Source organism: Vanrija pseudolonga, chromosome 8, assembly GCF_020906515.1.
Source record: "Vanrija pseudolonga chromosome 8, complete sequence".
Taxonomy (NCBI): domain Eukaryota; kingdom Fungi; phylum Basidiomycota; class Tremellomycetes; order Trichosporonales; family Trichosporonaceae; genus Vanrija; species Vanrija pseudolonga.
In genome coordinates this window covers 1-120,184 of record NC_085856.1, presented here as the reverse complement: position 1 = coordinate 120,184, position 120,184 = coordinate 1, and the positions used below count along the sequence as shown (strand labels likewise).

Sequence of the window (120,184 nt, the reverse complement as noted above, 5' to 3'; positions counted from 1 at the left end):
TGGGAGCAGCGGGCCGCCGTCGTGTCGGTCTTAGCATTGATTCAGAGTGTAGAGATTCAGTTCAGTTCATCATAGTTCATTCAGTCCAGTCCAGCAAGCGTTGGCTGTGATGTCACAAGTCATGTGCAGACGGTGAGCACGGCAAGTGCATATCTAGACAAGGAAGCCACGGTACGTGACCCCTGATGATGGGCGGGAGCGGGAGTCGGCGTCGGCGGCGTTGGCCTTGGTCGCACCCGGTCCAGAAGCGTCAGGCCACTGGACGACAAACGTGTCGACAAAGGGACGGAGCAGCTTGCCGCTAAGCGACAGCGTCTTGACACGCGCAAAAGACTCGACGTAAATAATGCACGTGTACGACAGGCCGAGGATCTGGCGTCAGCGCGGCCACTGCGTGCACCCACCCGGCGGGCGACGGCGACGAGGACGACGGCCGTGCCCGGCCCATTGAGGAGCACGTCGACCCAAGGCGTACTGGGACGCTGCAATAACGTCAGCACAAACGTATATCACAGCGCGATGGCGAGCGTTTTCGACGCGGACACCCGAGGGCCTTCCCTCGCCCACCGCGCACACCCTCGGCAACGCGAGCAGCGTACACGCCCCGCTCGTAGTCCCGCCCAGCGCGCCCTCCACCTCGACGACAGCACGCAGGCTCATCTCGTCCCCCGCGCCGTAGACGTACACCCTCGGCGCGTAGCGCTTCCCATCGAGCACGGACAACAGGGAGCGCATCTCGCCCGTGTGGCCGCCTGAGCCGAGGAACACACCCAGCCGCGCGGGGGTGGTGCGGCGGGGTGGCGGCGTGCCGCTTGGCAGGACTGCGCGGAGGCGCAGGGAAAGCGCCGCTATTAATGCTGCTAGTGCTGCGGCGAGGAGGAGGAGCATGCCGGCGAGTCGCTGGTATTGGGGTGATTGGGGGGACTGGGAGGGAGATCAAGTCGGGTTTGGTGGACACGTTGGTGGAGGTGGAGGCTGCCGGCGAGCGAGCGTGGGAAAGCAGGCACGGTGACAGCCTCGAGGGCCATAATGGTGTGCTGGGTGCAGCTGGTGGAGCCTTGTCATGATCATGGATGTGCTACGGTACAAGTACATGTAATGTGAGTGTCGTGTCGTGGTGTCATAACGCGTGTAGTGCGTGTGGAATGCGTGTGGGTCGTGATAAATGCTCCTACTGTGCTCAAGCCCCAAGCCGCGGACTGGGCGCCTCCCACCCGCGCGTCTCTCGTTCCCACCTCCCAACCCCGAGCGCCTCGCACCAGGAAGTCAGTGCAAGCCCGACCCTCGCGTCAAAGGGCAGCGTCGACACGGGGCACGGGTGCATGCGGCCGAGCGTGGCGCGCCTCGAGGCGTAGCGCACCACCCCCGCCCACTGGGTCTCGGTCAGCGCGTGCGCGTCGCCCGAGGCGTGGCGCGCGATGGCGAGCTGCAGCTCTGGGGGGAGGCGAGTGAATGGGAATGCTGTGGTGGCGGTGGCGGTGGCGGTGGTCGTCGTCCCGCTGCTCCTGGCGGCCGCGTGGAGAAGTATCCTCGCCCGCGCTACCGCGCGCGCGCGGCCGCCGCCATTGTCCGCCGGCACAGCTCCCTATTGCGCGTCAGCACGCCCGGCAGGCGGCTCTGCAGCTCGTGCACTATCTCAACCAGCTGCGGCGCGGCGACATCGGCCTTGGGGTCATAGTCGGGTTTGAAGAGGATACACCCGCGTGTTCCGCGCAGGCCGTGAGACGCAAGAGACAGATGTACGAGGCCGTAGTGCGCGCTCTCGACGGCGTCGATGATGTCCTTGACCGCCAGAGCGGAGAGCCAGTTGTTCCCCAGGTCGAGGGTCGTGAGAGCGCCAGCACGCGGTGAGGAGAGGTAGTTTGCGATGGCGGCGGCCGCTTCGTCGTCGACGTTGCATCTGCTCATTTGGAGTGTTGACAGCTGCGGCGCGGAGAGGTGCTCGAATAGCTCGGTCATGGCGGCCGGCTCGAGGTGGTTGGAGAAGAGGGTGAGGGATTCGAGGTGGAAGGCGTTGAGCGCCGCGATGGCGGGCGCGGTGGTCGCTTCGTCAAGCTGTGGGCTTAGCCGGCGCACGGGAGTTCAACGCCTCCATGCACTCACATGAATTGCGTTGAAGGCAAGCGAGAGGTGCTTGAGCCCGCTATTGCGCGCGGCATACCCCAGCGTAGTGAGCAGCCCGCGGTCGCCCACCTCGTTGTCTGTGAGGTCAAGGCGCTCAATGTGGGGAGGCAACGCAGCGACGAGGGCCTCGACGCCGTCGTCCCCGAGCTGGTTGTACGCTGCTTTGATTGCGCGCGACGTCGGCGTGATGGCAGCAAGGATGGCCTCGGCTGGGCGTGGGTTAGCTGACTCTACCCATCGACACGACACCCCCACTCACCGCCCTCGACGCCCTCGAGGTCGGAGTACTCGACCTCGACGTTCATGGTGTATGTGTCGAGCGGCGGCGGATAGCCGGCGTCCTGCACTGCTTATGACGAGGGTGTCCAGGCGCAGAATAGACCACGCTCCAACTCCAGCAACTTTGCCTGCCGCGGCTATCAGGTATTACGCCACTGCGGTATGCGGATTCTCGGTCGGTGAGATGGCGAGTTGGCGGCGGATGCCGTAGGCGATCTGGCTAGTGGTGGTGAGTGGGTCGTGGTGAGTGGGTCGTGGATCGTGGGTCGGGGTGCGGGTCGTAATTGGGCATGGGCGGTGGTGCGATGATGGCGCACAGCGTGTATGCGACAGCGGCGACGGGGCATGCGTTGGTCGGCGTCGCAGCCCCTTGTGAGTCTTATACTGCCCGCTGAGGTGCAGTTTGCTTGGCCCGTGACCCACGCCCGGCCAACAAACAGCAAGTATGCACACCAGAGAGAAGGTTGCAGTGCCTGTTGGGCATCCCTGCATTGGGTCAAAGTGGTGGTGCACGCTGGGCTGACAAACGAGTTGCGACGGGCGGAGGTAAAAATGACGGTTGGGGGTTGCAGTCTGGTGTGTTTACCGAGATCACGTGACTAGCGCCCGCATGCGACTTCCACGAGGGCAACCAGAAAAATGCAAAAACTCCCATACTATAGCATACCAGTAGTAGCACGCCGAGAACTATCCCCAAAGGACCTAGCGACAAGAGCCCATGTAGTGTGACATCCAGCCTGAGGCGGGGCTGACTGGATCGATTTTAGTGGCCCAGAGGTGGCGGCCGGATCGCGACGACATGTGCGACTTTGCCAATGGCAGGGATGGGGATGAGGGTGGTCCGCGGACATGTTGATGGCGAGGTGGGCGGACTGGGTATGGCGAGCTCTCTGAACGCGATACGCTTAGCCTGCGCGGACCGTGGGAGGGGCGGTGGCCGTGGCTGTGGCTGGGGTTGCCCGAGTAGGCCGATGGTCTCCTGACTGCAGGCTTCGTTGTGGATGCTGGTTTCGTGCGAGCACGAGCTACAAGGCTAGGAGTGGAGAGAAGAGCGATGGTGAGTGTGTGAGTGTTTTGCGCGTGGGAGGGACAGAACTTAGTGGTGCTAGGGAGCAAGGTGGACCGTTGCGCAGTCGAATGGACCGCCTGCTGGTGCTGCTATACGTACGCCGTCTTATTCACTCATTGCTAGAACCCGATTGAACACCACGGCACACTCGGGACCCTCGGCCCCCATCCCGTCGCGCCGGGGATGTGACTCGAAAATACTGCCGCCGCCAAACGGTACTTGGCGCGCTCAGCCACCCAGTGGCCACCACCACGCGTAATGCATGAGCGCGCTCGACGCCACATGCATTGTCTCCCCCATTCATTTCCTGGCCCGAGGGAGGAATGATGGCACTGGCGGGGTGCCGACCCGCCTTACCGCTACGCGATCACAGCCATTCGCCAACCTTGATGTAACTAAAGGCCTGGGTACCATCATTTGTTGTGGCCGTCACGCAGTGCCTCGGGCCAGGTTGCAGAGCTAAAGAGCTCTCCAGACCCATGTGATACACGCAAGAGAAATGAGACGAGACAGGACAGTGTCTACTGCAAGACGCGCGCGCGCCCGCAAGCCCCGCTCTCCCTCGGTCGCCGCGCCACTGTTCGGACATGTACCGGATGTCCTGGTTGTGGCCCCTGTCCGAGTTGGCAGGATCAACCTAAGCGTCGACCGCAGTAAGGTATAATAGGCGGTATGGCAACTCGCATCCACATCATTCACCTCAAGCCCCACGACGAGCAAGCTCTTATTATCAGCGTACTTTGTCGCCATCACCGCGGTGTCTGGATACGCCATCGGGGTGTGGGTGGGTCGCTGCTTCTGCGTCGTCAACCTGCCCTCTCCAACGCACTACCCCCTTCCCCTTGTCCACTCCCAGCTCGCTTGCTGACGCTCGCTCGACAGCCCTCGCACAGCCAGGCTTCAAGGGCCAGACGTGGATCAAAACAGAAAAGTGCTTCGAGCAGCCCGGGTTCAAGTACTACTCGTTCATCTCGCCCACGCTCAACGACATCAACTGCGTGCTCAACACCGTCTTTCTGGCGGGCAACTCGGCAGGCGACGGCGAGCAGATTCTCCTTGGCGTCTTTGGTGGGCTCATTGTCGCGCAGTGCGTGCAGATTCTGTACGAGTCGTTCCGCCCACGCCGTGGCGCCGCCGCATTCGGCGCAAAGCTTGCCTCGGTCTTCACCCTCATCGGCCAGCTCACTACCATTGCCGTCTCTGCGCCCATTTACTTTACCATCGTGGTGCTTGGTCCCAAGCCTCGTGGCCAGTGGCGCCCCAAGTCAGAGTATATCTACACGACGCTCATCGCCTTCTTCATTGGTGGCCTCCTCCCGTCGCTCTGGATGCAGGAGAGCGGCATGAGCTTTGACGCCCTCAGCTTCTGGCAGCCGTTCCCGCTCTACGTCAACATCCTCAGCGTCGTCCTGCCCGTGCTCTTCGTTCCCATCTTCGCCAATTCAAGCCCCATGGCCCCGATCCTCATCCTCACCGCCCTCGTGCTCTACCCCTCGCTCAAGGGTCACCTTCGGCTCCTCCAGAGCAGCATCCCCCTCCGCGACGTCCTCCTCTACTACCTCCCCGAGGACTGGCCGGCGGGCGCGCCTGACAACCTGGGCTTTATTGCCCACCTCGTCTTCAGCGCCGACTTTACCTTCACACTGATTTCAAACTACTCGTGGCTGCTGTGCAACCTGCGTCCGAAGAGCATCGGAGCCGCGCTAGGCTACATTGTAGTCCTCGCCCTCCTTACGGTCGCGGCCGGGCCTGGTTCCGCCTCGGCGCTTGTCTTTGCGTGGAATGAACTCCTCGGCCCCAACTCTGGCAACGTCCCGCTCAACATTTAAGAGCGGCGCTGGCACCACGGTGACTCCGACTGGGGTAATGCCATTGGGGAGAGGAGGGGATCTATACCCGCGGAGTGCAGCATAATTGTTTGTAGAGAGGCGCTGTTGGATCAGTACATACCCTGCGCCGTATCAAACTACCAAAATGCACCTATCACTCTCAACTTGCGGAAACCTTCTGGGAGTGGGGGAGGGGGTGGGGAGCTGAGGCCAAGATAAGCCGGCGCAACCCCAACGTGTCGCCGACGCCTACGACGCAGTCTTGAAGGCCTTGGAATGGAGCTTGAGCAGGACGATCACAAGGCTGCGCAATGAGACAGCAAAGAGTCTGACGCGTCAGTTGAGAGTCCCAGACAGTAAACTCACGTAGTCATGAAGATACCCTCCCATCTCTGGACACGACGGTTGATGTTGAAGCTTTTGAGGCAGGCACTCGCTGCTGACTTTGTAGACACAGAAGCCGCAGTTGGAGGTGACGTCAGGGTTGGCGAGGTAGTCCAAGTGCCCGCGAGTGAGGAAGTTGGCCACGTACTGGCCACCGGTCCGGCTGGCCCGCGAGGGAAAGAGGGGGGGGGGGCAAGGGGTTTAGTAGACAAGCTCGTTGGCCTTGCACACAACCTTGAATTTCTAGACGGGGAAGATACTCAGGCTCTCCATGAGGTACGGGAACGGGTCGAGCCACCACACTGGGAATTGACTCAATGATCGCAAAGAAAACAACACCCTCTCCAGTAGCGCCAGAGGACGTTGAGTTGCTATTATGGGACAATGACACCACAGACGATAGTCAGGATCATGAGAGTGAGCGGGAGGAAAGCAGCGAACACCGCGTTGGGAGCGTATGCCGCCGGTGAGAGTTAGCTTAACTGTGTTGAATAGACAACTCGCTGATGAAGTGGCCGAGGCCAGCGTACATGAACTCGTAGAACATCATGTACAGGAAGACGGGACCAGCGCCGTTGTTGGCGAGCAAAGGACCAGTGACCTGGTACCAATAGCACCAGAAGAGCACAGCGCAGATGCACAGGTAGGGAAACTCGGCTGCGATATCGCCTACCAGATTACTTGCCAGCTGTGGAACTTGGCCTTCTTCTCGCTGTCCTCGAAGATGTTGCGATCGGCAATGAACTGGGCTCGTCAATAACAACATGGGAGCGGGGGCTGACCTCGGGATGAGTCTGGACAATGACCAAAGGAGCAACGAAAGCAAACTGGAAGAGGGTGAAGACTCTGTTCTTCAGGTCGCCGAGCCAGTCAGTGCCTGATTTTCCAGACCGAGAATCCAATAATTAGAGCCGTGATGATGAGTAACAGCTAGTGGCGACGTAAATGACGTTACGCCGCAGCTGGACGTTGACACGCTTAGAGATGAGCCACATCATTAAGTAGGTGCGGCAAACTTGTGTACGTCCTCGGGGTCGTGTCAGCCTTGGGGGCCTGCGAAGCGTGACCGCGGCGCTTGAGGAGCATGAGTTCGCGAAGCATGTCGTGGCGCACTTTTGAGTTGTTCCAGACGTGGTGCCAGTCCTTGTCCATTGTAACAACACCAGACACAATGTCGATTATGTACTCAGCCGGTTGCAGTTCATTGGCCACTCTATGCCCTTATCAGAAAAGTAGTTGCGACTTTCTCGAGACAGGGTTCATGTAGACGGTACGGCCTCCGGCCTGAAACAGCAACAGCACATGGTGGACTTCTAGAGGAGTCCGACACTCATTAACGAGCTCTGGCCGTCGAGACGGGAAGCGGGCTTGTCGAGGAAAAGTATAGTGGGGCGCGAGACGAGCTCAACGCCGATAAGTGACACGCTCGACACCAAGACATCCCCTGAGACGCCGATGATGGCGTCCTTAATGTCCTGGAGCTCGAGATGGTCAATTATCTCGTCAACGTAGGCAAGCTTCCTCTGGCGTAGAATCGGCGGGGCTGACGGAGATGGGCCGAGAACTCGAGGGCCTCGCGGACAGTCGACTCAGGCGTATGGACATCGACCTACTCACGGTAGCCAGTGGCACGCTGTAATGAGAGAGGGAGCTCCCGGCCGTTGAGCAGGACGTGGCCAACAATCTCACCCTCGTCCTCGCCGGCAGCAAGTACGCCCATGAGCGCTGTCTTGCCGGGATCCAAGGAACGCATGGGAGCAGTGACGGTGCCTGCTTGCCACAGCCTGAGAACTTGTGAAGAAGCCGTCCTTGCCGCCCTCATTGACAGTGTAGCCGAGGTCCTCCCAAGTGAACGTGGTGCCTTCGACCTGGGGCTGCTGAGGGAACTGAGGGAGCAGGGGCTGCTTCTCGCCAAAGGCCCTCGCGCCCCTCTTACCCTGGTGCTCGGCAATTGTAGCCTCCCCACTGTGCTGCGACTGGCTCGTCAGCTGTGGTTATGAACTCGCTATCACTCGCGTGCTCGTCGTCCTCCTCCGCAAGAATGAAGCGGGGGTTCTTCTCGCCAATTCTCCGCGAACGGCTGATCTGACTATGTTCGGTCGCGCGGCGCTGGAGACGGATGCTGTACTCAGCAGCAGTGCCGCTATGTGCTGACAGGTGAGTGTTGAGACGTTCAAGAGCATGCCACTCGCGGGGAGCGACGACTGCGTGGTTGGTACTCCAGCGGCAGAAACCCTCGCCCTGGGGTGAGCGGGTGGGGTAGCGAGGCATCTACTCAGGGAAAATGCCGCCGTCCTCGTCGTCGCGAGAAGCCGAGGCCTCAACACCATCAGTTTTGCAGCGCATGAACTGGATGCCGCCATCGGCGAGGTAGGTGAGCGCCAGCATGCCCAGGAAGGCCGAGTGTAGCCAGAAACCGGTGATGAGACCAAAGTTGCGCCACTTGTGCCATAATTGTCAGTAACAGCCGGTGTTGTCGCACTCACGTCCATCTTGAAACCAAAAACCTCGCGAATGTATTTCTCGCCGCTGACATAGATCGATCCGGGGCTACTGTCGGTAACCGACCATCCCTTGGGGCCGTTCTCGTAGCCGGGGCCGTAGGGCGCGAGATCGGGTGCCATACAGAGGAACTCGGCGGCCGCGTAACATGTAGTAGCAGCCGGCCTCGACACCATAGTAGGTCGGAATGTCAAAGCGGGTCCAGCCAAACCAGGGCTTCCTGACGGGCACTGCTGTTAGCGATGTACCTTCTTGACTGCAACGCCCGATAATGTAACCGCAGCACAAGACAAAGATCACGAAAATCGTGCCCGCAGTCTCGGACGCGTCGTTGTAGTTTTTGAAGCAGAAGTCGATGGTGCAGAAGAGGGCGCCGTTACAGACCGCGAGCACAAACGAAAATGCGAAGAGAGCCAAGTGGATGGTTGCGCTGCAGTGCCGTTCCGACAAGAAGTACATGACGATGGCCCAGATGACCGTCTGGAACACGTTCATGGGTATGTCGACACGGGATTGCGCTACAAGGATCAGCCGGGGAAATGCAATGTATGTTGTTCCTGCCTGGCGTTGATACCACGGCCGACAAAGGCGCCCTGGACATCGGAGAACAAAATAGACGGGACTGGGGGATTGTCAGACCCGCTAGAGTAGTATGTTACTCACAGAAGATAATTGGGAAGACGGCAACACCAAGGAGCAAGAGACGAGCCGTAGTGTCGGGTATGTCGTGGAAGACGGAACCGCAAACAAAGGCAAAGAAAGATCAAGATCGTGCCCTGGCGAGCCCAAAGATGAGGATTATGTCCCCAGCGCTCCCTGCACCTCCTCGATGGTGACAGCCCAGATCTGGCCCCAGAGCAAGGTGCGCAGCGCGAAGGACTTGATGTCACCTGGCGCCTTTTTGGTGTGGATAGCTCCTTCTGGGCGTCGGTCTCGGCCTGGCGGGCGGCTGTGTTGGCCATGTGCTCTTGGGCTTCGGCCACCATGTCCTGATAAATCTTGCTCTGGCGTAGCAGATGGCAAACTCAGAGACAAGTTGAGCACGCGGCCGTCAAAGCCCTCCCGGGCGGTACGTTCGCCGATCGCTGTGATGGCATTAGGGTATTCAGCCGTGTTGGCACCCTCCATGTACTCAAAGCCTGTGTCCTCCAAGAAAGGGCTGGCAAGGGGGCGCCGGCCATGGTCGATGACATGGCCCTTTGCAATGACCATGGCCTTGTCAAACAGGTCGCAGATACCGTTGCTCGCTTGGTGGAGGATGTCGACCTTCTTGGCGTGGTCTCTGAGCATGCGGAGCACCTTGTCGAAGTAAAACGCACTCGAGGCGTTCAGGCTAGGCCAGGGGGGGGGCATTGTCCCACATGCACACTGGGCATTGGTGGCCATGGTCTCGCCGATGGACGCATGCTTGCGCTCTCCACCCGCCATACCACGGACACATCAGGTACCAACACGCGTGTGGTGCGTGCGAGCGAGCGAGCGAACGAGCGATACGAGCGGCTTCATGATGCGTGCCTTCATGCCGCCGATCCACCGCGTCTTGATAGTAAACTTGATGGTGACCGTGTTGAGGCGACGAGAGCGCTCGGTGGGCACTTCCATTCGGAACGCGAAGTCCATGGTATGGCCGACGGACAAGCGGGCTTCGTGCATGTCCGCCTCGCCGTTGAACATCACGTCCGCTGCTGTGATACCACCCTGCATATGGTCTTCTGTCAGGAGGCATAACACTTGTAAACAAAATGGCTTCTTGCCCAGTGGAGCAGGAACTAGCCATCTCGTCAGCATGGTAGCACCGCAGTCTACCATTCTCAATATGAGACACGCGCTGAAGATGGTACTTCCACATGGGCTCTCAGAGCCAATATCGCACCAAGGCACCAAGGATCACTCAGTCGACGGCCGCGTAGTTGGTCTTCATTATCCAGTATTCCTGACAATCTCGGACACATCTTCGAATCCAGCCGCAAATCCCCTGATCCGAGCCTTTACGCATTGGTCGTAGTGCCATCGGACCAGTCGGATATCTGGCCTTTCTGAGGGCGGACCACGAAAGCGGTCCAAAGAAATCGCAGTGCCGTGCAACCGGGTCGCGTCCGGAAATGTAAGAACAAAAAAATGAACGTAGAAGGTGCCGTCCTGCAAATGGTGAGTATGAGTAGAGAGTGGCCCCACATCACAAGTACTGCTGGTGGAGTAGCCCGACTTACTTTGTAGTACAGTGACCACACTTGACGGTCGAACGCATGGTGCAAATCGTCGCGGAGTAGCAGTCCACACGAGGTCAGGAACATTGGGGGCTCCTCATGCAATAATCCGAACAGCTGCTGATACACCTATCAACATCAGTCACGTTGTATCACTAACTCAGGGGGCCGGACTTACATCAGGCCGGCTGAAAGGAACGATATGAGAGGCGGTGCAGTAATCATAGAACGCATTCGTCACAAGGCAAGTGCCATCACGGGCGAGCAACGAAGCCCGGAATCGTGACTGAGGTATCAGCTCACAGGCTCTCAGGCCGGGTACCCACCTGGTTCACACTGGAACGTTTAGAGTCAGACCTCGTAGATACACTGCCCGCGGGATTCGGAGGTCTGAATCGACTGAAGTATTCTGGTCCTCTTGAAAAGATAACGCTGTCGTCTGGGTATGTGTGAAAACCGGCTCTAAACGACAGAAGTGAGATGCTCACCCGGTAGCCGATAGATGAAGGTGCCAGCCATGGGAGGACTGTCCAGATCGACAGACACCCCGTATTGGTCTTCTAGAGGGGTACATTGGTCCCCCTGGCGCACAATGAGAAGATCGACAATGTCGACGACATAGCGCCAGCTGTTATCTCCGCCTCGTCGAATGAAGCCCAGAGGAAAGGAGGCTATGCGAGTACCGTTGGTAGATACGACCGTAAGGTTGTCGGAATCGCTCCACGAGTGGATGGCTAGGTCGTACATCAAGCCTGAGAAACGTCGGAGAAGAAATGAGAGGAGATGTCTGAAATGGTGGATGGAGACGCGTCCAGCGACAAGTCTCGCAGTCAGGTGGTGCAGGTCCGGCCCTCTCGGAGGTGAAGCTGCACTGATTGGGCGAGCGGTCCGCCGGCGAGGGGATTGAGGCTAGTTGAATGCTGCTGTTGCGTGCGGAACGTTGTTCCGTGACAAGCCCATGTGGAGGGGGAAGCAGGCGGAGTGGATTAGAGGTTCGGAGATTTATCGGCATTACGGCATTATTGCCTTTGTGGTGTCTGCATTTTCTCTTCACAATGTCGTGTGCTTTCATCAACTCGCGTGGATCAGCTTATGCTGTTTGTTCGCAGATCTGCAGGCCACGATTCTCTGTTTCAGATCTCGCCCCTGGCCCAGGTTCCCCACTGGTTTAATCTGATCACCACGCAGGGCTTCATCATTTCTTCCGCTGTTCGTCTGTGGGGTCACGTGACGACCCACATAGATCACACCTGGCGCCGCATCCGCTGTATGCTGACCGCACCAGTCTGCCGCATGGTAGTTTCGCGGTGATCGATCTTTGTGGACGTACCAAGCGCCACGCGATGCGAAGAGCCTCGTTCGGATGAATACCGGGAAGGTAGTGGTTGAAGATAAAGATGTGACCCTAAGCCTCGCTCTGGTGCAGGAAGTGCATCCACGAAGCACGGTCGTTCACCTTGACCGCCACTCCAGTGGCATTTTACCACAGTTCGTCATCGACACGGCGACATGCATTGCCAAGACCTATACTGGCCGTAAACTGCGCCATTGGAGTTTTCGTAATGATGCTTGATCCGTACGACTGGAAGCTAGGGTGATTTCTGTGCTACCGTGAGAGAGCCCTCTACTCCCTCGTCTCTTAAACCTCAACGTGACCTGGGCAGCTCTTTTGCAAGGGCCTCGACGTCCAAGCACACCCATGCACTTCCAAACCAGTTAATGTGTGACTGGATATCGAAGGTTACGTAATCTATCCAGGCAGCCAAAATGTGCTCAACCCTGACTTCGACGATCAACAGCGAGCCGTCAGCTGCAACTCTCTGGCCGCGACTGGATTGGAAGGTTCTGCCAGGCGAGGCAAGCAGCCTCCCCTCCACGGTCATGGGGGCCAGGGTTCGTTGCAGAGGAGTTTAACAATCCGCGCTAAGTGAGAGAGTGTTTGTAGCGAAGCCGACGACGCCAGCGCTGCCCTTCTCCCCTTCCATGGCGGTCCTGACGGATCTTGCCAAACCAGCTGGCCTGCCAACAAGTAGTCGTGCTGACGTTAGTGGACATCGGGGCCGCCGCGGCCACGATTCCTCCTCACATCGTTTCCGCACCGTGCTTTCAAACAGGCGACAGGCTCGCAAAGGACCTTTCGCGCCTTTTGAATCACTCTCCCCCTCCTTCCTACACAGCATTTTTCATCGTCCTATCCGCTACACAGCATTTTTCATCGTCCTATCCACACCACAGTGACTGTAGACAAACCGACACCGGTGTGTTCTGGGGATCAGAGACCCGCATTGGTGTTACGCAGGTGAAAGAACCTGCCCAAGACATGCGATGCACACTACTTTGTTTCGACCATCGACAGTGCCCCTGTCGTCGCAGTCGCCAGCTCACTATGCGAGAGGGAAAGGTTCATTGGACACGAGTCATGTCGTGATTTCATCGGCCGCAACACTCAGTGACAAGCCCCCAGCCGTTCAACACAGCAGTTTACTCAATCTTCATGAGGCACTCCTCCGCCCGCCCCTTCCTCGTGTCTTGCACATCTGGTTCAAGCTGATAGCGATAGTTGGAGCGAAAAAGCCCGCTGCTTCAGAAACTACGCCGTTCGGAACACGATGTTACGGCTACAGTGCAGTGTCAACATGGATACTGGTTCTCCCAGTCTCATCTCCTCTCCCTACCGACTTTGTGGCTCGGCAGTACTTGATGTGTTTAGGAGTGCACAAACCGTCATGTTAGTCCCATTTCCTGAACTCCAAGCTCTGCTTCCTTTGTGGTGATGGCCGGCACACCCTAATCTCGGCACTGCATCTGCTGACGGCGAGATTGCACGTGCAGGCATCACCATTCTCACGTCAGTCGAGTCACCATCCCTACCACAAGAGAGGGCAGCAGTACATCCACATCAGTTTACCACTACAACTCACCACCTCGGCTGCAGGGCTGTGGGGAGGCTCAAACATGACAGCTGAAGGCACGAGTTACAATGCCGGTGGGCACACTCCGCCGCGAGGAGCACGTCCAGTGTCTCTCAGCCAGTGACGCCCACTCGGGTGGCACAGGAGAGAGCAGGTTAACAAACACGGTGACGGCAGCGTCGACTACCGTGTTGCAAGCTCACACTTTGTATGCGCTCCGATTGTCCGGCACTGCCGTCGTCGGCATCGTTGAAGTCAGCTCCGGGTTAGTGTGGCGCTGCGCCAGTGGCCTACCCGGCTAGTTTGATTGTGCGTCTACGCTACTGGCGTTGGTACTACATCCTGCTGCAGGACCTGCCAGTGGCAAAGCCGTGGGGACGATGGATCACATGCACTGGGGTTAGACACGCGTCTGGGGCTGGTGGGAGCAACTTGCTCGCCTCGAAGTGTCTTCTGCCGGCGAGCTTAACCATCGGGGTGGGTGATGACGGGGGCGGCGACTTTCGGCGGTCAGTCTCAGTGAGAGAGAATCCACCCGACCCTGTCATTAAGCCTCTACTCCTCAGCTTGTCACTCACGTTCAGAATCTTTTCTGGGTGGCTCAACATCGTATGGGACGTGTTCTACGCCTCGCCCGATGACTGCTCAAGCAGCCCTCCTTGTTACACCGGAATGGCTGCGTCACCGTACACGTGCACCGGTGAGTAGCCGCGCGCACTCCCCGTGTTGCTCACCGCATCGGGCCTGTTAGGGAACACCGTGTATCCTACCTTCACCACTGGCTACACCTACACCATCACGAAGGTTTTGGGCAGTGGGAACTACTGCCTCGAGGGTGGAGCAGAGCACATGGAATCCCAGCATAATTGCTCTCATTGTCAGGCCGAGAATGCCCTGCCTCCATCTCGGTGACCTTGACTTTGTCGACCTGTGGGGTGATACCCACCTCGAAAAGATCATATGAGTACGGTGCTCATCATAACCTGGAACACGTCGAGGTCTACTGCTATCGGCTGGACCGCTACCAATAGGCGTGCCACGTGGCTCATCTGAGCCTTTCTGGTAAGAAGATCAACGCGGGTTCTTTTTCTCCTCGCGCTCCATGATATCTCGGAAATGTGGTTCTGCGTGACCATAGCACTCGGATTAATCGTCATGTGGGCCAGTCTGCCGGGCTGTGTTCGCTCTCTGCGGCACTGGAAGTCGCGGTGCTCGCGGCACCCAACCCGGCAGCACATGCGGGACAGTCACTCGAGTTTTCAACTTCTTTCTCAATTATGAAGATTGCGGGTGCGCCATGCACTAGTTCCATGTGCGTGTCATATGACAACAGGCTCCGGTAGCATAATGTAAGATCGTTGTGGAACAGCGTGTTGGGTCTGTTGTGAGTTTTCACAGATGACACAGAATCCAACAATTGGTACTTAAGCAGCTTTGTTTTTGGGCGGGTCACCGCGTAAAAGGTGTTCTGCAAGCAGGCTACATGCCCCCAAACTTGTTGATAGTGTAGGAGCTCATTTCCTGCATCAGGTACGCCGACAATGAAACCAGAAGGGTAGCTCCAGGTGGGCAGTATCAGCCAAACACATGCTGATCTCCAGATTGACGTGATCGAAACATGGCGGCCCCAGCCTCAAAGCAGGTCTCGCCCTTCGCCCATCCGCGGTGACCACACTGCTGACCAAGCTGCTCACTGACCACGGAGGGGCGGCACGTTGAAAGCTTCCAGGTTTCAAGAGGTAGCCAGATATCCATTGACGTCGCATCCACTGCTGACAGTCATGGGCACCGTGGGCCCAACAGAGTGTGATTTCAACTCTGATCTACATCGGGCCCGAATGCGACGATGACAGGATCGTTAAGGGCAAGAAAGGTACTGCCGTACTTTGGTAACATGGCAGGCCATAACCCGACTGCCTTGGCACCGATTTCGAGCACCCCATCCAGTAACACAGGCATCCACGCTTCCGAGTTGCTGTGAGCTGTACACCTATGGTAATCGCAGACCATGGATATCTCTACACCAGGTGAGTACCCCGAGTTCACAAGTGAGTCGAATGGGGTGCAAACGCGGTGGTGGCCAGTCGACCATCCATTCCCCCTTCAACGTGAATGTGGACACGACGCTGGGCTGGTGGTTCAGATATCATCACCGGCAGCGAGAGATGAGTAGGTGAGTGGATGTGAGAGGAGTAGAAGAAGACTGGCAGAGGGAATTTGCAGACGGATGAGAAGAGCTGGGGCATTTTTCCTTAGTCGCTTGACATCCAGTTCGACTTGAGATCAGTGTTCGTCAATCTCAGAGTGTCAGCAAAGAGAGTGCGGACCATCGACACTCTGTACTGAGTGAGGAGTTCACATGAATGACTGGCACCCATCCAGTGCCCAAATGAGATCAGGAGTTTGCGGCTGCGATGACACTGAGGACACTTGTTTGTGATGATCGGCACCTGAGTGCCTCTCCCACGCATACGATCGTACCCTGCATCCAACCGGGCGGTCTCAGTGATCAACCTGTTTCTGGAAGGTGCTCACCTGTTAAGAGTTCCATTGATGACACAAACGAGTTGACGAGCGAGAGTCCGAGAGAAGCAGCTGCGTCTGGCTGGTATGGACTATGCCGCAGGGTAGTCAGTAGTAAGAAAGGAGGCATTGGAACTCGAGACTTGGTGAAAGGACCTGTGGCAGCCAGAGCCGATGGTGGCGAGGGCTAGGCTCTTCCACATTACGGAGTGTGCAAGTACACAGTGTGCCTCAGACGCGGAGATACTGAGCAATCATCGTATGTCATTGATCTGGGGCCACCAAGCCAAGCTGGGTCAAACATCTCCCTACCATGACTCAAAACACACGTCATGTAATTCAACACCGCAGCATGTTGCCATAATGCCGGCACTCTTAGGACCGCACCTCAGCCTCCGCTTTGACCATGTGGGCTGCATCTATCGCAGCATGCATCGCAGGAGAATGGGTGTAGGACGGCGATTCAAAAGACAGGCTGTCTTCCTCCAGCGACTTCACTAGTACGGTGACGGGCCTGACATGGGACGGCACAATCTGGACTACTACACCTGCATCATGGCATGAGACAACATCAAGGGTGGCCTGGTTGTTGTCATGTTGCGTCTTCTTGTGGGCAATGGAAGATGAACTCGACCTAGACTTTGGCTGCGTCACTGTGGAGAGGGGCCTGCCTGGTGTAGGTCCGCAGCCGTTCCTCTATGTATCGAGGGCCACTCACCTCCCCTCCGGTGAGTTCTTGCCCCACCCTTTTCCCACCCGTCCACGCTGTTTCGCTCGAGCCACAGTCCGAACCCGGGCTGTCTCCCCATCCCTACGCGCCTTCAAAACATGGCCTTGGGGCCCGCACTATCATGGTCGTCATCTCCGCACTTGTTACTCCGCGCTGTTGAGCCGCCTGTGATGTTGTCCTCGTCGCAAGATCCACCTGCTCACAGGCTCCACTGTTCTTTTGGATCCTTCATCTCTCCACTGTGTAACATTAAGCCGCAATGCCGTCCTCATCCGGTCACTGGTTCGTTCATACGGTAAGCCCAAGGCCCAACGAGCTACTTGGTCCGCCATCCAGCCCCACGTAATCCGCTTCCCCAATGCAACCGCCCGCAGAGTCACGGAGTGGTGACCCCTTGGCCCACGCTTGAGATGACTGCACTCATGAGTCGTAGGCTACCAGTGTCACAGTGACCGTTTTCATACATCTAATGCTGAACCTCTGTGTACTGCATCCGCGAAAGCGACAGTGCCTCTGAGGCTTCTCGGCCTCACGACGCGGCATCCGAGAGTTCCAATCTCACGACTCACAATCACTTGTCCTGCTACAACATGAAGTGGCTCTGCATGCGAGGAGGAATGCCTGTGACGATACAGGGGTGAGGAGAGCTCTGCCTGCGCGGAAGCAGATGAGGGAGAGACTGGATGACATCATTTGATATCAGCTGTATTTGTGTCCATGCCGCTTGTATTGGCCGACTGTGGAGGCTACCCCGAAAGAGGACGTGGCACGGAAGCCACAACAACGCAAACAGCACACCTCGCTCTTGCCACAACTCTCTTCACCACAAAACACATCTACAATGTCGCTGCGAGAGTACACTGCCATCCCGACCTACCCTCCAGGCCAGGCGTCATCGTCTGCCTATGCCTCGGCGCCGGCTCACGCCCGCAACGCCGGATCCGCCATACCGCCCTCACGACCCTCTTCTCGCGCCTCATTCTCTCCATCATGCTGCGGTCCACTCTCTGCCTCACGGGGGTCCGCCTGCCGATCGTCATCATGCTCGCGCTCAAGGGCGTCGATTCGCTTCTTCATCTGCTGAGATACCTCCTGTTCCTTGCCACTGGGCTGTGCGGCATCGCCAGGATACCTCTTGCTCCTCGCTACTGGGCTGTGCGGCATCGTCTTCGGGCTGCGCTCGATGAATGTCGCCCTTGGCTGCGGCTTCACCGCCATCATTCTCATAGTTCTCTTCATGATGACCACCATGGGCCTGTTCGTCGACTTTGTCAACCCTATGGGTGACATGCTTTTCCACCGCGCGAGGATCGCCCTCATGAACGCCGTGGTGCTCGCCTTATCCGTCATCACCCGCGTGCTCTACCTTTCCGGTGAGCCCCGCGCCTGGGACGAGGCCGAGGTCGCGCACACGCCTTTGCCAGGAAACGAGGCCATCCTCCACGGCCTCCAGAGCACGGACCGCACCGACCTCAAGCGCCGCCGTCGCCTGCTCGAGGTCGCCGTGTCGCAGAACGTCGCGTTCCTCGAGCGCCTGGAGCGCGAGTATGCCCGCGAAGCCGGGCTGGTAGTGTCCGCCAACGTCGAGACGCTGCGCGAGATTGTGCGCCGCGACCTTGCTGCTCTGCGCCGCGTAGCTGGCGTGTTTACCAACCGGTTTGGCGCCAACGATGCCGTCGGCCCGGAAAAGGTGGACGTGTAGATGTGTAGTTTGTATGACCTTTTGCTGCGCACGTCATACATGTCTCAACACCACGGTATTATTGCCACAGCATTATTTCCATAACGCAGACCCACAGCCCAGTTACGACGCACATCGGCTTTCCACATAGACCGTTCCGTTGTATCGTCATCCGCGCTACAGCATTCATCACAGCAAGTGGCAGCAATTCCAGTGCTACGGGTTTTATGCTACCCGGTTCCATGTAGTTCTGTGAGAATAGGCCAACCCAATCGACAAGGTCAAAGCAAAATTCGCTTGCGGCGCTTCCAACCAGCTGGCTGGGGTGCCGGACGGCCCGCTTGGACCGGCTCGGTCAAAACTACAGAGGCACGGTAGAATGACGCACTGCCTGTCTATTACCAATGAGCGTACACAAGTCACTTCCACACTAGAGCGCATGATTGTTCTCGCAACTGGTGTTCTTGACTTGTTTGTGCAGGGTCAAGAGTGCCAGTGACATCGGCTACATAAGCTCGATCTCGCGTAGCTACTTCACAACTTAATCTTCACAGCAAAAACCACTGGCTTGCACAATAATGCCACCGATAACCCGTCCGACCTTTGACGAGCTCAAGAAGCGCGAGGGGCCATACCTCAACGCCTGGGGCATCTACGGCAAGGACAACGAGTACGGTCAGACGAACCTCATCACCCCCGAGGCGATCAAGCGGGGCATCGCTTCAGTTGAGAATGGTATCACCATCAACCTCAACCTCCCGCTGCTGGACAAGTCGTTACAGTCGGCCTTCCGCGGCCCTGTCGTCCAGGAGGTGTAGGTTCCCGCGCGAGTACGTCGACCGGCGCCTCGCTGACTGATGCCCCACAGTATCGACTATGGAACGTGGTATGACGATAAGGTTAGCTTCAATACTCAAGCGTCGACGCAGTGGGACGGATACCGCCACTGGGGGTACCATGACTGGCCGGAGAAGGGCCAGCAGACGTACTATGGCGGGCTGAAGGCGGCCGACGTGATGAACCGCGACGTGCCCGACTTTGGTATCCAGAGTGAGCCGGCCCTTCCTCACTTTCTTGTTTCCCGCTGATGACGCGCAGATCTTGCAAAAAAGCCGATTACATCCCGCGCGCACCTTCTCGACATTCCACGCTACATCGCAAAGCACAAACTGCCTCCCCTTCAAGCCCTGACTTCCAACACGCCCATCACTCTCACCCTTCTCCAGGCCGTGGCCAAGGACCAAGGGGTCGAGTTTACTGAGGGCGACGTGCTGATTGTGCGTACGGGATACACCGAGGCCATTAAGGCCCTGTCCCCCGACGAACTGAAGAAGCTCGACCTCACGAAGGGCATCATTGGGATCGAAAGCACGGAAGAGGTGTTGAAGTGGCACTGGGAGCAGGGCTTTGCCGCTGTGGCGACGGATGCGTGAGTGAGGGCAAGTCTAGGGGTGAGGAGAAATTGACCCGCCCGTAGTCTCGCGTACGAGGTCTTTCCTTTCGACGAGAGCCGCCCTTCGCTCCACCAGACGTTCCTCGCCGCGTGGGGCCTGCCGATTGGCGAGCTGTTCGACCTGCGCGAGCTTGCCCGCATCACAGAAGAAAAGAGCAAGTGGACTTTCTTGCTCACGTCAATGGGCCTCAACATTGACGGTGGTGTCGGCACGCCCGCAAATGCCCAAGCTATTCTTTAGGCGTCTTGCACACATAGAGGGTTGAGGTTCGATATTGCAACATAAAAAGATGCAGGTTTGATTTAGCAACATCGTCGCTCTAACAATCCTTAGTTTCAGGGTGTGGATCCCCAGAGGGGACCTGGGACCAGCTTTCCGATCAGACATGGTTTGTCGAACCCGCTGATCAAATTCGAGATGAAAGCCGTAGATGAGATTCGAGGTTAGGACGGTGACCGAGAGTAGGCTAAGCTCCAAGCTTCGGCGTGGGCGGCCCGATGACACGGCCGACCTTGGAGTCAGGTTGTCGCATCGCTACGGCCAGTCTGATGCCTCTGGGAAGCGAGGAACAGGTCGTTAATTACACGAGACAAGACCTATTTACTCGATTTCGTATTGAACTGGCTGCACTGTTAGAAGTACGTGCATCGATTTCAGTCGATATCGACATCAGGGGAGCTTGAGATCATACTGGAACGCAATGCCAATACCAGTGGTGAGAAATTGAGGCAGTCCTAGACGAATTTGAAGTCTCATAGTGAGCCAGGGTTGGGGGCCTCACGTCGTCCATTTTTTTTCAGTTCAGACCCGAAAGGTCCAGCGACACATTGACGAGATTAACACAACCGGTGGTGACCAGGTCACTGCTCTGGTCGTAGCCATTTCGCGCTCCATTGCCTGAGAATATTCACACGGACACGGAGCCCAATTTTGACTGTCCCCCTGCGGCATACCGATAACGTACAACGCGCATGGCCTCTGGCACCAGAGAATCCAGAACTACGGCCCAGCGCACACTTAGTCGTAGTTCCCTCCAAGTGCACTTTCTTCCCAGCGGGACTCCGCGGATCATTTTCTTTTCCATCCCTGAGGATCTCGCCTGGTGACCCGTTTTGGTTTCTCGGAATCAGGGGTCTCCTCATTCCTCTTTTTAATTTCGGTGGCCTCTTCAACTTCTTCGGCGGCCTGGTTGACAAATGTCAGACGGGCGGTGCTCCCCTCGGCGCCCGGCGCGCTGTGAACTGCGCCTTCTCACCCTCAAGTGCTAAACACCACACTGTTGTGTTCAGAACGCCTTTGTTCCAAGGCGGGCGCGATAACCACTTGGCCGTCTGATAGGCACGGTCTTTAGGGGCTCAACACGACTCTTATTCCACCACCTTGACTTAGGTCCTTGATTTTATGCGTGCTTTGGGACAGGGACGCTGCACCAGTCGGTTGTTGGGCCATCGTTGCAGCATTGTCCGTCGTGCCTGCTGATTCACGGGTAGCCGCTGATACAATCAAGATCAAAGGCACTCATGCTGAGAATACGGCCTGCTGCCACGCAATCGACTTTCCAACGATAACGGGCGCTGCACCAACTCCCCGATGCAACGATCAACTACGCGGCAAGTTCAGCTGGACGAGAAGCACAGGAGCGCCATGTCAATCTCTTGGCCCTTCTTACTACACGACGTGTGTTCAGAAAGCTAACATGGAACCGGGAACCATTTACACGACGACACCTTGCACGACCGAACCCCACACGAAAGGATAGCCAGGACATACCACCGAATGATACCGTCTAGGGGATATACTATCACCGCGCGGCACGGCACGTGGTCTCTGGTGCCTACACCTCGAGCTCGTTTCCCTAGCGCGTCCGTTCGAGTGGTCGCCAGCGTCTGCACCCCACGTTTGTCCTGGTACCGAGGAGGTATCGTTCACTGGTTCATAAATTCCGTCTCAAGAGTGGGATGGATGCGTACCTGAAGTCCAGTCCTCCTTTCTGACACGATTGTGATACTGAGGCTGGAACCGACTGCTCCGACAGCTGTTATACTTCCCGAGGCGACCTATAGAGCACCACACTGGGCACACCGTTCCTTATGTTAAGCAGGCACGGCCCGTCTCATCAACAAGCCAATATTTGTTGCCCGTGATGGGAGTCGAAAAGACGACTTCCGGACTGTTGCGCTTCAAGGCATACCATGTGAATGCTTCCGACCTGCACAGATTATCTCCGTGCCCAAGGGCATCGATGATGTGGGCTTCATTCTTTGGACTTGACACTTCCACAAGTCATCGGTCTACAAGCCTACCGGACTGAGGCTTCTTTGCCTCTCGATGCTGTAAAAGTAAGCCACTCTCGATGCTGTAAAAGTAAGCCACTGTCACAGCCTGCCATGTCAGTCAATCACCCTTTTCTTCGGAGGGCAGGGCTCCTTCTGACTTGCGACGAGACAAAGTCAACATATCCTTGTTTTTGAAAACTACATCCCGTCACGGCGCAGCGGTACGACTACTGGTTAAGGCAAACGGCCGTCTGTCTGCGTCGGGGAACCTCCGAAATGCTCTTTAAGAGTGTTCCAGGGTGTTCGCAGTGATCGGTACGCTCATTGCAACGCCTTTTCATTGCCGTTTTCCTTTTTCCGACGGCCCGCAAGGCTGTTTGAACGGCCAATCTTCGTACGGACGGAATGTCAGCCAAACTTTCTTACCAGGACTTGCCGGAAGCGACGTCTCACTTCCTTGTCTGAGCGTCTAAAGACGCTTCACGGGCCTCACACACCCGTTCTCGAGCCCGAACAGCCGCCTCGCGCTCCCGAAGCTCAGTTTCTATGATTGCGGATGAGGTGGGAGCGGGTTCACTGATAGTACCGTTAACTAGTACTTCAATCTAGCAATTTTGATGACAATGACACCTACCTCGGAGCTTCCGAAATGGAGAATATGTCTTGGAGCCACTCCCCTGTGGTCGGGAAGGTTAATAGCTGCGTCGTAGAGGGACGCCGGCCCGGCTTGGCCAAGGTTAACAGGTGTGTTCTGCTCCTTTCGCAACATCCGCCGCCATCAACATACCTCCGGGTTGAGAAGATGACAAGTAATGTCCTGCATTCCACGCGAAAATTCGGCAGGAATGGAACCCTCAATCGTCATGGTGCCCTGGTCGTTGGTGTGCACTGTTGGAATGCTGAAACACACATTTGGTCACAAAATACCCTTCTTCTCTCTCCACCATACTCACTCAAATGTACACATCTCATACAGGAGGCACCCCAGGCTGAACATATCTGCGGCCGTGCCGTAAGGGTGCCCTGCGTGTATTTCCTGTACCGCTTCAGTCCTAGGGACGCATTTGCTCACCCACCGGCGCAACGTAGCCGCTTGTCTTTCACAGTCAGTCTCAGCGAGGCAGAGATGTGTGGAAGCATGGTACGCACCCCTACTATGGAAGTCGCATGCGCCTTTCGTCTTTTAAGGGTGACGGATAGTCCAAAGTCTGCCAACTTTACTATCCCCCCAGACGTGAGAAGCACTGAAGTCAGTTGCACCTCTGCGCATCCTCCCATGCCTCAACGTACCATTCTCCGGTTTGATGTCCCGGTGCACAACAATTGAACCTTGCTTGAGGTGACTATGGCAGTGGTGAAGTCCGAGGAGGACTTGAAGAAAGATTGATTGTACGTCCTCCTCAAAAATGCCTTGGCTAAGGAGGTGGATGTGAGCACGAAGCTGAAAAACGGTGGAAGTGCATGTCTCTCTCACCCAGCTTCCAAGTAATCGTCCAACAAACCTCGCAGGTCGCCACCGTCACAGTACTCCATCACTAGATGGGTCTTAGATTCGTGCGTAATGACTTCGATGAAAGATACGATGTTGGGGTGAGACAAATGAGACATGGTGGCAATCTCGTTGGCGAATAGTCGTACACCTAGCGACGACCTTATCTCTGTTTGGACTTTGATGGCGCATACCTGAGCATGTCAGCGTGTTACGGCTTCCCCTTTCAAGAGGTTACAGAACGATATCTCACCTGATCATCCTTCGTTCTTTCTGCGCGATATACCGTTCCGAATCCACCTGCCCCTAGTCGACCTTGAACTACGTACCCTGGAATTCCGATCATGGGTTGATAAGAGAGCTTTTGTGCCCAGCCGAAGTAGGACAATGAAATGCACCGAAACTGTTTCTGCAAGGCGCAAGATATAATGAGGTCAATATATATATGCCTTCGTAGGTTTGCGACCCGTGAAGCACACAGAGGTCATCAACTGCTTCTTATTGTTATACTAACTGCGACAGCGCCGGAACTGTTTGAAATGAGCAGATTGATGGGCTGCCCCATTTGTCTCCATTGCGCATGTCGGATTGCTGTATGCGCCTCGGAAGACCATTGGAAATTGGCACGCCTTAGACGATAGGTTTTTGGTGGAGCTCCCTGATCTGTTTCAAGACTCATAGCTGGTCGTGCCTGTCAGATCAGTGTCGCAGGGTTGCCTGCGGATTTGTATCGGCTCCAAATAAGGTGATTCGGCCATCAACAAGGATGTCAAGAAACTGCGGCACTATGTCATCTTGGATTGCTATGAAGAACCGGCATGCAAGAGGGAGCGCCAGAGAAAAAAGTGTCGTCAAGCCCACTTCCCTGTTGTTCTCTTTATTACCCTATGGTAGGCGGGAGTGGTTCCGTCCTGCCTACGAGACAGCTGTCCGCCTGGAGTCAGGTCATTTGAATGACTCAAAAGGAAGTTCATTGTATCAACCCACTCCTTCCAGGAACGGAGGCTCGGGCAACGTCTCACAAAATGGCCGATTGACTGGTGTCCCGGTTGGCAGGCGTACATTCAGGCTTCGATAGGGGAGGATGAATGCATGGGCGATAACCGAGCCTGATCCCCATGCTTAGGGCAGTGAATGAACCTCAGCTTCGTCTCATTCCTTTGGCATTGTTTCATACCTTCGTATCTCCAACGGGCACTGTCCCGGATCCCTTTCTTAGGTATAAGATAATCCTGAAATCCAGCCTGTGGAGAGGGCCCGTATCAATCTCAGCAACCACATCAGCACCAGTGTCTGTCAATCATGCCCACCAAACCAAACCACATTGAAGCCCATCGATCGACCAGCTATGTCACTGCAAAAATCCCCGGCAGTGATTCAACCTTGCTCAGAGGTCAGCAAGAGCGATACAATGAAGGATAGTATCGATGAGACTGACAGACCTCTTCTGGCATACACATGACGTGTCTGATGTCACCACACCGGCCTCGGACAGGGACCCTGGGGAAGAGGCTTTGACCTAACCAGGTGAGTGGTTTTCTGCCTGGCAAGTTATCCCCCAAGCTCCAGGTTTTCTATGTGAAGGACCGAGATCCTTGTCCTCCGCGGTACCACCTTCTTCACGCACCCAATTGTCGAGGCGTGCACCCTTGGGAGAGATGTTCTAGATAGCTTACGTGGTGGGGGCGTCAATTTTGGGCCCCAAGTTACAAACGACTCAGGCACCTCCTACTGTGCATACATCGCAAACGGAAGATAAACTGAGGAAGTGCTGAGATGCTCGCAATTGTCCAGTCCCACCGGTCTTCCCACGGCTGATGAGAAATGAATGGACGATCGTCAAAGTGGTGGGGTTTTTCAGTGCGTTGCTCTCGTCCCAGTATTTCGGGCAGCGGAATGAATCAGAGCGCCGAGCTTGAGCACTGCAGGAGCGGTCTGACTCTTCCGCACCAACCTCCACTCAACGTAACTGAGATCACTGCGCCACGCCGCTTCCGGCCTACAACATAGAGTGACGGTTCTTGGGCTGGGCCTACCAGTGAGGTCGCCAGGTAGCATCCTGCTTTACACTGCACACCTGCTTTTGCCAATTCAACTGAGGAGTTCCGTGCTCAAACGGAATTCCTGGTGGAAACGACGACCATATATCTATCCAAGCACCGGATGGTGGAAGCGGGTGTGAGGATTGTGGAGAATGGGCGGCGGACCATCGCTTCTCAAACCTCACGGCTTCATCAGCTCGTTTAGCCCCGAATGGCAGAATTTCTAATAACATATCGGAAGGATCTTGGTTTGATGCAGAGTCTTGAGGAGCGGATGCGACAAAAACGGAGGAATCGGTGAGCGGTTGCAGTACATTGCATGCGGAAGAAGAGATAGCGTCCAGTTATGTGGTACAGAACGGTGCCTGCTAGTGACCGAGGTAGAGGAGAGGACGGTGTTTGTCTAGCGCCTGCGCAGGTTGATAAGAACGATGTAGCAACGAACGGAACACCCGTAGGAAAACCCAGGTTGGCTGAAGACCTAGGTCGTCATCGTTGGCCCGCTGGATAGCTCAACCTTGCTTGATGTCTCACATGGGGCCTGGCAGTGCTATCCGCACCACAGGCACCCTATCGCCGTCCACTAGCAAATGCCGGCACGAGCAGTAGGACAATGCACTAAGGGCACTACGTTCAGCAGTGGTGGTACTCTCATCAGGAGATAGGATCATCAGTCGCTTGGCTGGCCGTCTCAATGGGAAACGGACTGGTTACCCGCGGATTGCCGAGTTCGGGAGTGGGGCCTTAGTGGGCATGCCACAATGACCCAGTACCTCGCGCCGGAATGAAAGGGCGGGCCCGACGATGTTTGCGGGAACCTTGCATGGATCCTATCTGCTGTACCTGAAGGTCGGAAGGTCTGCGCATGCCCTGGAGAGGCACGATTGGTCGTGCCTTCTCGACCAAGGCAATGCACGTTTTACCGGATCCAGTCCTCTCCGTGTTTCGTCCTCATAGTGAAGACTGGTCACGACGTTATGAAGGGCCTCTGAATACGATATCCACTCATCACCTCCAGGCTTCGTCAAGCATCTCGAATCCCTCACTTGAGCATGTGTCCGCAAAGGATGGAAGGGGTCATTCCAGAATGGGGCGCGGGTGATAAAGTCGGGAGTGGCGGATTTCCGACGCAAGGGGCCGGACAATATACTAACGTGCACTTGGTCCAACCGTGGCGGGACATTAGATGGCATGGTCGCCGGCCTCGTGGCGGTCCTACAGAGGAGATAGTGTGGTCACCCGCGGATGAATCAGGTTCAGGGGTGGGACCTGAATGGAGACGCAACGATGACCCAGTTCCTTGTGCCGGCGCGTGATTATGTTTGTGGGGACCCAGTACATAGTTTCTGTGGCAGCGGGTCAACGCAGAGCTCCGAACGGCGCGGTCGCGTTCTGACGCGATCAGGAGGCGGCATACATTTCTGTGTACTAGATCGACGCATCTTGAATACGATGTGGATAGCATGGCCGGGCTGCGCACGTGACCGATCGTCTTGTTTGCTGAGTAGCAGTCCTGGGACAGCGCCACTGGAGAAGATCCACGTGGGACACTGTCGCAGCCTTGGCCGGATTCACTCATCGGAACGGCCTATCGTTGCCGAGAGGAAGAACTTCTCAAGTGTGCCCTCTAGATGGCGCACTCCGTGGACAATGTTGTTTCAACGCTTGTTACGTCAGGCCAGTCGGAGCTGACCTGATTCTCGGTGCATGAGGCCGGGGGTTAGGGTACAGGTTTGCTGCCACTCATGCTGCCTGGTTGTGGAGGCTCGTGTACGTATGGGGGGGCGCGACCCGCCATTTCGGGTATTGCTGCTGGGTTTCAGCTGTGGGGATCTTCTGAATGTCGGCCCCCATTTAACCAGTGTGCAGGTGAGTCGAACACCTCGTGCTACTTGCCCGCGCGGATGTTAATCGGGTTCTCATGCCAGTCGAATCGGGAACCCCTTGGCTTGGTTAGGTGGTGGGAAACTGAAAAATCAATGGGTGGAAAGCAGTCCTTCGGCGGATGGGAACGTGCCTTGCCGGGGGGCTCCTGGCCATGTGAAAGCTTCGTGACAACCCAGCTGGCTGCCGGGTTACCCTGTCGCCGTCCGGAGGGTATGGGCAAGCACAGCCGGCGTTGCCACGGCGGGTGCTCGAAGACAGAATGCTCTTACAGTCAGTGACTTGTCGCTCTCGTCGAGCACACGTGACCCCCGCCCCCCGGCAGTGGGAAGCCACATCGCGCCTGTGACGAGTCGGGGACTGCTCGATGACGACACTTGTGACACCTATCCTGAACCTCCCACGTGGGAGTTGTATATCTTTCGGGCGGAAGCAAATGCGTAAGGTGCCCACACATTGATCCCGTTCCTGCTGCCCTTTTGGTTGATCCCTAACTGCGACCCACTTTCACACTTCCACATCCTCACTCTACCGCTGAATCTACTCCTCCCGAAGACAGAAATGACTACGGTAAACTACAAGCTCGCGATCGAAGGTTGGCCGGAGTCGGAGCGTATTATTATCCGGAACAGGATGACCTCGCCAAGTGTCATAGCGTCCTTCCCTCTTGATTTTGTGCGCAGGGGTGGTGACAACAGCTGGCATTACATCCTGGCTATGGTAGAAAGTGTCGTCGACCCGGAGCCCGGACAATTTGGACTCATACTCGACCCTTCAGGGCTACCGGTCGACATGGAGGCCTCTCCAACTGGTGGTGATTTCTGGTTTGAGAGTGGTGAGCATGTCTTGCATGAAGTGATCCGTTTGATGTGGGCGGTATTATTATGACTCTCCGCATCAGCATTATGTACCCCAATGACTGGAGCTGACTGCCTTTCTTCTTCTCTGTACTTGTACGGCGCCTCCGTCTACCTTCGTGCCCTCCTCCACGTCTACATTCGTGTCCCCCCCACGTCTATGGTTGCCAATGAAACCAGGAAGCCAAAACACGCCGACCTTCACGCGGGGTCCCGAGTACTTCACCCGTTTTCGGCCCCCCAACCCCGAAGGCAGCTACTCCACCCGATCCGACTCCAAGAGATCCAGCATCAACCAGGTCAGTGTAATATCTAGCTCGTTTCTTTCAATAAGCGCTTCCAATCATTCACTCATCCGGTGCTCTCAGAACAAGTTTCGTATCTCACTCATCGCACGCGACTATGGTTGCCTCATAACGGACGTCGTGTATGACTACTGTACCGCAAGTCATGTAGTCCCTTTCAGCCGTCCAGATGTAAGTAACAACAGCTCTCTGGCGGCAAGATCGTCGCTAATGTACCCATTTCAGATCTACATGAGCCTACTCAATTGCATCGGTGCCCCGCCTTTATTCTCGCCGTCTGTTGGGCTCCTGCTCCGAGACGATCTACATCACGCGTATGATCGATTGGAGTGGTCGTTGTACCTGAAGGTGAGCGAGCTGAGCGAGCCATGGCAGGTCCGCAATGAGCTTCCCTCGTCTACATTAGGGTTTCCTGTGGTAAAGGCAAGCTGACGGTGTTAGGAGGGAATCTACTACGTTCACTTCTTTGATCTACGGACACCAGGCTCAAACTTGCACGGTAAAGCTCTAACTCCTGGCCGATTTCGCGGACCTCCGAGTGATCGACCAGATCCGAGGCTTGTGAGGTGGCACTATAGCCAATGTGCCAAAGCCCATTTTAGAGGCTTCTCAGCGGGCATGGGCCTTGAGAGCGCTTAGCTACGATCGTCCACTACAGTTTCGTGGCTGGCATCCTTGACTTTGACGAAGCAGCTACTGCAAGCGATCGTTTTTGCCTTGAAATGAATTCTGCGAGTGCAATGTTCCCGGCGGAGTAGGAATCATACATGCACGATGTCATACGCACCTGCTGATATCTAGACGCTGTGAGGGCGGCGAAGGTCTACCGGATGAAACAATCAGATAGACAACCGAGAACGCTACGCTCAACCTCTGTCCGCATAGTCATGTCCCTGGCAGATGTGGCATTGCATCAGGGGCATGACTACGCGGACCGAAGCATTGAACCGTTGCTCCTAGACAAGTAGCTGTGTAACAGTGAAAGCAACTGTCACACCGATAGTGTCTCTGACGAACAAGATTCGTATTCTTACATTGGGCAATCCAAAGCACAATTATATTACGCTGTGTTACCGCTCGCCGCAATGTCTTACATCAATCCACAAGGTTGTGTCTCCAATGTTGCAACGCAGCGGGACTGAGCCGAGCTATGACGATGGTTTTTGATACTCCTCCCGAGGGTGGTTGCGATTCAGGTGGCATTTAAGGTTTGATGTGTCGATACTTGGCGGCCAAGATTGATAAACCTACGGGACACCGCCATGGCTCCGTCGCATAGTTAGACTGTACTTAATGTGAAGGATACGACGTACAATCAAGCTCTAGTAGGATAGTCCACTCACCAGGTTAGGTCCGGCAACATTAGCTTGGCAAGTAAAAAATGTGGTGCGTTTCAGCCCTTGCAAGCATGATACTAAGCTGACGATGAGCAGGGCGTGCTAGAACAGTTGTATGGGCTTGAAACAGTTGTAGGCGCTGTTTAAGACGGAGGGTAATACCTAACTCACAATCTACCAACTACTTGGTCTCTCTTACATCTAACAGAAATGGATGATCTAGATGAGATATTGACTATTTGTGGTGAGTGAGTAATGGTTGTATACATCTTTCGCGCGCTTCAGTCTTCCGGAGCAGATGGTTCAAACTTTTTGATTTCTCAATTTGAAAAAAAAAACTGTATTGGGCCAGTTGTTTGAACTTGTATACCAGCAGGAACCTCCGCGAATTTTGGACCTACAGTATCGGCAATTCGGCAGTCGAGTGGCCAGTGCATGGTTTTTTTAATATATAACATTCAAAACGGTCTTCAAAATGCTGTTAACATGTTTGTGTTGCCTTGTAAATGGACATCATTCAATCCTTGACCGCACTTTCCTAACTACCTGGTGTGTCAGGTTGATCATTACTGGAAGCAACTCAGTCTTTGTGGCGATAAAAGCGCCCAAGTTGCAAACTATTTATATACAGGTTGTGTCTCCCCAATATCTCGTCTTCATGAATATTCATGTGCATCTTAGGACAGCCTGCTTGACAATAGTGATTGTGATATGGCTATATAATCCAGGCTACCCCTGTTCCGGCTCGGGTATCGAGTCGCTACCATCGTTACCACTATGACCACTATGACAGGGCGTTTCTTTAGTGATATTAATGCACAGCTTCAGTTCCCATGGCTTCATTTAATGGCCTGAAGGTGGATTAATCGTTGTTGACAATCACACTCGTTCAATGATTTACCCATCCCCAAAATTGTGGTGATGGGCTAAATGGCAATTGTCTAAAGTGCTTACCCACCTCATAAATGAATTTGACTACCCCGCCAACCTTTCAACGGGAAACCAGGTGGTGCAGAACGCAATATCTACCTTCATTTGAGCTATTTACCAAACACACCCTTGCCTGGAGTGGGGTGCGGAATCACATAACCCCCGATTAATCTCCCGTTTCATATTCTGAGCGGTTATGCTTCTGACACTGGCTCCAGGGCAATAATAGGGGCAGCGTCCTAGGAACAGGGGTTCCCCAAATTCTGATACCTGAGAGGCCTTGAGGCGATTTGAAGTAGATTAAGGTTTCTCAATATATGAGTGGATCAGTCTGGTGATACCTTCGGAGAGTAGGCGGCGTTGCTGATTCAGTGAGATTGTTTGATTTCCCTTTGACATTCTTTCCATCTGAGTTATTGAAGTACAGCGCCTGGCATATTAAGTTTCTTCAGTGTCATCCCCAACCAGGTCCATACTCCAGGGAGTATAAGTCCTGTGAGACAACTGCGGTGGTTTTATCAGGAACGTATTAGGAAACACATGAGGCAAGCGGTCATGTACTCATTTATAGAACTGAAAGCCGCCTTTCGCCGACCTTGCTGATATTTTGCGTGCTACATTGCTTCGTCTGATTCACATGCTGTCGAACATGTGGATATATAGCCATGAAGTTGAGCCGGGCGAGCTGGTGATTGCAGCCTCTCAGGAACAAGGAGGGGGATGGCGGATGTCTGGGACTTTCGATATCGCCAGCGAGGTCTGGGCCATAGCCGCAAGATTTAACAACTATTGACCGAAGTGAACAAACGGGACTCGAACACTTTTGTTTAATGCAAGACCATTCACAGTATGGTGTAGCATCACATTTGCACTCTATGTAAAACTTGAGCAGATGACGTGAATGAGATTAAGTGGATTGAGCATTCAGTCACCTGGTTTTTATATTGAGTGACATACATCCCAAATTGACAAAACATATGAGACTTGTAGCTAGCAGTACACCGCCTGATGCGGCGTTGGATTCACATCATTCGTGATGCGTGATGGTTCAGAGAAGACATTGAAAGGAATATAATGAGTGACATAGAACCTTGAGAGAAAATTTGTCGTCGTCGACAATGAACACCGATTTACCTACCCCACATGGGACCGCCGGCCATTGCATACATGAGTTGGTCATCCATAAAACGAAATCAACGTTGGTTCATGTAGAGGCCGCGGAGTAGCCGTCGTCATAACAATTTACGCTTAATGACCGTGACTTGAAGGTAATGTTGTTAGTACAAGAACTCAGTCAACCACCCTGGACAAGCGAAACATGCGTAGTACCCCTCCTTTTGGACTCTCTAATCCACTTTCTGTGCGTACAAAAGAAATACAATCAGAAAAAAAGCAACAAACAAATAGATGTCGTCTCATTAAGGAAGTATGTAATTTTCATAGAAGTCCCCCAACAGTAGAACAATCCTTTCGTTGTTCAGATTCTGAAGCGGGATTTCGATTAACACCTAACAAAAGTACGAGTTGGTGCATTACACAATCGTCTGTGAAGAAATCGACATATAATATACACGCTTTTCAATTCGGACGTTTGTAATGCGCATACTTCCTAATTACTGTTTTCAAGAACACCAGCCATGAAACTGTAGGAGGGGGGGGGGGGGGGCATATTGTCCGGGTTTGAAATCAAGCATGGCATAAAGTCGGCTCAATAAAATCAATTAAGTCACGTCTGTCTACGTGCCAAAGATCATATGACACCGAAGTGACATTCGAATTATTTCTAGATTAGCTATTGTTTTCTAGCATTTATTGGTGAGGGTCGTCTTCACAGAGCTAACACAATTGAACTATTGGCATCTAAAGTTCGATGCGTGTCCTATGGGTATTCTGCTAGCAATCATGCTCATTTGCCTTCCATACCATGGAAACTGCATACCTTTTCACTTGAATTGGCACTCACGCGACCATTCGGATGGCGCCGGCTTCCACACGGGTTTGGAAGAAGGTACATTGCTGATAAACTGAGCAACAATCCAAAACCATCAGTTTGAGGAGGAGGTTGAAGAGTCCTCTACTCTGAACTAAAAACAAGATTGATAGGGGAAAGATAGACCAGTGTTGCCAAGAACATTATAGTTCAAGTTCCGATCAGCATTTTGAAGCCAATAGCAATCGACTATAGTTGTATCACATCAGAATCAGTCTTCTGTGTAACGATCCAAGAGCATATTCATAATCATTCAATGCACAGTCATGTGATCGTTGGTACCCCTAAATGTAATGTCAGTATCGTCAAACAATGCATTTTGGATTTTGTTCAGACAACGCTGACTTGATTAATGCGTATGCAATGAGAAAGAACATGCTTTCAATTGCAGTGTTTGAGACAAATTCTTCTGGGCCGATTATCAGCCATAGGCTCTGATTATCAGCCAATGTGAGTTGCGACCAAACCGATGGCGATTTATTTCTCACAACCCTTGAGAAATCCTTGAGCTACATTTAGATAGTTAAAATCAGCAAGTGCCGAGCGATTACAGCTGCACACCACACAACTTCGGGAAACAAGTCACATATAGATGGATGGTAAGGAATCCCTCAGTTTCCTGTTGCAGTATGACATCAGTTTCTAGCAGTTTGTAGGTGGGGAAGAGAAACACACATCCTAAAAACCAGATTTCAGGTGTGTTATGATGCCTCGAGCAAGGCAGCGACAAGCCAGGGCTCAAACACTGTTAGCAACCACGTGCACATCAGTACATCGGCAATCTCAGAGTTCATGACAGCTTCAGGCTTTCGCCTATACCACTCAAGGTTAATATAATAACAGACTGCTCTCACTTGCTGTCCTCTGTTATCGGGTCTCATTAAATGAAGCCATGGGAACTGAAGCTGTGCATTAATATCACTAAAGAAACGCCCTGTCATAGTGGTCATAGTGGTAACGATGGTAGCGACTCGATACCCGAGCCGGAACAGGGGTAGCCTGGATTATATAGCCATATCACAATCACTATTGTCAAGCAGGCTGTCCTAAGATGCACATGAATATTCATGAAGACGAGATATTGGGGAGACACAACCTGTATATAAATAGTTTGCAACTTGGGCGCTTTTATCGCCACAAAGACTGAGTTGCTTCCAGTAATGATCAACCTGACACACCAGGTAGTTAGGAAAGTGCGGTCAAGGATTGAATGATGTCCATTTACAAGGCAACACAAACATGTTAACAGCATTTTGAAGACCGTTTTGAATGTTATATATTAAAAAAACCATGCACTGGCCACTCGACTGCCGAATTGCCGATACTGTAGGTCCAAAATTCGCGGAGGTTCCTGCTGGTATACAAGTTCAAACAACTGGCCCAATACAGTTTTTTTTTTCAAATTGAGAAATCAAAAAGTTTGAACCATCTGCTCCGGAAGACTGAAGCGCGCGAAAGATGTATACAACCATTACTCACTCACCACAAATAGTCAATATCTCATCTAGATCATCCATTTCTGTTAGATGTAAGAGAGACCAAGTAGTTGGTAGATTGTGAGTTAGGTATTACCCTCCGTCTTAAACAGCGCCTACAACTGTTTCAAGCCCATACAACTGTTCTAGCACGCCCTGCTCATCGTCAGCTTAGTATCATGCTTGCAAGGGCTGAAACGCACCACATTTTTTACTTGCCAAGCTAATGTTGCCGGACCTAACCTGGTGAGTGGACTATCCTACTAGAGCTTGATTGTACGTCGTATCCTTCACATTAAGTACAGTCTAACTATGCGACGGAGCCATGGCGGTGTCCCGTAGGTTTATCAATCTTGGCCGCCAAGTATCGACACATCAAACCTTAAATGCCACCTGAATCGCAACCACCCTCGGGAGGAGTATCAAAAACCATCGTCATAGCTCGGCTCAGTCCCGCTGCGTTGCAACATTGGAGACACAACCTTGTGGATTGATGTAAGACATTGCGGCGAGCGGTAACACAGCGTAATATAATTGTGCTTTGGATTGCCCAATGTAAGAATACGAATCTTGTTCGTCAGAGACACTATCGGTGTGACAGTTGCTTTCACTGTTACACAGCTACTTGTCTAGGAGCAACGGTTCAATGCTTCGGTCCGCGTAGTCATGCCCCTGATGCAATGCCACATCTGCCAGGGACATGACTATGCGGACAGAGGTTGAGCGTAGCGTTCTCGGTTGTCTATCTGATTGTTTCATCCGGTAGACCTTCGCCGCCCTCACAGCGTCTAGATATCAGCAGGTGCGTATGACATCGTGCATGTATGATTCCTACTCCGCCGGGAACATTGCACTCGCAGAATTCATTTCAAGGCAAAAACGATCGCTTGCAGTAGCTGCTTCGTCAAAGTCAAGGATGCCAGCCACGAAACTGTAGTGGACGATCGTAGCTAAGCGCTCTCAAGGCCCATGCCCGCTGAGAAGCCTCTAAAATGGGCTTTGGCACATTGGCTATAGTGCCACCTCACAAGCCTCGGATCTGGTCGATCACTCGGAGGTCCGCGAAATCGGCCAGGAGTTAGAGCTTTACCGTGCAAGTTTGAGCCTGGTGTCCGTAGATCAAAGAAGTGAACGTAGTAGATTCCCTCCTAACACCGTCAGCTTGCCTTTACCACAGGAAACCCTAATGTAGACGAGGGAAGCTCATTGCGGACCTGCCATGGCTCGCTCAGCTCGCTCACCTTCAGGTACAACGACCACTCCAATCGATCATACGCGTGATGTAGATCGTCTCGGAGCAGGAGCCCAACAGACGGCGAGAATAAAGGCGGGGCACCGATGCAATTGAGTAGGCTCATGTAGATCTGAAATGGGTACATTAGCGACGATCTTGCCGCCAGAGAGCTGTTGTTACTTACATCTGGACGGCTGAAAGGGACTACATGACTTGCGGTACAGTAGTCATACACGACGTCCGTTATGAGGCAACCATAGTCGCGTGCGATGAGTGAGATACGAAACTTGTTCTGAGAGCACCGGATGAGTGAATGATTGGAAGCGCTTATTGAAAGAAACGAGCTAGATATTACACTGACCTGGTTGATGCTGGATCTCTTGGAGTCGGATCGGGTGGAGTAGCTGCCTTCGGGGTTGGGGGGCCGAAAACGGGTGAAGTACTCGGGACCCCGCGTGAAGGTCGGCGTGTTTTGGCTTCCTGGTTTCATTGGCAACCATAGACGTGGGGGGGACACGAATGTAGACGTGGAGGAGGGCACGAAGGTAGACGGAGGCGCCGTACAAGTACAGAGAAGAAGAAAGGCAGTCAGCTCCAGTCATTGGGGTACATAATGCTGATGCGGAGAGTCATAATAATACCGCCCACATCAAACGGATCACTTCATGCAAGACATGCTCACCACTCTCAAACCAGAAATCACCACCAGTTGGAGAGGCCTCCATGTCGACCGGTAGCCCTGAAGGGTCGAGTATGAGTCCAAATTGTCCGGGCTCCGGGTCGACGACACTTTCTACCATAGCCAGGATGTAATGCCAGCTGTTGTCACCACCCCTGCGCACAAAATCAAGAGGGAAGGACGCTATGACACTTGGCGAGGTCATCCTGTTCCGGATAATAATACGCTCCGACTCCGGCCAACCTTCGATCGCGAGCTTGTAGTTTACCGTAGTCATTTCTGTCTTCGGGAGGAGTAGATTCAGCGGTAGAGTGAGGATGTGGAAGTGTGAAAGTGGGTCGCAGTTAGGGATCAACCAAAAGGGCAGCAGGAACGGGATCAATGTGTGGGCACCTTACGCATTTGCTTCCGCCCGAAAGATATACAACTCCCACGTGGGAGGTTCAGGATAGGTGTCACAAGTGTCGTCATCGAGCAGTCCCCGACTCGTCACAGGCGCGATGTGGCTTCCCACTGCCGGGGGGCGGGGGTCACGTGTGCTCGACGAGAGCGACAAGTCACTGACTGTAAGAGCATTCTGTCTTCGAGCACCCGCCGTGGCAACGCCGGCTGTGCTTGCCCATACCCTCCGGACGGCGACAGGGTAACCCGGCAGCCAGCTGGGTTGTCACGAAGCTTTCACATGGCCAGGAGCCCCCCGGCAAGGCACGTTCCCATCCGCCGAAGGACTGCTTTCCACCCATTGATTTTTCAGTTTCCCACCACCTAACCAAGCCAAGGGGTTCCCGATTCGACTGGCATGAGAACCCGATTAACATCCGCGCGGGCAAGTAGCACGAGGTGTTCGACTCACCTGCACACTGGTTAAATGGGGGCCGACATTCAGAAGATCCCCACAGCTGAAACCCAGCAGCAATACCCGAAATGGCGGGTCGCGCCCCCCCATACGTACACGAGCCTCCACAACCAGGCAGCATGAGTGGCAGCAAACCTGTACCCTAACCCCCGGCCTCATGCACCGAGAATCAGGTCAGCTCCGACTGGCCTGACGTAACAAGCGTTGAAACAACATTGTCCACGGAGTGCGCCATCTAGAGGGCACACTTGAGAAGTTCTTCCTCTCGGCAACGATAGGCCGTTCCGATGAGTGAATCCGGCCAAGGCTGCGACAGTGTCCCACGTGGATCTTCTCCAGTGGCGCTGTCCCAGGACTGCTACTCAGCAAACAAGACGATCGGTCACGTGCGCAGCCCGGCCATGCTATCCACATCGTATTCAAGATGCGTCGATCTAGTACACAGAAATGTATGCCGCCTCCTGATCGCGTCAGAACGCGACCGCGCCGTTCGGAGCTCTGCGTTGACCCGCTGCCACAGAAACTATGTACTGGGTCCCCACAAACATAATCACGCGCCGGCACAAGGAACTGGGTCATCGTTGCGTCTCCATTCAGGTCCCACCCCTGAACCTGATTCATCCGCGGGTGACCACACTATCTCCTCTGTAGGACCGCCACGAGGCCGGCGACCATGCCATCTAATGTCCCGCCACGGTTGGACCAAGTGCACGTTAGTATATTGTCCGGCCCCTTGCGTCGGAAATCCGCCACTCCCGACTTTATCACCCGCGCCCCATTCTGGAATGACCCCTTCCATCCTTTGCGGACACATGCTCAAGTGAGGGATTCGAGATGCTTGACGAAGCCTGGAGGTGATGAGTGGATATCGTATTCAGAGGCCCTTCATAACGTCGTGACCAGTCTTCACTATGAGGACGAAACACGGAGAGGACTGGATCCGGTAAAACGTGCATTGCCTTGGTCGAGAAGGCACGACCAATCGTGCCTCTCCAGGGCATGCGCAGACCTTCCGACCTTCAGGTACAGCAGATAGGATCCATGCAAGGTTCCCGCAAACATCGTCGGGCCCGCCCTTTCATTCCGGCGCGAGGTACTGGGTCATTGTGGCATGCCCACTAAGGCCCCACTCCCGAACTCGGCAATCCGCGGGTAACCAGTCCGTTTCCCATTGAGACGGCCAGCCAAGCGACTGATGATCCTATCTCCTGATGAGAGTACCACCACTGCTGAACGTAGTGCCCTTAGTGCATTGTCCTACTGCTCGTGCCGGCATTTGCTAGTGGACGGCGATAGGGTGCCTGTGGTGCGGATAGCACTGCCAGGCCCCATGTGAGACATCAAGCAAGGTTGAGCTATCCAGCGGGCCAACGATGACGACCTAGGTCTTCAGCCAACCTGGGTTTTCCTACGGGTGTTCCGTTCGTTGCTACATCGTTCTTATCAACCTGCGCAGGCGCTAGACAAACACCGTCCTCTCCTCTACCTCGGTCACTAGCAGGCACCGTTCTGTACCACATAACTGGACGCTATCTCTTCTTCCGCATGCAATGTACTGCAACCGCTCACCGATTCCTCCGTTTTTGTCGCATCCGCTCCTCAAGACTCTGCATCAAACCAAGATCCTTCCGATATGTTATTAGAAATTCTGCCATTCGGGGCTAAACGAGCTGATGAAGCCGTGAGGTTTGAGAAGCGATGGTCCGCCGCCCATTCTCCACAATCCTCACACCCGCTTCCACCATCCGGTGCTTGGATAGATATATGGTCGTCGTTTCCACCAGGAATTCCGTTTGAGCACGGAACTCCTCAGTTGAATTGGCAAAAGCAGGTGTGCAGTGTAAAGCAGGATGCTACCTGGCGACCTCACTGGTAGGCCCAGCCCAAGAACCGTCACTCTATGTTGTAGGCCGGAAGCGGCGTGGCGCAGTGATCTCAGTTACGTTGAGTGGAGGTTGGTGCGGAAGAGTCAGACCGCTCCTGCAGTGCTCAAGCTCGGCGCTCTGATTCATTCCGCTGCCCGAAATACTGGGACGAGAGCAACGCACTGAAAAACCCCACCACTTTGACGATCGTCCATTCATTTCTCATCAGCCGTGGGAAGACCGGTGGGACTGGACAATTGCGAGCATCTCAGCACTTCCTCAGTTTATCTTCCGTTTGCGATGTATGCACAGTAGGAGGTGCCTGAGTCGTTTGTAACTTGGGGCCCAAAATTGACGCCCCCACCACGTAAGCTATCTAGAACATCTCTCCCAAGGGTGCACGCCTCGACAATTGGGTGCGTGAAGAAGGTGGTACCGCGGAGGACAAGGATCTCGGTCCTTCACATAGAAAACCTGGAGCTTGGGGGATAACTTGCCAGGCAGAAAACCACTCACCTGGTTAGGTCAAAGCCTCTTCCCCAGGGTCCCTGTCCGAGGCCGGTGTGGTGACATCAGACGCGTCATGTGTATGCCAGAAGAGGTCTGTCAGTCTCATCGATACTATCCTTCATTGTATCGCTCTTGCTGACCTCTGAGAAAGGTTGAATCACTGCCGGGGATTTTTGCAGTGACATAGCTGGTCGATCGATGGGCTTCAATGTGGTTTGGTTTGGTGGGCATGATTGACAGACACTGGTGCTGATGTGGTTGCTGAGATTGATACGGGCCCTCTCCACAGGCTGGATTTCAGGATTATCTTATACCTAAGAAAGGGATCCGGGACAGTGCCCGTTGGAGATACGAAGGTATGAAACAATGCCAAAGGAATGAGACGAAGCTGAGGTTCATTCACTGCCCTAAGCATGGGGATCAGGCTCGGTTATCGCCCATGCATTCATCCTCCCCTATCGAAGCCTGAATGTACGCCTGCCAACCGGGACACCAGTCAATCGGCCATTTTGTGAGACGTTGCCCGAGCCTCCGTTCCTGGAAGGAGTGGGTTGATACAATGAACTTCCTTTTGAGTCATTCAAATGACCTGACTCCAGGCGGACAGCTGTCTCGTAGGCAGGACGGAACCACTCCCGCCTACCATAGGGTAATAAAGAGAACAACAGGGAAGTGGGCTTGACGACACTTTTTTCTCTGGCGCTCCCTCTTGCATGCCGGTTCTTCATAGCAATCCAAGATGACATAGTGCCGCAGTTTCTTGACATCCTTGTTGATGGCCGAATCACCTTATTTGGAGCCGATACAAATCCGCAGGCAACCCTGCGACACTGATCTGACAGGCACGACCAGCTATGAGTCTTGAAACAGATCAGGGAGCTCCACCAAAAACCTATCGTCTAAGGCGTGCCAATTTCCAATGGTCTTCCGAGGCGCATACAGCAATCCGACATGCGCAATGGAGACAAATGGGGCGGCCCATCAATCTGCTCATTTCAAACAGTTCCGGCGCTGTCGCAGTTAGTATAACAATAAGAAGCAGTTGATGACCTCTGTGTGCTTCACGGGTCGCAAACCTACGAAGGCATATATATATTGACCTCATTATATCTTGCGCCTTGCAGAAACAGTTTCGGTGCATTTCATTGTCCTACTTCGGCTGGGCACAAAAGCTCTCTTATCAACCCATGATCGGAATTCCAGGGTACGTAGTTCAAGGTCGACTAGGGGCAGGTGGATTCGGAACGGTATATCGCGCAGAAAGAACGAAGGATGATCAGGTGAGATATCGTTCTGTAACCTCTTGAAAGGGGAAGCCGTAACACGCTGACATGCTCAGGTATGCGCCATCAAAGTCCAAACAGAGATAAGGTCGTCGCTAGGTGTACGACTATTCGCCAACGAGATTGCCACCATGTCTCATTTGTCTCACCCCAACATCGTATCTTTCATCGAAGTCATTACGCACGAATCTAAGACCCATCTAGTGATGGAGTACTGTGACGGTGGCGACCTGCGAGGTTTGTTGGACGATTACTTGGAAGCTGGGTGAGAGAGACATGCACTTCCACCGTTTTTCAGCTTCGTGCTCACATCCACCTCCTTAGCCAAGGCATTTTTGAGGAGGACGTACAATCAATCTTTCTTCAAGTCCTCCTCGGACTTCACCACTGCCATAGTCACCTCAAGCAAGGTTCAATTGTTGTGCACCGGGACATCAAACCGGAGAATGGTACGTTGAGGCATGGGAGGATGCGCAGAGGTGCAACTGACTTCAGTGCTTCTCACGTCTGGGGGGATAGTAAAGTTGGCAGACTTTGGACTATCCGTCACCCTTAAAAGACGAAAGGCGCATGCGACTTCCATAGTAGGGGTGCGTACCATGCTTCCACACATCTCTGCCTCGCTGAGACTGACTGTGAAAGACAAGCGGCTACGTTGCGCCGGTGGGTGAGCAAATGCGTCCCTAGGACTGAAGCGGTACAGGAAATACACGCAGGGCACCCTTACGGCACGGCCGCAGATATGTTCAGCCTGGGGTGCCTCCTGTATGAGATGTGTACATTTGAGTGAGTATGGTGGAGAGAGAAGAAGGGTATTTTGTGACCAAATGTGTGTTTCAGCATTCCAACAGTGCACACCAACGACCAGGGCACCATGACGATTGAGGGTTCCATTCCTGCCGAATTTTCGCGTGGAATGCAGGACATCACAGGTCATCTTCTCAACCCAGAGGTATGTCGATGGCGGTTGCTGTTGCGAAAGAAGCAGAACACACCTGTTTACCTTGACCAAGCCGGGCCGGCGTCCCTCCACGACGCGGCTATTAACCTTCGCGACAATGGGGGAGTGGCTCCAAGACATATTCTCCATTTCGGAAGCTCCGAGGTAGGTGTCATTGTCATAGACAGTACTAGTTAACGGTACTATCAGTGACCCCGCTTCCACCTCATCGGCAATCATAGAGACTGAGCTTAGGGAGCGAGAGGCGGCTGTTCGGACTCGAGAACGGGTGTGTGAAGCCCGTGAAGCGTCTTTGGACGCTCAAACAAGGAAGTGAGACCTCGCTTCCGGCAAGTCCTGGTAGGAAAGTTTGGCTGACATTCCGTCCGTACGAAGGTTGGCGGTTCAAACAGCCTTGCGGGCCGTCGGAAACAGGAAAACGGCAATGAAAAGGCGTTGCAATGAGCGTACCGGTCACTGCGAACACCCTGGAGCACTCTTAAAGAGCATTTCGAAGGTTCCCCGACGCAGACAGACGGCCGTTTGCCTTAACCAGTAATCGTACTGCTTTGCCGTGGCGGGATGTAGTTTTCAAAAACAAGGATATGTTGACTTTGTCTGGTCGCAAGTCAGAAGGAGCCCTGCCCTCCGAAGAAAAGGGTGATTGACCGACATGGCAGGCTGTGACAATGGCTTACTTTTACAGCATCGAGAGGCAAGCAAGCCTCAGTCCGGTAGGCTTGTAGACCGATGACTTGTGGAAGTGTCAAGTCCAAAGAATGAAGCCCACATCATCGATGCCCTTGAGCACGAAGATAATCTGTGCAGGTCGGAAGCATTCACATGGTAAGCCTTGAAGCGCAACAGTCCTGAAGTCGTCTTTTCGACTCCCATCACGGGCAACAAAGATTGGCTTGTTAATAAGACGGACCGTGCCTGCTCAACGTAAGCAACGGTGTGCCCTGTGTGGTGCTTTATAGGTCGCTTCGGGAAGAGTGACAGCCGTCGGAGCAGTCAGTTCCTGCCTCAGTATCACAATCGTGTTAGAAAGGAGGACTGGACTTCAGTTACGCCTCAATCCCACTCCTGAGACGGATGTTTTGAACCAGCGAACGATACCTCCCCGGTCCCAGGACAAACGTGGGGTGCAGACGCTGGCGACTACTCGAACGGACGCGCTATAAAACGTGCTCGAGGTGTAGGCACCAGAGACCACGTGCCGCGCGGTGATACTATATCCCCTAGACAGTATCATTCGGTTGTACGTCCTGGCTGTCCTTTCGTGGTCGGGACTCGGTCATGCAAGGTGTCGTCGTGTAAATGGTTCCCCGTTCCATGTTAGCTTTCTGAACACGCGTTACGTAGTAAGAAGGACCGAGAGATTGACATGACGCTCCTGTGCTTCTCGTCCAGCTGAACCTGCCGCGCGGTTGATCGTTGCATCGGGGAGTCGGTGCAGCGCCTAGTTGGAAAGTCGGTTACGTGGCAGTAGGCCGTATTCTCAGCATGAGTGCCTGAGCTTGCTTGTATCAGCGGCCATCCGTGAATCAGCAGGCACGACGGACAATGCTGCAACAATGGTGCAGCAGCCGAATGGTGCAGGATCTCCCAAAGCGCGCATAACATCAAGGACCTAAGTCAAGCTGGTGGGCTAAGAGTCGTGTTGAGTCCCTAAAAACCGTGCCTATCAGACGGCCAAATGGTTATCGCGCCTGCCTTGGAACAAAGGCGTCCTGAACACAACAGTGTGGTGTTTAGCACTTGAGGGTGAGAACGCGCAGTCCACAGCGCCGAGAGCGCCGAGGGGAACACCGCCCGTCTGACATTTGCCAACGAGGCCGCCAAAGAAGTTGAAGAGGCCACTGAAAGTAAAAAAGAGGAATGAGGAGACCCCTGATTCCTAAATACCAAAACGCGTCACCAGGTGAGATCCTCAGGGATGGAAAAGGAGATGATTCGTAGAGTCCCGCTGGGAGGAAAGTGCACTTGGAGGGAACCACGACTAATTGTGCGCTGGGCCGTAGTTCTGGATTCTCTGGTGCCAGAGGCCATGCTCGTTGTACGTTATCGATATGCCGCAGGGTGACAGTCAAAATTGGGCTCCGTGCCCATGTGAATATTCCCAGGCAATGGAGCGCAAAATGGCTGCGACCAGAGCAGTGACCTGGTCACCACCGGTTGAGTTAATCTCGTCAATGTGTCGCCGGATCTTTCGGGTTTGAACTGACAAAATGGACGACGTGAGGGCCCCAGTCCTGGCTCACTATGAGCCTTCAAATTCGTCTAGGACTGACTCAATTTCTCACCACTGGTATTGGAATTGCGTTCCAGTATGATCTCGAGCTCCCCTGGCGTCGATATCGACTGAAATCGATGCACGTACTTCTAACAGTGAAGTCAGTTCAATACGAAATCGAGTAAATAGGCCTTGTCTCGTGTACTTAACGACCCGTTCCTCGCTTCCCAGAGACATCAAACTGGCCGTAGCGATGCGACAACCTGACTCCAAGGTCGGCCGTTTCGTCCGGCCGCCCACGCCCAAGCTTGGAGCTCAGCCTACTCTCGGTCACCTTCCTAACCTCGAATCTCATCTACGGCTTTCATCTCAAATTAATCAGACGGATTCAACAAAACATGTCTGATCGGAAAGCTGGTCCCAGGTCTCCTCTGGGGATCCGCACCCTGAAACTAAGGATTGTTAGAGCGACCTCAGCAGCACTCGTCGCTCATACGTCGGTGTGGAGCGCAACGCCGACGTCGGCGGCCAGAATGCAATCAGTCCGATACGAATATAACGACGACATGGTAATCTTAAATTCATGTAACGTCTGTCGCCTGTCTCTCAATAATAATCCTTGTCATGTACTTGGTAGTACAGTAGGCTCGGTTCACTCTGATCGGCCTTCTTCATTTATTGCTCCAGCTGGTCGTCAATCCGCGTCATCCAATCGGTGTCGGCGTCCTATGGCGCTATCATATGGGCGTTGAAGTAGTCAGATTGTTGGGGTTGTTTCTACTCATTGGGGCTCTCTAACGCCGTCAACGCTGAGGCTTGGGCTAGACAGGTGTGGCCTGGCCAGGCTTGTCGTCAGCTCTAACGCAACAGGGGGAGGGGTTGTTGCTGTTGTGCAAGCCACGAATGCCACATTCTCGACCACTGTCATCGCCAAGCCAAGACGATTGTTTATTCTCAATTCATGGCCTGGGCCAAATCCCGTGTGCTCGCTATAGTTGCAGTTGGGCTCGTGCAATCTTTTAGTGCGTGGGCTGAGGTTTCTCTTGCGGAGCTCTTCGGCGCGTGGCTTTTGCTTGGCTTGTGGGACGACCCTTGCTTCATTCAACAGAGGGGATCAAGGAGCGAAGAGGTGGTTCAGACCAACCCAAGTAGAGCAGGAAATGAAACTGTAAAAGCAGACTGTTGTCAGCCCATCGACGTGCCTAAATCCAGCCGAAGTGCACATGGTCGGTCGCCTCCGCAGTGGGCAATCGGCTGCAAGTTTTGAGGCCTAATGGTGCAAGCAGGCGGCCACAGAATTCAACTCGCCAAGCAATGCCACCGGCCCTCCGGAAGCTGGAAGCAAAGCTCGTGCCAAACAAGAATCCTCGGCGGTGCGGCGGGCCGTGTTACGCCTTGGATGACGACGAGAAGGAAAAGCTTGTCCGACACAGGGGGGCCAGTAAACCAAGGGGAGCTACAAAGAATCGAAAAGCTTGGCGGGCATGGGAGTGCCACTAGTCGTCCATTAGTCCAACACTGCGAATAGGGTGTGTGGCCCTACAAAGCGGCGGATCTGGGGACGAAGCGGAGGCTTCACTTAAACGCTTTGGCCGCCGCGTCTTGACTTTGCTTTCCCACTCTTCGTCTCAACCATCCTTTGCGCAACACCGGGCGCCATGCCGACGCATGCCCCACCCCGCACTCCCCCCTCACCCTCGCCCAATCTTCCGACCACATCCCGTCTCTCAATCGCCCGCCGCTCATGCTGCCTCTGCCAGCAGCGCAAGGCGCGCTGTGAGCTGTCCGGCGCCTCAGTGCCCGAGGGCCCCTCACTTCTATCTCACGCGCTCAAGTACCATCGTTGCAAGGTGCTCGGGGACGACTGCTTCGTGTTGCCCAGTGCACCCACAGGGCCAAGCAAGAGAGGCAAGGCGAACGACGGGGCGCCGAACGACGAAGCTGCACCGGCGCGTGCAGCAGCGGGGGCGCGCCTGGATGCTGAGATAGAGCCACGCCAGATCCTGTCGACGGTTGAGCCGGACCAACCAACTGAGCACCGTGGGAAGAGCAGCAGCCTGCGGCACTATTCTCTCCCGGCGACTCTCATGAGGGCTCCGGCTCGCATTTGCACCGAACAGCGGGGATGCAACTGCTCAATGCGACATCCCCGTTGATTCTGTCCAATCGCGTAGGTCCGCCGTTGGCTCTGAGCAACTCACAGCAACATGTACAACCAGCTCTTGCCATCCACCCCTTCCTGCCATTGCTATCGCCGCCAACGGCAGCATCTCCTCAATCCGAGCGGCTACTGCAAACCCTCATGCGGTATTCGTGCGGGCTTCATACGCCGTCATTTCCCCACTCAGCCCTCCAAACTTTCGCCAAGGACATTCCAAGCTTCGGCGATGGGGTGCTGCGTCGGCTGCTGACCTCGCTCGAAGCGGTGCACGCCTTGCAGGTGGTCGACATATGTACGTCGCTTGGCGCGCTACCAGCACAGGTTTTCCAGCCCTCCTGGTCATCAGGGAGGAGCGAAACCATCGGCGTGACCTGCTCGAATGTTCTGCGTAGATTACAAACAGCAGTGAATCCACCGCGTCCACTAAGGATGTGACCTCTTGGACGTCCCTCCTCAATACCGCGCTGTGCATCTCGTAGGAACTTGAACGTGACCACCAATCTGCTCCTGACGATGTGGCCGCTGGGATGGAGTCTGGAGACAGACAGCCTGTCTTTTGAGCCACCGCCGTAGATGGCACTTTCCCCTTCCCCCTCTCCAAATATTTGACTGCAATACAACGTGATGGCAGCAGCAGGGAAACGTGGAAGGAATGCGTCTCTGGCAGGACATAGGCGCGGACATTCACGGGGTGAGCTTCAATCCAGCTCGGCACCCCAAGGCCCTCAGCTGCTCACTAACTTAACTGTTCAAAGGAGCAGCTTGTTCACGGCCAGGGACACGTCTCGAGGCAGGTGAGCAGGGGGGTAGTAGGGACGACAGGGAAGTCATGTTAGGAGATTGTAGCCCTGGACCTCCCCCTCCAGACCCATTGCCTCGTCCCTGAGCACTGCCCCCACCATCCAGGTTAACACAGTCTGGGGGCTCGTGCATGGCCGCCGCTGACATCACACAGACTCTCTTTGTGTGCGTGCTTTCCGATGCCGTAGTGAATGAAAGCACAACTTGTGCACCAGGCGCCGAGCGATGGAGAAGGGCTGGCAAACATGCAAACAGGGGATTATGTGGGATCATGAGCTTTTCCTGCGCGGCCAAAGCGAGTCTGTCAGCGTCTGGGCAGGAGGGGCGAGGACGGTGCCTTTACGATGGTGACCAATGCGATAACGGCTGCGGCTGAGGTTGGGTCACGGCTTGGGTTTGGTCATGGCCGCACAAGATGTTAGGCTTGTAGAGCAGACCAAGCCGCGTAGTAACCTCCCGCGTGCGTTCGGGCCAGAACACCCATCTCGTGGTCGTCTGTGTAGCACGATGGCGCTCCCGGTCGGATCGGGTTGGGTGCCCAAGCTGCCTAAAGATGTGCTTGACGTGGGGTCGATGACGAGCGACCCGGGGCTGCAGGTGGTTGTGGACGTTGTGTTTGCTCTGCAGCATGTGTAGAAGTGTGGACCCGTCATTGTTGTCTCACATAGTTTGGATCTTTGCTGACAATGTCGACGAGACTTGAACCCGGTAACTGACGACTGACGAACGCCTCTACTGAGATGGGGTAGACTACGCATCCTAAATAATGTCCAATCACTTTCAAGCAGCCCAAACGTGTAATCCTCCTTCCGCTGCGCACATTGCGCACAAGCCAAAAAGCCCTGCTGATCAAGACGAATCACAGCCCGTGTCCGACAGGCGACCGCCCCCCCAACAACCCCACCTCCCTACCCACCAGTATCAAAGCACTACCCTGAGCTTCTCTCAGGGGAGCGGTAACAACGTTCGTTCCATCGTCTTCTGGGGCAGGAGCTCCCCGGTTTCCCTGTGATGGCGTCGACCGCCTGCATAAGATTGCGAAGGGGCGGCGGCGGCGGTGATCGAGATGGGACCGCGTGGACTTGAGAGGCAATCGTGGACTTGAGAGGTACTGGCACTGTATCGGTTATGAGGTGTTGTTCGACAGCGGCTTTCACCGCATGTGAGTTGACGAGTTGGATATTATCAGCACACAGAGTCTGGGAGGCGGAACGAGGTTTAGTTCACACACTCTTCGAGGGTAACCGATAGTGCTGTTGTATCTGGCATTGCTGAATACTTTCACAATGGAACAGGTTCAGAGCCACGCCCATCAATTCAGCCGCGCGGCGACTGCTTACCAGGGTGCCGGGCGAGTTCTTGAGCAGCAAGAGACAGGGAACAGCGATTGACGCTCCTCAAACAAGCTATACTACGCGAGCTCACTGACACATGTTGTACCATGGCTTGTTCTTTTGTTCTTTTGTTCGTTTGTTCTTTTGTTCGTTTGTTCGACAGGCGGGTCTCAGGGTGGTGCGGGTGGGCGAACGTTTGTGCGGTGGCAACGGCGTGGCGAAAGTCGAGGGAGGCGCGGCAGCCTGAGCGATCTGGGCAGGGTTGCGCGCTGCCGCCCGGCGCTGGCGCCACGCCTTCTACCTCGCGGAGAGAGGGACGACCTTCGGGCGCCAGACGGGACGGGCGTAGCGCTGGCGGTCTCGGCATTAATGAGGTGAATCTGGGAGAGGCGGGACTGCAAAGGGCAGACGAAGTTAAATGACAGGAAGATGAGCGCGAGCTGGGTGCCCTGCGGTAGTTGTCAGGCATCGCATGGCCAAGGTGAAGACCGTGGATCACATACCGTTGACCCCCACACTTTGTCATCGTCCCAGCTCTCGGACAAGACCACTTTCAAGAGCGTTGGAAGGACAAATAAGGTGAGCTGATAGCCAGCGAAAAGGATGGCGCATGAAAGCAATTGGCGCGCTTGTTCCAGATTGTAAGTGCGGACAGTCTTGATCGTGGCAGACTGAGAAAGGTGAGCGGCGCACGGTGAACCCGAACGACTCACGACGAGGGCCTGGTCGTCCTTGGACTTGATATGTACGTAGTCAGATGACGCACTCCACCGCTGCCGAGGAGCTCGTCCTACACACCTTGTAGTGGACAAGCAGCGCCTGAGCGACGGGCACGCACAGAGAGGCGAGCCAAATCTTGTCGATCCAGTTGTGCACAACATAGGCTGTGAAGATGCTTTCAATGTGTTCGCGGCTGGTTTTCATCACGGTGGTGAAGATGCTTTCAATGTGTTCGCGGCTGGTTTTCATCACGGTGGTGACGACTAGACATCATCAGCGCCGGAGCACGACGGGGGACGCACGCTAGATCCACAACAAGGGCCGAGGGTGGTGATCTTGCGGATGCGCCGCTGCCTTGGTGTGGCCGGATCCGGTACATCGTCGGTCAAGGGAACGGCTTGGGCTTCGTGTTCAGTCATGGCGTCCCCGAACGGTGGGCTTGTGTAGGAGTAAATGTAGATGTGAGGGTGTGCTAGAGAGAGAAGGTTGGTTGTCAAAGCTGTTGGCGCCATTCAGCTGCGGGTGGCGCAAAGGCACGAAGGCGAAGGTGGTGTGACACCACGTGGTGGAGCGGGAACAGCTAACAGCTGCTACTGTAAGTACTCTGCTATTTTTGGGCCACAGCCCCAGCGTCACTCTACCTGCACACTCCAACCCCCAGATGAGCAAACTGCATCTTGTCAACCTTAGCATGGCGGCAATGAGGATGCTGTATGCTACAGAGGTCGTGCAAGAAAGACATGCAAGGGTGCTGTAGTTGGTGGTGCTTGTCCTTGCATCATTGTCGTCATGACCACGTGTTTCGACGGAGACCGACTAAATCTCCGCTCCTCCCTGTTCAACCTCCACCCAGATCTGAACTGACTACAACCCAAGACGCGCCTGCCAAGCAACTCGATTCAACAACAGCTTCACACCACTGGACCTCGACCCCACACCTCGCACAGTCCTTACCAGCACACGGCGATGGGCGCTCCGCTCCTCCCAACCTGTCATTCTGAATGCGCGTCAACCTCGCCGCCTTGCACAGCTCGCTCTTCACGGCACTCTCGGTCCTCTTCCTCCCGTCGTGCTTGGCATCCAACATGTCCCCGGCCTCCCAGCTCTGCGCCTCCAGACACGACCTGGCCTATGCTACGAGGCGTGCGAGTCGAATTTGCACGACATACGGTTCGTCGACGAGCACGCAAAGAGGAACAAGTGCACACGGCGCTCGTCGAGCGTCCTCTGGCTCACCTTGGTTGTCCACTGTATGGACGAGTGGTGTGACGACAGCAGCATGCACGAGGGGCACGGCGTCATGAGGGATACATTCCTCCACGAGGCCACCTTAGACATCGGGACCGACCCAGACAAGAACCGCAACGCGACGCTTCTCGTCTCGTGCCAAGACCTCCACACCCTCGGCAGCGAGGCTGAGAAGCGCACATTCAACACGACGATCTTGCCCAAGCGGCACGATTGGGAGGTGGAGTACAATACCTTGGTGAGTGCATCTGTGAAGCCATACCATTCTGTGACTGACACAGTTGCAGCACACATGGGACGTCAACATGATCTACGTGAGCCGTTCGGGGACTGGATATGCCTACACTGTTCCTTGCTGACCACGGGTAGCACCACGGATTCGGTGAGTTCCTTTATCTGCTTCTTGGCGTCATGCCGGCCTGTGGGATCGCCGATCACATCCTCGGCTGGCTTCAACGGGCTCGCGCGAGCACAACGACAGACGGTACTAAGTACACGTCGCTGGCAGACCCCGGCTCGCTCGATCTCGCGGGTGGGTCCTGGTCACAACGCTGCATGACATGGTACCGGCAACACATCGGCACTCCGGCTCTGTTCGGGTACCGGCACGTCCAGTCGGCTTGGGGCGGCCGGGCATCGTTGTCGACCGGATTGGAGAGCATCGTCGTGAGTGCTGGGTTATGAACGGGGCTGCACAGGTCTGGCACAACGTGCAGGGGAGGCGAGGACGCCGGGGCTGCCAGTGGCGCGTGAGGCGCCGGGATAAAGGTTTGAGGCGGCGGACCTCGACGACATCACTCACCCCGTCAGCTTCCCCTACCTCATGTCTTTTCTCGACACAGTCAACGTCGGCACTGCCAGGCTCTGGAGTGAGTCGAGCGACGCAGAGATGGCAAGACACACACTGACACGGATTGCAGACCTCGAACGCGACCTCCACCTCAACTCACAGCAGTTTGCCAATGTTACTCGTGGTACGCTGCTCCGCCGCTCCCGACACTGACGGCCCCAGTCTTCTTCGTGTCCTGCTTGACCGGAGGCGACTGGTGGAGGCGACCGGCGGCGACTGGACGATGGAGACTGATGGCGAGTAGTGGTTGAGACTGATGGCGACGGCTGGCTACTGCGTACTATACACTAGGCTCCACTAGGCCCAAGCTCTAACATGTTAGGCGCGGTGGTGATGTCTCCTGAGCGGACTACGAGACAGCGGCCAGATGGCAGCGAAGGGGGTCGAGGTGTGACCGTAGCACAAGGATGAACTAAGGCGGGGTACCATCATCAGAGTGTTCTAGAGTATTCTCCGGGAATACTCTATGGGAAGAAGTATGGCGCTATTGATGCAGTATAGCCGTCGACTGCCGTCGACTGCCAGCTGGCGATGGAACGAGTGCAGCGAGCATATGATAGCGTCGAGAATAAGATCGGAAGTGACGAAGGGAGGTCTGTGCGTTGGCGATCACGCCGCAACTACCATATAGTAGGGTTGGCAGGTACCATCGATGCAAGAATATTTCTGGCTATGCGTGGATAGTTGCTCGCAGCTGGGAATGTCAGCCATGATCCGATATTGAGTGATCCGATATTGAGTGATCCGATATTGAGTGATCCGATATTGAGTGATCCGATATTGAGTGATCCGATATTGAGTGACTCACTTGAATCCGGAAGCTTTTGTAGAGTTGTCGTAGTAGCCGTCGACGCAGCCTGCGCACGACTCGAGCTCGGAGCGAGTGTCGATGTACTGCCGTCAGTCGAGGCCTTCCATACCAACCTCACCTCGAAGCCCTCTGATGAATCGGACACTCTGCAAGCGAACAGTGTTCCAGCACAATAAGCGCTAAGTGGAGCTGTGGCACGCTTCCTCCTGGAGATCCCAGAGACCGCTGCTTGGAGCGAGTGGGCATAGAGCTGGTGGGTGGTCAGCTCAGTGAACTGAATCTGAAAAAGCACATTAGACGTCCGCCACCACTACCTCCGAGAGGTGGGGAATAGGGACAAAGTGGAGCTCTGTTACGTCCTTAGCGCTGTACATCTAGCCGACATCTTCACCAGAAGCCTCCATGGCCCGCGCCACCACAAGTTGACCATTGGGCTCGGAGTGAGACGAATAGCCACTGGTGTGAGTAGAATGGTGGGCCCCGGCGTCGGCGACGGCGCCGTGAAGCTGATATGACGAGCAAGAGAGTTACCATCGCGAGGGGGCGTGTTAGGGCAGCGACGTCAGTGGAGCTCGCTCGGCCTGTGGAGCGCATGCCAACGCTGAGAGTGAGAAATGTGGTTAGTCCGAAAGGTATGTAGAGACGCCATAGCAACCCAGGATTTATGTAATCCGTCGTCCCTTCACAACGGATCACCCTCTTGCAGTGCCGGGTCGCTCTCGAGCCCGTCGTCGCGGTTCTTGAGAGGCCAGGCCGATTTGCTGACGGAGCCACGTGGTGTTGAGGGGGCGCGTATCGATGCCGTCGAGGAAGACACGGCCAGCGATGGGGTCGTAGAGCCGCTCCAGCAGCGGAATTACGGTTAACTTGCCAGTCGCGGACGCGTTGACCAAGGCGCATGTCTCACCCGCTTCAAACGCCGTCGAGAGACCCCTGAGTATTAGAATCGATACGTTCGGCCCGGAAGACAGCTCTCGTTGTTTTGTCCATGAAGGCCGTCTCCGTCTGCAGTGGCCCCATGACTTGCAGGTGGGTTCCAACGCTGCATTGCAGCGGCCTGTGGAATTATGGGTCTCTTTTTGACCCAAGTCCGCCACTCGACATCAAGCAAGTTCAGCACGTCGCCTCCCAACCCACTTCACACATAATACGGCACGGACGGGGAAGCCTCACGAATATCGGCACGGCACAGTCTCGAGACGTCACACCTTTCCTGTTGCTCGCTGTCCAGCCCCAAGAGATCTTGGAGCCAAGGTGCAAACTGCTCATCTCCCCCACCCCTCGACTCATTTGTCATTCTCTTCCTAGCCTCCTGCGGTACGCTTCAAAAGTCCTCTGCTTACGTGTCCAGACAACGCACCCTCTTGCAAGACCTTCGCTGCCTAAAAGCCGTAGTGACTAGCACATTGGCCTCTACCTTCTCCTTCTCCTCCCTGCGGTCTGTTCTCTCGTCCTAATCTTCCTCTTCTTCCGGCGCCAACACCTTCATGACTGCCTCTACCACCTCAGACTCGCACCTCCTCACCCCCGTTGACTCTGTCACGGTCAACCCATTTCTCTATCGCGTCGACGACGACGTTACCTTCCTCGAGCTCGACGCCTACCGTTCGTCGCCGCCACAGTCTGGTGCAAGGCCAACGACAGGAAGGTGCCCAGCCTCCGCTTCGAAAACCTCGATTACCGCAGTCAAGACCTCGCCGCCCTGCTCGACGAGTATGCCATTAGTGGCAGTTCCGCCCTCCGCTCGCGCATCTCCGGTGTGATCCACTTTGCCGCCTTCAAGTCTGTCTCCGAGTCCATCTCGCAGCCCATCGACTACTACCGCAACAATGTCTGCGGCCTCGTCGATCTCGTCGCACTCCTCAACACGTACGGTATCCACAAGTTTGTCTTCTCCTCCTCGGCCACCGTGTACGGGACTAAAGCGGACCTCGGCCAGCCACTGAGCGAGTACGACGTCGTCCACCACCCCGAGTCATTCCTCGACCGCCAAGGTGACGTCTCGCACGCCACACCAGGTGTCACGGGGCTCACTTCCCCCTACGGTCGAACAAAGTACTTTGGCAAGGCTATTCTCGCCGACGTCGCATACTCTGCTCCCTCCAAGTGGAGCATTGTGGCTCTGCCATACTTCAACCCGATCGGGTGCGACGCCTCGGGCCTGCTGGGCGAAGACCCGCGTGGCGTCCCCACCAACCTCTTCCCCGTCATCACAAACGTACTCACCGGCCGCCGTGACCACCTCGACGTCTGCGGCAGCGACTGGGACACGCGCGACGGTACGGCAATACGCGACTTCATACATGTCTCCGATCTCGCCCGCGGCCACATTGCCGCTCTCGATACCAACATCAGCGCGCCCTTCCGCACGTTCAATCTCGGGACGGGCAATGGCACGACCGTCGCCGAGGCGATTCATGCACTGGAGCAAGCCTCGGGACGCAAGGTCCCTTCGCCCCTCGCGCCCCGCCGCCCCGGCGACGTCGGCTCTTGTGTCGCCTGAAACGACCGTGCCCTCTCCGAGCTCAACTGGGTGGCGACCGAGAGTCTTGCACAGTGTGCCTTGGACCTGTGGAACTTTGTGTCCAAGGCGGCTGTGGAGCGCTAGCGCGGCGCGCCCCGCATGAACCACCGGAAGTGATGCTTTGCCCATACAAGGGTTTGCACAATGGATGTTGAACATGGATTATTGAACACTGCATTGGGCGTCGTGTACTTCGGCGTTGCGTTAAAGCGGACAGTTGTATTGTACATACAAGTTTGACGGGGCGAGGCGTCGGGAGGTGTGCACGGCCTCATGTGCATCCAAACTCCATTGTTGCATGCTTTCATCTTGGTCTCATTCGTATCCTTTCCCAATCAAGACGACAATGCCCCCTCCCCCGATCGTGATCGTGCCGCTCTACATCTACCCGCTCCCTGGGTCGTGGGACCCGCTGGTCCTCGCCGCTAAAGCCCACCCCAGCGTGCAGTTCATTGCCATCGTCAACCCCTCCAGCGGGCCAGGGCCCGACCCCCTCCCCGACACGAGCTGCCAGGCGGCCATTACCTCGCTCCTCGCCGTCACCAACATCTCGGTGGTCGGCTACGTGCACTGCTCGTACTGTGCGCGCGATTCAGCGGCAGTCAAGGCCGACATCGACCGCTATGCCGGGTGGGAGACTGCATCCAAGGGCTTGCTCCGTGTCCAGGGCATCTTCATCGACGAGGCTCCCTGGAACCCAGATCTCCGGGGACACTTGGCAGCGTATGCACACTGCATCCGATCGGCGCGGCTCCGGCGCGCAGTGACCGCGACAGCGCCGCCTACCCTAGAAGCTGCGGCGCCACCCCGCAAAGGCCCTCTTGTGATCTACAACCCTGGGACGGTCGTTGCGCGGGGGTACGTCGAGGACGCCGACCTCGTCGTCGTGTTTGAGCAGTCGGCAGTCCAGGTTGCCGAGTGGTTCCTGCATCACGGTGTCGCGGAGATCCCCGCCTCCTTGCGCCACAAGTGCGTCGCCATTGTGCACTCGGTCAGCGGCGGCGCTGGGGGCGCCGTCGGGATCCTCGAGCAAGTTCGGCATCTCCGTCTCGGCGGTGTCTATGTCACGCATCAGCTTGGCGGCGGCTACAACGAGTGGCCGGAGGCGTGGGACGAATTGGCAGGTGCCGTTGTGTGACCGGCGGCCTCGTATGATGTAGTCCTAGTCATCAATGTACAGTGATTCTAGGAGATGTGCATCCATTCTCGGACGCTCCGACCTCTCGTGCCAGCTTGGCGGCCGCTACGACAGTAACGAAAGGCGTGGGAGCAGGTTGTGAGGATGGCGTCACGGATTCGGTTCGTACTCGCATCGCAGTTCGGCGGAACCCGATACTCGGGTATGGACGGTGTCACCACGATTCGGTGTATGGTCTGCGCAACGGATCCAGGTCGGTGTGAGATCCAGCTTGGCGTGAGATCCAATTCGGTAAAACGGATACGCTCGTACTCTAGATTCCGCCTCCGTGTTGACTGCAACGAGTGACCTGGGTAAGGGGATGGGATGACGGGATGACGGGGTTGGCAGTGTGTGTGAGGCCGGGTTCATAGCCGCAGCATGCACACTGGCACCGAGCACTGTTGACGCATACACACGGTGTAGTTGACTCCTGCACCCAGCATGGTTGTCTCCTGCACCCAGCACAGTTCACTCATACATCGGCTTCAAGGCATTAAACTATGTGTCGGCCAGCGACTGAGCCGTGAAGTGTCGTAAGACGAGGGAGGAAGAATTTAACAGGAAGATGGAAGAAGCCCGCCCCTGGCGCCAGCGCCTCGAGGCCAGAAACAAAGAAAGGACGCAGCCCACAGGACCCCAGGAGCACGCTAGTTTGCCTTCTGGTCGTTGCAGTACTGAACCCACTTGTCGAGGCTCATCTTCTTGATGACAGTGCTGAAGCCCTTGGTGCCAGACGAGTTGCAGGCAGCGTTGAGCTCGGAGCTGGAAGGGTTGGGAGCATCGCCAGGATACTCGATGTGGAAGACGGGATTGCGGGCCTTGACAAACGCAGCGTACTTATCATACTCTTGTACTCGGCGCACTGCTCGTTGACCGAGAAGCCGACGGAAGAGAGCACGCTAGGGATGATGTCGCCGGCGTTCTTGAGCCCGATCGACATCTTGTAGCCCGCGGCGGTGCTGGCGAGGAACTCGACACAGTCTGTAGCGTCGGCAGTGGTGAGTCCGAGCCCATTATCATTGTTCTGGTGTCTGCGGCGGCCACCTTTGTTTCCGCCCACTTAGGCGTCGACGTTTTCCGGGTCGATGGGCGTCGCAGCCCTTGCTCGCGGCGAGCTGGATACGGCTGGTCATGACGGCGCGCACCGTCGGGCTGCCGGTCTTGACCCAGTTCTCGCCCTGCCAGCCCTTGAGCGCGCTTCCGAGGTCGCCGTTGTCAAACCTGGCCGCGTCGGTGCGCCAGGCCTCATATGAGCCTGCGGCAAGGTAGCACACACACGACGTGCTTGCCGCGGGCATGCAGCGCGGCAATGGTCTCAGGCGGCGTGTCGAAGAGGTCGACGTCGTAGACGTCGACATCAGGAGTGATAGTCGGGACGTCGCTGGCAACAATTGACTGACCTGGTGGGTGTCAGCGGGCGCAAGAGCAACAACTCACTAAGAACGATCTGCCAGCTGGCGCCCACCGGGGGCTGCCAAAGGCGGCCGGGGATCACCGTTGTCGCTGTCACAGACGGGTTGCTGTCCATGCCGACTTTGAGCGGTGACGCCGGGGGTCCAGACCCACGCCGAGGCCACCCACGAGGGGGATGAGGACGGGGAGGACGACACCGACGAGCACCATGACTTTCCACAATGTAATAAAATGATGTGAATTGGATGCTGGTGGTTTGTCGACGTTGTCGTTTGAGGAGAGGACGGACGGGAAGTGTTGGAGAGGAGGGGAAAAGGGTGGGTCAGTATTGTCGTGAGACGGAATCTGGGGTGATGCTGCCGCGCACTCCAGCACAACACGCGTCGTCCTCGTGTCGGCAGCATTGTGAGGTACGTGCGCCATGCTTGTGTGGTTGTCGCGGTGGAGGGGTGCGAAGGTGGGTGGCAGGTTGGTTACAGACACTCACAGCTATTTGGGTCAGGGCTGGTGGGGTTGTGTTGGTGAGTCAAAGGGGGTTGCGCGGAATAGTAGGTGCTGTGGCGAGATGCACCGCCTGGGGCGATAGGGCTTACTTGGTGGATCACAGAGCCCATGGATGAGAAGGATCACAAACACTAGCCATCGTTGCAAAGAAAAAAAAAACATCGACAAAACGACGACAACGACGACAACGACGACAAAGACGACGACGACGACGACGACGACGCGCCCTGTCAGACGCAGTCCAGAGCGCTCTGCACAGGTTGTGTGGATCAATTCGGGACGAGAAACAGGGAAGACGGAACGGAACGAATTCGAGGACGCAAGGTCCGATTATGAAGCGTAAGATCTCGTACCAGTCACGGTGTTCATGGATCGCGTCGTGTGTTGCGCGTCGCGACGTACGACGCGTGACTTGCCCGATCTGATCTTCGAAGCCGACGACGCGCCTCGCGCCACGGCGCCACAAAGGCGCCACAACGCTGACCACACTGTTTCTTTTCTTTTTGCAAGTGGCAGCGAGGCGGAATGAGACCGACGGCGAGGTGATGGCAACACCAACAAGACGAAGACGCGCCCGAGCGCTTCGTCGCCCGATTGCACCCGCGCCCGTGCCTGATCGCCCTGTCTCACGCCTCATCGCGTCCGAGCCATCGTTCTCGCACTTGGGAGAGTCAGACGCGACGATGATTCAATCAGTAACGCTTCTCCCCTCCAGTCGGATCACATCCAGTCAACAACACTCACGGGCCATGGGAGCTCGAAGCTCGCATATCCCGGACGTAGTCCTCGCCCTTTTCACTCGCGACTCATAACCACGGTCTTGTCCCTCCTTATCGCCCCATCTCATTGTATCACACTCCCTCCATCTCCTCACCCCTCCCCTCCCAGCACCCGGACAATCTTCGTATCCTTCAGTAAGTGAAGTTATCACCTGCAACCCGTCTCTCTTTTTTCGCGGCAACCCACAGAAAACTACGACGTAGTATCGACCTCGCAGAACCCGTAAGTGGCAGGTGCAATGGGGGTCTGACGCGCCCAGCAGCAAACCATGCGTGTGCACTTCCTCGCCGTGCTCGCTGTCCTTGACAGCGCAGCTGTCCCACGCAACCACGGCGGCGGCCACGGCCACGGTAATTGCCACGGCAATGGCCACGGCCTCGACAAGAAAATCAGCCAGATTTTTAACCCGGGGAAGTGGAACTCCCGCCTCCCTGGACAACCAAAGACCACCTCCTCATCGTCGTCGGTGAACGTTACCTTGACGTCGTCGAGCTCGTCGGCCAAGGCGACTTCCACCACGTCGGCCAAGTCGAGCAGCAGCTCCTCGGTGACTTCGTCGGCCTCCACTTCTAAGAGCTCGTTCGTGTCCTCTAGGTCCAGTGCTGCTCCTTCGTCTTCGGCGCCTCGCGCCTCGTCGACATCGTCTGTGGACTCGTCTTCGTCTACTGCTGTCTTGTCGTCTGCTGTTACCTCCTGGTCGTCCCCGGCTGTGGCTTTGTCCTCGTCTCCAGCCCCCTCGTCAGCCACCGCCTCCTCTCAGTTACTGCTTCTTCCTCCACTGGTGCGTCCCCCTCTGCCACTCCTACCTCATTGGACGCCTCTTCCTCCTCTGCCGGTACTTCGTCTTCGTTTGCCGCCTGGCCGGATGTTGCTTCGTCGTTGGCTACCCCCAACTCGTCGGTCCACTTATCGTCCGGCGTTGTCTCCTCTTCGGCTGCTCCCACGTCCTCGGTTGCTGCCTCATCTGATGTTGCCTCGTCGTCTGCGGCCACGACGTCGCCGGCTGCTGCCTCGTCGGAAGTGGCGTCATCTTCGGCCACTCCCACGTCCAAAGCCGCTTCGTCCTCTGCCGCTCCCATGTCGCCAGCTACTCTCTCATCGGGCGCGACATCTTCTGCAGTGGCCGTGACGTTGTCATCAGCGGCTGCATCCGACGCCGCTTCGGCGTCTACAGCTGCCTCCTCCGACCCTGATTCCGCTTCTGCCGCCCCCACATCCTCGGCGGCCGCCTCGTCTGACACCGCTTCGTCTGCCGCGCCCACCTCGCCAGCTACCTCGTTAGACGCCGCTTCGTCCTCGGCTGCCGCCTCGTCCTCTGGGGCCGCCTCCGCATCCGCCACCATGTCGTCGTCCACTTCGGCTTCTGCCTCCGACTCTGCTTCATCGTCGGCATCGGATTCGGCCTCGGTGTCTGCCTCTGTCACAGCTTGGATTCAGCTTCGGTGTCCGCCTCGGGATCCGCCTTTGTCTCCGACTCGGTCTCAGCCTAGCCGACCACCTCGGTTTCTGCCTCCGTCTCCGCCTTTGCCTCTGCCTCCTCCGCTCCTGCCGCCACCGCCACGGCCGCTATCCCCGGTGCCACAGTCGACCAGAAGATACTCATCCTCGCACGCGATGCCGGTGGCATTCTGGCCGGTGCCAACGGCCTCCAGGTCTATGGCATCCCGTACGAGCAGCTCTTAGTGCCGCAGGAGGGCGCCGTGCTCCCAGTACTCAACAACACGCCGACGCACGGCCGCTACTCGGGCATTATCATCATGGACGCCCTGGCCTACTCGTAAACCCACTGGCTGGAACTCGGCCGTCACAACTGAGCAGTGGAACGCGCCGTGGAGCTACCAGGTATCGTTCAACATCCGCATGGTCCGTATCAACGAGCACCCCGGCCCGTCTTTCGGCGTCTCGCTCGCCGGCGGTGGATGCTGCAATGCCGGCGTCACGCAGCCTGTCAGCCTCATCGACACGTCCAATTACTCCTCGGCCAACGTCAAGGTGTAAGTGTGGCTGTCGCGTTTGTGCTAACACTCCCAGGGGGGCCACGGTCTCCTCCCAGGGCCTTTACCACTAACCTGCCGTCATCACCGACGCCGCCAACACCATGGCCGTGGCCATGTACGGCCCTGAATCTGCCGGCACCTTCACCACCAAGACCGTCGCCGCCGTCATGAACACCGTCGGTACCCGCCAGACCTGGGTGTGGTTCACCAGTTGGGCTTCTCAGTGGTCGCCGGCCTGCGCGTTCCTCCAGCACGCCCCCATCCACTGGCTCACCCGCGGTGTGTTCGTTGGCAAGCGCAAGACCCACCTCTCGCCCCAGATCGATGACCTCGAGCTCGCCACCGATCTCTACTCCCCCAACGGCACCACCTTCCGTATCCGCCCCGCCGATCTCGACGGCCACGTCTCCTGGCAGGTGGACCTCAACTCGCGTCTGCCTGCCGGTTCGTCCTTCCGCCTCGAGCTCGGCCACAACGGCAACGGCGACATTGACGTGGTCACCAACCCCACCAGCGGCGCTGGTGTCTGTTTCCCCGACTACCCCGTCTACACCAACGACGTTGCCGACACTGCGCTCGAGTGGGTCAAGCCTCTTGGTACTGGTGTCGACGCTTGGCCTGTCGAGTTCGTCGCCTACGGCTGTAGCAAACCTGCGCTCTCCTCGACCCCCTGACCACCTGGTACCAGACGTCGTCCAACCGTGACGCCTTTGCTCACGTCTCGCACACCTTCACTCACCTCGAGCTCAACAATGCCACGTATCACGATGCCGCCCGCGAGATCCAGTTCAACGAGGCTTGGCTCACCCAGACTGGCATCGCCTCCGGAGCCCACTTCTCTCCTCACGGACTCATTCCCCCTGCCATCATCGGTCTCCACAACGGTGATGTAATCCAAGCCTGGCTCAACAACGGTGTCACCCACGTCGTTGGCGACAACACCCGCCCAATTCTCCGCAACCCCACCTCGGTCTACTGGCCCGCCATCTCCACCACCGTCATCAACTGCTACGACGGTCTCGTCATCTCTACCCGCTTCGCCACCTTCATCTACTACAGCTGCGACACGTTTGACTGTGACGTCACCGAGTGGCACGCGCTCATTGGGACCAGCGGCACGTACCAGGACATGCTCACCTTGAGCAAGAACGAGAACACCAACTACCTCTTCAATCTGCAGGCCAACCCCTATATGTTCCACCAGGCCAACATGCGTCTCATCGACGCACCTACCTACACTGTCGGCCCCAAGACTGGTCGCATGTCCCTCGTCCAGCTCTGGGTTGAGACCGTCGCCCAAGAGCTCGCGCGTCTCACCAACTGGCCCATCATCTCGCTCACCCATGACGAGAACGCCCAGTACTTCCTCGACCGCATGGCTCTCGACAACTGCCACCCTGGTGCCACCTACACCCTCACCTCGGACGGCAAAGGCATCAGCCAGATCGTGGTTACCACCAACGGCAACACCTGCAGCGTCCCTGTTCCCGTTACCATCCCATCGGGCTCTGCCTCGACCTCCGGTGGCTCGGTCACTGCCGACCAGGTTGGATCCGAGCCTCCTATCCAATGGGTTACGCTTAACGGCTCGCCCGTCACCCTCACCTTCAACCCTCCCATAGCCATTTAAGCGATCATGGGATGCACCGTCATTTTGATAATTTCACGTAGAGGTTGCGCCTGTGCATTGACCCACTGGGACTACAAAGTGCGGACAACGATGTCATTGTGCACTCAGAAGGGGCGGAAAACCGAGGCACATGGGCAGCGAACTGATTTGAAAACCAGTAATGCCTGGACGGAATTGCACCCCCAGGACAGGACTAGCCCACAAGCCAACGTAGGCAGCATGGTGTGTTTGCCCTTCGGGACACACCTGCATGGACAAAGCCGAGGTATAATTTAGACCCGCAGTAGCACTGAAGAGGCACACTATTGCAGGGGGGATCATCTACACGACAAGAGCCCAGCGTTAGGAAGGAAAAGGCTCAGCGTTGCGGGAGTTTGGCGTTTTGGAAGTGAGTGGGGAGCAGTGTCAAACCGAAGAGAGGCACTGCGCACCGGAAGGAGGAAGTGTGGTGATAAAGAAGGAAAAGAGGGGGTTGCTGTCTCTAGCTCGAGGTTAGAGGCAGTAGTGTCGCCCCAACACTATCAACCTGTGTGTAGAGATTGCCGGAACGACGCAAGTTGAGCAGTAAGGTCAGTTGTCCGCCGACTTGCGCCAGTGAGTAGCACAGTTAGGGGGTTAGGGGCCCCCTAACCCCCTAACCCCCCCTAACTCCCTAACCGGCCATGTCTTCTCCGCTGGTCACGCACACACATTAGAACCCACACCGTTCCATTGGCTGCAGCCGAACCGCTTACTGATTCCCAACATGGCGCACCCTCCCTTCCCCTCTTCTGGCAAAGCGACACGACACCTTCGATGCCAAGGCTGAATGCAAACGAAAACGGGTATGACATGCACTCTGCCCAGGCGGCTGACTGTCCCAGTCGTTCACAGCACTGGTCGTACCCCAAAATGGCAGGATCTCTACATCGCCCGCAGGTCGCAGGGCTGGGAATCGTACCTTGTAGCGCTGGACGCGGACCTCCCAACAAAAATGAGTCTAGCGCAGTCGCCGTGCCATTGAACCGCAAGCCAGCCTTAGCCGTCGACATCCCAAAGGGTGTTTGGAGACGTTGCGGGTAGCCAAGAGCTGAGAACTCTGGTCCACCGGCGGACCTGAACGCATGCCCAGCGCGTACAACAATGCTTGGACTCGATCTACCTCAACACCTCGGGTGGGAGCAAACACCGCCCATTGTCTGACGCGAAAGCAAGCCGATTGGTACCCAGCACAGTCTATTTCGAATACCAAAGTGCATCTGCTGAATTTGTAGTATCTGCTGAATTTGTAGTACATTCCTCAGGGGTCAGAAATCTTCCAACACTCTGGCCTCACCGTTCCAGTCTGCAGGATGTCCCTGTGAGGTGACGATCACACGCTTCCCCCCATGCTGTACCCTGGGATGGCCCTTGCCTCTTGCCCGTCTCTGGTCCGCGCTCCCAAGCCATCGAAAGGTCGGGGGTGCTATGCCTATGCACCCCGTCGATGTTGGCTTGCTTCGGGCGAGACCAACCCCGCAAGGAACGCCCGATTTCGCCTTCGGTGTCTGTTATCAAGCCACCACCGCAATCTGTGACCTTGGTGATCGATCGGCTTCAGAACCACTGTAGAACTCTCTTTGAACTCCCTCGTTGTGGCCCACAGCATCCAGCTACCACGATCAGAGCAGACAATGACACGCCGCTGACCGCGCAGAGTCAGCCTCCCTGTTCACTGAATCAACAAACCTCCCCTCACCGCTCACTCATACTCTGAACCCAGACCGGGAGCAATCATATGACATGGCCGGACCCTTACAGGACGCGCGGCCTTCAGGAGCATACCCTCGGCATTCCAGAGCTGTGCCTTCTTCACCCTCCGCACAGGGAATTCTGGTCGAGATCGCAAGGTCGACGGATGCTGATAGAGCCGCCCCCACGAGGACCTCACAGCCTCAGTTTCCTCCGCCTAAGGCAGCTGGTGATCAATCCGATACCACTCTTCAAGCCTCGCGTCTCGGTACTGCTCACTCACCGAGACCAATTGAGGACAGGCAAGGCACTGCAGAAAACTCTTCGGCTTCCAGGTCGAGGGGAGCTCTCCCTGGATGAACCAAACATCGCGTCTGAACAATGTCTACGCCGCAGCCCTCCACTCGAGCCTCGTCAGGACGCAGTCGGGCTCAAAGGCAGCGACCAACCCGATGGGTCACAACCCTGGGCTACAATATAGAAACGAGTCAACCAGGAGAGGCAACTCTTGCTTGGTCAACGGGCACGAGCCCTGACGAGTTGTGTGGTGCAGCTCTAGAACCAGCAGCACTTATCGTAGCCATGACTTGACGGCCGCCGTAATCTACCCTCTCCCTGTTAGGGAGAGGCACATTTGAGTAAACAGTGGCACATGGACAGAAAATCGACCTGCCCTCCGTCCTCCCCACCCAGTTGCATTTGTATAAATCTGCTTTCACATTGTGCCACTGCCGCAAATCTTTTCTCCATCGTCTTTCTACCATGCTCGCATTCCCGGTGGCTCTTCTTACTGTGTTCGCGGGGTCGGTCCTCGCGCAGGCCCCTCCCGGCTTCACCAGCCAAAGTGGCCCACCCACCTTCTTGGGATGTTATGCTGCCGCCACCCCGCAGTCCACGGTGCAGCCTGGCCTCTTCACCTTCCTTGGCTGCTCAGTAAGCCACAATTGTTCTTCGGTCGCCACATGGCTCACGGCGTGCAGTCCACCTGCAAGACTCAGAACCAACCATACTTCTTTTGGAATTTTGACACCCAGGGATGCGCTTGTGCTCCCACGGCCTGGTCTACCCCCAGCTCCCTGCTGACCGGCTCCAATACGGTAGGATGCACGTCCACGAACCAGGTGCCCCCTGGCTGTCAATCGTGCCCACACAACACTTGGCAGTACTGGGATAGCACCACCTCGTTTGTGTCGGGTTATTCAACATGCTACGCCCAGCCCAGCGTCAACATCCCTTTGGGCTCGTACAAGGTCATTACCACCCCTGTTGACTGTTATATTCAGTGTGCAACCTCGACATATGCGTACGTGTACGCAAACGTAAGTTCCAAGGTAGTCCCTGCGCTGACCTAAGTAGATCGCCTTCAACCAGTGGAACTGCTTCTGCTCCAACTCCTACTTGGTTCCCGGTGGCACGTCTTTCCAGGGCTGTCAACAGGGCAGCGTATTTGTAAGTCGCGTGCTGTGTCGCAGACTTAACGCGGCGCCAGGTCTTTGCGCACTCGCTCCAGGCAGCCGCTTCTGGATTCGCTCGGAGGAAGCGTGTGTTGGCTGACCCCAATGCGTATTGCCCTGGAGCTCTGTCAGCTTGCAAAGTTGCAAACTCATCGGAGGGCTACGAGGTAAGCGCCGAGCCGAACACGTCGACTGACCGCAGTGCCTCGACACTCGTTCAGAGCTCGAGTCGTGTGGCGGTTGCGTCAACGGCTATTTTGACAACTCGACGCAGCCTCTTGGACTCAAGTGGGTCACCCTCCATGTCCTCGGGACGCTAACACCCCCAGCTGCGACACTCTCTCCACCCACGATCAGCAGTACACGTGCGTGGAGGGGCAGTGTCAGCCTTTCTGGTAACTGCCGGCAGTCCCGCGAGTCTAGTCGTTTTCGCGGTCAGGAAGTGGATTAATCGGTGATCAACTCTTACCTTAGTCCATGTGCAGGCTGCACATGGACAGTTTTATTTTCGTCCCACATGGGCAGTTTCGCTTTCGTCCCACTCCCCTCCCCCCCTACAACCCGTAATGCTTTACAGCAGACTCTGTTGAAGTTGATGTTCAGGGTTGCAGTAGCCGCGTCGCGCTTTCGAGTGGCCCAAAATGGGCTGGGCGACCGAGTTTGATCCCCTAGGCGACGATGGTTGTCAGGCGAGGTGTGGTCACACACTGGCAGCACACGACTGACGCCAAGAATCGCGAGTCGACGGCTATACCGGACAAGTGATGACGCCAATCGCCCACAGGGCATGTTGAGAGGAAGAGCGGACAGGCCAGTCACACGGAACATCCGGTCCGACACTTGGTCGTTGACTGCGGCCGGTGCCAACCCACCGCCAATCGTCCCGCCCTCAGCGTCTGACTGGAGTGGAAGCGACTGAACGCTTACGGTGAATATTCCGTCGGCTGATCAGGTTGGGACGTGGACCACAGCTGGACGAAGTTAGCAGGAGCCCCTTGTATACCCGGATACTGTGAACTGCAATGACCCGTGTTGACTGTCGTCGGTCAGATCTGATTTACATGACCCTGACCCCCAAGCCACAGAGTCACCTTGGTGTCCGACAACGAAGATAGCGAGTGGAGAACGCAAGCACCTGGTATGGACATTGCGTTTAGTGTAGACACACATGTCGAACGTGTGAGAGTAGGCGGACTGGGACAGTGCTCGGATGTACCCATTGACCTGAGGCACCAGCTCAGCTCGTCTTCCACTGGGCAGGATGCTGGGGGATGCTCCGCAGCAGGCACAGTGGGCGGAATGAGGTGAGCCGCAGTCCGACCGCCCTTGTCCCGTCATGAATGGACCATGGCCCTGCGTTCCGTGGAAGAATAGCTGAAATATGGAGAATGCAAGGAGTAGCCCGATGCAAATGCCCCGGAGTTGCCCACTGACTATTGCTCCCCGCCTGGATTGATCAAGAGTACAGCGAATGGATACCAAGTGATGGATGCCATTGTACCCCGGGCCGGGGAACCTCGACCAACATGGCCTTGCCCCACATGGGACCCCACTAGACTCCCTGGATCTATGTTGCCCATGCTGCCCAGATGATAGGTGCCCTGTGCTGGGTCATTAGGCGTGTGCTGCTGCTTGTAGGTCTATCGCGCAGCGGGACCAGCCCACTCATCGTCGATCTTGACACGAGCTGCAGAGGAGTCAAAGGCCTAGGCGGAGGCCGCGCACTGGAACCAACATGTCGAGCCCGAACACGGCGTCGCGAGGACAACGACAAATCCCATGGCGGCCGGGGCGGACCCTACACATGCGTTCAACCGGGGCTGCCCCCTACTCTTTGTGGTCCTCGGCCAGCCTACCTGCGTCTTTACCCGTGAAACCTAATGGCTGATTCCCAATTCCTAAACAGTGGTGTCGAAAGGATGCCTCCTTGAATCAGTGGTGTCGAATAAGACGATTCCTAATGAGCTGGTTTTAATGGTTGAGACCTAATGGGTGCTCCGAGGTAGGACCACGCCGGTTGGGAGCGCTGCCGTCACAACAAGGAAAGGACGTTTCGGCACCTCCGCGCCACCGCAGGATAGCCACTCTCCACTAAGCTGGCATCTAGTCTCAGGGTGAGGGGAGGGGGTTGATCACAACTTGGACAAAGGGCTTGAGCGATTGTCGAAGGTCCCAAATGCGTAATGTGGAGTCTTCGATGCTCACAGTGAAACGGATATGCTTCGCAATTTGTGAACGGCTTGTTCAGGCCACTTTTCCTCAATGGCATATTAAAGACGAAAGCTCGTTATTGCTTTGGAGTTGGCGGTTTGCGGCCACGCAAGTGTCTATTTGTGCAGAATGGAGCCCGAAAAATAACTACAAATCGTGCGTTCCACAATGACATCGCCATCCATTGCACCCGAAACGAAGAAAGAGGAAAACAGCGCTCGAAGGGTGCTCGAAGGTTGTTTATTCACAAGACGGCTCAGAACAGTGAGTACATCAGCGCCTCCCTTGAAGGTTATTTCGGTTGGAACATTGCCCGATTGGCGTGGGTCTCCACATCATTTCGAAGCTGTGAAAGCGGCCTCAACTGCACTGTGCAGAAGACACTGGAAGTACCATGACGAAGGCGAGGACGGCGACGAGTAGTATGTCGAGAAGGTCACATTTTCAGCACCGATGCATATCCCCAGTCGATACTTTCCTTCCCTCAACCTTTCTAGCTTATTTCTTGCCCTGGTCGGCCCCCACTTCAGCCTCACTCTCAGTCTGGATGTGGGCCTTGGCCTCATCCTTTTCGTTCTGGACACGGCGCTGGTGGGTGAGTTCTGCGAACGAGTGAGCGTCAGAAATCCGCCCTCATCCTTCCCTTTGCTCGTCACTCACGCCAAGCAGTCTCCGCCTGCAGCTCAGCATGAGGTTTGTTGGGCAACGCCGGGTCGTTGTCAGCCTTGACAGCGGCTTCAGAGGCCGTCTGCAATATCAGCACAGCCCCAGCGTCGGCAGCCAGTGACACCCACAGCATCTTTGTGATCCCATCCGGGGTCGACCTCGTAGTTGCGCTCGTACGTCTTGCCGCGGGTGGTCTAGTCGAGTCAGCAACCACGAACCGAGGAAGTGGTGAGCAAACGTACCGCGGAAGTAGATAGCCCGCGCACGCTCGCGTGGCGCGCGACGGCGCGCGAGAGCTGGACGACATTTCTCATGTTGGCGTTTGTGGTGTTTTGTGAAGAAGTGTAGAGTTGACAAACGTCGAATGTGATTGAAGTGATGATGGGAATGGTATTGCTTGCGCTCTAGGACGTGGTTGGGTGGCGTTGAATGCCTTACGGCACGACTGCATCCAACGGAATGGACCCAACACTAGGCCAAACAAATTGACCCCGCCATGCAGGTGGACGCTCTGCCCACCCAGCGAGCGCAACCGCGACGCCATGACGTCATGAAACATCCACCCCCGCATATAAGATTGCGGCGCAAAGTGAATTCTGCTCTTCGAGTTGGCACGGCTGCGGCTACCGGAAATGTTGGACAGCAGCTTGGAGGCGTTGGAGCTGAAGTTGCTCTTCCACGACACCAATAGGTAGGTGGCCGACGACGAGCGACGGGACGAAGACTTGCCGACAAGCATGGTCCACCCGCTTGGCCGGTTGTCGCCCAGGGATGAGACGATACCCGGCGAGACTCTTTTCGGTGATGGGCGTTGGCAGATGACACAAAAGGTCGGACTCCATGCAGTACGGACAGCAAGCCGATTCCGACTCGAGATGCGTGACTGTCGCCTCGCTACACTTCATCTGAACAAAATATTCAGTGCAGAGCGGCTGCTCGCAGCATAGCGCCGTGTTGATGTTTGGCGGGTTAGCTCTGGACTGGGTTACCCAGTGGCACATGCAAGAATGCGCCAGATGTACAGCTGCTGCACAAATCGCGAGACGTGAAGTGACATCATTTGCACACATGATTCACTCACCAAGAAACAAATAGGACACTCCACAACACCGAGATACGCTTTGACCTCGCGGCGGTCGTGCGCGCCGAGTCGGAGTGGGACGTAACTCGGGCTGGACCTCGTCCATGATGGCCACGACGAGCGACTCAAACTGTCGGGGGAGTACTCCTGGCTCGTCGAAAACGATGGTGTGCCTCCTGATCAGCGCCTTGACCCGCGCCTGCGTCTCTGGTATGCCCTCGTCCCATACTAAGGGGGGAATGGCTCTCGAGTGATGAGGGTAGGTTAGGAAGATTGTTGGGAGCGGTCGCCTGGGCCGAAGCGCAGTCTCTCCAAGTGGGCTTCAGGCGGATCGGATGTCTTGAGCGCTGACTGCATCAACTCGCTCCCGGAGAGCCTTGTTCACCGGGCTCAGTAAGCTGTGAGCTGCGGGGTCAACGATGGCGTACTCGATGATCGCCTTGTAGACCATGTGGAAATGGTCGTGGTCCAGCGTGAGGGTGGGGCCTGATGCCAGAGACAATGAGTTACTTGCAGGGCTGTTTGCGATGGCTCTGCTGGTCGAGCGCGACACTGGGAGAAAGTGAGACAGTAGTCGGTTGGGAAGACACTTACGCAGGGGACGACGGGGCGGTGGGAGACGTCGGAGAGGGTCCAGTACGAAGAGGTCGCTGTTGCAGTGGACATGGTGGGTTGGGGAGTGGTGAGGAGTAACCAGTCAGAGGTCCTGTGGGTTTGGCCAGAGAATTTGGTTGCGATGATGTTGGTCTCTATGTCTTGTTTGAACGTATAACCCGGCCAGTAGATGTCGCTACCATAAGTGCAAAGGTGGGTGAGCAGGCCACGAGCCAAGCCCGATGTGCTCGAGAGTTCACAATGACCTTCTTGCCCTCGGCAGCACACTACCTTGAACTTCTTGTTGGAAACAGGCGATGAACTTCCGGGGTTTCTATGGCGTTCTCTTATAACTGATGGACTGACGGAATCGTTGGGGACTCTCTAACCTCCTGGGGGTGTCTAGCCTTCCTTTCTCGCACTGGGGCAGGCCAGGCCAGCCTGGCCGAGCCAGGCATGCCGTCAGCGCTACCGTAACACTTCTCATAGCCACTCTCTGCACCACCTGTAACCAGCTGGAAGGTAAAACAGGTCATGCATCCTGACGTTAGCTTAACGGGTCGGAGGAATCAGAGCTCTCACTTGGCTGGCAACCTGAGAAGTACGGAGAATCAACATGTCTTCACTTCCAGGGGGCTCAGCATTCACAGAATTCCAGGCGACCTCACTCCTATTGTCGATTGATGGGGACGTATACTGAGTTAAGAAGCCGTTGGATGTAGCTCAAGAGGTGTGCGGCTTCAGACACGTTGCATAGACCTGGGCGAGCTCCGAGGGTGTCTCGACCGCGGGTGGGGCCGTCGCGTAGAGGGAGGGCCTGTGATGCGTATACGAGGCTGAAAGGGCGGCGTATGACCATGGTGTAGCTGGCGCCGAGGCGGGCGGAGGTGGTGCTTCGACGGACTGTGCGGACAAGCACAGGCTGGTGCGTTGCTAGATGGACCGGCGTCACCCCCGAGAGGAATTGGCAGGGCGATGCAGCGGTTGCCAGCATTCTTTTTGGTCAATGTGCGCTCCAGTCGGGGTCTTCAAAAGCACGGAGCTGCCGGCGGACGCGCGGGCGGGAGCTGTGGGGGCCGTGACCGTGCTGCGGCGGCGGCGGTAGAAGGCGAGACGTCGCACCATAGCTGAGGGCGTAGTTGACGTTGCGAGAGGGTTAGAGATGGGGCCTGGGCTTGCTGTAACTTCTGCCTCTGCTAGTGTTGCGGCAATGGCGAGGCGTCACAGATAGGGAATGCAGTTCGGGGCGCTAAGCCGACCTGGGTGCTGAGCGCCGCGCTATTCACATATTGCTGCACCGTTTGTGCCCCCAGTGCTGCTCACGCTGCGACTCCCAGTGTTGCTGGTGGTAGTGCTGCTGCTGGCGCTGCGAAAAACGGTGTCCTCAGGATGAATGCTCTGAACTGAACGATGGGGCGTCAATTGATACCAGCAGGTGTAAAGCCCTTGAAGGACCCCCCCAGTATCGCGACCCCCCAAAGACCGCGGTGGTAAGAGTGTATAGTCGCGCCTCCGTCCGTCGCCTGGGCGGGGGCACGTGATGGTGAGGCACCACTGCTATGAGTAGGAGGTAGTGCTGAATGAAGCAAGTATCAAGGGTGGTGGTGGCGATGATTTACAGACAGCTAGTTAGGCGTTGAGTGATGGCTCGGCCTCGCGTGGTCCGGTCCGAACGCGTCGTCGGACAACTGCACCCGGCCTTCATCGAGATCTCGATGTCAAGATTTCCATCTAAGATGGCTCATCGAAGGCCTAAGTGTCAGGGCTGCAGAGGAGCCCCTCAGCTCCTCACATATAGAAACATTCTGGACATTGGTCCTCGGTCTGGATTGACGTGGCCTGTCAAACGGCCTTCGAGGTGACAATCCTCCACGCAACTGTAGTCGTCGTGACTACCAAAAAGGCGTACGGGGAGGAGATTCTTCTTCGCAAGCACTGTGGTATCTGTCATCTGCCATATCGGGCTCGTCAGGACGCAACGCCTGGCTCTAGCCGTAATGAGCGCATCAGGATGTGAGATTCTGGCTGTTATGGTTAGGTGCAAAGTTGAGAGCTTCCTCTCAACTTGTGGAAACCGGAAGATTGCGCACAAAGTGGGGCAGCTCGCCGTGGCTGCAGTACGAGCTTGATTTGGTCTGTAGCAAACGGGTCTACCCGTTATGACGCCGTCCCACACCTTGACCTGGTGGACATTGCGAAACAGCGGCTCAGCCCGAGTATCTTTGGCAAGTGCCCAAACATGTGGGATTGCATGCGCTCACCCGAAGCGCCACTAAAGGTAATGTGCTTGATGATAAAGAGATAGCGTGACATGCAGGTTGTGATGATAAGCTGTAATGTCCTGGTGTTGTGGTGGCACAACAACTTCGTTCGCTTCTTTGTCGTCGTCACACACGAATAGCGTGTCTGCGCAGCCGCCTCGCACGTATCCTCGATAAGATGAGGCTAATGACGAGGCAGAGACCATCACAGGCGGCGTTAGGGTCGGGTTGGGTAGAGACAAGTGAAGACGAACGAGAGAAGCTGTTGTCTCCTCCAGGCCTCGTGCGTAAACGAAGCTGTGGGCTGTACACGATCATAGCTGCAATGAGCGGCGGATCGCTAGGCTAGGTGACCTCGTGTTTCGAGATGGCCCAACTCCCAATAGGCGATCTAAAACCTCGCCTCGGTCTCCAGAGACTGACAGCAGGCAGGGTGAGTGTCTGCAGCCGTCCCTGATATTGAAACCTAACCTCTGCCTGACATTGCAATTCACTCCCACATGGCATACCCTACTCCCCGAGGTCTACCAAACTCTCTTGAACCCAAGTCCAAGCCAGGACCGGGATCGGTGAACACAGTGGAGCCCCACTGGGCCGACGTCTAACTCTGGAGGAGCGGACATACCTACAAATGCGGTTGGCAATAGAACGTCATAATCAGAGTAGTACCCGCCCCCCAGATAGCGGTGGCGAGAATTGACCCTTGCACCAGCCACGCACTACTAACAACCACCCTTCCAATGCTGCGGCAGCAGAGGAAGCACCGAAGCCAATTTAACTACCCCCTTCCCTGTCCCTTCGCCCTTTCTTCGTTCGCAAGATTTCCCCGTTGGCACTAAAAATCGCCTTTCCTGCTGAAACAACCTGCAAAACTCCCGTCCAACTCCCTCCAATACAGGATCCTCCAAGCCAAGCCGCCACCGCAGTAAACCAGCTCATTCCTACTGTGCACTGTGTGGGCAAAATATCACTTGGCCTCTTTGGAGCCTCCCGCCCCCCTACAGCCGCCGTTTTTGGCCAACGTTTGACAGTTCCCGGTGGCGACAAGACCTCCACCGTCAGAATTCCTCCAACTTCGCCCAGCTCATTTGGCGGTTAACCCCAACCCCTCTTGACTCGAGCATTAGAGTCCTCCTCCAGTGATTGAATTGGCTTTCAGCAGACGTTCTGCGGCAAGTTCCTGGTCATTGATAGTCGTCTGACTCGTCTCCACAGACGGCAAGCTCTTCGCCTGTCGCCTTTGGGTGTCCCATCACTTCTCACCCATTCTCCGCCAGCTCACCCCTCCGTTCACCTTTTTCAAGTCTCAGCCTAGCATGAACCCTCAAATTACGGTCAGTGGTTGTGTAGCAAGCTGTCACTGTCGCCACATGTCTGCATTTCTGCGGCCACCTGCTGACTTGCACAGAAGAAGTCGGACGACTTGGTGGGTTTCATGCGCCCTTCCTTTACTGCTTCCAGATTTCCGTTTCTAACAAGCTCCGAAGCAAATGAGCGAGAACGATCTGAAGGCTTTCAGACTATATGGCAAGGTGCCGGGGAAAAACATGCTCAGCAAGATACGCAAAGTGAGGCTATCATCCGAAGTGGAAGGTGGCACATTTACCTCCCCGTCATGGCTGCCCCAACGCTGCCCCAGCATCTCATAACCATTCCCATCAGCCACTGGTTGCATCTCCTCTAGGATATGTGACGGTTCTGACACGCACAGGAGCGAAAGTACTTTGACTCGGGCGACTATATGATGGCTAAGGCCGGTGTGCCCCCCGTGCAGTCTCTCGGGACGTCCATTCCAACGCATGAAGGGTATGTCCACTGTTCTCACAGTTTCCTGACCGTTAAGAATTCCGCCCGCCGCACTCCCTTCCCATGATCACATGTCTTCCTCGCCTACCGGACAGCCCATCGCCTTCCCTCCACCCCCTCTATCCATTGTGGGTGGCTCCTGCCAAGACGGCTTAAACCGCCGCGCATCACTCTCCGCTGTGGGTGTTGGCATGCAAGCCCGTGCGGAGCCATCATTCGTTTCAGGTCCTCATCATCCGCAAGGCTCAGATAGGTACGTAAGACTTTTTGGCGCTGTACAGGGCACTTGTCTTGTTCATGAGGTATTGTCCAAAGATGTTGGCGCCAGCCAGTTCAAACTGCTCTCCAAACACGCTTCGCTGCTGTTACTTTAAGTGCTGACACTCTGTAGGCCATCGCAAATCACTTTGCAAGACGCGAATTGGGACGTACTCCCTTCCTCCTATCCGATGAAGCACACCTCATCTGCGCCAGCCAATACAAGCGCGGGGGACCGTTGAACTGACGAGGACATGGACGTCGAGACTGTTCCACCAGCCAATATACAGCACAGCGGCCGGGGCTGGATCGGCGGTGGTAGCTCGGCACCTAGTACCACGGTGACAAAGTACCAGCCGGAGGTTCCCAGAAGCTCAGCTTTACGACACCCGCCAGGCGTTTTTCGGCGACCTCATGGGCTCCACTGTGGATAGTGGCATTGGCATTGGCTTCTGTTGCTTCTCATCTAATCCTCTACCTATAGGGTCATCGCTACTTATTACACGCTAGTCGAGTTCGACCTGTGTCACCGGCGGCTTCTTCTAACTCGCGCCTTCAACGCGATTTGACGCGAAAGGATTGCTTCAGCATGGCGTGCAAACTGGGCACTAGCTTGATTGGAGATGCATGTTTGATGCCAGTCGTTAGGCTTGTCTCGGGGGTGGTGGCACCGCCTCGAGGTCGTGTCGAGCAACAGTGATACAGATAATAATCGCTATGAAACCATGCCCTCAAGGACTGTGTGTGGATTGACTTTGGTAAGGATGCAAAGAGAAACGCTGGGTTGGGTGCTGATGTCTATTGGCGCTACCAACGAAGCGGACACCGAGCGACCAGGACGCGACTATTCTTCCCATCCACACTGTCCTTTCAAGGGGTAACTAGGGCGAGAGAGGAGGCGGGAGAGAGCATGAACCGGCGGCCAAGTCAGCCTGCGAGTTGAGGCCAGAGAGGACGGTCGGGCGGACCTCAAGCTCGGCCTGAACGATGCGAAGCCTCTCGGAGGGAGGAATGCTGAAAGTCCAGGGGTTAGAGAGCTGGGCAGCAGGCTGTTGGGCGGGCTTACGCTCCTCGATCAGCTTGACTTCGGAGAGGATGGACGTGACAGAGACCGATGAAGCCGACGAGACATCCGAATCGAAGGGGGTCGACGAGACGCTGCGGCGGAGACCCTGGAGTTTGAGCGACTCGACCTCCATGCCACCAACGAGGATACCGACGCGCATCGTAGCCAGAAGGTTGTGGGCAGCGTTCGAGTGGTCGTAGACACCGCCGAAGAAGGCAGCAGTGGCGTCAGTGCCGACAGCCTTCTTGATGATGTGGGCTCCACCGGGGTGATCCTCAATGAACGAAGAGACGTCGTGGATAAAACCGTGAATGGCGACAAGAGAGCGCTCCTTGGCCTCAGCCTTGAAGTCCTCCCAAAGGATAACAGGCAGGTCGTTGGAGTGGACGGGCCACTTGATCTCCTCGGACTTCTCCTGCAGCATCTGAAGCTTCATGGTGTACTGGCCCTTTTTGATCTCGTTCTCGGGGAACTTCTTGAGATGCGAGGCGAAGCCAAGCTTCGACATGGTCCAGATGAACCACTTGGTAGGATCGTACTGGTACCACTTGATGGCGTTGCGGAAGTCCATGGGGAACTGGTGGTGGAAGTTGTGGTAGCCCTCACCAACAGTGACAAGAGCAGTGATGAAGTGATCCTTAGGGGTGTGCTTGTTGTCGAAGGGAGTCTCACCAAGCCAGTGGGCAAGCGAGTTGACGCAGAAGGTCGAGTGGTGAACAAAGACAAGACGGGCAGCGCCGGCAAAGAAGAAGCCGCCGCGCCAGTCACCCCAGCCGAGGCCAGCGACAGTGGTTGGGAAGGCAAGACCCATGAAGACCATGAGGGCGACATAGTTGCTGTGCTGCCAGCGGACGACGGGGCTCTTGCTCAGGTCGGAAATGTCGGCGAAGCCAATGTTTCCACGGGGTTTTACGAGCATCCAGCCAATGTGAGACCACCAGAAGCCCTCGTGGGCCGAGTAAGGATCAAGCTTCGTGTCCGTGTAGCGGTGGTGAGCCCTGTGGCCGCGTGCCCACCAGCGGATCGATCCCTGGACGGCTCCGGCACCCGCGAGGGCAAGAGTGACCTGGAGAGGCTTGGAAGCATTGTACGAGCGGTGAGCCCAGAGTCGGTGGTAGCCGGCAGTGATGCCAAGACCAGTGATGAAGTAGTAGACGACTCTGGGAGCAAGTTAGCAAGTGCCACATTATGTCAAGACGCAGTCAATCTCACGACCAGATGAAAGTCTTGAGTTGGACAGGGGTAGTGGCAAGGCCATAGAACGACAGAGCAGGCGGGATCGTCAGGGCGAGGAATGAGATCCACTGAATGTTGAAAAGCAAGTTGGACCAAGTGATAGGGGGCAGGTGCTTCTGGTTTCGCACCGTCTTAGTGACATAGTTTTCAGACACCTGGAAGTCCTCCGCCTCGGGGTCGAGCACGTTGATCACCTTGGAGGGTGACTGGTGGACGGCCTCGGCTGCGGTGGACATGGGGGCTGGGAGTTGTTTATCGGAGTGTAGCAGTTGCATTGAGAGTGGGTCGTGGTAGCGGTTGTACAGGTGCGGTGGCGGGGGTCGCCTCACTTGCTATTATTGTGCACGAGTCGGTCGGGCGGTGGCGAGGGAAACTAAAAAGCGTCGGTCTTAAATGAGTGACCGATAGTGACAAGTTCGTGATGTGGTGTGGCATGGACCTCTTAAATATGGTGTGAATCGTCATCCACGCCAGGTCCATAGTGATCCGTGAGAAAGTGGCGTCTTTTTGGGTGCGGAATGGGCCCCATCCCCACTCGCAGTCACGCATCATTCATCAAAGGGAAAAGGAGGCGCGCACGACGCATCACAATACAAATGCATGCACTGCTGCAACGTGGTGCCGAGCCAGGCAGTTGCGTGGAGATACAGTGGGGAACGTTTGCTTGTCACTTGGAGTTTCATCCGAGCGGCGCGTACAAAGCTGCTTCTTATCTCCCCTAATGAATGCGGCCCTGCGGGGCGTCTACTGATAGCCGACCAACTGTAATGTGCTTGCTTGCCTCGTTACTCTGCGTGCGGCCTTCTGCTCTCAAGAACGTTTGTGCATGCTCTCAGGCTCATAACATTCCCTAACATCAGTGCAATGCGGCGTGCAGAGCATCACATCGATCAAACAGCTGTAGTCCGCTGCCTGCCGTGACTACATGGGGCATGGGGTTAACCAGTCGAGTAGCTTTTCGGACAGTGACGGCGGTGTTAGTGGATTAGCCCCAAAAGGGATCTTCTTATCTCGACCGCCCTCCATTAATGGTCACGGTGAGCGGTCCAAGACCGAGAGACAGGGTGGAATCTCGCCCTAACGTCACAGCCTCGTTTGGCACCTCAGCTGGCAGAGCACGTGACGGGACTGACCTCATCGAAAAACTTGACCAATTACGTAAACAATTGAAAGTTATGAGGTGGCTTGTAACTGGGGAACCACCGCCATTATCACGTGCTGCCAAGCACACTTTACTCAGCCCCACGCTGCGTGATGCTGTTTAACCCCTTGCCTCCCCCCTCGTTCTCGGCACGTCATGGTAGCACAACGGGTCTCGCCCGATATCTTTCGTTCGGGTTCTTTACCTGTCCCTGTTGCTCTTCATCTCATCCATCTACGCGTCGGCAACGCAACGTTCTAAGTGTCTTCAATGTCTTCAAGAGATCCAGTAGCGGTGTTTGACGACTATGTTTTCCTTCAAATCTTCTCTCATCTCGATTCCCACGACATCGTTTTATCCAGCTTCAGTGTCTCGTGCCGCTGGCGACAGGTCATCACACGCTTGAGGGTTTGCAAACGGGTCTTCTTCCAGCTTTCAAATGTGAACACGGCCGATCCATACGACCTAGAGCAACGTGCCCTGGTGAGCGCGCCATTGGAGAACGAGAACTTGGAGTGGAGGGACCTTTGTAAGTTGCTACCGACGAGTGATTGTTGGGACTGACGCGGTGTTCCACTCCAGGCCTCGCCAATCTTCGCCAGGAGAAAGCATGGTCTTCTGGCAAAGGCGTACTCCGCTGGTCTCCATATGTCATCCCGACAGACCATTTGCCCCAGGGTGGTGACCCCACGTATCAGTGCACCCTGTTACCCATCGACCACGGTGATGGAACTATCCTTTTCATGGGCGCTACATACAGCCACAATTACTACCCTGCTGGGGTACTCATTGCCTTCGACGCACTGACTCTTCAGCCTCGACATGGCCCCGTCTTGCTACCCGAAGGCAACTATAATAACATGTTCGTGTTGGATTCACTCGGTCATGTGCTTTGCAGGCGCCAGAAGGGAGACGAGACGCACGACCACGACACAGTCGACGTCTGGGTCAAACCTACGGCGATGAAGCTGTTCGGCAGACCTCTGTCGCCTACGTCCATCATTCCCGGCTTCCATCATCTCACGTCTTTCTCACTGGCGCATGTCACGGAGCCATTCGCTCTCCATGCGATGAGTGTAGATCGCGATCAGCAAACGGGCCATATGTGCCTTGTGGTCACGGTGTAATTTGAACACGACCAGGTCATCAAGGTTCATCGACTCGTCAGCACAGAAAAGATTGGAGATGGCATCCAGAGCGAGCAACCGCTTGTCCTGAACGACTTTGCCATTGCCCCAAATCCGAGTGGAAATAGAGAGCACGACATTTTCGTCAGTATGGTCCAGTGGCCGATCTGCAGCTAACCTCGTTCCAGAAGGTGCACATGGACGCTCACTTCATCGCGCGGACAACCGAGTCGGTGCAGGTGTATTCTTGGGCATCATCCCAATTCGTTCTCTCCATCCCCTCCAACCGAGAGGAAACCCCGCAGCAAACGAAGATGCTTCCTGCTGCAGTCGCCTACGACTTGGGTGCAGCGGTTCGCAGTATAGCAAGCACCTACAGTCACGCTTCGGCCCATGAGATCCCTCCACTAAGTGAAGCTGTAACACTTCGGGGTGACATGGCTGGGTCAAACCCTGGCTCTGTGTTCGAATCGCCCCGACTGTACCACCAGCTCACTGCCCCCATTGTCACTGAGGGGTACTTTGAAGACCGTCAGGTCTACCCTGAGTCGTGAGTGATGCGATGCTGGCCTTTATTGATCATTGAAGCACGTTCATTGCCGGTGACGACCTCATCATTATCTACGATTGTTTCGCTCTACAAGTTGTCAAGAACTACAGAGATGTCTTTCTCTTCGGCGAGACTGTAGGAACGCAAGAACGCGATCACATTGTCGCCAAGAACTCCATCTTCGTCGGGTGTGGTGCCGAACTTGGCGATGCGGGCCACGAAGTTGTCTGTAGCGGTACCAGGCTGCTGATCTCCATAGCCAGTAACCCTCTTCTTCTCACGGCACTTGAGAGCTGACGCACTCGCGTAGAATGACCACACAGTCGTTCTAGACACTGCAACCATGAAGCTGCCATCGCCTGGATCGATGCATAGTTCAATCCCGGTCACCGTTATCTTCGAATTGACACGTGAAGAATACGGACCCCACTCCAGCCCAAGGGGCCTAGCAATGTCCAATGGCGCTATATACGAGCTAGTGCCGCTGAACGGTCTGCAAGAGCGTCGTTATCGTGCAGCCGCAGAGCGCGACAGCATGATGGCTGGATGGGAAGACTGGTGGAATGACACAAAGTGCCCAACCTTTGCGTCTGGTCGCAACCCTCGCCAGCCATATTACCCTCGCCAGCCATATTGTGAGCCCTCTCATACCGGTGTGAATGCTGATGGCTCGAGATGGTCTGCGGGTTCTCGAGTTTGGAGTCTACAGAGATGGGCGCTTGGATGGGTCCGATGGGTCTCCGCAGTAGGCATGGCGTAATCACATGTGCCACACGACCAGAGGCGCTACAGGGGCTGCCGCCCACTTACGCGGCGTCCAACGCTGCCGCCGCGACATCGGCGTCCTCTTCACTTTCCCAGCCGCCGCAATATTATAATCTTCGTCGCCCTCAGATGTTGTCACTACCTCGTCATCGTCCTCATTCTCCGACTCGTCCCCATCGCCGCAAGCCGACGGCGATTCACTTTAAACCTAATCTGACGGCTCGATGCCCAGCACGACCAAGGTGGTGTATCGCCAGGCACCACCTCCAAGTGATACGACGTCATCTTTGATCTAGTCCTCAGTGTCGTCTCAGGTCCTAATGCGATTGTAAATGATGTATTGTCTCCTGTCTTTGATAGCCGGGCCGCGACTCAGTACAAAAACCAGCAGACTCACTCATAGAAAGACAGTCTGTCTCTTGAGCCAACCCTAGACAAATCCCCATCGCAGACAGCGGAGACACTCGGAAGGACGGCATCTTCGATATGCCTCCCATCATTCACCGATTTGGTCCCTTGGACGGCTGAAGGCAATTGCAGCTCCTCGCGCTGTCGCAGAGGCGGCTGCCCTATTCCTTCATTCCTGTGCTCTTCCCTCAATCGGGCATTGTCATCCTGAGAACTTGGCTGTGTAAGGCACTGGTTGACCAAGTGAACGAACAGAGCAACGTAATGCGAGTTAAAGAGCTGTGTGGCCGTCCCCGCTTATAAATGAGCGACTTCCGCTGTTCGCAATTCGAGATTTACATACAGGTGGAGCTATTTCCGTTCCACGAGGCATTGGTACAATGCGCGGCTTCCGACAACGATATCATTCAGTGGCGACGCACACTTGCCCCGTATTTTGCTCTGGATAGCGACGAACACCATCGAAGGAATCACGGGTTTGCTCCCGAATGAGTGGAAATCGAGCGACGCCCACTCGGTGGCCGAAATCTAGCCCTGAAGGATTAAGAGTTGGATTAGCAATTGGCAATTCAACGGTATGATGCTAGTAGCGCCGCCCCCCAGATAGCGGTGGCGAGGATTGCGGCTTGCATCGGCGGGCTCCGGATTTGGCCCCTATAACCACTCATTAGCTGGAGGGCAGTCCTATTTTAACTACCATCTGCCCTGTTCGTTCGCCGCCTCGCTCCTTATCATTAGGCAGGTTGTCGCTCATCGCCTACCCTTCAAAAACACGACGTGCAAACCTCCCATCCAATCCCCTCCACTCGTTCTCCAAGCCGAGAGCCGCCACCGCGGTAAACCAGCTCATCAAAGTACTCCCGTGTGCTCACTCGCCCCGCCTACAGCCGCCCTTCCTAACCTGTTGGCATTCCTGTCCTCGTTTAACATTGTGCTAGCCGATAATTGGGCCACGCTGGCGAGCATCTTTAAGGCCCAGGCGGCCGCCTCGGGCAAGAGTGTCGTTGCGGATCCCGAGCGCATCGGTAGTACCGATGGCCTTGACGAGGCCATCCAGTCCAAGTTCAAAGCCGAATTGGTCGTGGGATTCCTCACCATCGACCACGCATTCGAAAGCGACCTCCTCCCCAGCCAGATCAAGGAAGTCGCGGACATTGAAAGCGCTGCGCAGCTCCGCATGTCGAGCTGGACGAGGATGAGGTTGGAGAAGGCCGTTGAATTCGGCTACACGAAGTACCAAAGCAGCGTGGAGGAAGACAACTGCAGGCGCCGCGCGTTCCCCCCTCGCCTGCCGATTGCCCGCGGCGCGTTCGCGGACGAGTACAAGCGCTATCTCAACCTCGCTGTTGATTTCAAGCCCGCCGAAAAGAAGTAGGAGATTGGGTGGAGAATTGGCGAAGGGATAGGGGCATGGGCATGCATTGCAGGTTGTTCAGATGTCAACGGGCCAGAGGGAGCCGTTAACTTTCCAGTGGTGACGACAGTGCTCGATTCGGGAGTGTGACGGCATGTGTTGAAGCCGGGATGGGGTGCTGTGAGGATGGCTTTTGGGATGACGGGCGAAGGGGAGACGTGGTGATGCGAATGGGGACTCAGGAGGGAAGGAGCGATCGGAGGGTGGTTTGAAACCTGCTGATGACGGTACCGCAGCACGGTGTTGTTCGTTGAGTAAAGCGGCGATGGGTTTTTTTTTCCACGCGGTCCTTGTGAATGGCTTGGCAGCTCAGTGACTCTGAATTCCTAGGCACCGCCGATTCAAGAGCGGCTGCTGATGATGACCGGAAATGGCTGACGGGGAAGGGTCGAGGGTGAGTTGGGGAGGAGGATGAGCACGACCACCCTGGCTGTCGACAACTGCGTGACTGAAGCTACCAAGAGCACGAAGAAGGAGAGCGCGGCCAATGCTCGAGGGGGCTTGGTGTGTTTTTTCTTTTTTGCTTCCTTTTGTCAGCAGCGAGATGCCCGAAGAGTGAAACGATCGACGCGTCGTGTAGAGTGCACCAAGACATCTCACAGGACAGAGATAGAACTTCATCATCTCTGTCTGGGAACTACTGCTAGCAGCGCGATCAGCAAGGCGGATCCTGTCGTAAGCTTTGCGGCAGGGCCAGATCAGGTTGCAAGGTTGCAAGGAGAAGCCGGTGCGAGACCACGTCGGGCGCGAGGACGAGAGCGATGCGAGAAACGGTGCAACGCGCAACTGTACAGGGGGTCAAGATGTGGCAGAGGGACGAGGTTGCGGCCTGTGCAGCAGTTGACAACTCGGCGATCGACAGCGCTCAAAACCCAGCACCGACCCTGTGAAGCTGTGAGCTGTGAGCTGGGCCCTGTGAGCTGTGTACTGCGAGTCTCGCCCTGCATTGGGTGCGGGGGCATGCATGCTGACACAGGCAGTGGCCTGCGGTGCGTGCGAGTGCGAGGGATATTGAGTACTTCGCCACGGGACTCGTCGTCCCCTCCACGGCTGGTTGCCCATGCACGGGACTAGGCTCGCCAGAGCAGCCGGGCGCGCGGAATTCCCACCCTCAGAACAGGAGGGGGCTGGGCGTTGCTTGTACGGATAAGGCAAGTCGTGAAAGCTGCAGACGGCGAGGCATGTTGCTCGACATGGTGGTCGACGACACGAGTATGTAGTCGATCCTCCGCGTCGTCAAACATCGGATCTCGATCCGAGGCACGCCGAATCTGTGTCGGGCGTGTCACGGTACCTCTCTCTCGGCAAAGCGCCCGGCCGGTGCGCTGCGGAGGCAAGAATACGCACAGTGACAGATCTGTCTTGCAGGGAAGGGGATCGGCAGCCAAACAAAAACGGAATGTGGCGGCGGCCGTGCGGCGTTGCGGGGGGCGGGTGGGCAAGATTTCGGTAACCTAACCTCTGAGGCCATGGTCCAAGCAGGTAGGGGGCGAAAAATCAGCGATGCGAATGCTGCATGCACCAAGCCCCTTGCGGGAGCGCCGACGCAGTCGACGACGACGACGCAACCGGTGTGTCTGGCAAGGCGTCGGTGTGGTGGGCAAAGGCTGCGTCGAAGGGCGACTTGGGAGTGCCGTTTGCGCTGCCGTCCGAGCTCTTGGCGTTCTCGTGCCTGACAAACGCCTCAGCAAGCCGCTGTTCGACGTCTTCGCCGTCGACGACCTCGATCTTGATCTTGTCCTCGACTTCCTCGGTGAGGGCGTTGACGACCGAGAGCCATCCACGGCCGGAGAGCACGTCGACATTCTCCCAGAGCCAGGGGCGAGCGGCCTCGAGCACATGGCTGCAGGTCGGGGTGGACGACGATGGCGTGGGAAACTTCAACGGCGCGTCGAGAGTATTGTTGTCGGTTTAGGAATGGCCGAGGGCGATGCCCAGCGCGCACAATGAGTCAACACTTCGCTCGAGTGACGAGGCCATGGCGGGAGACTAGCTACACCAGCCTCTTCCTGAGCTCGTCGCAACGAACCATGTGATCAATCAACCACCCTTATCTTCTCCTCCTCGCTCGTCCTCCTCCTCTTGCCCCCCCCCCCCCTCCCCCTCGGCAGTCTCCCCGCTCAAACCTACCGAAAGCTGCCAAGCTGCAGCACTCACAATCCTTTCAAACAACCCTACAACTTCACCGTAGCAAACCAATGACCGTCACGCCCTCGGCAGCGGTACCCCCGCCTCTGCCATGTCTTCCTTTTTCCCGCCCGGGTTCGGCACGGCCGCCGCCACTGGCTGCGGCGTCGCCGAGCAACCCCGCCTCCTAATCTTCTGCAGCACTGTGCTGTCGGCGAAGGGTCTTCTCGCACACTGGTACAAGGCTGTCAACCTCGCCATCGGCGCGAGTGCCATCGCCGTCCCACTGCTCTTCTTCATAGCGTACACCTTTTTCAAGCCCGAGGACGCCGGGGGCCAGTCAACAAAGCCGAAACAAAGTCCGAGTCCCCAACGTGAGTTGGTTTTGTTACTGTGATGCACCCTGGCTAGCACCTCCTTTGTCCTTCCCATCGCACCTCCTCCCCATTGCACGCATAGCCACGCTGTCCCATTGCACACATACCCCCCCTCCCCCTCCAAACGCGTGCTCATCCCCACCAGTGCCAGAGGAACCCCGAGCAAGGGCAGTGCATCAGAAGTCACGGTCGTCGCCGACCGCAGCAGCACAAACGTGTCCCTCCGTCCCGAACATCCCGATCGTCGCTCGCCCCACCCCGCAATGATTCACGTGTATCGCTCACCGCGTCCATCACGTCCGGGACGACAAAGGCCCCACAGATGCTTCTCGGCGGCATCGACATTGACACGATTGCCGCAGAGGAACTTGCCGAGGATACCGTCAGCCTCACGATCGCGGGCCTTGTCGAGCGGTACCTTGAACTCGACCTGACTGGCTTTGCGCCCCGATGTTCTCCGACGACAAACGCCGACAAGGCCGACACTTTTGCTGGCTGCACTCGATGATCGCGGCATTTCTTGCATTCTCCTCATCCACCACGATGCAGACATTCTCGACACAATCAACCTCGGCTTTGCGTCCGGCCTCATCATTGAGAGCGCATGCATCCTCCCCAATGGCCACCGTCGCGGATACTTCCAGAGCAAGAAGCTCCGCGGGGTCATGACGCGCTGCGCCCGCACCCGTGAAGCCCGTCCAGAGTTCTTTGTCGGCTATCTCGATCAGTGGCTCCACCGCCCGCACCCTTCCGTCGTCAAGCGTGCCGTGGCCATTGCTGAGCACTTTGGCGCTGTCTTTGAACATGGCCCGTACGACGGCCTCCCGGGCCAGCGCAAAGCCCGCAAGCCGGCCAGCGCGGCCAGCACCATCGGCGGGTTCGAGTACCTCCGGCGCGCCGAGATCATCGACCTCCAGCGCTCGTGGATAGCCATCGAGAGCAGCGTCGACCTCGGCGATGGCGCACTTGACGAGGTCAGCGCTCGACCTCGACGATATCGACGACGTCGTCCCCGGCGCGTCCGTCTGCTTCGAGCCATCGCCCCCGCCCCCGCTGTTGTCCCGCTGGCAGACCGAGGTCACACCCTTCGTCGAGCCGCCGTCTTACCTCTCCATGTTCCCATCGTCGTGGACCGACTTTAGGAACGGCAACCAGGGCAGCAGCCTGCTCTCGCCATATGGGTGCTTCCCGATCGGTTGTGAGCCGCTGATCCAGCACTACGACGCAATCGTCGAGTCGCAGGCGCACCTGCTGCTGCTGTCGATGCTCGAGCCTCTCACCGGTGCCGAGGAGCAGGCCGTGCTCATTGGCCTTCGCCAGTTCGCGCAAGACAGTGCCTGTGACGTCCAGGTGCACGACCTCATCGCTGGTCTTGGCTCCCACCGCATCCTCGCATTCAAGGGCCTGCACACTGGCTTCCGCACGCCCGACGGCAACACCCAGTTCTGGGGTGTGTGTCGCGTGCGCCATGACTCGGACCCCGACGGCGTCGACATCTTCATCTCGCGCCAGAGCCCCAACAACACAGCTGTCATCCTCCACACCCGGCTTGCACACTCGGGTATCCCCCGTACCGAGCGGTACGAGCACGAGGTGGTCCTCGAGTCCGTGTCGGCGCCGACGCAGCACCTCTCGGGTCTCCCGCCGACGATCCGCGTCGCGCTCGAGGACGCCTCGCCGTCAGAACTGCTCCTCATGCTTCAGAAGCTCGGCCTCTCGCGCAACAAGCACTTCTTGGCGCAGAGCATCCGCGACTACGTCCACCGTCTGCTCACTCACGACACGACTCACAACAACTGGACGCACCTGGCCGCACGCAAGGCGCTCGGCCGGTCGCTCACCGTCGGCCACGTGCTCGCCCTCCGCCTCCAGCACCTCGCCCGTTAAGGTGCAACGGAGCTGCCCACCCTCGACAACCTGCTCTACCTCCACGAGCTCGTCGAGGATGTCGTCCTCGACGCGCTCTTCTACGGCAACCACAAGGTCATGAGCAAGCTCACGCGCGCCCCGCTCACGTGCTATGGCCGCGAGCTGTCCAACACGCCGGTCGACGTTGCGGCCGACCTCTTCGCCGTCATCTTCTTCACCGTCCTCCGCCGCGCGGCCTTTGAAGATGTCTACCTCGAGACCACCGACCGCTGCCCGCTGTTCCTCTCGCAGCCCGACCAGGCCGCCGTCTTCTCCGAGCTCTGGACCCTCGGCTCGCAATGCGAAAACTACTTTGGCCTCGTGCCCCGCGACATTGGCGACATCATCTACCACCGGTACAATAAGGAGCTCGATGATCTCGGCGCGCCCACGGCCTCGGAGCGCATCGACAACGAGATCATGACCATGTACGCGTCGACCGACGCCGTGCGCGACGAGCACGGCGACGCGATCATGCTCGCCATGGCTGCTTCGTCGCCGGTCAAACTAACCTGGCGCGAGTGGATGCAGGTGTGGAGAATCAGATTCGCCTCGGCGTCTGCTATGTCCGTCTTCTGCGTCCCTGTCGTCCTCGACGTCCTCCTGCTCACGTTCACCGGCCGTGACCTCTTCATGACTGCATTCATGGAGCCCTCGCAGGTCCAGGTGGCCACCTACGCGCTCCTCGTCTCGCTCCTAACCGCTGGCGTGACCGGCTGGGTCGGTTCCGCCGCGAGCCACTACCTCCCCCACTATGCCTCCGACAACATGATCTACTTCCACGTCCAGCGCCTCTCTGGCAGGTTCGTCATCGCCGTCGTCATCTCCATCGGTGGCATCATCGCCTTCGGCACGACCGTCTCCCCCGCCGCCGGCTTCATCTTTGCTGCCTACCTCATCAGCGTGTCGACCTACATCAACGTCCTCGGCGTCATGAGCACAATGCACTAGCACGGCAGCCCTCTCCCGTCCGGCCGCAACGTCTTCCTGTCGTGCTTCCTGCTGCTGCTGCTTAACCCTCTCCTGTCCGCCTTTGTCAACGGACACGACCTCGCCATCTACCTCTCGACCACGTACACGTTCCTCGGCCTCGTGCTCTACCGCTACCGCAGGCTGTGCCACGCCTGGTCGACGTGGATGGACAACATCCCAACCCTCAAGCCCGGTGACATTGCCGAGTGGAACACATCGAAGCAGTTGGAGAAGTCCAACCTCGGCGTTGAGGCCGACGAGAAGCGCGACCTCATCGGCAAGGGCAACGAGGCGCCCGATGCCCCGACGGCGTTCCGCACGGCGCTGGCGACGTACATGCGCATCAACGTGTACCGCTCGTCCAAGACCCCAGTTGACCCGCTCCTTGACAAGCCTGCCCGTGCCATGCCGTGCATTGACTGGCTGTTCAAGCAGGGCGGCAGCAAGGACATGCCCGACCAGTTCACCACCGCGTGGGTCACCAAGCTCGGCGAGTTGGTGTCCCAGCAGCGCTCGCTATCTCGCGGCTGGAAAGACCACAACGTGCTGACCCTCTTACGTCTGGCGCGCTGGGACATTGGCCAGAACCTTGGTCTGTTCCTCGTCGCGCTGCTCGACCGCTGGATCATGCTCGCCATGGGCGTGCGCAAGCCCTACCCGTCCATCTACACCGACCAGCGCGCGCGCTACGGCTTCTGCTTCTGCATCATCTACTTCTGTCTTGGCTCACTCATCCTCGACACAACCCTGTACAAGTACTGGTCTCTTCGCGACACGCTGTCCGAGGACAAGCTCGCCAACCTCGACCACGCCAAGCAGGTCGCCGCCGAGACGAGGCGCAAGCGCAAGGGGGCCAATGTCAAGGCCCTCGTCGATGTGTTCGCCAAGTGTGGCATCATCTTTGGCGTCATGACTGTTCTCATGTGGGTGTTTGTCCAGTCGCACAAGACGACCATCATGTACTACTCGTACTCGTTTGGCTACTCGTGCTGCCTGCTCTTCCAGTTCAACCGCTGCTTCACCACCAACACGGCTGTGCACGTCAAGATGATCTTCTGCTCGGCCGCCGTCGGCTTTGTCATCGGCTGCGTGCTGCACGCGCTGCCGTGGACCGCCGGGTTCCTGTACAACGACCTCATCGCGCAGAACATTGCAGCGGCCTCCGCGGCCATCGGCACCACGCTCTTCACAATCAAGGACTGGTCGTCCAAGTCGTCGCCGCTCGCTGCGAGCGCAGTGGCGTCGGCCACCCCCGCAGACGACGACCCGGCGGTCTACGTCCAGCCCAAGCTCATGTCTGGCGACAGCACCGGCACGGGCGCGGCGCTCCTCCGCCATCGTGACCTGCCCAAGCCGTTCACCATCCCCACTATCTGCAGTAAGGACGACACCAACACGTCGACCGACGTTGCCAAGCTGCTCCACTCGACGCTCACCGACCCCGGGGCCTCCCTGCCCCCTTCCACGGCGCAGGTCATCCAGACGACCCTCGAGATGTGGACGTCTGGCCGCCTTGTCGCTGCCGTCCTTGGCCGCGAGCACTTTGTTCAGGCCGGTCTCCCCGACTTCAACTCGCTCAGCTTCAACGATGGCTTCGCGCTGCACGTTGCACTCAACTTTTCCTCTGCACCAGTGACGACACTGAGCCAGCGCAGCACGGACCCCACTCCGGCTCTCCCGCATCTCGTCGCCGAGGCCCTCGTCTTCCACGTCGCTCACGTCCAGCTCGGCATGAGACACACTGAGGCCATGTACCTGGAGCACATGCTGCGCGGCGACCGTATCTTCAGCAAGCGCTTTGAGGCCGAGCTGCCAATGTCGGACAACAACACCGCCTGGCTCCTGTGCCGCCGCACGTGGATGGAGCTCATACACCAGCTGTGCCTCGGCGTCGACGTCGATACGCAGTGGCACAGACTGCCACCGGATACCCGTGAGGCCATCATCACTCGCATCGGCGACAAGCCCGTGTACCTGTCCGAGGAGTTCTTCGCTTGGGCAGCCGACACGCATGTCGACCTCGAAACGTCCGACTTTCACGTACAGCACGCACTCGAGCTGCACTTGCGCAGCACCGAGCGCCGCAATCATGTCCTCGTGTACGCGCCCGAGGGCCTCGAGCCCGAAACCACGCCCTTCACGGCCCAGCTCAAGCCCGTCTCCATCCCCCGTGGTCGCCAGCGCCGCACCCTGTTTCAGTTCATCCTTTACTCAGTCACCAAGGTCCCCTTCGTCGTCACCGAGTGGATTGCCATCCTCTCTGGAGGCGGGTCCAACGTTGAGCGCGAGCTCGCGTGTCTCCTCGAGAACGTGTGGGGTGGTGCTGCCATCCTTGGCTTCACGATGGCTGTGTGGAAGAGCTGCTCAAAGATCAAGGACTTTTGGTGTACTGGATCCTCATCTACGACCGGCCTGCTGTGGTGCAGATGACGCGCCTGGCGTCCAAGGGAGCCCGCCGCAAGACGAACAAGAACCGAATCGTCGTCGAGCTGACCCGCTCGGCCATCACAGGCTTTGCGTTGGTTAGTGACACTGGCAATCTGTCGCTGCACGTGTACAGCGGCACTCTTACCTCCGAGCCCAACGTCGGCGACCCTATCTTCGTCGCGACATACGACTTGGAGTTCCGCCTCACCAGCCGTGTCAACAAGGACGGCCGCATATCCACGTTTCAGTGCGAGACTGGATCGTCCCGCCGTCCTGTCAACCGCGAAGTCGAGCACAACGGCGTCAAGAGCTTTGGCGTGTACGACAAGCGCGGGCGTGTCATCGAAGGCTCGGTCACCGTCGGCGGCAGCAAGCTCAACTTCCAGTACCACTACAAGAAGTCGGCGTCCGAGGACACGTCAATCCTGCGCGCCGACTCTGCGCTCGTTAGCAGCAATGACTCCCTCTCCGTCTTCTGGGGCAAGCCGGTCGACGTCGACGACTACACCTGGGTTGTGTCCAAGAGCATTGGCCTCATTGTCCGCCGTATCGGCACCAAGACGTACACCACGACTTATGACTGGTCGCACCGCCGCGACCCGGTCATCACGACCCGCGTGGACGACGACCAAGGCATGCTGACTGCGGTTGCTGAGGTACCGCCGCTCTGTCACAATGAGAAGGTGCTTCTCAAGCTCCCCACCGACTCGGCGTTCCACTCGGACGACCTGCTCATCTACCACTCGCCACTCCACATCGGCCAAATGCGCCGCTACGCCTCGGGTAAGACGTCGGTGCTCTCTCGCCTCAACCCGGCTGGTTGGCTCACGCGCTCAAAGCACTACACGCCTGTTCCCACCTGGCGCATCGGCACCGAGCTCTGGTCCAAGTGGCTCAAGGGTAACGGCATTGACGCCGTGACGGCGTGTACGGTGGACGAGCATGTACTGCGCCAGGAGCCACTGCTCAAGGACTACTGGCGTGCACGTGACCGCGGCCACCTCGAAGTCGCTCGCACTGCCCTCGACTCGAACATCTCACATATCGTCGCCGCCATCGACGTCGACACTGATGTGTCAGAAAAGACCATACTCGCAATCCGCACGTCCGACCTCTACGCCATGGGCCTGGGCAAGGACGCGCCGCCGATGACGACCCGCCCGCAGGACTGCTACAACGACACGGCGGACCGCATCTCGGTCATCTTCAACGACGTTGGCTGCTGGCCCATTACCCTCGGCGGCGTGTCCAACTGTCGCCGGGATCTCGTCAACGGGCACTCGAACATCCGCAACCACGTGCTGGCCGAGTGCGCCAACGACTACGGCTACCCGCGCTTCCAGATTGAGAAGTCGGTCCAGGTCCTCCCGCTCTGGGGCCTGGACGGCGGCACGGCCAACCACGGACTCATCGACAACCTCCTCGAGTCACAGGTGGACGAAAAGGTCGACGACACAGACCTTGACCGCGACATTGTCGGCGTCTTCATCCCCCTCCTGCAGCAGTTTGTCAAGAGCTGTCGCACCAAGCGCTACTCGTACGCCGACATTGTGCACCTCTCCAACGTTTTCCTATCCATGGCCAAGTACCACCAGTACAAGGACTACACGCGCACGTGGCGGTCGGTCGAGGTCGGGGAGGCGTGGGTGGGGGCATGGCTCGAGCCGTACGGCGGCGACAGCAACATTGTCTCGCCGGCCGACTGCTTTGACATCTCGCGCCCGAGCATGTTTGACTTCAAGCAGGCGCTCAATATCTACCTGGCTTACTTCTTCATCTTTGCCGTCGGCGTGCCAGACCGCTGCCCGCCGGTCTTCCAGTCGACGCACCACGGCATCTCGAGTCTCTTTGGCATGGTTCCCAAGTACCGCCGTGGCGTAACCTTTGCTATCTGGGACCACGCCATGCTCCGGCGCGAGTGGTGCCTCAACTTTTCCGTCGTGCACTGCGAGCTGCCCGTCGCCATGCAGTCGATGCTGCTGGCCGGTATAGGCATTGCTACGCGTCTGGCCTACACACACGCAGACTTCATCCTGCCCTGTGCCAGTCTCTTCAACCCGTAAGTGAAGGGCAACGGTCCTGTTCATTGCTAACACACGCAGCATGTGGGAGGTCGAGCTGGGCACCGACGGCGCGCGCGTCTACTTGCGCAGCCAGTTCAGACGCAAGATTGACCCCATCGTCAACGGTATCAGCGACATGGACGGGTACAAGCCCGTCGGCAAGATCCGCACCGAGAAGCCCACCGTCGTCATGCTTTCCAACGTCCAGTCCACTAAGGGCGTCAAGGCTGCCATCCAATCCGCTGACATTGTAGTCAACCGCTTCGGCTTCACCGACTACAAGCTTGTGGTGTACGGCGCCAAGAACCGTCAGCCGGCGTACGCCCTCGATATGGAGAAGCTCATCGCCGAGCACAACCTGTCTAACCACGTCGTGCTTGCCGGCTTTGGCAACTCGAAGGAGGTGCTCAAGGACGCGTGGCTGTTCATGAATTCGTCGATTTCCGAGGGTCTCCCACTGGCCATTGACGAGGCGGCTCTTGCCGGCGTGCCCATCGTCGCAACTGAGGTCGGAGCCACGGCTCTGGTGCTCACCGACCCCGAGGGCCCGACGCAGCGCTACGGCGAGGTCGTCCCACCCAACGACCCCGTCGGACTGGCCCGCGCGCAGATCAGCATCCTCGCCATGGTCGGCCCGTGGGCCAAGTTTACCGAGCAAGAGGTCGAGACTGCGCTCCCCGAGGACATTTCGGTGGACGACGTCAAGTGGCTCACGGAGCGGTTCTACAAGCACTCGGAGGACCGCCGCAAGCTCGGCCTACTCAGTCGCAAGGCCGTGCTCCACTCGTTCCACGGCTCGCGCTACATCTGCGAGCACGAGCAGATGTACTGGATCCAGTGGCATCTGGCTCGCATGCGCGCGGATCCGGCCCTCAAGGCGCTTCCGTTCAAGTTTGGCGCACCCGAGCCGCTGAGCACCCGAGCCGCTGAGCTATATGGATGTGGAGGGAGAGTAGCGAGCCGGCGCAGCCAGTGAGCGGCGGGAGGAGTAGGCGTGGGATGCAATAGAGGACCTCGCTCGGTGGAGGCCCTCGCTCTGGGTTACGATCTCTCAATTGGCTTTTTTGTGTCGCCCTGTGCGGTCTCTTGTATGGATGCTTGGTGGGCTATGAATAGACGGACAGTGAATGCATTGGACAATACATGCTGCTGCGCGGAGTGCGTGACAGTTGCATGCGCACAGGGTAATCAACTGACCGGGGGCAAAGTTGAGGGCGAGCTGCCTCTGATCCTGCATGTCGATTCGGCACTCTCTCCGCTGTCCACCACCGCATCTACTTCCAGCGCCTGACGTTCAATCTTATCCTGAATTAAGGATGAGAGGGGTCATTACGACGCTGCTGACGTGCCAGGCACATGTTCTTTTATCAGGGGTACTTTGCCCGGGCGTTACGCCACTTCGCAGACGAGCCGATGGCCTCGACTTATCGGTGAGTGGGTATATGAGAGGCTGGACTGACCTGCTGCAGATAATCTATATCATCAAACGGGAATCCTCGTGGGTGGTGCTTTCCATCTTCTGGGACGCACTGTGAGTTCAAAGCTCTACTCGCTAGCGCTCACCCGCTGCGCCGTCAACTCACTGCTCGCCTACCGATTCTGGATCTTCTTCTTCCGCGCCTTTACAACCGTGATCAACTTCGCCGCGGCGGTGGTACGGTCGACAGGCTCGTCACTGGCTGCCGCAGCCCTGGTGCACATGGCGCAAGGGCTGGCCTTGTCTGAGTTCATCTCCGACGGGTTTCGATCGCGGGACGACCTGGTGGGTGTGCAGTATTTGGATGGCCCGCCGAGTGCTCCTAGCCGGTTTTGCTGCGCCTAACAGAACATACGCGGCACTCTCTCCATTCTGTTGGCGTACGACCGCCGCGGAACGGCCCGGACAGCGACATCCTGAGCTTCGGGACCAAGATCGTCCGTATGCGTGGTGTTCTCGATGCCGATGTCGCCGAATGGGCGTCGCCGTTCCCCGACATGGCACTGTTCGACGTCAACTCGACCATTGGAGCCTTGAAGTGAGTCTGGATCTCCACGAGTGTAGGTACAGCTATTTTGCCCACCATCACCTGCTAATGCCTTCGGCCCTCAGCAGCATCGGCATCGAGTTGCGCACCCAGCAGCCGCATCCACAACAGTCCAACGAATTGTATTCCCCACGGACCCAAATCATCGAGCCAAAGTCCCCACTCCCAACGCTGGTAGGGGGTTCCAAATGTGCATTCATTGTATGGTCTCATAGGAAAAGGACCGTGTCGCATCCACGGCTTTGATTCCTCGGCAATGCTACTTTATTTTATGTACGGGATCAGACAGTCATTTACATCACAGGCCAAGCAAGCAAACGCCTCTATTTTCAGTGGGCGTCTGCTTAACTGCTCCTACATTAGGATCCTCGTCAGCCCACTTTCCGCCTTTGCTTCTCCGCACATCCGTCCTCGGCTTGTTGCCCTGCTTTCAAGGCATGATTCATCGGGCCCCTCAATCTGACCTGCACCCGCGTCTGTGCATCCCCAACCGATACCGACCACATCACCATGTACCAACTCCACTGTCCTCACTGGAGGCGCTAAATAGACCTCGGTTCATGGCTGAAGCCTATACCCTGAAAGTATGTTCTCCCTCCTCTCGTGTGCGTCTATGGTCACTCTAGGGAGTGCTAGGCAGTTCCCACATGCACTCCAGAAGAGTCCACGGGAAGGCTTCATGGTTCTAGTTCTCAAAGGCGGAGGGTGGCCCTTGCTGCCATCGAGCCTTAGGCGCACAAGGAGAGGAACGGAGCCCCCCAACGAAGGAGTCCTTGTTTGGCACTACACCGAATTTGTCGCGGTAACTAGCTTTCTGTTCGGCCTCAACGTGTCAGTAGAATGGATGAGTGGGAGAGTGCCCATGGCCATAGGAATGTGCGGGCTGAGGAAAGGAAACCCTCCTAATGCTTTCGCGAATCGGACGGACAGAGAGGGGCAGCTTGTGTCACATGACAACAGTAGTGACATACACAAGCGGCCCGGTAGTGGAACCGATTGCCCGGCGCCATCATCATGTGTGTGTTTGACTTAGCATGAGACAACCCAGTCTCCCAGATCATGCCGTCGTTGCTGCGGGTAAAAAACCGAGAGGGGTGAAAGGTTACAGAACGACGTGAGGACGGTGCGACCGGCGACGAGGGTCCAAAGCTGGACGTTTGAGCGGCCTTCTGATTTGCTGTGAGTGGGTAGATGTAACTCTCTAAACCAAACTTGCCTGCCAGTGGGGGTAGACAAGGAGGGCGGCCGTACAGGGGGGGGGGGGTAGGGGGTTAGGGGTGAGGGGTTGATCATGGAGGGTGCTACGGCGGAGTAGGTATCCTCGATGTTGGCAAGTGCCAGCAGTCACAAACCAGACATTCACGGCGTATTGCAACACAAAGGGTCTTCGTACCAGAAAACGCACCGGAGAAAGACAGCCTGTCTTTTGAGCCGCTATCTAGTGACAATTGGATTTGAGATGCACGCGCATTACCCTCTCCATAGTTTTGATCTCCTCTAGATAGAAGCTCTAGATAGAAGCTCTAGATAGAAGCTCTAGATAGAAGCGGTTTTTTTTTCAACCACGCACTAGGCCCGGTTCGCATACATATCGTCGCGGACCACAGATGACGCAATCAGCAAAGAGGCGAGAAACAGTCTGTGCCCGGACGGGTAACCCGCGTCTGGGAAACAGCACTTGAAGCGCAATAACATCAGGAACACTATGAAAATGACCGCAGAAGGTGAGGCGGAGCAGTGCAGGGCACAGTCACCGAATTGCACAAGTGGTGGCGTGGTGGTCGTCGAAGTATGGAGCTCTGTCGGTGGATCAGAGCACTGGAAAGTAGAGATAATCTGAGATACGATGACTTGAATTTTGAGGATGCTGAGGGGGCTCACAAAATTCGTGCACAATAGGGAGGTCTCATCTCCAGTGTACGGCGTGTTGGAAGTTGGAACAAAGTAGGTCCTGTATGTTGCAGACTCATCATCCTCCTCAAACCCAGCAAGGAGCGTCGTCCTATTGTCCAGAGCATGAGAGTGATGAAACTGATGAAGTACACTCCAGCCGACAACATCTCACTGATCGGCCGGTATCCGTGTTGCGAGGGGGTCTGGTAACAAAACCTCATTCATAACACAGGCTGAGCTGCGTTGTACATGAAGCGGACGGTGACAGGCACTCATGCCTGGAGAGTCAGTACATGCCTGGAGAGTCAGTACATGCCTGGAGAGTCAGTACTCGTTGGTGGATTGAAACATCCACAATGATATCACCCGTGAAGCCGGCATTGGGGTCACAGACTGAGACGACAGCGGCACACATGGACGGTTGGAGCGACCGTCGCAAACGATAGCCAGAAGGACAACGTTGGAATAGTCGCCTTTGGCGACGGCATAGCGCCCCCAAACAAGCCTGGCGGCGAGGGAGACCAGTATGACTGGCTGGGAGTAGTAGGGATCGAAGACGAAGAAGACACCAATGAGGATTAAGACGACAGAGAAACCCACACCGCGCAAGTGCACGCGGAGCAATGAGCGAACGCTTGGCGTCCCACGCTGATGGGGGTAGAGGTGGAGTCTCTATTGCAGGGGGAGCCGAGGTCGGAAACGTAGGAGACCTGACAATGGGAGATTCAACGCCGAGCTGCTTTGCAAGGCTCGGAGATTGCATACCGTATCCCAGCATGAGCCGAGCGAGGTATACATGGTCGGGGCCGAGTTGGAGGACATTGCTATACTCGCAGATGCGGTATGCTACAGATGCGGTATACTGAGAACCCGAGCATGCCAACTGCACAACCCGTCAGGACAACGACGAGGCTCTTGTCCTCGGGTTGTGCGGGGCTGGCGAGCTTCCACCAGGCGAGACAGCCGGTGAAGCCGGCCAGCATGCCGAGGTGGGCGGCGCGAGCAGCCCACTTGCAGGTATCAGCGGGGTTCTCGTGGGTCTTGGCGATAGTCACGGCGTACGCCCCGGCCGCAAAGTGACCCAAGTGGGCGAGGAGGATCCCAAACAGCTACGGATATGGAACCCAGTGTAAGACAAGCAACAAAGGCCAAGTGCGACTTTGAAAATCACGCAAGTACGGCTCCCCAGACTCTTCCAGTATCCATCTACCCGCAGCGCGGACCTGCGCCGGCGGGTAGATGAGCAATACAGAGAACCAGCACACCCAACTGCCACAGCTCTTCCTTTTGGTTACGTTCACCACCACATAACAGATGATCGTGTGGACCATGATCTCGCCGGCGAAGGCGTGCTGGAGAGACATATTGAACCACGTCGGCACTACGTCCTTTGTGACAACAGAGATAGATAGTGCGGTGGACAAGGCCATGAGGACAGCGATACCCCAGTGCACTAAGTTGAGACGGAGCAGGAAGCCCTGGACTTGGTCAGCGGTATCATGTTGGCTTGCGCATCTGCGGTTGGAGAGTGGGGCGGGACGAAGGGAGTTGTCTCATCTTTGATGTTGAGCACGTCGACAGTGCCATCTTCCGATATCACAGCGTACGCCGACTACACGTCCGGGGGGGACCCTTTCGCCCATCGTGAGGCGTAGTAAAATGAATTCGCAGTTGGTTAGAGAAGCGGACGAAGGAGAAATGGATGTCAAGGTGAGCGTGTCGGGGACAAACAAAGCTGTGATATCATGTGTGTTCATGTGTGTATGGTCGTGTGTGACTTCGGTGCAGAGGAGACGCTCCAGCTGGCGCAGCAGACTGCACGCCGACTGGACTAGTATAGTTTTCGGTCGGCGATAGGCTCATTGTCCTGCTATTTCTCCAGAACCTTTCCTTCATGTTGCTTCAACCGCGCGTCAAGGGAGCTTGGGTGGTGTCTTTCAGCCCAGGAAGGACTATAATCAAATGCTCCGCCTTTCGTCCTCCCCTGAACTGGAGCCTTCACTTCCTCATTGACGCAACTCATTGTCGATGACCTTCTCCTTGGAAGTGGAGACTGCTGAACTACGATCACGCAAGCCCTTCTTTGATCATTTCAGTGGCCAGTTGTGATTGAAAGACGAATCGGCTGCTGTAGTTGTGAAAGGGTGCCAGACTATGGTTTTTATGCGCACAATGAGGCCTTTCAGCAAAGTGTGAACGGTTAGGGCAACAATGACACCGATCTCATTGTGAGCAGTCCTGAGTGGCAATGCTGTCGCACTATTCATTGTTGCTCCGTGCCTTGCGGCACTCGCAAATCTAAGCTCGCACACTGCTCTAGAAGTCCCGCAGTGATGGCTCTCTGCCAAAGGTCATAAAGGCTAACTAGTAGGAAGAGTGCCAGTCCCATACTGAACCACAGATTCTCTGCGTCCAGCAGCTATGCTCTCCACGGCAACCGAACTGCCGCTCATCCGCAGGCTGAGCTTGGAGGACGCCGTGTTGACAGCGATGGAGAATTGCTGGGAGGCCATGACCACCAAGAGTGATTCATCAAATGAAGACTTCGATAGGGCTCTCGAGTCCACAGGGCTATCTTGTCAAAGGCGTGACATCCACAACGCCGACAAGACACAGCCGGGGGTGCACTGTAACGACGATGCTTGGACTGAACCTGGTGAGTTGACTGTCCCAAGAGATCAGGCCTTCACACTGAGTTCAGTCTATCTATGCGAAGGAGGCAATATTCTTGCCCTCCGAAACGTCTCAATCTCGTGGCGGCCAATCAACGAACGCGGTACCGTCCCCCAGAGTCATGTCTCCCTGGTCCCAGGCAAAGCTCAGCCGATGTGTGGCGGTGCATATTTGACGCAAGACAGTTGCGAACCATCCACGGGGATTGCGACCTGCCCCCTCGTACGGCAACAGGGCTCTGGGGTAGGACGGCACTTTGAGGTGGGGTATACGAATAAAAAAGGCGTGCGCGCGGGCAGTGGTCCGGCCACCTTATCATGTGCAGCAGGCCCGCCATCATCTCACCCACTCGAATACACCAATGGTAACACAAAAGCTAATAGCCGATCGGCAAAGCGGTGGGGTTGTATTTGGCTCTCGCTCCTTCCTTGTCAGCTCTGTATTCAGAGCAACGACTGGAGTGGGTGTTCGGACATGGACTACAAAAACTCTCCGGCATATCTACATCAATACCCTCTAATCCCACTCCAGCCCACATCCGCACCCCTACGTTCGGCATCCGATGACAATTGCCTCGGGAATTCACATCGCTCCATCAACGACTCATACAATCTACATTCCGCGTTACACAAAGGGTCGTTCCCAACCCCTACATCAGACAATGACTCTCAAGCCGAAGCCAAGAATCCGCTGGCAATAACCAAACCCTCCCACCCAACAAAGTACAAGAAGGTGAAGACTGGAGTGAGGTTCGTGGAGAGCGGTCATGTCATCGCTTCTCACTACGGCCTCGTCGGCGATATGGTGTACAGTGATAGGCAGGCCTATCCTCTGATACCAAATCTTACCCCATCCGCAAATTGCTTGTTGTCCAATGGTGATGACGTTCCTGAAGTATTGGAAGGGGTTTGGTTTGAGGAGGACTCTCAATGTTCAGAGGCGGCAGCAGTAGCTAGAAGCTTTGTCGAGCGGGTGAGGGGAAGCCTTAAAAGGTGGTGCAGGAAGATAGAGTCCAACCCCTGAGGGGAGGAAAGGACACTGATAGCTGAAAGGACAGCCTACGTACCAACGGAACAACACGGGTGAAAAGGAGATTGATTACGTAATGGATTGATTCGCGAGTCACACGGTCACCACTACTTTTGCTAGAGGGAGGGAAGAGTGTGTTCTGGAGCCAACAGCCCTAAGGGCGCGCAGATCACTCACCGACTCGGCCTGACTTACAGCTCTACTGTAGGTTCACAGACTCAAAGATAGCGCGGTGGTATCCATGACCTGGCGATACCACCCCTCCCGGCTGGTGGAGAACCGTCAATGCCGCTTATCATGAGGTATCTAGACGCTCGGAGGCGACACTCCATCAATGAAGTCAGGTTCTGATCCCAACACATGCCCTCTAGGTCAACGTCGGTCACCTGCTCTGGGTTACCACCACCTCGGAGGCATAACCCCCAGAGAGCGGCATTTGGAGTCGGAGCTTTTGCTCCGACCGCACCCGATATTGTCCTTCATAGGAGAGGGCATACAATCACAATGAGTGAGCTGTATTATCTCGGTAAAATCATGGCTCGCGCCATGAACCCACCGCGAATCCATGGATCCACCTGATGAAATCGGTCCCTGGTGTGTTGCACAATGAGGCAAACCGACTGTCTATGGCCAAGTGGTAGCACGATCAACAGTAGATAGGAGAACGAGGTATCAACTAAACAGGCGAATGGATAGACTTGCGCACTTCCAAGTGGGAAGCAGCGCAGGACTTGGAGAACGACATCCAATGTTGAGGGGGTGGGATCATAGGCAGTGTATCCCAACAATGTCACAACCCAAAACCTGTTTCTGCTCTGGAAGACTGTGGCTTGGTCATCAGCGGTGGGGGCCAGGGCCTTCAGGTACGTGCCACACGGAAGGACATAGGGAAGTTTGGTCACCCGCGGATGTCCCGGTCAGGAGCAGAACCTGTGACAATGCAACGGTTGCGCGAGCAGGAAGGTGAAGGACATGTTGCCGTTGCTGGAGCGGTCCAGGATGGCCGGTGACACGAACGAGCCGATGAAGAACGACGTCTGAAGAGGGCAGGATGTGAGAGTTTGCATCAACTGGCGGCTCGATCATGGCCACTGAGTGCGCTGGAACGCACGTCGAGCGTGCTTGACCTGTGGCCACTGGTTTGATTGCCATAGTCGCCGAATCCGGATCTGTTCCTGGTGGACGGCCTGCCTCCAGCCGTCCAGCTTCAACTGCCCTGCCCCAGTGATGGACATGAGCGAGCACTCCCCTATGCAGCTCCATCAACAACATGTGACCTGTTTTCATGGTTATGCACAAGTCTACTTCGCCCCCACTCTTCCAGTCAACGTCAGAGCATACTGATTCGGGCCCTTTCCTCCTCTGGGACCCGTCAGATTCAAACTCACGTCAGAAACCTACCAAAGCAGCAACTTTATCTGGTTCATTGTAGAGCTTCAAACTAGACCTCCATGATCGAGATTGATGCTAACTTGCGGACTACCACCTGGATCATGGCGCAAGATGACTTTTCTTGGGCCAGTAGATACAAATCTGTTAACTTCAAGGCATCGATTCTAGATACAGAAACCTCTGGCTCAGCGTGCAAAACGACTGCTCCGAACAGGCCGACGAGAAGAGTGAACTTGCGTGCTCGCTGGAGGCGTTTCTGAAGGCTCCACCTTGCCTTTAGCCCTTTAGAAGCTTCCTGGAAGGCAGGCTCGCTACAAAGAAGCTCGAAGATAACTTTCTGTTCTGTGCGCGCGTTTCTGGAACTCGGAATTGAGCCGCGCTTGCTCTGAGAGTAAGTCAGAAGCAATGGACATCGGGATGTAAGGGCGAGGATACTCACTTCGACGAACGCATTATAAGCTTCGCCGAGCCTCCAGTACGCAATGTTGGTGGCAACCGTTAGAGAAGCCCACCGTTTGTCAAGAGATTCTAAGGTGAGGAGATGATTGACGATGTTCCCTACGATACCCTCCTCGACTTGAGCGGAAGCCGCCGCTTCGCCTTCGAGCTGGCCAACACTAACAACGCTCGACCTGTTGACAAGAGGGGGAACGCTTAGACCGCTATAATCGCGATCAGCCAAAGACTCAAGGAACCGCCTAAGTTTTGACTGCTTTGAGTGATCTCGAGAAGAGCCGGGTAAACCGAAACTGCCAGCCATAGTCAGGTCCATTTCTAGGCGCGGAGGCAGAACCACGGCGGGTTCTTCGAGTTGTTCTTCGTCATCGAGGACGATCTGTTGGCATTAGAGCGGGTTCTTCATCATGCGGATAGTCGGGACATACCTCAAACTCCTTTCCTTCTATGTCGATCAACAAGCGGGGAGCCCAACCGACTTCAAGAAGTCCTCGGTCGGCGAAGGCAGTAATTATACCCAAATAGGCCAGAGCGGCATTCCTGGAAACCACCCGGCCGTCAGTGCCGCTGACGAGCTGCCGAATGTAACCAATCATCTCCGGTAGATGAGGGTCGCTATTCAGAAGATCCGCAAAGGCTGGGTGGAGTTGCTGTCGGTTCATAGCGCGGCGCTGGTGGTAGCTGTTCTTAGTGGTGGTGTTGCGACTGTTGAGTCCATGCATACCTGTTTCTCTGGACCTTCTTGTATCCCTCAAGCTTCCGGTGTGCAGTCGCGCTCCTCCAATCAAGACTTTGTAGCATGAAATCGTGGTCAATTTTGTTGTGGTTCCCTCCAATGGCTCTTTTCAGTGTCACTTTCAATAGTTCATGTTCACAATGGTTCATGTTCATGAGTCTCTTTCATTGGGGCATTGTCATTGTGACCCTCAACTTCAGGCGAGTACGCTGCGGAGAGGTCTGCTATTCAACAGTACAAGCGAAGCTAATAATCGGAACTTCTATGAGCCAATCCGTCGCAAGCCCTTCATTGTTGTGGTACGAGAGTCAAGCGGCCATGAACGAAGCCCATTTGAGTGACAGACTCAGATTCTGGTTCAAAGTCCCTGGTGAGTTAAGTGAATGCGGCAGGCACTCTTGTCTCGTATGCGCACCATGACCGACGACGCCCCCGTCATGCTGCCCCAAGGTAATAGCACAGGGTCCGCAAGCACCATACCAAAGGGGTGGAGCTTGTGCCTGTCAACCCTTTTGTTTATCCCTGGGGGCGAGCGCGTGTGCCTGAGCTGGAGTCTGGATCCCATTTTTCTCTTGCTCTGGATTTCCAGAGCGGTGCTCACTGGAGGGCAACCTAGTCTAAGCCTAGGCGCATCCTGAGCGTTACTGTAACGCCCGCAGCCCGCCCTGCTAGCCGACTCTGGTGTGCCAGGGGAGGGCTTGCCCTGATCTAGGAACCTGGACCTGGGCCCAGGAAGTCCCCAGGTAGCCGCTCGGCTCGTGGCCCCTTGCCCCTTGCATGCCCAGGGGGAGCGGAGACGGCTGCAGTGGTTGCCAACCCATCCATCCTCAGGCAGCCTCAAGGTAGACTCAGGCCAGCTCCGATTCGGATGATTCAATGGGGTTGAAACAACATTGTCCACGGAGTGCGTCGTCTAGAGTGCACACTTGAGAAGTTCTTCCTCGCTTCAAAGATAAGCTGGTTCCAACGAGTGAATCCGGCCGACGCTGCGACAGTGTCCACGCAGGTGGATCATTGCTAGGGAGACGATAATAAGTCCCAGGACTGCTAACCAGGCAATAAGACGATCGGTCCCGTGCGCAGCACACATCTACTTTCTAGTGCGTCCCGTACGTCCACCGCAGGGGAGCAAGTTTCAGGACTTAACGAAGGAGAGGCACTGAAAGAAATTAAGGCGGAAATCGACATTGCCGAGGGTATCAACCAGCAGACCAAGAACCAGATCGCACTCCACACTGGTCAGATCTGCGCGCAGTCTAAGTCGCAGTTCACCGGCACTCCTGGCTATGACAGCTGCACCATTGGCGCCCACTACGACGCCGGCTGTGTCGTTACTTGACCCGAGCGAGAACTCGTACGGCGCCGGGTTCGCCGCTGCAGGTGGCGGTGTCTTCGTGACAGAGTGAACCGACGAGGTCATCAAGATCTGGTTCTTCTCGAGCCGCAGCGTTCGCGCGTCGCTCACCGCCGACGCCAAGACCATTGACACGAGCTCGTTTGGCACCCCCGTCGCGTGGTAAGTTCTCCCATGCTCTCCGCGTCGTATTCCAGATGCGTTGATCTATTACACACATGTAGTGGGGCGCCCGTGGAACCTCTTGATGCTCACGTTTGTTGATTTGGTGGCCTCGATAAAGACAACTCGTGGATTCCACCGACCGCCCAACTTGCAGTGTGATGGCTTGCCCTAAACACAACTAAGTTGCCCACCCCTGCTCTTCGCCTACGACGTCTGATTCCCTCCATACACAGCTTTTACAAGGCATTGCGGATAGACATGGCTCCGCTCTCCTAACAGACATCGACTTCAACTATCAAGAATCAATGTATCCTGATGTCACAGGAACAACCACGGGACGATGGACCTGCGTTGAAACACTCTTAAATGTCACATGTCCAGCCGGTGCCTACTAGTATTTGTTGTATAGCGGACTCTTCACGATGTCTCATCGAATTGGAGAGGGGTTCTCTGAGGAGCCCCCGGAACAGGGCTCGGGCTCAGTTGAACGCTCAGGCCAGACGGTTTGGCCTAATTGACCCAGCAGAAGATTCCACACGGTTGAGTTTAAATCGGTGTTGAAGAATGGCACCGGAGTGGTACCCTCAATCTGGTTGCGAATCGTTGCTCCGTTGGGGAGGTGCTGCGTACCAAACCAACCCATCTGTACTGGCGGATCAACCAAAGACTCAGCACAGGATTCCCGGCGAGAACCAAAGCTGGATGGCGGGACAGATGAGATTGGAGAATCGTTCCGGTGAGAATTCAAAGGACGAGGCAGCGAGCAGGGGTTGGGAAGATCCCCGCCCGCGATGTTGTCGCTAGTAGTCTTGGGAGGAACTCCTCCCCGGGGGAACTGCGCAAGGACGCTGTCGGCGGTGTAGTTCGTATGGTCCGCAACTTGATGTTGGAAAGGGAGTGGGATCTCCGGACACGTCACCATGGCCTGACCGACGTAAAGTGCCTTCCGTTCGGAGTAGGGCTTCGGCGGGCATCTGTTCTTGCGTTGGGATGAGATCTGCCTTGGTTTAACTATCGGGCGGTATTTGTATCTCGGATGTTTTTTTCTACGCTTGAACATCAGCGGAGCCCTCACCCTCCCGTGACGTACTTCGGTCTTCTTCATCTCGCTCATCTGGGCGTATTTCTCTCTCGTCTCCGGAGGTTCGCACCGCCAGAGATGAGCGATCAATTTGCTGAGTTCGGTTTGTGGCAGGTCGACCAGCCGAATAGTTGATGATGATTTGGCCCCACGTCTGTCCAGCTCTGCTCGGTGTCTGAAGTGTCCCATATGGAAGTCGTATTGCCAAGGCTCAGACACATTGAGGCCTGCATGTTGAAAGATCATGTCAAGACTGGGAATGTACTCGCGCCCTTTGATTCCCATGAACTTGTCGCATCGATACAGGATCCAAGAATTCGGCGGGCGGGGTGGACATTTGGGTGAAACCGTTTCTGGAAGGGGATGGCCACGCGATGCGAGGCTAGAGAGATGTGCTCCGGCGAAGCCTGGCTCATTCTCTAGAATGGGATTCGACATGCTTGTTAAAACCTGCGAGATGAGACGTGGGCATCAATCAGATGTAGGGCTCCTTTTCAATGCCGTCGTAGGTCTCCGGTATGGCGATGAAAGCCAGAGAGTATTGTGATCCAGTGTATCGCATGCCACCTCCTGACGGTTAACGGAGGCGGCCAACTGTGCCGTTCGGAGCTCTGCGTTGACCCGCTGACACAGGCACGAAGTGCTGGGTCCCCCACAAACATAACCGCGGGTCCTTCATTCCAGCACAAGGTACTGGGCCATAGTCGCCTCTCCATTCAGGTCCCACCCCTGAACCTGGTTGATCCGCGGGTGACCAGACGTCTCTGTAAGACCGCCAGGCGGCTGGCGACCATGGCATGGCATCTGATGAGCGTGACGCCACTGTTGAACTTGGTACACGTTAGTACATTTTCCGGCCCGTTGCGTCAGATATCTGCTTTATCACCCGCCTCCATTCTTGAATGACCCCTTCCATCCTTTGCGGACGGACGCCCAAGTGTGAGATTAGAGAGCTTGAGGAAACCGGCAGGTGATGGGTGAGTATCGTATTCAGAGGCCCTTCATAACGTCGTAGCTAGTCTTCAGTATGAGGACAAAACACAGAGGGGACTGTGATCCCGTAGAACATACACTGTCATGACGATCCCAAAGACGCGACCTACAGTACATCCCCAGGGCATGCACATGGCTCCAGGTACAGCGAGGACTCACGCAACGTTCCCGCAAACATCATCGGGCCGCACTTTTCATTCGAGCGCAAGATAGTGGGTCATTCTGCTATGCCCCACTCCGGCCCCACCCCAGAATTTTGACGACCTCCAGGTACCCAAACCATTACCTATTTGAGATGGCCAGCCAAGCGAGATGATCGTATTCCCTGATGAGAGTAATGCCACTCTTGGACTAGGAACCCTTAGTGTATTGTTTTCCCTGCTGCAGGTCCCTGACTTTCCGACTTAGTCACCCGCCTCCTATTCTACCCCTTCCCATCCCTGCGTGCCCGACTGGTCTTGCTCCCTTTTCAGTTGCTTGGCAATACACTGCGACACTCGTCTTCACTCCCCTCATCACTCAGCAACACTGAATCCACCGGGTTGTCACCTTGTCTTAGATGTTCTGTTCGGGCTTCACAGTTCCTTACACCAGGCCCCCTCTGTACTGTCTTGTTTTCGTCGGTCGAGCTATTCGGTGCCCGTATTGTTTGATACTGCTCTATCCTATTGAGAGTTACCAAGCTGGCGTGTACTTCTGCCCTAATTGCACTCCCTCCTGATCACGCGACATGATCTACATATACTGCTAACGCAGTTTATGTGAGAGTATCGTGCGGACACTGGAAGAGGGAAATCGCCGAGAACATGGTCCAGAGAGGACAGAAACAAACGATGATCTGGGACCGTAGGCTTTGACTCAACTTCTATTTGACGGTGTTTGCTGGTGGAAGGTGATGGGAGGTCTGTGATGTGGATAGCATGGATAGCACTGCGAGGTTCCATGTGAGACATCAAGCAAGGTTGAGCTACTCAGGGGAGGGCGATGACCACCTAGATTTTCCGCCAGCCTGGTTTGTCGTACTGGTCTCCCATTCGTTAATGCCCATTATTATCAATACATAGCCCCAGAACTGCGTATGATCTAGACAAACATCATCCTCTCCTCTACTCCGGTCACTAGCAGACACAGTTCTGTCCTGCATAACTTGACGCTATCTCTACTTCCGTTACTTCGCACCGTACTGTAACCGTCTACAGATCCTTTCGTTTCTGTCGCATCCGCTCCTCAAGACTCTGCATCAAAGATCCTTACTAAATGTGTTTAAGGATTATGCCATTCGGGCTCAACGAACTCCGAAGCCGTGACATTCGAGAAGCGATGGTGGGCCGCCCCGTCTCCACAATCCTCACGCCCCCTTTCAACGTCCGCTGCTTGGATAGCATTATGTACTCACTCCCACCGGCAACTCCGTTTGAGCACGGAACTCGTAAGTCGAGTCGGCAAACGCAGGTGCGCAGAAAGTATCGGCTTGTAAATCGGGATGCTGAGTAACCACCTCAATCACTGGTGGGTCTGGCTTGAGAACCGTCACTTTATGGTGTAGGCCGGATGCGGTGTGGCTTTCGGTGGCGATGAAGGGGGGACGGTGTGCAAGGGTCAGACTGCTCCTGTAGCAATCAACGTCTGAGCTCCGACACACCTCGCTGCCTCCTGGATACTGGGACGAGAGCTAGCAGTGAAGAAATCCGCCGCTTTGACCTTTGTCCTTTCATTCCTTATAGCCGTGGGCCGACAGATGAGAGGGGACAAGTGCGAGCCTCTCAGTGTGTCCTCCTCCCTTTGCGACGCATGATGGGAGGTACCTGAGTCCTTGGTCGAATCGTTCGAATAGCAACATCAGCGGAGCTTGATCGTCAGCTGTGGGGCGAAACGCCGACGCCAATGGTGATTGATGAAGCCACTCCGTGAGGCAGGTAGTGACGCCGTAGTAACTTGGGATTCATGCAATTCGGTGGTCCTTTCCAGTACAACTCGACGTCTGTCAAGCTTATGGATACCATCTTTCATCGTATGAATCGCTCTCGGTGACCTCCGAAGTCGGTTAAATGGCTGATGCGATATCTTCTTGTGTGGTCTAGCTGATCTGGGACAATCAGCCCGCTAAGAGATATGTAAGGATGTCAGAAAATGAGACGATGCTGAGGTTCGTCAACTGTTCTAAACGTGGGGACCAGGTCCAGTCATCGCCCATTCCTTTATCCTTTCCTATTGAAGCCTGCATTTCCGCCTATGTTCAGAGAAGCCGGCCCAGCGGCAATGTTGGAAGGCGATGTGCCAGGGCCTCCGTTCCTGGAATGATTAGATGATGCAATGCTTTTTTCTCTGAGTCATTCAAATGTCCCGACGGTGGACGGAACAGCTGTCTCGTCGACGGCACTCAACTACTCCCGCCAAATATGAGGTCATGAACACAGGTAGGTAAGCTAGTCAACGCTTGGATGATGTGGTTTTATTTGGCGTCGTATGAGTCGACTGTAGCCTTCAGAGGGGGGGGGGTCCTACTACAATCGCCGTTTCTTGGAATCATTGTTGATAACCGAGAATCACCATATTTGGATCTGTTTCAATCCCCGGGCAATGAGCGCTTTTGGGACAATGACCTTACGGGCACGACTACTCGGGTCAGGTATCAGTCTTCAAACAGATCAAGGAACTCCGCCCAATGACCTATTGTCTACGGCTGCCCGGTTCCTGGTAGGCTTTCGGGTCGTCACCCGACAATCTGACAAATGCATGGAGGCAGAGGGAACAGCTGGTGAGTTTAAGCGGGACGTTATTTCAGTTAACATAACAATGAGAAGTAGATGGCCATGCGTGTACTTCACTGGTCCTCACGAGTGCTCTGCATCCAGAGACCCAGGACAGCCAGCAAAATAGTAGGTACATAATGACCACAGCATATCTTGCGCCTTCTACAAAAAGTCTCGTCGATCTTCATCCTCTCACTTCGACTCGGCACAAGAACCTTCTCCCAACCAATGATCGAAATTCCAGGGTACGTAGTTCAAGGTCGGCTGGGAGCAGGTGGATTCGGAACTGTGTATCGTGCCGAGAGAGCGAAGGATGCTCAGGTGAGATAGTTTCGTGACCTTTCCAAGGGAACCATGACACACTAACCTGCTCAGGTATGCGCCATCAAAGTCCAAACAGAAACGAGGTCGTCTTTAGGTCTACGACTATTCGCCAACGAGATCGCGACCGTCTCTCATTTGTCTCACCCCAATATCGTATCTTTCATCGAAGTTATCACGCACGATCACAAAACTCATCTAGTGATGGAATACTGCGACGGTGGCGATCTGCGAGGTTTACTCGACGACTATTTGGAGGCTGGGTGAGAGAGGCACGCAATTTCGACCTGCTTCAGCATCGTGCTCACCTCCACTTCCCTTAGACAAGGCATGTTCGAGGAGGACGTGCAATCGATCTTTCTTCAAGTCCTCCTCGGACTTCACCACTGTCATGGGCACCTCAAGCAAGGTTCTATCATTGTGCATCGTGACATAAAACCTGAGAATGGTACGTTGGGGTACTTGATTATGGATGGAGGATGCTCAGATGCGTAACTGACGTCAGTGCTTCTCACGTCCGGGGGTCTAGTGAAGTTGGCAGACTTTGGATTGTCCGTCACGCTGAAAGAACAAAAGTCGCATGCGATCTCCATAGTAGGGGTACGCGGAATGCTTCCCGGTGCCACCGATTTGTTGAGACTGACTGTGAAAGACAAGCGGCTACGTTGCGCCGGTGGGTGAGCAAGTACGTCCGCAGGACTGAAGTGGTACAGGAAATACAGGCAGGACACCCTTACGGCCCAGCTGCAGATATCTTCAGCCTTGGGTGCCTCCTATATGAGATGTGTACCTTTGAGTGAGTATGGCGAGGAACTAAGAAGGGTATTTTGTGACCCCAATGCGCATTCCAGTATTCCAGCAGTGTACGCCAACGACCCGGGAAACATAACGATTGAGAGCTCTATTCCTACCGAATTTTCGCAGGGAATGCAGGACATCACCGGTCATCTTCTCAACCCAAAGGTATGACGCTGCCAAGTGTGGTAATAAGGCAGAGCATCCCAGTTAACAGTTGCGAAGCCTAGCCGGCGCCCGTCTACAACTCGGCTATTAAGCTTCAAGACCATAGGAGATTGGCTGCAAGACATATTCTCCGTTCCGGAACCTCCCAGGTAGGTGCCATAGGCATAAACAGTGCTGGATTCAAGTAGGTGTTAACGTTACTGCCAGTGACCACGATTTTGCTACAGCCGCAACCATGGAAAATGAGCTTCGGGATCGAGAGGCGGCTGTTCGGGCTCGAGAACGGGTCTGTGAGGCACGCGAAGCGTCTTTAGACGCTCAGACAAGGAAGTGAGACCTCACTTCAGGCATGAACTGGACGGAAAGTTGGGTTGACATGCGGTCCATGCGCAGATTAGCGGTTCAAACAGCTTTGCGGTCTGTCGGAAACAGGGACACGGCAATGAAAAACCGTCGCAATGAGCGTACTGATCAGTGCGGACGCCCTGGCACACTCTTCAGGGGTATTGTGAACGCGCCTCGAAATAGTGAGAAGGGCGTTTGTCTGAACCAGTAGGTGTACCGCTTCACAGTGGGGTGACACGGTTTTTAGACACAAGAGATGTTTCCATGATATGAGCTACCTCTACATTTATGTCAAGAGTACCTACACAGTCGCTGCTGACGGTACCTGCTGTCATGCCAAAAGAGTAAGGCGTCATGCTCCATCTCGCCTCCGTCCCCGTCTAACACTATCCGCAAGCTCTTTCCACTGCTTGTCATGGGCACCGTGATGAGGTTCATGGGCGCGTCACTCATCACTTCCATTACCGAGATCTGAGCGTCAGTGCATCTCAGTATCGCTGCTAGTGCGCTACGGACCTCCCACAAATGGTAACTCAGGCGAATGCCAGACCGAGCACACGCCGAAGTGTGAGACCGGCCCGCGGGCTTACTACTCAGAATCAGCCCCGCACCTTGGCTTCTGCTTCTGCTTAGCGGGTAGCCATGATCATAATCTGCAAGATCTTGTAACCATGACCATAATTTTCATGATCTTTGTAGCTGTTTTCCCAAGTCGGCGGCAGTCTCCGCCCCTCGCCCCCCCCCTTCCCCCCCACAGGCCTCACATCATCGTCGACGTGGCAGGGTGTTTCGACTCGAACGCCATCAACGTCGTACCGGGCATGCGGGCCGGGCAGCTCCTTCCTGTGGACACACACCTTCCAGCTCGGCTTTCGCAGGAAACGAAAGCTGTCCATGCTGGTCAACAGGTGTCAATATGGCCTAGATAATCCGTTACATTCCCACTTCGTCTGGCTTTTCACTCCTCGAGATCATTGATCCGGTGCAACGCGTCACATGTGCTGGGTAGCATACTCGCCGACGATACTGCGGCCAAAAGGCTAGTATCACCACTGCCCCCATTTCCACTATCTTTGCCCAGCACTTGGGCGTGACCGTGGCCAGATGTGGAGAACGGAGGGGGTCAACAGTAGGCCTATGAAAGGGCGTTGCCGAAGCACTTGTAGCTCATAGGGGCATGAGTGAAAGCTGCGTGCGATTCGTACTGCGGTCTTCTCAGTGTTCGCCAAGGGATCATGCGGCGGAGCTGGCTCAAGCCAAAGAGCACGGACAGGAGGGCAACAAGGGTACAGTCTCATACCAGAGGGGATGTCCTCGATGTTGAAATTACGGTGACGGGCGGGCCCACACGAGACAAATACACACCTTGACGTGGTCAAAGGCTCTGCAGAGTTTTGTTCTTCATGCCAACAACAAGATCAGCATCACAACAGTCAGACCGTCCTTGACGTTGTCTCATTTCATGTTGCGAGTGTAGATGAACCCCCCCCCCCCCCCCGCCCGTGTTGCTTTGGCAGGGCCTCGTGACCATACCGGTGAAGTCGCTAGAAGAAGACAGCCTCTCTTTCGAACCACCATTCGAGATACACATCTCTCACTCACGCCACTCTCCCTTCAACGATTTCAAGACCCCTGAGCCCTACTTCGTGACACTTGGGCAAGCTGGGGACGGTTTGAACGCCATCCGATGTGACAAAGAAATTTACGACCGCGAGGACGACGAAAAGTGCGCTGCACACGATGGGCAGAACAAGACGGGGATCAATCTACGCGTCTGTTCTCTCTCTTCCCATCACACCAGCCAGCATCCACCATGTCCAGCGCCAACACTACAGCCCTCCGCACAACAGATCCCGACCCCAGCGCGCCCAACGGCATCCCCTTCAGCGCCTTCCGCCGGCGCGCGCTCCTCGGCATCGGCGCGGCCATCCTCTCCCTCCCGTACGTACTATGGCATCCTGTACCTCCTCTTCCGGCCCTTCAAGAGCCTCAAGGCGTACCTCTTCGCACGCGCGTTCAACACCATCACCCGCGTCTTTGGGGCGTATAGGGACGCCGAGAGCTGGGACGAGGCGGCGATCCTTGCCCCCATGGCGCTGGACCCCGCCACGAAGGTGTACGCCGCGATGAAACGATGCGCGCGCGGCGAAGGGCGAGAAGCTCATCATCTACCTCCATGGCGGGTGAGTCAGCGTATGCAGCAGCAACAGGCAGCAGCTAACCCCCCTCTTAGTGCATACGTCGCAGGCCACCCCCTTTGGACGCCCCTCGCCGCCCGGCTGGCGAAGAGCACGGCCCTCCGCGTCTTCACGGTGCACTACCGCAAGGCCGTCGACGTGGCGACGGCGTACCTCGCGCCGCTGCTCGACACGCTCGCGGCATGGGAGTACGCGACCACCACGCTGGGCTTCAGCGCCGGCGACATCGTGCTCGTCGGCGACTCGGCCGGCGGGCATCTGTCCCTCTCGCTGTCGAGCCCGCTCGGCGCGACGGGCCAGCCGGCCCAGCGCGGGCTGGCCCTCAGGTCCCCCTGGGCCGATTTCACGGCCTCGTTCGACACGTACCAGACCAACGCGGGCACGGATCTCATCTACCCGCCCTCGCTTGCGCGCGCGGCCCGCTCCGTCGCCCGCCATTACACGCCGGACGCGGTGCGCGGGCGGCTCTTTTCGCCCGCGCTGGCGGAGGAGGACGCGTGGCGCTGTCTCGCTAGCTCGCGTGTCTTCGTCACTGTCGGCACGCGCGAGTGCTTTGTCTGCGAGATCGAGGCGCTTGTCAAGGCCTTGCTCCGCGACGGTGTCGCTGTCGAGCTTTACCAGGACGTCGGCGGTGTGCACGTTGGCGCTGTCCTCTCTTTCGAGGTCGACGGCTGGCGCCACTTTGAGCCTGGCGTGCACGATATTGTGCACGACTTGTATGTCCGCAACGGCGAGGACGTGTACTTGCCGTAGACATAACTACCCATCTACCCACCTTATCCACCATCTTGACTTTCATACACATTCATACGGCCAGACACACGCTACGACCACATCCAAGGGTATCTTTGTGCCTTACATACTTGCTGTACAACGACCGGCAGGGCGAGCGCAGCTCGTACGCCCGCGCTCGCGTGCGGGTTCACTCACGCCGGCTCACTCGCCCGCGAGCTGGAGGAGACCCGCGATCGTGCCCACGCTACCAATGGCAACGCCGAGGACGAGAATGCCAATGTCGCCGGCGAGGCTGCGCTGGCGTTTGATGGGGCGCGCGGGCGCCTCGATGTCCGGCGCGGTGGCAGGGGCCTCGGCCTTGACAGACGTAGTCTTGGAAGGGGTCTCAAGAACAACTGAGACGTCGGGAGTCGCACCCATCGCATCGACCTCGGCGTCCTCCATGGCCGCGAATGTCCGCTTGCGGGTCGACGGCGGCGTCAGAAGTCCCGCAGTGCGTGTGACCGTCGGCGTATCCACGGCCTCCACGAGCTCACGCACCGTGAGCGCGTGAACCGGGTTGCCATCGCCGGCTCACAGAGGAGGTGATGGGAACGCCGTGGCAGTGTGGTAGGACGACACGCCGACGCTCTTGTCCTGGGTGCCGGGCGTCGACACAACGACATCCATGCCCGTCTTCCTGTGACGTGTCAGCGCAAGCCCTGCCCCCAACGCCCCGGCCAACTTACTCCTTCACAACGTCGTCGTCGTAGTGCTCATCCTCCTCCTCGTCTTCAGACATCGAGTCGTCCTCGCTGCTGTCGTGCTCATCGTCCGACCCCTTGGCCTCGGAATCGGAAGTCCAGTCCTTGTCCGAGTCGTCATCCTCGTCGTCGTCGTCCTCCTCATGCTCGACCACGTCCTGGTCCTCATCATGGCCCTCCGAGTAGTAGCCGTCATAGTAGCCGCCATGGGCATCGGGACGGTAGAAGCCAGGGCTGGTGGGGGCGGCGATACTGGCCAGCGGGTGATCGCTGCCTCCAGCCGCATGATTCGACTCGACGTCACAGTTGTCGTCGTGGTCGCCGGCGAAGTCGTTAAAGAGACGGTCGAGGGTGTCGCCAAACGTGGCCTGCACTTCGGCGGCCACCTGCTCGGCGACTTGGTTGAACGCAATCTCGAGCTCGACCAAGCTGAACTGGGGCTGCTGGACGGGGTAGGGGTCGGGAGACGGCTCACGGTCCTCCCCGTCCGCTGCAGGAGAGGTGAGGCGGTAAGGCGGCGACTTAGCCTCGGGCGGTAACGCGACGAGCCGTCCGAGACACGGTCGTCCGAGACACGGTCGTCCGAGACACGGTCGTCCTCGTCGTGATCCGAGCCTTCGTGGTCGTCGCCATAGTAGTCGTCCTCGTAGTGGTCGGATGAGACGTGCGCGTCGCGCTCGTTGAAGTCGTCGGCTTCGCCATAGTCCTTGCGCTCGTCACGGTTGCTGTCGGCGTAACCCGCCTCGCTTAAAACTGAGGTGAGGTCGATGGTAGGAGCAGAGACGAGGTTGGTGATGGGACGAGCCGGCACGTCCTCGACGCGCTCAACGTTCACAGTGATGTCATTGTCGTCCACAACAATCACTGGCTCGACAACAACCACGGACTGGAACGACCCAGGGAGCGCATTGCCGTCCTCGACGTCCTCAACGTCCTCGACGTCCTCGACGTCCTCGTCGTCCTCGATGACGATAATCTCATCATTGGCAGGGTCGCCCATGTCGTCGGTTGGCTTGCCGCGTGGAAGATCTTCCTCGGCGTCAGACTCGTAAAGGAGCCACTCGGGAATGCCGTAGCTGAAGCGACGGGTAGACTGGCCATCTTGAGCTTTAGGCGAAGGGTTAAGATGAGAGTTGATGAGGTAGATGTCCTCCTCGGTCCAAACGTCGCCTCGGTACGGCGCTGGCGACCGCCCTCGAGCTTGCCAGTCGTAGGGAACAGGAACGTGGTCTTGATGCGAAGAGGCTGGTGGTGCTGGCCCCTCATTCAGATCTGCTTGCCAAAGATGAGCACGTCACCGTCCAGGACTTAAGGCGCGGCCAGAGGGAACAGTGATCGGGAAGCTGCCCGACGCCCCCTGAATGTTGGTGCCATGCATGCTCTCGAGGTCGTGGATGACGACCAGGCCGTTGACGTCGACGACAATCTGCGCATGGCTGCGCGAAAGAACGCTAGAGGTGAAGGCCTGGAATGTGTTAGCGGTGCTCGCCCCGCGGCGCTAGGATGAGAGGATGAGGGCGTAACGGGAGACGGCATCACGGGACAAGCTTGACATTGACCGGCGCAACGCGCGATCCCTAACCACCCTGCACCGAAGCAACGCCCCTGGGGAGTGTTGCCAGCAGCCTTGCGCCCGATGTGGAATCCGCCCTTGGAGCCTGGGGCAGCGTACGGCCTGTCGTCACGTCACTGTCGTCGGCAAGCGACAGGACAAGCTCGTTGATGGTCACGTCGCGTGCCGTGTTCTTATCATGTGAATCGAGAATGGTCAGATGGAGGTACTTGGCTGAGTGATCAAGTCAGCGTTTGACGCGTCAGCGACGCACATAGGCACCACAACGCGGCACGCGGTACTCACTTCCAGGCTGTATGGGGTAGCTGGGTGACTCGACGGCCGAGGGCGATGTAAGAGGGTTGAACCACGCCATGGCGCGCGGGTGGCGACGATAGGTGAGGTGACGTCGGTGGTGGTGAGGTTGAGTGACGACGACGAGGTGTGACCTCTGTGGCTCTAGTAGCCCTGTGGATGGTGGGGGTGGGCTATGAGTGAGAGGTGGGTGGGTAGTTGTGAGAATAGAAGTTGATGTGATGATACGCGTAGAGGGATGAGAGAGATGAGTGGGGAGAGAGAAGCAAGGGTGGGTGGGTGAGGGCGTCGGCTGCAGGTTGCGAGGCAGGCCGTGTGACTGGCAGAGGACGCCGCCGCCGTCAGTGTGAGACGGTGCCGGGAGCGGACACAAGTGGAGGTGAGCCAGCCAGCCGGGTGGGGTGGGGGTGGTTGACTGGGTGGGTGGCAGAATGCGTCACTGAAATGACTTGCACGCACGCCTACCTTATCAGGCTCATTCATAGCCAGGGTGGATTACGACAGACACGGGGCCCCAACTTTGACCCGCTCAGAATCAAGTACGTCATGACATCCACCCACTTGCACTTGCACTCCTCGCCTCGTCTTCCTCGCCTTCCTCCATTCACACTCTCCACTTTCTCTCATCCTTCAGTCATCTCTCTTTCCATTCCAACTGACCCCCTCCTCCTTCCACTTACCATCGTTCTGATCCCCCACCCCGACCTACACATTCGCTGTCGCCGGCAACGATGGCAACTCCAGCCCATTCGGCGGTCCAAGGTAGGTGACAAGCAGTCAGCGCACCTGCTGACGCGCACCTCAGATGCATTGTAAGGCTTCTATCAAGTAGCAAGCTAAGTGCAAGTACCCACCAGCCCCCACACTCCACCTGATGAACGCGGCCAACTCTCCTCAGCCATCTACGCCCTCGCTCTCGCCGTTGATGGTCTTCCTCGGCGTCTAAACAGGCGTCGAGAGGGTGAAGAAGAGCTCAAGCAGGCGGATTGGCTAGACGAGGAAGGTGAGCGAATCCTTATCATACCTCACCACCCCGGTCCCACTCACCCTCCAGGTATCCGCCTCTGGAACTTCGCCTTCTCAGCCGATTACAAGATGAACAACGGTCTCGAGTCTGCCAAGGAAGACAGACATGCTCGTTGTTGCCCAGAGTGAGTCTTCCCCGACGGTCTTCAGTTCCACTAACATGTCATCCCAGTCAAGTATGTCGTCTTCAAGCTCATTGACGCCGCCACCTCGACTGGGGTGCTCGGGCGATGTGAGCTTTCGTGATCTAGGCGGTGGAAGCTGACGACAGTCCTGAGCCGCCTTCTGATGCTGGCATCCAAGGCTGCATCCTCGCTTTCTCGTAGGCCCAGAGCAACTCACAAGCACCACTGACAGTCACAGTCGCTGGTGACTCGCTGAAGGCGAACTCGCTGTGCGAGAGGGCGGCAGAGGTACTGACACCCAACCTTCTAATACTAACGACGCAGCTCGAGCAGCGACTCGTCAACTGAGGTCCAACCAACGCTGATGACCCCACTGAAGAGAAGATCCGCCTCTCTGCACTCACCCTCTACTACCTTGCCCGTTCTGGCATTGTATGGGCTGCTTCTCTCGTCGAGCTGACCTCCCAGGCTGTCACGGACGTGAATTATGACTTTGCGTTGTCGATGATCGAAAAGGCGACATGTAAGTGGTTCATTTCCGTATCATCTAACACTTCAGCCATTGACCGAGATGGGATTCTTGGTGGCAACAATGTGAGAATGTCCTTACCCGGTCACACGACTCACAAATAGCTCCTCACCATCGGGCAGAGGGTTTTGCCGTTGGTGAAGCTCTCTGCAAAGTGCCCTCTCAGGCCGTTGAGGCTGGAGCTTAGTTTTCCCTGGGCATATAAATCGTCGAGAGAGCGAAGACTACGGGCCCGCTCCTGGGTTTTGAAGAGCTGCAGGTAGGTAGAAAGCCTCTGATCCCCCTCTTGCTGACTCTCCCAGATGGCCTTGCTGCGCAGTGGGAGTGAGTTGAATAACACTTCTGGGTTTCATCATCTTTTATGTCGCCGTGACAAACACGCTGGTAAAAATTTGCACTGAAGGCTAATACTAAGTGCAACAGGATCCGCGCAATGTCTACGACGTCAAGATTCTCCAACTCCAAATGCTTCAACAGCAGGAGGCAAAGGAAGAAGATGTCAGGGCTGGTGAGAATCGAGGTGGTCCGCATTTCTAACCCCAGCCCTATCCGCCATCATTGAAGCAGTGACATTGACAGAGGAAACCGTTATCGAGTGAGCCCTGTTGCTCGTACCGATCTAACACGCAGGCTCCTGGGAGAGATATCGTCCCTCTCGCGGTAGTAGGTCAGCCGAAAACTGAAAAAAAACCCACTGTAGTTCCGACTTGTAGCGCTTTGCTCGACAAGAGCTCCTCAGCAAAGCCTTGGAGGTCAATGCTGGCGCCGTTCACATCTCTCGTATCATCGTGGGAATCTGGATCGGTGTCCGCAAGATGGAGAAGGACTAGAAAACAGCCCTGCGTTTGGCCAATCAAGCGCTGGACAGTGAGCGATTTAAGGAATGACCATTGAAGCTGACAGAACAGGGATCGGTGCGGCCGAAGCAGAGCTCGACAGGAAAGCCAGCGCGGCCGCCTGCCAAACAGTGAGACACGATTCAGCGCAGTGCAATGGTTGGCTAACTTGCAGATTATCTGGGGCCTCGGTGATGCATCGGCGAAAGAATCCAACTTCCCACACGCTGCCGAGCGGTGTGAGTGGAGTGAGCAACTCACGAGCGTCCGCTGACTGTGAAAGATGCTCTTGGGTGCCACAAGTCCCTCATGCCTTGAGGGCGCGACAATGCGTCCAAGTGCAGGCGGTGGGTTCTCATACAAGCGTGTGAGCTGACGCCGATAGCAAGGCCGCCCTCTGTTGTATCAACGCAGGAGACTTTCTTGCCGCTCAAGCCCATCTCGACCAGTGCCCTGCTACGGAGGTTTCCACCCACTATCTCGGCTTCCTCATTGCGGCTCAGCAAGGAAGGGAGCTTGCCGGTTCGTTCAGTTTCCACAGTTGAGCTGACAACTGTATTAGCTGTTTCTGCCATTACCGCAATCCTCAACTGTAGTGACCTCGACAGCAAGCAGCTACTTCTGATCGTGTAAGTATTGTGGTGCCATTGTGGCAAGGGCACTTCGGCTGAACATCACCTGTAGTCAGGTCTCCGTCGAGAAGCAGCTCCACGGTGCTCTGGAAATGAGTCTGCAGGCCCCCCTCGAGGCCTTGAGGAACCCTACTCTGGATCAAGCATCCACACGCACAGCATTACGCTGGTTAGGTTGGTGGCGTACCTCAACTTCGGACCAGCCTGACCGTGCAGGTGCCTCATCGAGTCAACGATGTTCCAGATGAGAGAGGAGAACAGCAAGTGAGACCTGCCACTGATCCAGCGGCTGACCCACCAGTGAGGAGGTCGCTGGTACCTTTGTCAACTACATGGGAAGCGGTAGGCCATTTGACCAACACAAGATTGACGACACATTAGCTGCTGAAATCGTCAATTACCTCTATCAGAGTAGTGAAGGAGCCGAGTACATCAAGGAGATTGCCTGGCTCTACAAGGCTGGTTGGTCACGGGGTTGGAACGGCCGGTGGCGTCGCTGACATTGCACAAGCGTTCAGCGTCGGAGTGACTGGTGCATTGTCATGGCCCTCTGCCCTCGTATCCGAGCTGTTCGACTTTACAGGCGTGGTGAGTGAGGACTGAGATGGTGCGGGGATGCTGACCTCACAGATTATCTCCTTGTACCAGGCCATCGCTCCTATCGATTGCGACCCCGACATCGCCGTTCATTACGCGACTTGCTCTTTTGCGTGCCTCCAGGGAAAGAGTGAGAGGTTGTGATGGTGGAATTGGGAGGTGCTAATGGGTGCCAGTGAGCAGGTACAGCGAGATGGCCCCAGGCGATGAAAAGGTGGGCTGAAGATGAGAGGCTGGCTGAATCAGCAGAGCGAACTGGCCGACAGGCTCATGGAGTACCTTGTGTACATTCGCATGGCCATCGAGAACATCGAGGCTGGGCATGCCAATGCGGAGCCGTTTACTACGATGATGCGCACTCTTGTTCAACATGGAGCGGCCTTGTTGTGCGACCAATCCAACTGGAACAGACTTCATGTCATGATCGAGGTGGGTTGGGAGTGTTACCGGAAGCTGACGTGAAGGATCTGTGTTCCAAGATTGAACAGGACAAGGCCGGCGGTGTTGATCAGCGTGGTGACTCTCGCATGTCTCTGATTTCGGTTGTTTCGGTGATGGTGAGTGGAGGGGTTGAGCAAGACTGACGGCGCAGGCTCACTATCGTCAATGCCCAACGAAGTGTATGTTGAGGTGGACACTGTCACGCTGACCACTACGCTCAGTGACTTGCCGAGTGCTCGAGGTGAGCCAGCAGCGAGGGCGGCAGCTAACATGCCAGCGGGTCCTTGAGTGTGCTCCTCTGCAGTCTTCGTCGGACGTGGTCAACGATGCCCGGTGGAACCGATCGCTGGTGCTCAGCCTTCTGCACCGCGGCAGAGAGGAGAATGGCGACAAGGCTTTCAACCTGCTCACGAAGCCCAAGGTGGTTATTGACGCCCCAGGCGGAGCCGATGTCTACCCGGAGGATGAGGGCGAGTGGCTAGTTTCGACTACGTGGGGGGAGGGGACGGAGCATTTGAGGTGAGCTGGGGTGGGCCGGAGGGATGGGCTGACAGCAAAGGTACAAGCGGTATGCGCAAAGTCAGTGCTGGTGTCTGCTGGCGATCTCGCTGTGCCTGTCCATTCAGTCCGTGTATCAGCACTGCGAAACCGTGAGGGTGTGTGAGAGAGTGAATGCTGACGGGCGTAGCTCAAGAGCAACTACTTGTCGGTTGTGGAGGTGGCGCTGCAGCTGACATTGTAGGCAGATGCTGGAGCGCGCGGGTTTCAAGCCGGACATCAAGCTGCTAGCTAGGGTGGGGGTGAGGGGGGAGTGTGGAGA

At 56.3% G+C, this 120,184-nt stretch overlaps 32 protein-coding genes across 38 annotated transcripts; 16 read left to right on the top strand and 16 right to left on the bottom strand.

Annotated features, from left to right (window-relative positions):
- Positions 1-111: 111 nt before the first annotated feature.
- Positions 112-2,855, bottom strand: ALG14_1 (the record flags this gene model as incomplete). 3 transcript variants are annotated; one of them, XM_062776423.1, is made up of 5 exons in its annotated part: positions 112-372; positions 405-482; positions 686-2,055; positions 2,104-2,333; positions 2,384-2,855. In XM_062776423.1, 3 exons carry the CDS (start codon positions 2,427-2,429, stop codon positions 1,540-1,542), a joined length of 792 nt encoding a protein of 263 aa, XP_062632407.1. In that variant the 3' UTR covers positions 112-372; positions 405-482; positions 686-1,539. The 3 variants fall into 3 exon arrangements, with proteins under 3 accessions (XP_062632407.1, XP_062632408.1, XP_062632409.1); XM_062776424.1 differs by having other exon boundaries at positions 405-2,055; XM_062776425.1 differs by lacking the exons at positions 2,104-2,333; positions 2,384-2,855 and having other exon boundaries at positions 405-474; positions 575-888.
- A 1,185-nt stretch (positions 2,856-4,040) lies between these two features.
- Positions 4,041-5,301, top strand: LOC62_08G009857 (uncharacterized protein; the record flags this gene model as incomplete). The annotated part of the gene is made up of 2 exons (XM_062776422.1): positions 4,041-4,256; positions 4,355-5,301. The coding sequence occupies exons 1-2, from the start codon at positions 4,145-4,147 to the stop codon at positions 5,299-5,301; spliced, it is 1,059 nt and encodes a 352-aa protein (XP_062632406.1). The 5' UTR covers positions 4,041-4,144.
- Positions 5,302-6,299: 998 nt separating this feature from the next.
- LOC62_08G009856 (uncharacterized protein) lies at positions 6,300-6,837 on the bottom strand (the record flags this gene model as incomplete). Its single annotated transcript, XM_062776421.1, has 3 exons — positions 6,300-6,429; positions 6,468-6,562; positions 6,702-6,837. The coding sequence occupies 3 exons, from the start codon at positions 6,835-6,837 to the stop codon at positions 6,355-6,357; spliced, it is 306 nt and encodes a 101-aa protein (XP_062632405.1). The 3' UTR covers positions 6,300-6,354.
- A 161-nt stretch (positions 6,838-6,998) lies between these two features.
- Positions 6,999-7,438, bottom strand: abcG15 (ABC transporter G family member 15; the record flags this gene model as incomplete). Its single annotated transcript, XM_062776420.1, has 2 exons — positions 6,999-7,228; positions 7,303-7,438. The coding sequence occupies 2 exons, from the start codon at positions 7,436-7,438 to the stop codon at positions 6,999-7,001; spliced, it is 366 nt and encodes a 121-aa protein (XP_062632404.1).
- A 518-nt stretch (positions 7,439-7,956) lies between these two features.
- On the bottom strand, positions 7,957-8,363 carry CDR2 (Multidrug resistance protein CDR2; the record flags this gene model as incomplete). Its single annotated transcript, XM_062776419.1, has 2 exons — positions 7,957-8,127; positions 8,172-8,363. 2 exons carry the CDS (start codon positions 8,361-8,363, stop codon positions 7,957-7,959), a joined length of 363 nt encoding a protein of 120 aa, XP_062632403.1.
- Positions 8,364-8,985: 622 nt separating this feature from the next.
- On the bottom strand, positions 8,986-9,540 carry abcG17-1 (ABC transporter G family member 17; the record flags this gene model as incomplete). The annotated part of the gene is made up of 1 exon (XM_062776418.1): positions 8,986-9,540. The coding sequence occupies one exon, from the start codon at positions 9,538-9,540 to the stop codon at positions 8,986-8,988; it is 555 nt and encodes a 184-aa protein (XP_062632402.1).
- Positions 9,541-9,627: 87 nt separating this feature from the next.
- LOC62_08G009852 (uncharacterized protein) lies at positions 9,628-9,861 on the bottom strand (the record flags this gene model as incomplete). Its single annotated transcript, XM_062776417.1, has 1 exon — positions 9,628-9,861. The coding sequence occupies one exon, from the start codon at positions 9,859-9,861 to the stop codon at positions 9,628-9,630; it is 234 nt and encodes a 77-aa protein (XP_062632401.1).
- Positions 9,862-10,175: 314 nt separating this feature from the next.
- On the bottom strand, positions 10,176-11,303 carry LOC62_08G009851 (uncharacterized protein; the record flags this gene model as incomplete). Its single annotated transcript, XM_062776416.1, has 4 exons — positions 10,883-11,303; positions 10,721-10,833; positions 10,398-10,511; positions 10,176-10,214 (listed from the first exon to the last, which is right to left on the bottom strand). The coding sequence occupies exons 1-4, from the start codon at positions 11,139-11,141 to the stop codon at positions 10,176-10,178; spliced, it is 525 nt and encodes a 174-aa protein (XP_062632400.1). The 5' UTR covers positions 11,142-11,303.
- A 6,246-nt stretch (positions 11,304-17,549) lies between these two features.
- On the top strand, positions 17,550-18,261 carry LOC62_08G009850 (uncharacterized protein; the record flags this gene model as incomplete). Its single annotated transcript, XM_062776415.1, has 2 exons — positions 17,550-17,671; positions 17,868-18,261. The coding sequence occupies 2 exons, from the start codon at positions 17,550-17,552 to the stop codon at positions 18,259-18,261; spliced, it is 516 nt and encodes a 171-aa protein (XP_062632399.1).
- Positions 18,262-18,818: 557 nt separating this feature from the next.
- Positions 18,819-19,934, top strand: LOC62_08G009849 (uncharacterized protein; the record flags this gene model as incomplete). Its single annotated transcript, XM_062776414.1, has 4 exons — positions 18,819-19,054; positions 19,109-19,290; positions 19,339-19,669; positions 19,718-19,934. The coding sequence occupies 4 exons, from the start codon at positions 18,819-18,821 to the stop codon at positions 19,932-19,934; spliced, it is 966 nt and encodes a 321-aa protein (XP_062632398.1).
- Positions 19,935-22,600: 2,666 nt separating this feature from the next.
- On the bottom strand, positions 22,601-23,805 carry Nek2_1 (Serine/threonine-protein kinase Nek2; the record flags this gene model as incomplete). Its single annotated transcript, XM_062776413.1, has 7 exons — positions 22,601-22,669; positions 22,758-22,869; positions 22,924-23,022; positions 23,043-23,214; positions 23,261-23,385; positions 23,445-23,653; positions 23,713-23,805. 7 exons carry the CDS (start codon positions 23,803-23,805, stop codon positions 22,601-22,603), a joined length of 879 nt encoding a protein of 292 aa, XP_062632397.1.
- A 4,088-nt stretch (positions 23,806-27,893) lies between these two features.
- LOC62_08G009847 (uncharacterized protein) lies at positions 27,894-29,112 on the top strand (the record flags this gene model as incomplete). Its single annotated transcript, XM_062776412.1, has 4 exons — positions 27,894-28,220; positions 28,423-28,541; positions 28,773-28,895; positions 29,098-29,112. Exons 1-4 carry the CDS (start codon positions 27,947-27,949, stop codon positions 29,110-29,112), a joined length of 531 nt encoding a protein of 176 aa, XP_062632396.1. The 5' UTR covers positions 27,894-27,946.
- Positions 29,113-35,303: 6,191 nt separating this feature from the next.
- Positions 35,304-36,522, bottom strand: LOC62_08G009846 (uncharacterized protein; the record flags this gene model as incomplete). The annotated part of the gene is made up of 4 exons (XM_062776411.1): positions 36,196-36,522; positions 35,875-35,993; positions 35,521-35,643; positions 35,304-35,318 (listed from the first exon to the last, which is right to left on the bottom strand). Exons 1-4 carry the CDS (start codon positions 36,467-36,469, stop codon positions 35,304-35,306), a joined length of 531 nt encoding a protein of 176 aa, XP_062632395.1. The 5' UTR covers positions 36,470-36,522.
- Positions 36,523-48,475: 11,953 nt separating this feature from the next.
- LOC62_08G009845 (uncharacterized protein) lies at positions 48,476-49,381 on the bottom strand (the record flags this gene model as incomplete). Of its 2 annotated transcripts, none has more annotated exons than XM_062776409.1 (5): positions 49,201-49,381; positions 48,977-49,136; positions 48,892-48,951; positions 48,682-48,849; positions 48,476-48,529 (listed from the first exon to the last, which is right to left on the bottom strand). In XM_062776409.1, exons 1-5 carry the CDS (start codon positions 49,275-49,277, stop codon positions 48,476-48,478), a joined length of 519 nt encoding a protein of 172 aa, XP_062632393.1. In that variant the 5' UTR covers positions 49,278-49,381. The 2 variants fall into 2 exon arrangements, with proteins under 2 accessions (XP_062632393.1, XP_062632394.1); XM_062776410.1 differs by having other exon boundaries at positions 48,892-48,915.
- A 431-nt stretch (positions 49,382-49,812) lies between these two features.
- LOC62_08G009844 (uncharacterized protein) lies at positions 49,813-51,433 on the top strand. Of its 2 annotated transcripts, XM_062776407.1 has the most exons (7): positions 49,813-50,384; positions 50,434-50,460; positions 50,516-50,528; positions 50,628-50,812; positions 50,922-51,015; positions 51,067-51,120; positions 51,159-51,433. In XM_062776407.1, the coding sequence occupies exons 1-7, from the start codon at positions 50,151-50,153 to the stop codon at positions 51,245-51,247; spliced, it is 696 nt and encodes a 231-aa protein (XP_062632391.1). In that variant the 5' UTR covers positions 49,813-50,150; the 3' UTR covers positions 51,248-51,433. The 2 variants fall into 2 exon arrangements, with proteins under 2 accessions (XP_062632391.1, XP_062632392.1); XM_062776408.1 differs by lacking the exon at positions 51,067-51,120 and having other exon boundaries at positions 50,957-51,015.
- A 1,861-nt stretch (positions 51,434-53,294) lies between these two features.
- GALE_0 (UDP-glucose 4-epimerase) lies at positions 53,295-54,310 on the top strand (the record flags this gene model as incomplete). The annotated part of the gene is given in 2 exon segments (XM_062776406.1): positions 53,295-53,412; positions 53,430-54,310. The coding sequence occupies 2 exon segments, from the start codon at positions 53,295-53,297 to the stop codon at positions 54,308-54,310; spliced, it is 999 nt and encodes a 332-aa protein (XP_062632390.1).
- Positions 54,311-54,677: 367 nt separating this feature from the next.
- On the top strand, positions 54,678-55,469 carry SR4_1 (Spherulin-4; the record flags this gene model as incomplete). The annotated part of the gene is made up of 1 exon (XM_062776405.1): positions 54,678-55,469. One exon carries the CDS (start codon positions 54,678-54,680, stop codon positions 55,467-55,469), a length of 792 nt encoding a protein of 263 aa, XP_062632389.1.
- A 689-nt stretch (positions 55,470-56,158) lies between these two features.
- On the bottom strand, positions 56,159-57,039 carry LOC62_08G009841 (uncharacterized protein; the record flags this gene model as incomplete). Its single annotated transcript, XM_062776404.1, is given in 5 exon segments — positions 56,159-56,273; positions 56,375-56,492; positions 56,572-56,766; positions 56,786-56,911; positions 56,949-57,039. The coding sequence occupies 5 exon segments, from the start codon at positions 57,037-57,039 to the stop codon at positions 56,159-56,161; spliced, it is 645 nt and encodes a 214-aa protein (XP_062632388.1).
- Positions 57,040-58,275: 1,236 nt separating this feature from the next.
- Positions 58,276-59,337, top strand: LOC62_08G009840 (uncharacterized protein; the record flags this gene model as incomplete). Its single annotated transcript, XM_062776403.1, has 2 exons — positions 58,276-58,342; positions 58,471-59,337. The coding sequence occupies exon 2, from the start codon at positions 58,477-58,479 to the stop codon at positions 59,335-59,337; it is 861 nt and encodes a 286-aa protein (XP_062632387.1). The 5' UTR covers positions 58,276-58,342; positions 58,471-58,476.
- Positions 59,338-59,549: 212 nt separating this feature from the next.
- LOC62_08G009839 (uncharacterized protein) lies at positions 59,550-60,276 on the top strand (the record flags this gene model as incomplete). Its single annotated transcript, XM_062776402.1, has 4 exons — positions 59,550-59,652; positions 59,793-59,985; positions 60,044-60,202; positions 60,240-60,276. 4 exons carry the CDS (start codon positions 59,550-59,552, stop codon positions 60,274-60,276), a joined length of 492 nt encoding a protein of 163 aa, XP_062632386.1.
- A 30-nt stretch (positions 60,277-60,306) lies between these two features.
- LOC62_08G009838 (uncharacterized protein) lies at positions 60,307-61,835 on the top strand (the record flags this gene model as incomplete). The annotated part of the gene is given in 2 exon segments (XM_062776401.1): positions 60,307-60,834; positions 60,852-61,835. The coding sequence occupies 2 exon segments, from the start codon at positions 60,307-60,309 to the stop codon at positions 61,833-61,835; spliced, it is 1,512 nt and encodes a 503-aa protein (XP_062632385.1).
- Positions 61,836-64,284: 2,449 nt separating this feature from the next.
- LOC62_08G009837 (uncharacterized protein) lies at positions 64,285-65,584 on the top strand. The gene is made up of 6 exons (XM_062776400.1): positions 64,285-64,478; positions 64,709-64,864; positions 64,902-64,994; positions 65,035-65,166; positions 65,202-65,287; positions 65,329-65,584. The coding sequence occupies exons 1-6, from the start codon at positions 64,308-64,310 to the stop codon at positions 65,396-65,398; spliced, it is 708 nt and encodes a 235-aa protein (XP_062632384.1). The 5' UTR covers positions 64,285-64,307; the 3' UTR covers positions 65,399-65,584.
- A 2,054-nt stretch (positions 65,585-67,638) lies between these two features.
- LOC62_08G009836 (uncharacterized protein) lies at positions 67,639-68,264 on the bottom strand. Its single transcript, XM_062776399.1, has 4 exons — positions 68,119-68,264; positions 68,005-68,070; positions 67,871-67,958; positions 67,639-67,812 (listed from the first exon to the last, which is right to left on the bottom strand). Exons 1-4 carry the CDS (start codon positions 68,188-68,190, stop codon positions 67,709-67,711), a joined length of 330 nt encoding a protein of 109 aa, XP_062632383.1. The 5' UTR covers positions 68,191-68,264; the 3' UTR covers positions 67,639-67,708.
- A 6,399-nt stretch (positions 68,265-74,663) lies between these two features.
- On the bottom strand, positions 74,664-76,475 carry OLE1_1 (Acyl-CoA desaturase). The gene is made up of 2 exons (XM_062776398.1): positions 76,155-76,475; positions 74,664-76,102 (listed from the first exon to the last, which is right to left on the bottom strand). Exons 1-2 carry the CDS (start codon positions 76,451-76,453, stop codon positions 74,758-74,760), a joined length of 1,644 nt encoding a protein of 547 aa, XP_062632382.1. The 5' UTR covers positions 76,454-76,475; the 3' UTR covers positions 74,664-74,757.
- A 4,871-nt stretch (positions 76,476-81,346) lies between these two features.
- LOC62_08G009834 (uncharacterized protein) lies at positions 81,347-81,544 on the top strand (the record flags this gene model as incomplete). The annotated part of the gene is made up of 1 exon (XM_062776397.1): positions 81,347-81,544. The coding sequence occupies one exon, from the start codon at positions 81,347-81,349 to the stop codon at positions 81,542-81,544; it is 198 nt and encodes a 65-aa protein (XP_062632381.1).
- Positions 81,545-83,080: 1,536 nt separating this feature from the next.
- Positions 83,081-83,563, bottom strand: LOC62_08G009833 (uncharacterized protein; the record flags this gene model as incomplete). Its single annotated transcript, XM_062776396.1, has 2 exons — positions 83,081-83,426; positions 83,529-83,563. The coding sequence occupies 2 exons, from the start codon at positions 83,561-83,563 to the stop codon at positions 83,081-83,083; spliced, it is 381 nt and encodes a 126-aa protein (XP_062632380.1).
- Positions 83,564-92,720: 9,157 nt separating this feature from the next.
- LOC62_08G009832 (uncharacterized protein) lies at positions 92,721-93,476 on the top strand (the record flags this gene model as incomplete). The annotated part of the gene is made up of 3 exons (XM_062776395.1): positions 92,721-92,887; positions 92,994-93,219; positions 93,261-93,476. The coding sequence occupies exons 1-3, from the start codon at positions 92,814-92,816 to the stop codon at positions 93,474-93,476; spliced, it is 516 nt and encodes a 171-aa protein (XP_062632379.1). The 5' UTR covers positions 92,721-92,813.
- A 6,957-nt stretch (positions 93,477-100,433) lies between these two features.
- LOC62_08G009831 (uncharacterized protein) lies at positions 100,434-101,809 on the bottom strand (the record flags this gene model as incomplete). 3 transcript variants are annotated; one of them, XM_062776393.1, is made up of 4 exons in its annotated part: positions 100,434-100,853; positions 100,908-101,303; positions 101,353-101,561; positions 101,800-101,809. In XM_062776393.1, the coding sequence occupies 4 exons, from the start codon at positions 101,807-101,809 to the stop codon at positions 100,518-100,520; spliced, it is 951 nt and encodes a 316-aa protein (XP_062632376.1). In that variant the 3' UTR covers positions 100,434-100,517. The 3 variants fall into 3 exon arrangements, with proteins under 3 accessions (XP_062632376.1, XP_062632377.1, XP_062632378.1); XM_062776392.1 differs by lacking the exon at positions 101,800-101,809 and adding an exon at positions 101,649-101,751 and having other exon boundaries at positions 101,353-101,595; XM_062776394.1 differs by lacking the exon at positions 101,800-101,809 and having other exon boundaries at positions 101,353-101,623.
- Positions 101,810-108,234: 6,425 nt separating this feature from the next.
- On the top strand, positions 108,235-109,478 carry Nek2_0 (Serine/threonine-protein kinase Nek2; the record flags this gene model as incomplete). The annotated part of the gene is made up of 7 exons (XM_062776391.1): positions 108,235-108,327; positions 108,382-108,590; positions 108,624-108,775; positions 108,833-108,921; positions 109,041-109,123; positions 109,179-109,290; positions 109,440-109,478. The coding sequence occupies 7 exons, from the start codon at positions 108,235-108,237 to the stop codon at positions 109,476-109,478; spliced, it is 777 nt and encodes a 258-aa protein (XP_062632375.1).
- A 1,970-nt stretch (positions 109,479-111,448) lies between these two features.
- LOC62_08G009829 (uncharacterized protein) lies at positions 111,449-111,685 on the top strand (the record flags this gene model as incomplete). The annotated part of the gene is made up of 1 exon (XM_062776390.1): positions 111,449-111,685. One exon carries the CDS (start codon positions 111,449-111,451, stop codon positions 111,683-111,685), a length of 237 nt encoding a protein of 78 aa, XP_062632374.1.
- A 126-nt stretch (positions 111,686-111,811) lies between these two features.
- On the top strand, positions 111,812-112,586 carry LOC62_08G009828 (uncharacterized protein; the record flags this gene model as incomplete). Its single annotated transcript, XM_062776389.1, has 2 exons — positions 111,812-111,818; positions 111,883-112,586. 2 exons carry the CDS (start codon positions 111,812-111,814, stop codon positions 112,584-112,586), a joined length of 711 nt encoding a protein of 236 aa, XP_062632373.1.
- A 33-nt stretch (positions 112,587-112,619) lies between these two features.
- LOC62_08G009827 (uncharacterized protein) lies at positions 112,620-115,449 on the bottom strand. The gene is made up of 6 exons (XM_062776388.1): positions 115,170-115,449; positions 114,997-115,097; positions 114,610-114,776; positions 113,852-114,387; positions 113,297-113,801; positions 112,620-113,247 (listed from the first exon to the last, which is right to left on the bottom strand). Exons 1-6 carry the CDS (start codon positions 115,237-115,239, stop codon positions 113,142-113,144), a joined length of 1,485 nt encoding a protein of 494 aa, XP_062632372.1. The 5' UTR covers positions 115,240-115,449; the 3' UTR covers positions 112,620-113,141.
- Between the last annotated feature and the right edge of the window lie 4,735 nt (positions 115,450-120,184).

Coding starts and splice junctions, on each gene's coding strand:
- LOC62_08G009844 (XM_062776407.1), top strand. CDS start 50,151: ATGGACGAGTGGTGTGACGACAGCAGCATGCACGAGGGGCACGGCGTC. Junction 50,813..50,921: donor CCGGATTGGAGAGCATCGTC/GTGAGTGCTGGG, acceptor TAAAGGTTTGAG/GCGGCGGACCTCGACGACAT. Junction 51,016..51,066: donor CGGCACTGCCAGGCTCTGGA/GTGAGTCGAGCG, acceptor CACGGATTGCAG/ACCTCGAACGCGACCTCCAC.
- LOC62_08G009837 (XM_062776400.1), top strand. CDS start 64,308: ATGCTCGCATTCCCGGTGGCTCTTCTTACTGTGTTCGCGGGGTCGGTC. Junction 64,865..64,901: donor ATGCGTACGTGTACGCAAAC/GTAAGTTCCAAG, acceptor TGACCTAAGTAG/ATCGCCTTCAACCAGTGGAA. Junction 64,995..65,034: donor GTCAACAGGGCAGCGTATTT/GTAAGTCGCGTG, acceptor ACGCGGCGCCAG/GTCTTTGCGCACTCGCTCCA.
- LOC62_08G009836 (XM_062776399.1), bottom strand. CDS start 68,190: ATGAGAAATGTCGTCCAGCTCTCGCGCGCCGTCGCGCGCCACGCGAGC. Junction 68,071..68,118: donor GCGGGCTATCTACTTCCGCG/GTACGTTTGCTC, acceptor TGACTCGACTAG/ACCACCCGCGGCAAGACGTA. Junction 67,813..67,870: donor GCAGGCGGAGACTGCTTGGC/GTGAGTGACGAG, acceptor ACTCGTTCGCAG/AACTCACCCACCAGCGCCGT.
- OLE1_1 (XM_062776398.1), bottom strand. CDS start 76,453: ATGCAACTGCTACACTCCGATAAACAACTCCCAGCCCCCATGTCCACC. Junction 76,103..76,154: donor CTCAAGACTTTCATCTGGTC/GTGAGATTGACT, acceptor ACTTGCTCCCAG/AGTCGTCTACTACTTCATCA.
- LOC62_08G009827 (XM_062776388.1), bottom strand. CDS start 115,239: ATGGCGTGGTTCAACCCTCTTACATCGCCCTCGGCCGTCGAGTCACCC. Junction 114,388..114,609: donor CGCGCCTTAAGTCCTGGACG/GTGACGTGCTCA, acceptor CCGTCGCTTCAG/CTACGGCATTCCCGAGTGGC. Junction 113,802..113,851: donor TGTCTCGGACGGCTCGTCGC/GTTACCGCCCGA, acceptor CCTCTCCTGCAG/CGGACGGGGAGGACCGTGAG.